Source organism: Apium graveolens, chromosome 2 (assembly GCF_009905375.1).
Source record: "Apium graveolens cultivar Ventura chromosome 2, ASM990537v1, whole genome shotgun sequence".
In the NCBI taxonomy this organism is placed as follows: domain Eukaryota; kingdom Viridiplantae; phylum Streptophyta; class Magnoliopsida; order Apiales; family Apiaceae; genus Apium; species Apium graveolens.
The window spans coordinates 78,557,895-78,702,073 of record NC_133648.1 but is presented as its reverse complement, the minus strand read 5'-3'; the positions used below and the strand labels follow the sequence as shown (position 1 = coordinate 78,702,073).

The window sequence follows — 144,179 nt, the reverse complement described above, 5'->3', positions numbered from 1 at the left end:
TCAAAACTACAAAACAAACCTAATGCATGAATGCAACTATGTGAATGCAACTAAATGATAATGCAATCGATCCCCTCAGAATAACCATAACCCAATGAATAAACCAATGCCTCTAAGAATGCAATAACTTGAAACAGAGTTCGAATAAATCCCACAAACCAACTCACAAACCAGAAACATGCGTGTGTGGATGCTTAATAGATATACTCTCGATACTAGATCAATAACCATAACTTATCTATCATCGAAACAATCAAAAGTTTATAAACAGAATAGACAATAAACACATTATGACTCACAACACCTCCTTTCTACTAGAGTTATACAAGGATTCACACTATTATTGAACACATAACAAAGATGCTTATTTGATCGTGCAATGAATGAGGTCCCAAAAGACTTATACAATAATACCCATGTACGAGCGTTAGGTTAGAGGATCCCAGACTATAAAAGCCTTAGGTCACCAGGCACAAAGTCCCCTAGAACTTAATAACTCGAGTATTACAGAGCTCACTCTTGATCAATTATGCATAAACACATACTTTTTTTTCTTTTTTTTTTCTCTTTTCTTTTTTTTTAATAATTTCTGAATGAGTGCGTTTCGCTCCATCTCATTCAACCCTAGACTACTCATAAAAATATGAGTCGGCTACTAGCCATTTGACACCTAGCCTTCCAACAACTAGCTATGAAATCCAAGTTTTTCTCCAGATAAAAAAAATCAGTATTTTTACGTCATTACGAGAATATCACAAATTCTAAATATAACCAAGTGATTAAATCTCAACAACAAACAAGTATGATCATGATCTAGATCAAAAGCAACCCTATAAGACTTGTGAAAATATTTGTTTCCGACATGCAAATCAATTCATTAAGACTTAAACATCCCTCTATTCGTCATCACCACACTCAAATCAATATCAACTTATCAAATATCATAGTTCATCTTAAGGGATCATGCTAAATATGCATGCAAATGCAACTATATGAAATCATATAAAAACAAACAAATATGTCCTAAATGAATAATCATGCAAAAATATGAATGAACTAAAACTAAACATGCAATATGAATCTATATGGATCTATATGGACATACACTCCTAATCCTTACATTATCACCCCCAAACTTAAAATTTTCAATGTCCTCATTGAAGGTAATAATAAGGATTTCAGGCATACCTAATTAGCGGGAGGGTCACCCTCGTCGGGTGGAGGATCAGGTGGCCAATCAAGCTCGCCACCAGTGTCTTGAACAACAATACCGAAAGCATGTGTCAAATCTGCAGCAAAATGACGGTGAATGTCGTGCATGGCCTCCATACGCCTAATTACTCGCCTGTACTGCTCATCACCAACACCAGTCCTATCAACTACCTGTTGTACATGAGAAGAACCCTCTGTAGGCACTAGAGGATCCGTTCGTCTACCCTCTTCATCATCAAAGATATATCCCAACCCCTTGTCAGGGGGTGCACCTAAGAATGAATAACTCAAGTGATCTGATAGTGGGTGAAGCTCAAGTGTGGAAATATCTTCAATAGACGGCTCGAGACGGTCTTGAGAAAATTTCAGCTCTGCTAACCCAAGAGAATCGAATGGCATATCCAACTTCCTCTTCCATGGAGATGCATTCAAAACATGCAGTTGCTCTAGTTTAAAGCACTCCTCTTTAACTGTGGGTAACTTTATTTCCTTGAACACATTAAAAGTGACCTTTTGATCGTAAACCTTCATCGAAAGCTCTCCTTTTTGCACATCGATCATAGTTCGGCCTGTAGCCAAGAATGGTCTTCCCAAGATAATGGGAATCTTCTTATCTTTCTCGAAATCAAGAATTACAAAGTCAGCAGGAAAGATGAGTTTATCCACCTTGACCAAGACATCCTCCACTATACCTCGTGGATAAGCGATGGAACGGTCAGCTAGCTGCAATGACATGTATGTTGGTTTTGGATCAGGCAGACCAAGCTTCTTGAAGATAGATAAGGGCATCAGATTGATGCTAGATCCTAAATCACATAAACACTTGTTGAACGACAAGTTTCCGAAGGTGCAAGGAATAGTGAAGCTTCCAGGATCTTTAAGCTTCGGAGGCAACTTCTGTTGCAGCACAACACTGCATTCCTCCATGAGAGCAACGGTCTCTAAGTCATCGAGATTCACTTTCCGAGAGAGAATACCTTTCATAAACCTCGCATAGCTAGGCATCTGTTCAAGAGCTTCAGCGAAAGGTATGTTGATATGAAGTTTCTTGAACACCTCCAGAAACTTCTCAAACTGCTTATCCAGCTTTTTCTTCTGCAGCCTTTTAGGAAAATGAGGTGGAGGATAGATCTTTTTCTCCCCTGTATTACCCTCAGGAGGAGTGTGTTCCACAGTAGTCTTCCTTGGTTCCACCTCTACTTCCTTCTACACATCTTCTTCAGCCAAAACTTCAGATTCTGGAAGTTGAGACTTTTCAGGCTCTTCGTCTTGCTAAACTTGGGGGCTTGTGACCTTTCCAGACCTTAAGGTGATGGCGTTCACCTGTTCTTCAACTTCCCTCTTGCCTGGATTTGTTTCTGTATCACTAGGAAGCGTTCCCGGTGGTCGATTCAATAAGGCATTAACAATTTGCCCTATTTGGTTCTCCAGATTCTGGATAGAAACAGCCTGGCTTTGGCATATAAGAGCCTGGTTTTTGCACACAAGCCTCAACTCCTCCAATTCAGATTTTTCATTCGAAGATAGACCTGCATCATTAGTTTGTTGTTGAAGTTGGAGTTGTTGTCTTGGTGTAAATTGTTGCTGAAAACCAGGAGGGTTAAATAGCTTATTTGCAAACTGCTGGAATGGCTGTTGTATCGCATTCTGATTGTTGCTCCAGCTGAGTTAGGATGATTCCAGTTGTCAGGATAATAAGTGGCAGGAACTGGCTGTTGCGATCTCTGAAAGTTGCTCACAAACTGAGCTGAGTCACTAGATATAGCACATTGCTCTGTCGCATGCGGACCTGCACACAGCTCACAAAAACTGGTTATCTGCTTAACACCATAGTTAGCCAGAGAATCGATCTTCATAGACAACGCCTTTAGTTGAGCAGTGATAACCGTAGCTATATCCACCTCAAGAACTCCTGCTACCTTGCCCTGTGGACATCTCTGGGTTGGATACTGATATTCATTAGCAGCCATCAGTTCAATTAGATCATAAGCTTCCTCATAGCTCTTTGCACATAATGCTCCGCCTGATGCTGCATCAAGCATGGGTCTGGACTGTGCTCCCAACCCATTGTAAAAACAAGTGATGATCATCCAATCAGGAATTCCATGATGAGGACACTTCCTAAGCATCTCCTTGTAGCGCTCCCAAGCTTCACATAGCGATTCTCCCGTTTGCTGCATAAATTGAGTAATAGCGTTCTTCATTACAGCTGTCTTCGCCATAGGGAAGAATTTAGTAAGGAATTTCTGAGCAAGATCCTCCCAAGTACTAATCGAACCAGCTGGTAGAGAGTGTAACCAGCTCTTAGCCTTGTCCCTCAGAGAGAATGGGAACAGTCAGCTTCACAGCATCTTCAGAAACACCGTTGAACTTGAAGGTGTCGCAGATCTCAATGAAATCCCTAATGTGTATATTGGGATCTTCCGTTGGAGAACCCCCAAACTGGACTGAATTTTGTACCCATTGAATTATGCCACGCTTGATCTCAAAGGTATTAGCTGTGATAGCTGGCCGGATAATGCTAGATCGAATGTCATTGATCTTGGGTTGAGAAAACTCCATCAAGGCTCTCGTTCGTGCTGCTGGATCTCCCATTGTAATGAGTACCTGAAACACAAACAAATAAACTGTGAAAGTAAAAGAATCCGAGTCAGTGAACTTTAACGACCACTGAAGACAAGCACATAAACTAAAAATTAACACCGAGTCCCCGGCAGCGGCGCCAAAAACTTGTTAGGGCAAAAACATGCGCTAATATTCACGCAAGTATACGCGTTCGCAAGTAGTATAAGATATAAATCAGATTCGTTCCCACAGAGACTGGTTTAGGTTAAGTTCAATTTATGCACCTATGCAACAATGTATGGTTATCGCTCAATGCTAAGACAAATAACAAATTGGGTTTTTATTAAACTAAGAGATTATACTAAATAACATTAACTAAGAGAATTGAGGTTGAATTACTATATATGACAAACATGGGATTCTAACTTCATTACTACTTCATTCAATAGCCTTCTCATTCTTAACCTTAGCACGTGATTGTGAGGACACTAATCAGATAACACGAAACTGATAAACGCCAACTTTCGTTGCACGAGTACCATTCTACCAGACATCCACAAAAGAGATAGAAGCTGAATAGGCACCAATTATATTGAGACCCTATATGTCTATAGAATTTGACAACATAACGGTTTAAGCACAAGTTATCTATCTTGATTACATAGGGCAAGTAAAATGGTTAGAGTTACCAACGAATCATGCATACACATACATGAACCTATGCTAGCATGACAAGTTCTAAATCTCTATATTCACTGTCGCTTCAATAGAGATTAACACGCTATCTTATATGTTAGCTACGCACATAAGACGAATAAGCATAACCAATACTAGGATATCAATCAATCACCACACACCAAGATATCAAAACAAATTAATTATTGAAATCCATAAGTAAATCCGCTAGAACCCCATGATAACGATTAGCCCATAATAGAACTCATCGTCACCATGGGTTCATATGAAAGCATGGTATAAACAAGGTCTTAATAAACTGAAAAATAATTAAAGTACGAATAAACGAGATCTAGGTTCAACAAGAACGAAAACGAGCATCCAAAGTTACAATTAATTCAAAGAATCACTAGTTGAAAACAAGATCTTCTTTTTCAGAGTTGTTCTGTGCTTCTAGGTCTTCTCCTTGGTATCCCAATCTTCCCGGATGATGAAAACCCCTTTTTTTAAGTATATATACGCCCTTAGTGGACCTGGACCCTTAAAATCGTCAAATTCTACTCAAAAAAGGCTTTTTCAGCGAAATCAGCGACCAGCCGCGCCCTGAGCGGCCGCTCAGCTCTCCTGATCGGGTGCTCAGCTCTCTGAGCGGGCGCTCAGCTCTGCTGAGCGGGTGCTCAGCTGAGCGGGCGCTCAGCTACTGACTAGAAAAATATTCTGATGAATCTTGTTTTGACCATAACTTGAGTTCTACTCGTCAGAATTAGGCGATTAAACTGCCCACGCGAAGCTATTGAGATTCTCTACAACTTGACAATGGCCTTGGCTTCCAATTCTGATCACTTTTCATCATATTTCCTTTAAAATCTCTTTTCTTCATTTAACTGATATCTGAAATACAATAACACAAAAACACATCAAAATACCAACAACTTGAGTCCAAAACACCAATTTAAGCTTGTAATAGCATTCCAAGTGGATATAATATCCACTTATCAAGTTCTCAAACATATCGACAAGTCATTTCACATGCAAAGATCTAGAGACCTCGACAAGTCAAGTATACCTATAGAGAATTAAGAGATCTCAATAAGTCATTATACTTATCGAGATGTCACTTCTCTATAGAACAAACTGGAGATCTCGACATACTTCTCAAATACAGAATGCAGACAAGTTCAAGATTCAAGATTATCAGTCAATAAACGATCCATTCACTAGATTGAAAATTCTATAAAATAGCTGGAAGAGTACTAGATCAAGGGCCAAGATTAACTGAATAAAGGATGGTCACAGACCTTCAAGATTCTGCACAGATTTGCAAATCTAGAAATGAAAATATAGAAAGGTTGCTTTAGAAAATAGTTTAATACATTTTGGTGCAAGTCTTGTAAACCCGTGCTGCTATTCTATAAAGCATGCACTTCCTTAGTTCACAATTAACAAAACAGATCAAAATTTTCTTGTATTCTCTCAAGATAGAAGTTGTATTCTTATTTTCTTAAGAACCCAGAATTTATAGCAAAATAAACTTAATTAATACAAATTAAGTGAGTTTTGAAAATACCGTGTTTGTTGGTTATTTCTGTTAGCATAATATCTTTGCAAAATCTATACTGCTTTGTTCACCTAAAATCCAAACAGGTTTTAAAAGGCTAAAAATCCAAGAAACATATTCACCCCCCTATGTTGCATTTAATATCTAACAAGTGGTGTTAGAGAAAAATCTGAAAGTAAACATATAAAGATCTTGCAAGTATGAATGCACAAAAGATAAGCAGTATCAAGATACTATCCTTTGATAAAATCAACTATACACTTTGGAAGAAAAAGATGATGTTGTTCATAAGGATGGCCAACCCAATGTACATCCAGATTCTCAAGAATGGCCCTTTTATTCCCATGGAAAGGGTTGATGAATCTACTGATGGAGAAATGGTCATTCCAGCTCATTATGCCCCTAAAACCCCCTCAAAATACACTGAACCTGAAAAGGAAAAAGTCTCTCTAGATAGTGGCCTGCACCTAATTTTGATAGAATCACTTGACAATATTATGTACAACAATATTGTCAACTATGACACAGCCAAACAGATTTGGGAGAAAATTAAAATTCTGTGTGAGGGTACAGAGGAAGTAAGATCAAATTAAAGGAGAATATTGGTGTCTCAGTATGAGGGTTTCATGGCCAAGCCTAAAGAAGGAATTACTGAAGTTTTTAAAAGGTCAAACAAATTGATAAATGACTTGCAACTTCATGATAAATATTATGAAGTTGCGGAGGTTAACCTAAAGTTTTTGCTAGCCCTTTCTGACCATCTTGAACAGAAAATCAACTATTAGAGAAGGAAGAGACTTGAGCAGAATTACACTGGAAGTCTTATATGGGATCTTAAAAATATATGAGCTTGCGATATTACAAAGAAAGTCATTGAATTCAAATTAAGGATATGTGGTTGATGGATCCAGTGCCTTAGTGATCAATGACAGTGAAGCAAGTGAAGTTGAACAAGATGCTCAAACTCCAGTCATTCATGTTGTTGAGCAAAAGAATAAGGGACCTCAGAAACAAGTTTTTTTGGAGTTGGAGGAAGATGAATTCTACACCCTTGATGAGCTAGATGAGATGAATCAAGCAATGGCTTACCCGGCTAGAAAATTCTCTAACATTAGGGTTAAAAAGCCAAGGGTTTTCAAGAACAAGGGACAATCCCCAAATAGCAAAACTGGTAACCAAAAACTCAGTTTAACTCAGCTAGCAAAGGTGCTACAAAACTGGATCTGTTGACAGATAAAAAATTAGGTGCTTTAAATGTGATGAGTTGGGTCACTTTGCAACTGAGTGCAGGAAGCCAAAGAAAGTGAAGAAGGATAAATCCTTTTGGGAATTAGAAGTAAAGTATGAAGCTCTCTTGAAGAAACAACAGGAAAAGGCTTACATAGCTGAAGGCAAGAGTTGCGATGACACTGATGAAGATGATGAGAATGAAGAATTTGGAAATTGTTCTCTTATGGTTCTTGAGCAAGGAGAATCATCCTTATCAAAATCATAGGTACCAACTCTAACTACCATTGATTTAAATACAAGCCAATATAAATAAACTGTTGAAAAGATGAGTGTAGAGATGTTTCATATCCACACAAGCATGGTGGCAGCTACTGAGAAAGTGGGTAGACTGTCAAAGATTAATCAGAAGCTTGAGATTAAAAAGCAAGAATTGGAGCTACATCTTGTTGAGCATGAACCTGTCAAGCAAGAAAATGAATATTTAAAAGCAAGCTCAAGTGTGCAAATGAAATTGAAGTTGTGTTGAGGGAAAAATTAGAAAAGAATGAGGTGAAATTGAAGTCTTTCAGAAATGCATCTCATTTAGTTGGACAATACCATGAGAAGAACAAACCATGTGCTAATATAGCTATTTGTATGGACTATGATGCCTTGAACGACACTAAGAAAATTAAAAGTGACAAAGGTAAAGCAATTGCAAATCAAGATGTCCCAGTTATGCTGAGAAAAGTTGATGCACCTTTGTTCAAGGTATGTGAGGTAAATTTCAGTGAGGTTGACTTGGTCATCAAGCAAGAACTTGCAGATGAAGACAGTGAAAATAAAAATGAAGAAACCACTGATATTGCTGAAATTAAGAACAAGCCCATGGTCAATCAACTTTCTAAGACAACAATCAAGAAAATCAAAACTGAGAATGCAGGAAAGAGAAATAAGAACATGAATGGGAAAATTGGAGTGAACAAGAGCAATAACTTTGCATTTGTTGCAGATGCTCCCAGGAAATAATGTCAAAAGTGTGGCTCAACCAATCACCTAACTCACCTTTGTAAGAAGGCTGTTAGTGAGCCAAAAGTGAGAGCATGCAAATACAATGAAGCAAAGGCTGAAGACCCATATTCTTTCTGTAACAAATTTGATTGCATTCCTTGCAATATGAAAGTGATGACAAGCTATCATAAATTGAGAGTAGATCTCAAAGAAGTTAAACTTGGATCTACATCTAAAAAGGAAAATGCAAATCTATCATTGAACACTGTTCTTTTTGAATCATCAAATTCTACTTCTGCAACTTTTGTTAACAAGAACAAAGTACCCACCACTGCTTGGGTAGCTAAACACACTTAATCATCATTGTGTGCTGGAAAAAATAAAGAGAGTCGTATGGATCATTGACAATGGATGCTCCAGACATATGACAGGTGATAAGGCCCCGCTATCACAATTTGAGGAGATGGCTGGCCCATTGGTGAATTTTGGAGATAACAACAAAGGATCCATAATGGGATATGGCAAGTTGATTTCTGGAAATATTGCCATTGAAGATGTAGCACTGGTAACTAATCTTGAAGTAAATCTCCTAAGTGTCAGTCAATTCACAGATAAAGGATTCAATATTTCATTTGATAAAGGAGACTGCTCAATTATCAGCAAAAAGACTGGTGAAGTTGCTTTGAAAGGAGCAAGATTAGGAAGCTTGTTTGTTGCAGATTTATACTCAGTAAATAATGATGGTATATGTTGCTTCTATACCAAGGCATCAACTGAGCAAAGCAATCTGTGGCACAAGAAACTCTCTCATCTAAATTATAAATCAATTAATACCTTGGTGAAAAAGGAATTAGTGAGAGACATGCCAAATCTGGAATTTGCTGAAGATGAAGTTTGCGAGTCTTGTCAAAAAAGCAAAATGAAAATGTCCAGTCAAAAAAGCAAAATGGTGATGGTGGATGACTACTCAAGGTACACATTTATAGTATTTATGCATTCAAAGAATGAAACTCCACACATTATTATTGAACACATAGAGAAGATTGGGAAACAGGTTGAAGATCAAAATTGTGTGAAAAGATTGAGGAGTGATAATGGCATAAAATTCAGGAATGCAATTTTAAATGAATTCTGTAAAGACAAGGGTATTGTTCAAGAGTTCTCAGCTGCAAGGACACCTCAACAAAATGGAGTAGTTGAAAGGATGAATAGGACTCTAGTTGAGGCTGCTAGAACAATGCTTCAAGATGCCAATTTGGCAACAAGTTTTTGGGAAGAAGCTGTCAATATTGCATGCTACACTCAAAAAAGATATCTCATTAACAAAAATCTTGGAAAGTCACCTTACTCAATTTTGTCAAAAAAAAGCCTACTGTGAAGCATCTAAAGCCTACTGTGAAGCATCTGCATGTGTTTGGAAGCAAGTGTTTTGTTCTAAAAGACAACTTTGAATATGTGGCAAAATTTGACTCTAAAGTTTTTGAAGCAATTTTTCTGGGATATTCATTGGAGAGAACTGCCTACAGAGTTTATGTGCTTGAACAAAAAAAATTATGGAAAGCACAAATATGACTTTTGATGATGACAAGTGTCCATACTTAAAATACCTTGATGAGAATGAAGCTAAAGCCCTTAAGTTTGAAAATCTAAACATTGATAGTGATTCTGAAGTTGAAGTTGAGATCAATACAAACAATAGAATGAATGAAAAGTCAACTGAGCAAGTGAATCATGAGGATGAAAACTCATTTCATACACCTGAATTTGATGGCACAAACTCAGGGGAGAAAGAGGATAAAATTATGTAAGTGATGCCAATGGTGAAAAAAATGCAAAAAATTCAAGTCAAAAAAATCATACCAGAAAATGGGATCAGAGTCACACAAGAGATGCAATTGTTGGTGATCCAAATGCTAGAGTGAGGACTATAAGTGCAACTGCAAATGAATGTCTACATGCATGCTTTCTTTCACAAATTGAGCCTAAGAAAACCGAGGAAGCTCTACTTGATCTTAAATAGATATCTACCATGCAAGAAGAGCTAAATCAATTTTAGAGAAACAAAGTTTGGAAGTTGGTTCCTGCCCCAAAGAACAAAAGCATAATTGGAACAAAGTGGGTGTACATGGACAAAATGGATTAAAATGCAATTGTAACAAGAAACAAAGAAAGGTTGGTTGCAAAAGGCTACTCACAAGAAGAAGGAATTTATTATGATGAAACGTTTGCTCCAGTTGTAAGACTTGAAGTAATAAGGATCTTTCTTGCACATGCCGCACACTTAAATTTTAAAGTGTACCAAATGTATGTAAAAAGTGCATTTCTTAATGGTGAGTTGGAAGAGGAGATTTATGTACAACAGCCACCTGGCTTTGAAGATCCAAAATTTTCAGATGTTGTTTATCAACTGCTAAAGGCTCTCTATGGATTGAAACAAGAACCTAGAGCTTGGTATGACATATTGTCAGAATTTTTGCTTAAATATGGGTTCACTAGAGGAACAATTGACAAGACTCTATTCTACAAGCAGCATGGTGGTGATATGATCCTAGTTCAAATCCATGTGGATGATATCATTTTTGGTTCTACAAATGAAAAAATATGTCAAAGATTCTCAAGACTCATGCAGAGTGAATATGAGATGATCATGATTGGAGAATTAAGTTACTTTCTTGAACTCCAAGTCAGCCAAAGAAGTGATGGAATCTTCATCAGCCAAACCAAGTATGTCAAAGATTTATTAAATAAATTTGGAATGGTTGACTGTTCACCTACATCAACACTTATTTCTACAGCTACAAAGTTGGATGAAGATAAGAAACAAAACAGTGTAGACATTTCAGGTTATAGAGAAATGATTGGGTTTTTGCTGTACTTAACTGCTAGTAGACCAGACATTATGTTTGCAACATGTCTGTGTGCAAGATTTCAAGCCAATCCAAAGGAATCATATTTGATGGTTGTGAAGAGAATTTTCAAATACTTAAAAGGAACATCAAACTTGGGATTTTTGTATCCTAAGGGAACTGGATTTGAAACTATTGGTTACAAAGATGCAGATTTTGCTGGATGCAGGTTTGACAGAAAGAGTACTAGTGGAAGCTGTCAATTTCTTGGTCAAAGACTTGTATCTTGGTACTGTAAGAAACAACAATCTGTGTCAAATTCCACAGATGGAGTTGAATACATAGTTGTTGGAAGTTGCTGTCTTCAAGTGCTTTGAATTAGAAATCAATTAATGGATTATGGCCTATTATTATACAAAATTCCAATTATGTGTGACAATACTAGTGCTATATCTATTGTTTCTAATCCAGTTAATCATTCTAGAACTAAGCACATTGATGTAAAGTACCATTTTATTAGAGAACCTGTTGCAAATGGTACTATTGAGCTTATTTATTACAAAAATAAGGTACCAGTAGGTCTGAGAATCACTAACTTTATGTTAGAAAGATTTAGGACCTACCCTTACCCTATGTCTGACATGAGGTCAAGTGCTATATCTAATACAGTTATGGCTCATGTACCTGTGGAAGTACAAATACAGGAACACCAACAAGGGCCTTCCACAAATGAGACCCTTCCTTCACTACCACTAGAAGCTAGGAAACCAACCACTTCATCCTCTCAACAGGGTGGAGTGAGTAAAAAGAAGAGAAAGAATGCACCCTTAACAATAATTACTGAGAGTGGCGAGGAACAAATATAAACAGAGTCTAACCTGGTCAGAAAACCAAAGAAAGCTAAGAAAACTGAGCTGACCACTCACGGAGCTACCTCTGTATCCTCCCAAATGGATAAAGTTGTAAAAGAGGGAATTAAACAGACTCTAGATGCATCTTCTCAACAGGGTATCTCTATTGAACAAAGCACTCTCCCTAGTGCAATCTGTAAAGAGTCTGCATCATAACTTAAACACTCTCAAGTTGATGAAAGGAGAAATAAGGTTAGCACTAACACTGAGAGCACATCACTTGAAGCTCCCTCATCCATTCAGGGGGAGCTGCCAACACTCAATGCTAACATCACTAATCTTATATCTAAAATTTCTTCTTCGTATAATGAAACACTTGAATCCACTTCTCAAGTGTTGTCAAAATCAAGTGACACAGTTTAAGAGACTGTTATCACCTCCTAGGAACCACATTTAGATGGTGAGAGGCTACTAGCTGGGGTAGACCTTGATGACACCATAAAAACCACAGGGGTTTCATCAGTTTTAATTGAAGACCCTGTGGATGTTACTAAAGCACTTTCATGTTCTAAACAATCTTCACAGATTGAAAGGTTTGAGGGTAGTACTCCTGAGGGGGAGCTATCTAAATCCTCTCCAATTCAATTGGAGGTTTTCTCAGGTAGGGACAACTCCCCTCAAAACCCTGGCTGAAATTACATTATCAATTGAAGATGGGAGTAAATTTGCCAATAATTCAATTGTTGGGGAGGAAAGTATAGCACATTCAAGTGTCAGTTCTTTGCAAGAAGAACAAGGGTTTTAGTCCATGGTACATGAAAGTAACCTGGTCAAATCCCCTCCAATTCAAATGAAGGTTCCCATTATTGGTGAATAATACACTGTCATAATCACAGTTCCAACTATGAGTTCAACTGTGAATCCAGTTACAGGGTTACCTTCTACCTCCATACCTTCCACCTCAAACCAAATATACATCCCATCTACCTTAAACACTACACCACAACCCTCTCACCTTCTAGCTCAATGGTTGCAAGATGCTCAAGCCCAGCCTACTACAGTTGATGATCTTTTGGTTGAATAACTTGCAGGCCTAGCCAATATCTCCTAACAACTTCTTATCACAGATATGTTAAACCAAGACTATCATGCCATACTACTCTCATACAAGGAGGATGTTAAAGAGCAGCAAGATAAAATTGTGTTAGTGTACGTGCCCTAGAGACAACACTATTATATTTATGTTATGAGACATTTGGATTATTAATTATGAATCTATGGATTATTCTTTAGTAATTTATTATATCTTTATTTTCTGTGATAAAATGTTAGATTAATAAATATCCTTGGAATATGATATATAAATCTATATCTCTAAGTACGTGACTTAGAAATGAGATTATGAGAATAGTATTGATATCCCTAAAGGTCCCTAATCAAGTATTATTGTTAAGGGATGATAATAAATACGTTGAGACTAGTGTGTTTGTTGACTGATGATCACATCTCATTGATCATAAGTATGGTGATACTAAAGTCAAAACACTAGACATTGGGTATATTATGAATCGTATGAGAAATATGAATGATCTAGATGAGATTTAGCCCTCCTATATTAAAGGAGTGATATTATTGGCCTCTTGATTGAGTAAGACTATAAAATACATGGTCGTGCTTAAATACCGATTTGTTTTATAGTTTACTCATTGATCAAGGAAACATGGATTAAACGTTAATAGAGGATGACACAATGTTGTGTGCCTCAAGTTTGATCCATAATATAAGGCTAAATGGATTATATTACATTGTATATTATTCACGAAAGGTTTAATTGAATCACCAATTATTATTATTATTACTTGGGTAGCAATGATGTATTACTAGATGCCACTCATTTTTTTATAATTTTATTATTAGAAAATAAAATTATTGTCAACGTAATATAACCTGAAGGGTCACACACAAAGAACGTCTAAAATGGAGTGTTATTTAAATTATGAATTTAAATATTTTATTATTATTAATTCGAATTTAAAAATTAATTGAGACTTGATTAATTATATTAAAATTCGAATTTAATAGTAATAATAAAACCCGAAATTAGAATGGGTTGTTTTCAGAAGCCCGTTAGGTTTAGGGTTAAGCCTTAATCCTCTCCCCCCTATATATAAATTAAGATGTATATTTTTAGGGTTAAAACATATAATTCGTTTTTGAGAAAAACCCTAGCAGCTCTACGTTTTAGAGAGGCTAGATAGAGAAAGAAAGAAAGGGGCAAACTAATCGGCTAGTACCGGCTCCGGTGATCATTGGACGATTGTACGTTTGTGTGGATATCTTTGGAGAGTAGATATTCTCTAGGAGGAGGGCTGCTATGATTCATCAAGATCATGACCTCCATTATTATCATACGGAAAGCTTTATTTAAAGTAAACATCTAATCTCCGAATTAAATGTCTTATGTCACATGGATCTTGCGTTTCGGGTTTCATTTTTCATATTTATTTTTTATTTTTCCGCTGCGTTTGTGCCATGAACCCCAATAATGGCATAAGAGCTACTTGCGAAACATTTTAATTCAGTTGTATGTTTACAATTTTGATATATGTGAGCATGTATATGAATTTTGGTACGTGTATATGACTATATATATGATATTCATGATGTATTTTATAATCATGTGATAATTGTATGTTTCGCTATGTGTGTATATATGATATACTTTGTTTTTATTATGGAGATTGTATACGATAAGATTTCTGAAAAAGCTGAACAGATTTGGTGAAACCTGTGTCCAGTGTCCAATTTTTGCAAACGATATGTGTTTCCCGACTGGAATCGAGTCACTGAGCAAGATTGAAAAAGTCAGGTTCGCATCTGTAAACCATTGGATGTCGTTACAGGCCTCGAAACAACGATATTTAGTTTTTAGAAAGTTGATTTTAATTTTCTGAATTTTGGTAAATATGTTGTGTTTGATTATATAATCTGAACTATGATATGTGATACCATGTTATGATTATAAGTATTTTGTTATGTGTCATGTGATAGCATGTTGTATGGTTATGTCCTTAAGACCCTTTAGTTAATGGTTTTTATTTATGGTTTTGGTTTCTAAATATAAATTGCATGTCATTTATTCTTTGTAATTCGTTTATCTCGAAAGTAACTCAAGTTATTCTTGTAATTGTATTAGAATTTTTTTATTATTCTATGTAATTATTAATGGAGACTTGCAAGGAAGAAGGTGATCCAAAAGAGAAGGAGAAACTATGGAAGAAAGAAGAATAAAGACTTGTAATTGTATTTATATTATTCACCATAGATTGACCTTGATCCATTCATTAGCTTGAAAATGATCACATAGGATAAAGGCCATAACCAAGCACATTTATATACCGCACTTTACATATTGATGTATGAATGTATGTGTAAAATAGTTAATGATGCATGCTTTAATTAGATTAATCATGCATGAATGTATGTATTAGATACGTCACCCATGCCATGCCTTCTAAACAAGATAAAATCTGTAACGATTCAAGATTTTAAAATTTATAAACGATTATGAGATTCTATTATTTATAAAACACGGAATAAAATAAGAATCTTCTTTATTTCCGATATGGGGCGATTTTGTCAAAAATGGGTTCATTGAACTTGTAAGGTTGTGGGTTTTAAGCGAGACGATGTGACTCCTCCACTACCTGGAAATTAAATCATTGACGAGTATTGATTTGAAGTATTTTATTCAAGGAAAAATTGGGAATCTCTTTATGATGGGATTATGATCGTTTTAATACTAACAAAACCCTAATGTTTATATTAAGTTGTTTAGATGCCTTCGAATATGTCTAATGCGTTAACCCCTAGATCGATAATGAGTGGGTTCACCAGAGTGAAGTACTCCCATCTATCGTGGGATGACGTGTTGAAGTATATGATACTTTTTAGACCTTTGGGTTAGACTTAACTAAGTTACCACAGTAGGAATGTGAACTTAGAGGCATAGAGTTTGGTGAGATTTATTGGATAAATACGAACAAATATTGTTCCAATAAACTATCCAAGAGTTATATAGTTGATATAATTGACAAATGTTGTCTACCTAAATATTCTTGTTTTGGGAGAAAAGCCAAAGCTGACCTAAGATATGATGAAATATGGATCTTGGTTCACTAGAAAGTATATAGAAGATATTCTTTGTTGATTAATAGTTAGGGCTATTAATTTGATAAAAATAGGGGGAGATATATATTTTGAATATATATGAATAATAACTTGAACATAATTTAATAATCATCTGTAGACTAATTTATCTTATACATTTTAAATATTGTAGATATCAAATGACAAACAATTCAAATAACTTCTCTGTGAGATCAGTCCTTGAGAAGGACAAGCTGACATAAACAAACTTTCTTGACTGGCAGAGAAACTTGAGGATTGTCCTCAAACAAGAGTGCAAGCTCTATGTAATAGATATTCCTCGCCCTGCACCTCTTCCTGAAGGAGCATCCCGTGCTCAATATACTGTTTATCAGAAACATATTGATGATGACACGAATGTTCAATGTCTCATGTTAGTGACCATGAGTGCTGAACTTCAGAAATAACATGAGAATATGGATTCTTATGATATGATTGAGCACCTTAAATGTATGTTTGAAGGACAGTATCATCATGAGTGGTTTGATACTTTCAAGTCGTTGAACGCATGTAAGTATGGAGAATGTGATTCGGTTGGACCGCATGTTCTAAGGATGATAGGGTATATTGAGTACCTTGCCAAATTGGGTGCCCCGATTTCTATGGAGCACCAGATTGATCTAATTTTGCAATCTTTAAACATCATCTATTCTCAATTTGTGATGAATTACAATATGAATGAGATAGATAAGAATCCCACCGAATTGTTGGATATGTTGAAAACTGCTGAGACCAACATTCAGAAGGCGTCCCCCGCTCCCATGTTGATGGTGAATAAGGGGAATGCCAAAGAAAAAGGTAAATGGGAAGGCAAGAGGAAGATGGGATCTAAATATAATGCCAATCGGAAACCTGATCCAATTTGAAGCCTAGATGTAATATCTGGGATATATCGTGTAATTATTTTTGCTAATAAATAAATATTATGCATGTTTCGTGTTTATTCTGTGAAGTATTTGTTAAGTGGTATATGTATTTGGATGTTTAAAAATAATATAAATTGAGTATTTTAATTTTTATATGCCCAAAATAAAATATAGATAATTGTCATATCTTCTTATTTATTTTTATGTTGATTTATGATTTTATAGGAAATATATGGATTTTATAAAAAAAAATTCCGAGTATTTATAAACTATTTTATACAATCGGGAACCAACCGACGTCACCCGTTTTTACGTTTTTATAACCCGAAACTCTTCCGAGAACTCCTTCCTAACCTAATTGTAATATTCCGAGCATTTTCCATGTTTTGACTTTTCCGATCCGGCGTACGGTTTGTCCTGCGCGGGTCCCGACGCAATATTTTCGATACATTATTCGTTTCAGTAAATCAATAAAACTCGTATTTTCGATAAACGGGATCTTTTTATTAAACTATTACAATTATCACCTCGTAATACGTGTAACCAGGCGCTGAGACCAAGACCGCAGTACAAATTATACTGATTTGGATAATTATCCCGAAAACCGGTACCGTTTGGATCTGTTTTTATAAATAAACATACCATTTTATATCCGGAATGATCCAACAGGATACTAATTTTCCGTAATTATAAATAGCCTTTACCGTATTTTATTTCGTACCGAAAATCATTTGCAAACAGTAATTATAGAATTTTCCAGAGAAAAACCCTAATTTCATAAAACCTTCTGAGAATCAAACTACAGTTTCAAGGTGTTATTGAAATCCGTTTGGAAAGCTCTGGTAACCAAAACGAAGGATTTGGAGTGTACTTTCAGATTCCAGAACTTGTTTCACTGCAGAATCAAAGGTTTATTTTCTGTAATTTTATTTATTTTCGAATTATTTTTATTAAAAATATGAATTTTTGTTTGGATGATTGTTTGAATGATTTGATGCTTGCATGTTGTAGAGCTTGTTTTCTTGATGATTTTGATATGTCATATGACTGATTTGAGTTTCAATAAGATGTTCAAAATTGAGTTTAATTTTCGAATTTTAAAATTAGGGTTTATAACCCGTATGAATGTTCTTAATTGAAATTTAGGCCTTTTTGTTCTAGGGGTTATTAGATGTTGAAATATAGTGGGTGTTTTTTTCCTCATGAAATTTGCAATCGATTGGTGTATAGCTCGTTAACAGACGATTCATGGTTTGAACGGAGTTGTGTTTTGAAGTTTACGTCGGGTCATCGGAAACCGGCGAGTTTCTTGAGCTTTTTCCGGCCAATTCTGGAAAGGGTTGTGTGTTTTGATTGCATATACAAGTTGCTGGTAGCCTGTAGTTTAATTATGGACATTTTGGTGGCTTGAGGTGGCCGGAATCATGTTCTCCGGCCACACTCTGGCGAGTCGACGGCGGGGGTTTGCAAAATTACAAACAGACCCCCGAACTTTTGAAGAAGATGAAGTTCAGTCCTTGAACTTTCCATAACTTGCAAATTTAGGATTCCTGTTTATAAATTATTTAAAAATCATATTTCCTATTTATTTTAATTATAAAAATTCGTTTATAATTTCTGAAAATTCCAAAAATTATTATTTTAATTCCAATTTTTTTTAATTCAAAAATAAATCGGAATTAATTAGTTAATTAATTTTATTTAATAATTAATTAGTTAATTGGTCAATTAATTCAAAAATTAATTGATTTAATTAATTATTAATTGATTTTAATTAATTATTTAATTAGATTTAATTATTTATTAATGATTTAAAAATTCCGAAAAATAATTTTGAGCTTTAAAATATTACTTAAATTGTTTTCAAGGCTCGATAATTATTAGAAAATTATTTTGAAGCCAGATGTGGCCAACCGAACCCTGTTTATTGCTTTAAAATTGATCCAACGACCCATTTTAATTCCGAAAAATGTTTTAAAAATCATACTAAATACCCGAAAGCCTGTTTATGACCCGAGACTTCTCTATAAATGGAATGTCATCGATTGTTTGACGTGCTATGTGCTATATGTAACTTGTTTGTTTGACGGTCGGTCTATATGTTCGATTTTTACTTGTTTATAACATAACTTTCAATACGTTAGTCGGATTTGGGTAAAACGAAGGGTAGATAGAAGTGTATATCAAATAGAATTGTATGAGTTGAGTATTGATAAATGTTTATGATATGTGAGTAGAAGAGGCAAGGCGTAGAAAAGGGAAATAGATAGTCGAGGAGTAGGAGATTGTGATTGGAAGTTAGAGAAGTATAGCAAGCTAGTACCAGGCAAGTGTTCTGAACTTTCTCGAGATATATTGTAGTTGATTGATAGTCCTGTTTTATATTGCAAGTGCTTTGAAGCACTGAACCCTAAACCTTGATTCCAGTTGTTGATCTTTGAGCTGTAAACCTTATTCTTTCTGAACCATTGATTGTTGTATACCCGAATACGAACCACGGATATACGATACTACTCCACAAATACATATAAACTAAATGCCAAATACTGAATCAAATTGCTTACATACTCAAACCATTGTACCTTATAATTTGAAAGACCAAATTCTTACAACCTTGAAACCTTGATTCCTTTGTTATCCAATTCTTTCATTACCTAACAACCATTATTTGAAATTGCCATATTGATCCTTTGTGAAGATTGAAACCATTTCATTATTAAACATCCAATGTTGCTTATGATTTTGTTTATTGCTTTACATTGTTTATTCTGCTATTATGTTAGAATTGGATTGTTTTATAAAATTGTGGACCAGATTCGTGGTCATACCAGATTGGTGGTCAAGTTAGGCTAATGTGTGCCTTGGATCCAGTAATTAGAGCAGAGCTGTGTGCCTTGCTCGGGGTTAGTGCGTGACTGATTAGCAGCCTAACCTTGGTTTTAAAATAAAAATATAATATCCAATTCTAAATCATTAATCATTGTTCACTTGATACCTTAACCTTTTCACTTGATGATCATTATTCTCAGTCTTGTAATTGTGACTTGCTGAGCTATTTAGCTCATTTGTGCGATGTTTTTTATGTTCTTTTCCAGTTAAGAAGGAACCAGTTGGTAGCGAGGATCCCCAATCCAGTGCGAGAGCTAGGGGTCCAGGTTGATCGAGTTAAGCTAGCTGACAGATTTTGAGATAATTTAAGTTTGTAAAAGTTTATAATAATGTTAAATGTTCAGTTCTAAGTTTGAATAATTGGGATTTGGACGTTTGTAATATAAGTGTGTGTGTGTGGCTTGTGTACATACTTTAACCTGTTGCGGTCTGTGGTAGTCGGTAAGTAGGGTCACTGCATATTATTATTATTATCTTTATTATTGTTATAAACAGGTTATAAATAAGGTGTTTGTGTGTGTGGACCCCAAACTTCTGACCCGGGTTTGGAGGGAGTCACACTAAAGGTGGTGTTCCAAAGGTTGGTGATTGTCACTATTGCAAGAAACCAGGTCATTGAAAGAGGAACTATCATGCTTATTTGGAGGATCTAAAGAAGAAGAAGACTGCTGTTGCTGCTTCTGATTCAGGTATTTATGTTATAGAAGTCAATTTGTTTACTTCTACATATTGGGTATTAGATACTGGATGTGGTTCTCACATTTGTATAAATATGCAGGAACTGCAGGAAAGTAGGACATTGGCGAAAGGAGAAGTCGACCTACGAGTTGGCAATGGAGCAATGGTTGCTGCTTTAGCTGTAGGGACTTATCATTTATCGTTGCCCACTGGGCTTGTTTTAGAACTAGATAACTATTTTTATGTGCCTGCGATTTGCAGAAACATTATTTTGGTTTCTTGTTTGGACAAGAAAGGTTTTTCATTTTTGATTCAGAATAATAGTTGTTTCTTTTCATTGAATAATATTACCTATAGGGTTGCATGTTTGTTTAATGGTTTATAGGTTCTTGATTTAGATACTCATGTCTATAACATAAATAATAATAATAAACGTATTAAGATGAAAGACTTAAATCAAACATACCTTTGGTATTGTTGTTTAGGACACATAAATGAGAAACGCATTTCCAAATTACATCAAGATGGTTACTTGGATAAGTTTGATTTTGAATCATACGAAGAATGCAAATATTGTCTCATTGGCAAAATGGCTAAAGCTCCTTTTACTGGACAAGGTGAAATGGCCACCGAACGATTAGGACTTATACATAGTGATGTATGTGGTCCAATACGTACGATGGTAAGAGGTAGCTTTTACTACTTCATTATATTTACTAACCATTTCAGTAGATATGGATATGTGTATCTTTTGAAGAATAACCCCGATTCTTTTGAAAAGTTCAAAGAATATAAGGCCGAAGTGGAAAAGCATACAGGGGAAAGTATAAAAGCTCTACGAGCAGATCGTGGAGGAGAATAATTAAGCCTCGAGTTTAAAGGTTTCTTGAAGGAGTGTGGTATCGTATCACAACTTACTCCTCCTGGAACGCCTTAATGGAATGAAGTTTCTGAGAGGAGAAATCATACCTCGTTAGATATGGTGCGATCGATGATGAGTCTAGTAGATCTTCCAATAAGTTTATGGGGTTATGCTCTAGGACGACTGTATATACACTAAACCGAGTTCCAACTAAATCAGTTCAAAAGACCCCATATTAGATATGGACTGAGAAACGTCACAACATGTCGTTTATGAAAGTATGGGGATGTGAAGCATTTATGAAACATTTGGTGTCTGACAAGCTAGGACCAAAATCGGATAAATGTTATTTTGCGGGATATCCTGAAGAAACTAAAGGGTATAGTTTCTATAATCCTACCGAGAATAAAGTTTTTGTTGCTCGAACCGCTGTATTTCTTGAAAGCGAGTTACTTTCCAAAAAAATAGCGGGAGAACTATAGATCTCGATGAATATAGAGTTGTACAAAATAACATTGAACCATAGTTGGAAATTGGGCAGAATGTACATCAAGATGTTCCTGTTCCGGAAATACAGGTTGTTCGTAGATCTAGTAGGGCTCTTCATGAGCCAGAGAGATATTATGGATTTCTCTTGACTCAAGATTATGATGTAATGCTCATAGACAATTATGAGCCTCTAACCTATCAAGAAGCTATTAACGGTCAAGAATCTGAGAGATGGCTAGAGGCCATGAAATCTGAGATGGAATCCATGTATTAAAATAAAGTATGGACTTTAGTTGATCCACCTGAAGGGGTAAAGAGGGTGCAAGTGGTTTTCAAGAAGAAAATTTACATGGATGGTAAAGTACAGACCTATAAGTCGCGACTAGTGGCAAAAAGTTTCAAACAAATTCATGGTATAGACTGTTAGATATAATTGATGATATTTAGACAGAAACTATTAGAAGTTCTTATCAGGACTTATAACAGTATTTACTGAAGAGTGACGTCATCAATATTTATACCAGTACTTGATGATCAGTAGATGATGTCATCAGGATCTGTCACTTAGTAGATATTCAAGGAGGAAAAGGAAAGCAGGAAGTGAAGGCGGTGAAGGAATTTATCTCAGAAGCAATCATACATGGATATTTAATATAGATTTCTTTATTGTAATAGAATAGGATTCCTTATTGATTGTGTAACTGTGCTCTTTACAAAGCACAAATTAGGTTCATGCTATAAGCACTGCGAACATTGTTACATCATTCGCATAACCTAGCAGCTCTTAAGGATATTTGTTCATCTTTTTGAAAGAGTACGTTTATAATCAATTTTTATCTGTTAATATAAAAACTGATGATTCTGTTGAAACTTTGTCGAATTATTTACATATACTGTATTCACCCCCCTCTACAGTTGATTACAAACCTATCAATTGGTATCAGATCTTGTTGTTCATATACAAAAGTTTAAAATCTAAAAATCAATCTTTAATGGTAGAAAAAGATGCACCACATAATCCACAACCACCACCCCCAGCCACATTACAGATTAGCAGCAATATGAGTAGGTATGAAGCCATCAAGGTGCCAGTCCTGAAGATACATGAATATCCAATCTGGAAAGTCAAGATGACCATGTGCTTGAAAGCCAAAGATCCTGAATATCTAAGCAGGATTTATGATGGTCCTCATAAACCAATGAAGGTAGCTGTTTCTGTTGCAAGAGAACTAGAAAAGATGGTTGACAAAGAAAGGAAGGACTACTCTCCTGAAGATCTTTCATTTATTATGAAGGATGCAAAATTCGGACACATCTTGCAGAATAATCTTGATAGTGTTATGTCCAATAGGGTTATTGTATGTAAAACAACAAAAGAGATATGGGATGCTTTAGAAGTAAAGTGTCAAGGCACAATTGCTATCAAGAATAACAGGAGGACAGTACTTACTCAATAATATGAGCACTTTGACTCAAGAGTTAATGTGTCCTTAACTGAGATCTATGACATATTTCATAAGTTGTTGAATGACTTGTCTCTTGTCGATAAGGAATACGATTTACAAGACTCGAACTTGAAGTTTCTACTTGCTCTCCCTAAAAAGTGGGACTTTAAGGACACATAAATAAGGATAACTATCAACTTGATGACACACCTCTAGATGAGATCTATGGAATACTGAAAACATATGAACTAGAGATGGAGAAAATAAGCAAGAGAAAAGGATCCAAGTCTAGACCAGTTGCACTCAAAGTTGAAGAGAATCCAAAGGAGAAAGCTAGGAGAAAAGACTACTCTAAAGGAAAAGCTATGATTGCAAAGTCAGATACTGAATCATCAAACTATGATGATGACTCAAATACTGATAATGAATTAGATACTAACAGTGATAATGACAACAATGAAGACATGGAACAAATGGGTACTCTACTGGTTACTACTGGTTAAAAGCTTCAAGAAGATCGTCAAGAACTTCAAGAAAGGGAAAAGATTTTCCAGAAAATTCTGGAAAACTTCAAGAGGAATAACAGAAGAAATACTGGCTGGAAGGAATCAAAGTATGAAAAACTTGAAAAGCAAAGGAAAGATGCTACAACTGTGATGGAATTGGACACTTTGCAGCTGACTGCAAAAAACTCAAAGCTGAGAAGAAACAAGCCTTGATCTCAAAAAAGAAAAACTGGGATGATTCATCAGATTAAAATGATGGGGTCAATTATGATCTCACGGAAAATGCTAGTACTGAGGCTGACAATACTGAATTAAAGGTACCTCAGACTACCCTTGCTTTTGATACTAATGATATCTGTGAGTTAAGATTATTTCTTAAATCTCTGCATGTTAGTTATAGGGATCAAACCTTAAAGAATAAGAGAATCAAGAGTGAAAACTATGAGTTAAAAAAAAGGAATGATCACCTAGAAATTGAGTTGCTTTCCATGCTAGAAATTCGAAAAGAAAGAGATAATGCTGTTTATGTCAAAGAAAAATTGTTAGAAAAGCATGTGTATCTAGAAAAGAAGTTAGCTAAAGAAAGAGAGGTTATTAAACTCTGGACTAACTCAGGAAAAACAACCCAGGAAATTTTAGAGAGTGGCTGTTGGGGATCAGGATTAAGATATGCTAATAGATCTAATTCTGATAAGAAAACTAAAAAACAAACTGAGAAAAATAAACCAGTAAATACCGATGCAAAGGTCAAACTGAACAAGGTTTAGTTAAAGGCCATTAAGTTTAATCCAAGTGTTGACGTTGTTAAATTAGTTAATGATGTAGGTTCAACCTTTGCACCTAGATCAAACTTAATTACTGATAAGAGTGAACAAGTTCACACAAAATCAATAAATATTGGTTTAATGACTCAGAAACAGCTTAAGAAAAACATGAAGGATATACACATAAAAAAAGAGAAAAGGCCTAGAAAAAATAGAAATGGCAAGGTAGGTGTTAATAAGAATGGTAATTATGTAACTCCTCCCAATGCACCTAGAAAGGCATGTTTGAACTGTGGTAGTACTAATCATCTTGCTAATTCTTGCAGGAAGAATAAAGAGATACATATAGTTCCTCCCAAATCAGAGTTTAGGAATAGAACAGTTAGATATAAACCACAGAGTCCTTATTTTCATTGTGGTAGTGTTTGGCACTATATTTATACATGTAAAGAGTATCATATTTTATATTATAATTATTATGAACTATAACCTCTTTAAATAAAGCAAACTATGTTTCTGCATGTGTAAATACTGATAGTAAAGATGTTAACATAAACTCTGATAAGAAGTCTTCTGCTGCATATGTTAACAAACTTAAAAAGGCCACATGATCCAAACAAGTATGGGTCCTTAAAAACACTATCTGATTTCAAATACTGATTGCAGGGTAACAGGAGAAATACTGTAGTCTTGGACACTGGATGCTCATGACACATTATTGAAAATGTAGCTCTAGTTGCAGGACTCAAGTATAATCTGATCAGTGTGAGCCAAATTTGTGGCAAAGGTTACCATGTGAACTTCTATGAGGAACATTATGAAATTGTCAGTAAGACTGATGGCAAGATTGCAATGACTGGTGTAAGACATGGTAATTTATATGAAGCCAGGATCTCCACAAATAATGATGAATCAGAAGTTTGTCTACTTAGTAGAGCATCCGTGGAAGACAGCTGGAACTGGCATAAAAGACTTTCTCATCTCAATTTCAATAATATCAATGAACTTTTGAGGAAAGATCTTGTGAGAGGATTGCCTAATGAAGTGTTTACTCCTGATGGTTATGTGATTCATGCCAGAAAGCCAAGCAAAGGAAAACATCTTTCAAGAGTAAAACTAAATCCTCCATTCTTGAACCATATCATCTACTTTATATTGATCTCTTTGGTCCAGTAAATGGTATGTCAATTGCCAAGAAGTGGTATGCACTCGTAATTGTTGATGAATATACAAGATACACATGGGTGTATTTTCTGCATACCAAGGATGAATCTCCATCCTTTCTTCTTGATCAATTAAGAGAGCTGGAAAAAGGATCAATATACAAAATGAAGATCATCAGAATTGGTAATGGAACTGAATTCAAGAAAAGCTCTATGGAAGAGTTCTGCAAACTCAAGGGGATAAAATAATAATTTTCTGGTCCTGGAACTCCACAACAAAATGGAGTTGTTGAACGAAAGAATAGAACTCTCATAAAAGCTGCAAGAACCATGCTAAAGGAAGAAAGATTGCCTACCTACTTCTAGGATGAGGCTGTGCAAACTGCTTACTTTACACAAAATGTAACATTGATCAACAGACATGGAAAAACACCATTTGAGATAGTGAAGGGAAAGAAGACAAATCTGAAGTACTTCCATATTTTGGGTTGCAAATGTTTTGTTCTCAAAACTCATCCGGAGCAGCTTACCAAATTTGATCTAAAAGCTGATGAAGGCATTTTTGTGGGATATCCATTATTTATAAAAGCTTTTAGAGTCTACAACCTGAGAACAATGACAGTCATGGAATCTATACATGTATCTTTTGATGACAATAAGATTGCAGGTCTAGAAGATGCAGATGACCTTGAAAAATTGAGATTTGAAAATGAAGTACCATATGTTGAACTTTTAAATCTTGATCCTGATACAGTAAATTCTGATATCACTCAAAGCTCTGATGATCCACATGAAAGTGCGAATTCTTCAAACACTGAAGCATATATTGAGGGGGAGCAACATGATTCAAATTCAGAGTCTTCTACAAGTGATTCAACTCAAGAAACATCAGTAGATAGGTCATCAGACTCTCATTCTTCGAATTCTGATGAGTCAAATACTGATAACAATGGAAGACTGATTCAGGGGGAGCATTATGACATGATAGTGGTACTAGTAAAAAAACAGAGAATTCATGGATCAAGGGGGAGGTTCTTCTTCAAGAAGTCAACTCCCATCTGCAAGAAAATGGTCTAAGTCACACACACCTGATTTAATCATTGGAAATCCTGATAGTGGTGTAAGAACTAGAAAAGCCACTCAAAATGAATATCTCTACCATTCTTTTCTATCTCAAACTGAACCCAATAAGGTGGAAGAATCTCTTCAAGATGCTGACTGGGTTACAACAATGCAAGAGGAGCTTAATAAATTCGAAATGAACAAAGTCTGGACTCTTGTACCAAGACCAAAGAATAGATCAGTTGTTGGTACAAAATGGGTGTTAAAAAAAACTGATAGTGAGAGAATTATTACAAGAACCAAAGCAAGACTAGTTGCAAAGGTATATTCACAGCAAGAAGGCATTGATTATGATGAGACTTTTGCTCCAGTTGCAAGGCTTGAGGCAATGAGAATTTTTCTAGACTATGCTGCTCACAATAAGTTTAAAGTGTTCCAAATGGATGTAAAGAGTGCATTTCTAAATGGAGAACTCGAAGAGGAATTTTATGTTGAACAACCTCCAGGGTTTATTGATCCAAAGTATCCAGATCATGTTTACTTACCGGATAAAGCACTCTATGGACTAAAGTAAGCTCCAAGGGTCTGGTATGAAACACTTGTTTTATTTATGATAGAAAGTGGTTTCACAAGAGCTAATGCAGTCTAGATATCAAATGAGTATGATGGGAGAATTGAGTTATTTTTTGGGGTTACAAGTAAAATATACTGATGAAGGGATCTTCATAAATCAATCCAAATACACCAGGATTTTGCTCAAAAGATTTGGAATGCAAGACAGCTCAACTACATCAACTCTCATGGCCACTGCAACCAAGTTAGATTTAAATACTTGTTCTTCAGTAGATGTAACTAATTACAAAGGTATAATTGGCTCACTCCTATATTTGACTGCTAGTAGACCAGATATCATGTATGCTACCTGTCTTTGTGCAAGGTTCCAAGCTGATCCAAGGGAATATCATCTATTAGTTGTGAAAAGAATTTTTAAATATCTCAAAGGCACCATGAATCTGAGATTATGGTATCCTAGAGATTTAAACTTTAAGCTAACTGGATATTCAGATGCTGATTTTACAGGATGCAAAATAGACAGGAAAAATACTTCTGGAAGCTACCATTATCTTGGTGGCAGATTGGTTTCTTAGAACAGCAAGAAATAAAAATCAATTTCCACATCAACTGTAGAAGCTGAATATATTGCTGCAGGAAGCTATTGTGCTCAGATTTTATGGATGAAGAATCAGTTACTGGATTATGGGTTAGACTATTCTGTTATTCCTATATATTATGATAATCAAAGTGCTATTGCAATGACATGAAATCCAGTGCAGCATTCAATGACTAAACACATCAATATTAGGTACCATTTCATAAGGGAAAATGTGGAAAAAGGTACAGTGAAATTGGTCTTTATTTCAACAGTTCAACAATTAGCAGATATATTCACCAAGCCTCCCTGTGAAGCTACTTTCACAAGATTGGTGAATGAATTGAAAATGATATCAAGACATTTCTCAAACTCTGATAATTAAGGAATAACTACTGATAATTAGAATATGGTATCTTATCATTATGTATCAATACTTGCTAGTTATTGATAATTGTGTTAAATTCTGATGTCATGCAAGCATGCAATTAATTTTATTAAGTATCTGCATGTTAAACTCTGATTATGCGTATAAGATCTGATATTTGTCAAACCTATTTTAACAGATAGATCTTGACAATAGTAGTTAAATTCTAATATTGATCAAACTAGTGTTGACTGATAAATCCTGATAGTTGTGATTAAATACTGATAATGGTTTTGAAACTTTCTTTTTCTTTTAAAGGAAGTTGTCAACACTCAATCTCAATATCATATATCTTATATCTCAAATTTCTTCTTTAAAATGAAATACTTGAATTTATTTCTCAAATGTTTCCAAACTCAAGTGACATGGTTCTTGAAACTATGCTCACCACTCAGAAACAACATTAAGTTGGTAAGAGACTACATGCTGAGGTAGATCTTTATGACACCAATAGAAGCACAAGGGTTTCATTAGTTTTTACGGAAGACCCTGTGATAGCTTTAAATAACACATTCAAGTGTCAGTTCTTTGCAAGAAGAACAAGCTTTGAGACCATGGTACATGACTGTAACCTGGTCAAATCCTCTCTAATTTAAATGGAGGTTCCCATAATTGGCGAAAACACAATGTCATAAACACAATTTTGACAGTGAGTTTAATTATGACTTCAAATTCACAAGGTATAAATACTTTTTTTACTCTATTAGCATTTATTTTAAATACTAATTTGGTATTTTCAGCATTTATTATGCATGTTATAAATTATTCTGGTATGATTATTTCTAGACCTTATTTAAGGACTACCTCTAGTTGTATGACTACAGACCACCCTTCTTTAGCCACCTCTTCTTTCTGTAGGATAAATTATCTGAGCTTTCTAGTGAGTTGTATGAAAAGATTTAGAGAAAATCATAAAAAGAGAGGCAGGATCTGTGACGCCCTCCAAACCCGGGGTCTAGATCTGGGGGTCACTAGCCACTAAACTATAATAACATAATCACAGCAGAATAATATAATAAATATGACCCCTTGCATGCACTGGATCGATCACAGGTTATAGTATGGAACATGCACTAATATAAACCAACTGTTATTACAAACCATAAGTCTAATTAGTTTTACAGATTATTCCAATTTTTATTACAAACCTCTAGACTATTCAAGCATCCCAAAACAGCCTACCTGGAAAACACACCAAACTATCTACAAGCACTTGACTTCTGATCAAACCTGGAACTCAAGCCTGCTCTGGCTTAGCTGAAAGATTAGATTAATAAATAAGTATGAGCGAAGAGATGCTCAACAAGTGATATGAAGTTTGTAAGTGAACAACAATAATAATATCTGAGTAAAAGTAAAAGCTGATAAAAACTTTAAAGTTTAAGCGATAATTTATTCAAACACAATTATGCACTATGCTGTTCCTGATGATTAGTCACGAAACAGCACCGGTATCCCGCAACCATACCGTAAATATAGTTATCGATATTCCGCAACCATATCGTACCTATTCGATATCCATAAAAAGGCATATACTCGCTTAGCAAGATATTACACTTTCGTATAATAGCTCACGCTGGACCGGTGCCTCGGCCTCTTACGCTAACCAATAACCAATTCACAAAATCAATTTTGATTAAAGGAGTCGGATCAATGACATCCTTATCTATTCAACGCCCCATGTCACATGGTCAGGAGTTATCTCAATAACTGATGGCGAGATAACCAGAACAATTAGTTATTCACAAATCTCAATTCAAAGTTTGACTGTATAGACTATATCTGGATAGTATAGTTATTCACTATCTATCGAATCAAAAGATTGGTTCTAGCAGAATGATTGCTAGAATAAGAGAATGTCAATAAACATAGCAATATTGATATTCAATGCGCTATCAGAGTATTTGTAAACAATTCTTATATTTTGAATATGTAAAACAATAAGCTATTCTGAATTTAGAATAGGGGAAAATACTTGCCTGGTATGCTCAATAACTTTTCACTAAAACCCTGGCTTATAACTGCTGGCTACCAACTCCGTCCAGTACTTGACTGCACTCCTTGCTACTCGATTCTATAAACAAAAGGACTATCTTAACTGACGGAACCAAACCCAATTGACGTAATTATACGTCTTGACATCTACCCGATCGTTTATAACTAAGCATGGCATTTTAAAACTGTAAACAGGTAGAATGGATATCACATAGCACGTAATCATGGTATTCATATAACACGTAATCACATATTTCATATAACACATAAGTCAGATCGATAAAAGATATGTCTCAGTGCGTTCAAAATTAAAATCAGGTCAATATTAGCATTTATCAATCAAATACCGACTCAAAATGATACACAAATCAAATTTCATTGCAATACAAAAGAAATTAGGACTTATAGGTATTTTTATTGAAAGCGCAATAATTTTCTGAGTTTATACGCGTTCGTTTCGTATTAAACGGACGAATGATTTATTTATTATGAATAAAATAAGAAATAAATAGAAATAAATCAATTAATAATAATATTAATTGACTTTCAAATACCAAGATGTAATTTTTAAAAGTTTAAAAATAATTTTTAGGAATTATTTGAATTAATTATAAATAATTTATATTTATTTAACTATTTATAAATGAAATTAATTGATTAAATGATTTTAATCAATCAATTAAATTCATAAATAATTAACTAAAATAAATTATAAATAATTAAATCAAATTAGATTTTTGAAAATAATAAAAGAAAATAATTTTAGGAATTTAAAATAATTAAGAAAATAATTTTTAGAATTTAAAAATAGTGAATAAATGATTTTTAAATATAAAATAAATGTTTTTTGGAAATAAGAAAATGATTTTAAAATAAATTATAAAAAAAAAGAATACAGAAACAGGTTTTAGTATTTAGTTTTGGAAAATACAAGATCAAAATCGGGTCATGCTACTGAAGTCAGGTCGGGTTGGGGCTTCAACCGGGTTGCCAAGAACTCCGGTTGAAGGTCGACCGGAATCTGGGTTTTTCCCAGAAACCGGCGACTTCGCCAGAGTCCGGCGAATTCCCGGCGCCACTGCAACACCCCCATTCGACTCCGTTTCACTTGGTTTTTATACAGAACCAATCCCACATCATTCCCTGCACATAATCATCAACCCAGAAGTCCCAAAAACAGTCCCGAACAACTTTCCGGCCACAAACCGGCGATTACAATCGGAAAAATACAAATTAGAGCAATTCTTAACCAAACTCAATAATTCCACAAACATCAAAAACTTAGGAATAATCAGAAAAATTGAATAAAAAACCCAAAACTCAAGAACACGGTTTCAACAATTCGGGACTAAAACGATGCAACCAAATACATAAATCGATCCTAAACATCATTCTAAAGCTAGTGGTAACATCAAAATCAACCCAGAATCATCCAAAAATAAAAACAATTTTCAAGAATAAAACATAAAAATCGACTTTTCGAATTACTATACCTCAGATCAAGATGTTGATGTCAATAGAAAGCTCTCGCCGAGAGGATGCTTTTGACTACTAGAACGTCTGATTTGGTTCCCTAAATCGATCAAAAATCGTGATTGAAGTTGCTGCAAAAATCTTCACCCCCAAAAACTGTTCTTGGTTTTATGATTTTTCTGAAAATTATATTGAAAAATAATGAATAAATAAATAAATGGCTGGTATTTATATTTTTACAAAAATTATATCCCAAAATAAATTAAGGATGTTTTTATCCCCTAATTATAATAATTAGGGCCCCAAAATAATAATTACGGGGAATAATTTTAAAAACGATAAAATACAAAATTAATGTCAAAATTCCCCAAAAATTGTGAATAATTCGAAAATACGAAAATAAAGGGTATTTGAAATACAAATAATTATATAAAAATAAAAACACGGATTTGGTGGGGTTTGACGTCCCGGTGGGGTCCCGGTCCACTGATTTTTGAAGCCCAGAAACGATCCCTAAATTATCAGAAAAATCCGAAAACACCTAAAATACATTCGAACGCGCATAAATTTAAATAAAACGAGTATATTAATAAAGACGCTAATAAATACGCGTCCTGATTGCAGATAGATTCATATAATTGCAGTTTTAATACATATTATTCAATCGAAAAATTTTCTGGCCCGCACGGAAACACACATAACAGCTATAACATCTAATAGCATGACAATAATCATTTTAAATTTATAAAACACATAATATTTATTTATTTAATATAAAATATTCACGTAATTTTCCCGGATATTACATCCTTCCCCCTTAATAGGATTCTGGCCTCAGAATCAGCCTAGAAAAACAAATGAGGATACTTGGATCACATTTCACTTTCCAACTCCCAGGTCAACTCTTCAACCTTGGCATTCCTCCACAAAGCTCGCACTAAAGATACAGACTTATTCTTAAGCACTCTTTCTTTCCTATCTAATATCTGCACTGGTTGCTCTACAAAAGATAATTCTGGCTGAATCTCGATTGGCTCATATTCTATCACATGGTTCGAATCAGGAAAATAACGCTTCAACATCGACACATGAAACACATTGTGAATATGCTGCATATGAGGTGGTAACGCTAACTCATAAGCAACCTTTCCCACACGCCTCAAAATCTCAAAAGGGCCAACATAACGCGGACTCAGCTTTCCTTTCTTTCCAAATCTTGATAAACCCTTCCAAGGTGAAACCTTCAATAACACTGCCTCACCAACTTCAAATTCCATATCCTTTCTGGTAGGATCAACATATTTGCATTGACGATCTACTAATCATTTTCGAATGAGTTCTATTTTCTCTTTCGTCTGCTGGATCAATTCTGGACCCAAAATCTTTTTCTCACCGACTTCTTCCCAACATATTGGAGATCTGCATCTTCTCTCGTATAGAGCTTCATAAGGCGGCATTCCAATACTGGCATGATAACTGTTGTTGTAGGAGAATTCAACTAACGGCAAATGTTCGTCCCAACTTCCTTCAAAATCTAGAGCACATACCCTTAGCATATCTTCAATAGTCTGAATTGTCATTTCACTTTGACCATCTATTTGCGGATGATACGCGGTACTCATATTCAGCTTAGTTCCGAGACAATCCTGAAAACTTCTCCAAAATCTTGAATTAAATCGAGGATCTCTGTCCAAAACTATGGATACTGGAACCCCATGTCGTGTCACAATTTCCTTCAGGTATAACTGAACCAATTTATCCATTGAGAATCTCTCGTTGATAGGAAGAAAATACACTGACTTCATCAATCTGTCAATAATAACCCAAATAGCATTATAATTTGCTCTAGTTCTCGGTAATCCAACTATAAAATCCATCGCGATATGTTCCCACTTCCATTCTGGAATATCCAATGGTTGTATCAGTCCACTGGGTCTTTGATGTTCCGCTTTGACTCGCTGGCAAGTATAACACTTACCTACCCATTCTGCAATTTCTTTCTTCATGCTTGGCCACCAAAAGTTTTCTCTTAAATCTTTGTACATCTTCGTACTCCCGGGATGAATCGAATATCTGGAGTTGTGAGCGTCTCGGAGAATTTCATCTTTCAGCTCAGCTACGTTGGGTATCCATATTCTGGAAGAAAATATTAAGATTCTTTTATCATCCTTTTGACTCCCTATCTCTTTTCCTGTCAAACTGTCTCGTTCATGACTCATGACTTCATCTTGACATCTTCTTATTTTCTTTAATAGTTCTGGTTGAAAAGACATTGCACATAACGCCTCTATAGACATACCTGGGGTACTGACCTCTATTTCAATCTTCTCAAATTCCTTGATTAATTCCTCAGATGAAATTATCATATTTAACCTTTCCTTTCTGCTCAGATAATCTGCCACCATATTTGCTTTACCTGGATGATAGTTGATAGCATAGTCATAGTCTTTGATCAATTCAAGCCATCTTCTTTGCCTCATATTCAATTCCTTCTGGGTAAAGATATACTTCAAACTCTTGTGGCCCGTGTAGATCTCACACTTTTCCCCATTAAGATAATGCCTCCATATCTTCAATTTAAACACTATAGCTGCTAATTCCATATCATGCGTTGGATTCTTCTCTTCATGTGGTTTCAACTATCTTGAAGCGTAGACTATCACCTTGTCATGTTGCATCAAAACACATCCCAATCCTTTGTACGACGCGTCACTGTAGATCACAAAATTTCCTTGATCATCTGGCAAGACTAGCACTGGAGAAGATACTAATCTATTATTTAATTCTTGGAAACTTTCTTCGCACTTCTCATCCCATTCAAACTTCTGGTTCTTCCTGGTGAGCTTTGTCAACGGCGTAGCTATCTTCGCAAAATCTTGCACGAATCTTCTTTAGTAACCTGCCAATCCCATGAAACTTCTTACTTCCGTTGGTGTTTTTGGCTTCTCCCAGTTGATTATGGCTTCAATCTTTGCCGGATCCACTTCCACTCCTTTATTGCTAATCACGTGCCCAAGAAATCTTACTTCTTTTAACCAAAATTCACACTTGGAAATCTTTGCATATAATTTCTCCTGTCGCAGTATCTCAAGAACTATCCTTAAATGTTCTGCATGCTCTTCTTCTGTTTTGGAATAGATCAAAATGTCGTCTATAAACACGATCATGAACTTATCCAAATACTTCTTAAATACTCGATTCATCAGATCCATGAAAGCTGCTGGTGCGTTGGTTAATCCAAATGCCATCACTAGAAACTCATAATGCCCATATCTGGTTCTGAATGCGGTCTTTGGAATGTCTTCTGGCTTGATCTTCAATTGATGATATCCGGATCTTAAATCAATTTTTGAAAACCATATAGCGCCTCTCAGTTGGTCAAATAAATCATCGATCCTTGGCAACGGGTACTTGTTCTTAATGGCCAGCTTATTCGGTTCTCGATAGTCAATGCACAGTCGCATACTCCCGTCCTTCTTCTTGACAAACAGTACTGGTGTGCCCCATGGCGATACACTAGGTCTTATAACTCCTTTCTCCAAAAGATCTTGTAACTGAGTTGCCATTTCTTTCATCTCTACTGATGCCATCCGGTACGGAGCATTAGAAACTGGTTCTGTTCCAGGTTCTAAATCAATTGCAAATTCAATTTCTCTGTCGGGAGGTAATCCTGGAAGATCGTCTGGAAAGACATCTGGAAACTCATTGACGACTGGAATTGCTTTTAGTGCTGGAACTTCTTTGCTGGTGTCTATCACATGGGCCAAATACGCTTCGCAATTCTGATGCAATGACTTCTTCACTGGAGCTATCATCAAGAACTTCTTCTCTTGCTTATTCCCTTGAAATGGCACCTCCTTCTTACTACCCAAGGTCTAAAGTCTCACTTTCCTATTCTTACAATCAATCTGAGCATTATTTTCTGACAACCAATCCATTCCTAAGATAACATCAAATTCTCCAAAATTAAAAGGTATTAAGTTAGCATAGAAATGATGTTCTCCTATCTCAATATCGCACCTCGGGCACACTCGGTCGACGGGAACTTGATCCTTATTAGCTAACTCTATCTTTGATGCTTGTCCTAACAACTTAACTTCGTAATGCAGTTTATCGACAAAACTTTGAGAAGTAAATGACCTTGTAGCTCCAGAATCAAATTAAACTTTAGCATCTACGGAGTTGACTGGAAGTGTACCTGCAACCACGTCAGAACTCTGAACAGCATCCTGCATAGTCATATTGAATGTCCTGGCCTTTGGATGATTCTTTGCTGGTGCCCCCTCAATCCTTGGCACACCCTGAGAGGATGGTCCTGTGATCCGTGGTACATTTGCACTTTGAGCTTGCTCTTTACAGTTGTTGGCGTAATGTCCTGTCTTTTCGCATCGGAAACATGTAACTTCTAGCATCTGATTGCGGCACTCATATGCATGATATCCCTTCATATTGCACTTGTAGCACACAAAATTAGCTTTGCAAACCCCAAAATGTTTTCTGCCACAAAACTTACAATCTAGCATTAGTGGACGATTGGGCCTCTGCTGATTTGAATTCTGAAAATGGTTGCCTTGTCCTCCATTTCCTGATTGTGGTCTCTTGAATCCCCCATTCCTATTACTCTGAAATCCTGGCCTTTTGTTGAAACGATCCTAAAAATTACCTTGCTGCTGACCTCCTTCTGAGGTTTCTATTTTCCTTTTCTTCCCATCCTTTCCTTTCTGAGACATGTCACTCCTACTTCCAATCACCATTGATTTCTGAACCACTGCCACATATGAAGTCAACTCAAACATGGCCACCCTATTCTGAATCCAAAATTTTAAAACTGTTCATATCTTCTGGCCTTCTTTTCATCTGTGTCAACCTGATCTGGCACAAACCTCGCTAACTCAGTAAACTTAGCTTCATATTCAGCGACAGTAAGATCTCCCTGGGTTAGGTTCAAGAACTTAATCTCCATTTGGTTCTTCATGTACCTCAGGAAATACTTCTCCAGGAATAGCTCTGTAAACCTTTCCCAAGTTATAAACTCACCTCCTTCCAATGTGAAAGAGATATGTCCTAAGTCCAATCATGTATGAGGATTTAGGAATAACTTTTATGCAATCTGTTTTAATTTCATTGATATTAATAAAAGACTTATTTTGTTTTTATTGCGGGCTCTGTCTATTTAAATGTTTAAATAAGATATACCACAGTTTAAAGTAAAGCTTTTTATGGATTGTGATGAGATCATAATAATGAGACCTAAAAGATGATAACTCTAAACTTAAATAGTTCCTGGTCGTAGGATTACTAACTGGTAATTAATAATCCGCAAAGATCGGTTCATACTATGCTTGCTTCATTATGAAGGATGTCTGTTCTCATAGACATTTGTGTGGTGACACTATAGCTAGTATGTAGGTGCTTATTATAGAATAAGTTCACTGAACATGACTCACACAACTGAACAACTGATGGAGTTCACTCACATGTCAGCAGTTGTTCACAGAGTGATAGTTGTACAAGTATCCTTAGACTTGAGGTCATCATAGTCATCTTGTGTACACTGAACTATGCTTTGGTTTAGTTCTTAGTCTCAAGGGACAATTATAAGGGCTCTACTGGGTATAGGAATTTGTACACGAAGATAGTGTATGATCAATAAAGGATCTACCCCTTCCAGTATAGGAAGAGAATGTTCAATGCTGATCCACTTATGTTAGTTCAGGAATCTCTGGCCAGAGTGAATGAAATTAGAAAGGAGTTTCTGATTTACATTAAATAGAACTAAGCATAGTGAATGGGAAAGCAAATGATTAAATAATATAGGCTTGACACAAGTTCCATGCCTTGTATTTAATCATGACATTGCAGGGTAGAAGGAATTGATTGTACGGTAACTACTCACTGAATAGGTTCTTAGTATTCTAAGCAGTGAATTCGTATTATCCGGATAGTCGCGATATGCTGAGCAGTATCCCTCACGATGTAGAATAAATATGATTAATTAATTAATCATATTTAATGAATTAGAGAATTTATATAAATAATGATAAAATAGTTTTATTATTATTTATTTCTACTACCGGCTTAATATTGAACCTACAGGGTCACACCATAAAAGAGAATGATTTAATGGTGGAGGAATTAATTAATAATGGCTGATAATTATTTATTTATGAAATAAATAATTAATTGGAAAATTTAATAATTGATTAAATGAGATTTAATTGATTATAAATTAATTAAGAAAAAGTTCTTAATATTATTAATTAAGAATTTAATATTTGGAAATTAAATCAAGTGAGAGAATTATTTCTAAAGTGTTTAGAAAAAGGATTAATAATTAAAAGGTGTTTTAATTATTAGTGAGAATAATAAAGGGTTAATAATAATAATATTTTATGGGAAAATTTCCAGCTGAAAATTTTGCCTATAAATATAATATTATAGACCCTATTTTTGCCTCAACCCAAAAAGATTTACAAAACCCTAATTCTCTCCATCTCCTCCTCCTACATTACATCGTTTTCTTGGTGGATACCGGTGGAGTGCTTCACACTTGAGGAGCAGCTGCTAAGGATCTCCGTTCATCGTTTTTGGATCGCCATTAAAGACCTCCATCTTTCAATTAACGTAAAGCTTCTTAAGGTAAACATACTGAACTACGAATTAAATATTATTTTTCGAATGGATCCTGCGGAGGGTTTCGGTTTTTTTTAAGATTTAAATTTACGTTTTCGCTGCGTTTATGGGCTAAAATCCCTTCAATGGCATCAGAGCTACTTGCGAAAAGTTTTTAATTCGTTTATGTGTTTAACTGTTATATGAGCATGTACGTGATTCGCCATGATTTGATGTTGATATAATATGCTCATATATGTATGGTTTTGAATATATGATATTCATGTGAGTTGTATAATCATAAGATGATTATGTAATCTGTATATATATTGATATATACATGATTTATGTTTGTTCTAATTATGAGAATCATATTAGATACGGATTCTGAATTGGATGCTGCAGATTTGCTGAAATATGGGTCTGGTATCCGATTTACGCAAACGAATACCCTATTCCATAGGTAAACAAGTGTCTGAACAAAACGGATAGCTTAAGCTATCAGCGACTCGTCTATAAGGCGTTAGACGTCGTTTACTGCCCGTAAACAGTGATTCTTATTTTTCTGATTTGATTCTGATTTTTCTGATTTTTGTCATATTTTCTTTTTATGATTAGATCATGGATAATATGATATGTTAACATATCATATTATGTGTTTTAACATGCTTTTATGTGTTGTATGAGCATGGTGGATGGTTATGGCCTTTCGACCTTAGTGTAATGGTTTTGGTTTTGGTTTTAAATACGACTTGCATGTCGTCAATCTTTGTAATCATAAATCTCGAATGTAACTCGAGTTATTCTTGTAAGTTCATTAGATTAGTTTTACTTTCAATCATGTAATATAATTGAAGACTCAAGAAGGCTATCCAATGGAGGTGATACAAAGAAGAAGACGAGGCATACAAGAAGTCTATACAAAGAAGAAACTTATGTAATAAGTAGTTGTATTTATTTCCATCACCATATTAGATTGACCTTGATCTTTATTATGAGCTTGATCTTTATAATAAGTAGTCTCACTTTCCTATTCTTACAATCAATCTGAGCATTATTTTCTGACAACCAATCCATTCCTAAGATAACATCAAATTCTCCAAAATTAAAAGGTATTAAGTTAGCATAGAAATGATGTTCTCCTATCTCAATATCGCACCTCGGGCACACTCGGTCGACGGGAACTTGATCCTTATTAGCTAACTCTATCATTGATGCTTGTCCTAACAACTTAACTTCGTAATGCAGTTTATCGACAAAACTTTGAGAAGTAAATGACCTTGTAGCTCCAGAATCAAATTAAACTTTAGCATCTACGGAGTTGACTGGAAGTGTACCTGCAACCACGTCAGAACTCTGAACAGCATCCTGCATAGTCATATTGAATGTCCTGGCCTTTGGATGATTCTTTGCTGGTGCCCCCTCAATCCTTGGCACACCCTGAGAGGATGGTCCTGTGATCCGTGGTACATTTGCACTTTAAGCTTGCTCTTTACAGTTGTTGGCGTAATGTCCTGTCTTTTCGCATCGGAAACATGTAACTTCTAGCATCTGATTGCGACACTCATATGCATGATATCCCTTCATATTGCACTTGTAGCACACAAAATTAGCTTTGCAAACCCCAAAATGTTTTCTGCCACAAAACTTACAATCTAGCATTGGTGGACGATTGGGCCTCTGCTGATTTGAATTCTGAAAACGGTTGCCTTGTCCTCCATTTCCTGATTGTGGTCTCTTGAATCCCCCATTCCTATTACTCTGAAATCCTGGCCTTTTGTTGAAACGATCCTAAAAATTACCTTGCTGCTGACCTCCTTCTGAGGTTTCTATTTTCCTTTTCTTCCCATCCTTTCCTTTCTGAGACATGTCACTCCTACTTCCAATCACCATTGCTTTCTGAACCACTGCCACATATGAAGTCAACTCAAACATGGCCACCCTATTCTGAATCCAAAATTTTAAAACTGTTCATATCTTCTGGCCTTCTTTTCATCTGTGTCAACCTGATCTGGCACAAACCTCGCTAACTCAGTAAACTTAGCTTCATATTCAGCGACAGTAAGATCTCCCTGGGTTAGGTTCAAGAACTTAATCTCCATTTGGTTCTTCATGTACCTCAGGAAATACTTCTCCAGGAACAGCTCTGTAAACCTTTCCCAAGTTATAAACTCACCTCCTTCCAATGTGAAAGAGATATGTCCTAAGTCCAATCATGTATGAGGATTTAGGAATAACTTTTATGCAATCTGTTTTAATTTCATTGATATTAATAAAAGACTTATTTTGTTTTTATTGCGGGCTCTGTCTATTTAAATGTTTAAATAAGATATACCACAGTTTAAAGTAAAGCTTTTTATGGATTGTGATGAGATCATAATAATGAGACCTAAAAGATGATAACTCTAAACTTAAATAGTTCCTGGTCGTAGGATTACTAACTGGTAATTAATAATCCGCAAAGATCGGTTCATACTATGCTTGCTTCATTATGAAGGATGTCTGTTCTCATAGACATTTGTGTGGTGACACTATAGCTAGTATGTAGGTGCTTATTATAGAATAAGTTCACTGAACATGACTCACACAACTGAACAACTGATGGAGTTCACTCACATGTCAGCAGTTGTTCACAGAGTGATAGTTGTACAAGTATCCTTAGACTTGAGGTCATCATAGTCATCTTGTGTACACTGAACTATGCTTTGGTTTAGTTCTTAGTCTCAAGGGACAATTATAAGGGCTCTACTGGGTATAGGAATTTGTACACGAAAATAGTGTATGATCAATAAAGGATCTACCCCTTCCAGTATAGGAAGAGAATGTTCAATGCTGATCCACTTATGTTAGTTCAGGAATCTCTGGCCAGAGTGAATGAAATTAGAAAGGAGTTTCTGATTTACATTAAATAGAACTAAGCATAGTGAATGGGAAAACAAATGATTAAATAAGATAGGCTTGACACAAGTTCCATGCCTTGTATTTAATCGTGACATTGCAGGGTAGAAGGAATTGATTGTACGGTAACTACTCACTGAATAGGTTCTTAGTATTCTAAGCAGTGAATTCGTATTATCCGGATAGTCGCGATATGCTGAGCAGTATCCCTCACGATGTAGAATAAATATGATTAATTAATTAATCATATTTAATGAATTAGAGAATTTATATAAATAATGATAAAATAGTTTTATTATTATTTATTTCTACTACCGGCTTAATATTGAACCTACAGGGTCACACCATAAAAGAGAATGATTTAATGGTGGAGGAATTAATTAATAATGGCTGATAATTATTTATTTATGAAATAAATAATTAATTGGAAAATTTAATAATTGATTAAATGAGATTTAATTGATTATAAATTAATTAAGAAAAAGTTCTTAATATTATTAATTAAGAATTTAATATTTGGAAATTAAATCAAGTGAGAGAATTATTTCTAAAGTGTTTAGAAAAAGGATTAATAATTAAAAGGTGTTTTAATTATTAGTGAGAATAATAAAGGGTTAATAATAATAATATTTTATGGGAAAATTTCCAGCTGAAAATTTTGCCTATAAATATAATATTATAGACCCTATTTTTGCCTCAACCCAAAAAGATTTACAAAACCCTAATTCTCTCCATCTCCTCCTCCTACATTACATCGTTTTCTTGGTGGATACCGGTGGAGTGCTTCACACTTGAGGAGCAGCTGCTAAGGATCTCCGTTCATCGTTTTTGGATCGCCATTAAAGACCTCCATCTTTCAATTAACGTAAAGCTTCTTAAGGTAAACATACTGAACTACGAATTAAATATTATTTTTCGCATGGATCCTGCGGAGGGTTTCGGTTTTTTTTAAGATTTAAATTTACGTTTTCGCTGCGTTTATGGGCTAAAATCCCTTCAATGGCATCAGAGCTACTTGCGAAAAGTTTTTAATTCGTTTATGTGTTTAACTGTTATATGAGCATGTACGTGATTCACCATGATTTGATGTTGATATAATATGCTCATATATGTATGGTTTTGAATATATGATATTCATGTGAGTTGTATAATCATAAGATGATTATGTAATCTGTATATATATTGATATATACATGATTTATGTTTGTTCTAATTATGAGAATCATATTAGATACGGATTCTGAATTGGATGCTGCAGATTTGCTGAAATATGGGTCTGGTATCCGATTTACGCAAACGAATACCCTATTCCATAGGTAAACAAGCGTCTGAACAAAACGGATAGCTTAAGCTATCAGCGACTCGTCTATAAGGCGTTAGACGTCGTTTACTGCCCGTAAACAGTGATTCTTATTTTTCTGATTTGATTCTGATTTTTCTGATTTTTGTCATATTTTCTTTTTATGATTAGATCATGGATAATATGATATGTTAACATATCATATTATGTGTTTTAACATGCTTTTATGTGTTGTATGAGCATGGTGGATGGTTATGGCCTTTCGACCTTAGTGTAATGGTTTTGATTTTGGTTTTAAATACGACTTGCATGTCGTCAATCTTTGTAATCATAAATCTCGAATGTAACTCGAGTTATTCTTGTAAGTTCATTAGATTAGTTTTACTTTCAATCATGTAATATAATTGAAGACTCAAGAAGGCTATCCAATAGAGGTGATACAAAGAAGAAGACGAGGCATACAAGAAGTCTAAACAAAGAAGAAACTTATGTAATAAGTAGTTGTATTTATTTCCATCACCATATTAGATTGACCTTGATCTTTATCATGAGCTTGATAAAGATCACATAGGATGGGGCCATAACCAAACACATTTACTTTATTGCACTTTACATTTACTTGTTTATTTAATTTTATATATGAGATATATGCCTATGTTTACCATGCGATGATAGATTTAGGTGAACTTAAATCAATATAAGGCGTGCTCTAGAAAATTTAGAATATAAATCGTTTCTTGCCTTAGCAATAAATATTATGAATACGATCATGAGATTCTTGTGTTTATGAAACACGTAATTGAATATGAATTTTCAATATTGAGAGAAAGGATGATTCTGTCAACAACATATTTCTATCTGTAAGAAATGGTTATTAAGTGACGCCTCTTGACAATGCTCCACCCGATCCAGGAATCACCTGATTATCGATTATTGATTTGAAATATTTAATTTAAAAGGAAGAATCTCATTATAATATGATTATGATTGTAACGTAATATAATCCCTATAAAATTAAATAATATCACGTAGTAATTGGCCAATGACACAACGGGCTTCTGTCGGTCATAGCCTTCCAACATGGTAGAAAGTGGTTCTTATTTTTAAATCATTGTCGTTTCGTGCTATAGCTGAGGGCTTTGATTTCGAAATAAGAAATACTTGTCTATTACATAGAGATGTGTACATTGAATTAGAATCTAAAGGTCGGTACGTGCTATTGCCGTGGGCCGTTGGAGACTGATTCAATTGTACGAAATGTTGGGTTAGACTTGACTTAGAATATTGAGTTTGTCGTGCCACAGCCGTGACTCAATTATTCAAGAGGATAAACTTATATTAGGGAATAACATAAGATGTAATTGGCAAGAGTTGTCTGCCTATTGAACATCACATGACGTTTCGTGCCACAGCCGAGGTTGTGTGATGGAATGTAGGATCCCTATTCCCACTAGCATTATGAATGCTTAATTTTCACTTAGGGGTTGAAAAAATTAGATAAACTAGTGGGAGACACTTATGAATAAAGACCCGATTCATATAGTGTTTTGAAATGAAATTGAATATTTGCTAAGTGTTGTTATGTGTTTATCATTTACAAATTTACTATATTCGTCATGTCTTCTGCACTATCACTCCGGAGCATACTAGATGCTCACAAGTTGACTGGTCCTAATTTAGCTGTTTGTTTTCACTGTAACAAGTTGGGGCACTGGAAGAGGAACTGCAAGGTTTAGCTTACAGAATTGAAGAAGAAGGGTAGTGAGACTACCGCTTCTGATTCAGGCATGTTTATGATCGAAGTTAATACGTCACTATGTCAAATTTCTACTTGGGTATTAGATACCACCTGTGGTTCTAATATTTGCAATTCGTTGCAAGGACTAAAGGGAAGTAGGACTCTTGAAAAAGATGAGGTGATTCTACGTATGGGCAATGGAGCAAGGGTTGCGGCCATATATGTAGGATCATTTAGTTTACATATGCCTACGGGCAAGACTATTATTTTGAATAATTGTTATTACGTTCCCTCTATTGTGAGGAATATTGTTTCTATTCCTATGTTGGATGTGGATGGTTTTTCATTTATTATTAAGAATAATGAATGTTCTATCCTTAGAGATATGGTTCTTTTTGGACGTGGCATTTTAAATAATGGCCTGTATGTATGTGACGTAGAGCATGATTTACTTCAGATTGAACAAACTAATAAAAGAAAATGAGATGATGAAAATCTGACCTATTTATGGCACTGTAGGCTAGGTCATATTAGTGAAAATAGACTGCGGACATTGCATAAGGAAGGGTTACTTGACCCCTTTGATTTTGAATCATATCCTACATGCGAGTCTTGTCTATTGGGTAAAATGACCAAATCTCCATTTAGTGGACATGGAGAGAGGGCTGCAGATTTGCTAGGATTGGTACACACAAATGTATGTGGACCAATGTCTACACAAGCCATGGGTGGATTTTCGTACTTCATTAATTTTATAGATGATAGATCTAGATTCGAATATGTGTATTTGATGAAACACAAGTCTGAAGCCTTTGAAAAGTTCAAAGAATATAAACATGAAGTGGAGAAACAAACCAAACACAATATTATAACTCTTCGATCAGATCGAGGTGGTGAATACTTGAATGGAGAGTTTCTAGATTATCTCAAAGAAAATGGTATAGTCTCCCAGTGGACTCCTCCATATACTCCACAGTTAAATGGGGTATCTAAAAGGAGAAATCGAACTTTGTTAGACATGGTTCGGTCCATGATGAGCTATGGAATCTTCCAGTATTCCTATGAGGTTATGTATTGGAAACCTCAGTATATTTACTGAATAAGGTGCCTTCCAAATCTGTTCCTCAAACACCATATGAGATATGGAAAGAAAGGAAACCGAGTCTTAAACACGTTAAGATTTGGGGATGTCCAGCTTATGTCAAGAAAGTTAACCCAGATAAGCTGGAATCTCGATCCGTAAAATGTAATTTTGTGGGATATCCTAAAGAGACTTTGGGGTATTACTTTTACACCGATCATCGGGTGTTTGTCTCCAGACATGCTACCTTCTTGGAAAAGGAGTTTATCCTTGAAGGAAACAGTGGGAGCAAAATTGAACTTGATGAAGTTCAAGAAGCACAAACTACTACGGATCAAGTGGAAACACCTATTCAGACTGAACAACCTTCTGTGGAACAGCCCATTCGTAGGACATGGAGAGTGTCTCGCCAACCTGAGAGGTATTATGGCCTTATCATTGAGAATGACAATGAGTTGTCAATCATTGATGATGACGACCCTGTGACCTATAATGAGGCTATGAGTAGTGTTGACTCAGAGAAATAGCATAGTGCCATGAAATCCGAAATGGAATCTATGTATACCAACCAAGTATGGACTCTGGTTGAGGCGCCTGAAGGTGTTAAGCTTATTGGGTGTAAGTGGGGATACAAAAGAAAGATTGGAGCAGATGGCCAGGTGGAGACCTATAAGGCCAGGCTCATGGCAAAAGGATTCAAACAAAGGCAAGGGATTGACTTTGCTGAAACTTTTTCACCTGTAGCCCTGTTAAAATCAATTCGGATTTTTCTTGCGATTGCTACTTATCACGACTATGAGATCTGGCAAATGGACGTGAAAATGGCCTTCCTCAGTGGGGAACTTGAGGAGGAAGTGTATATGACACAGCCAGAGGGTTTTCTTTCTAAGGGAAATGAACACCTAGTGTGTAAGCTGCTGCGAACCATATATGGTTTAAGGCAAGCTTCTCGTAGATGGAACATCCATTTTGATGAGACAATCAAAGAGTTTGGTTTTATCAAAAACATAGATGAACCATGTGTCTACAAGAAGGTTAGTGGGATCGCGGTAACATTTCTTGTATTGTATGTGGATGACATACTTCTTATAGGAAATGATATACCGATGCTACAATCAGTCAAAGTATGGCTATCAAAGAACTTCACCATAAAGGACTTGGGAGAAGCATCCTACATTCTCGGTATGAAGATCTATAGAGATAGATCTAGAAGAATGATAGGTCTTACCCAGGGTACATACATCCAGAAAGTGCTTAAAAGGTAGAGCATGGAAAACTCCAAAAGAGGTCTCATACCGATGAGCCATGGAGTGTCCCTGTAACACCCCAAATCCGGGGTCAAGATTTGGTGTCACTAAACAATCCTTACTTAGAATAAAGAAATAAATAAATAAATAAATAACCCCTTGAATCCGGATCGTTTACAGGTTATGGTATGAAACAAGAATCTAATCTTCTACAACTTACCACAACTAATATACAATTGTAAATACCTCTGAACTAATGCTCGAATCATATTCTTCTAACTTCTTCAACCTCTCGCAGCGGAGATTTCTCGAACTTCTGCTGTCTATCTAAGCTATTCATTTGTATCCTTATCTGTTTCTGGCAGAAATAAGAATTGACAAAGCAAGAGTGAGCCAAAAATGCCCAGCAAGTATATAATTTGAGTCTTAAACATTAATTTCAAAGAAAACTTTCAGACAAAATTTCTGAAATATTTTGAAGAGTGAAACACGAAATCATTTAAAGGATATACTTTATCAACTTAAAATCAATTTGATTTGCATTGCTATAAATCACAAAGGACATAATGACATTTTTGTCAGAGCTGTTAGAGATCGCGTGTTTTCAAAATAGCTTCTGGTATCATCTCACAATTGAGCAATGGATGCAATAACTATTCATAAAACGACGTTCAAGAAATTCCTAACTATTCAGTATCCATCATTATCGACTAAGTTTCCATAGACTTAGCCTGCTAAACCAGCCTGATAAGGACGGGTTGAATAATTAAGAAGATCTCAATTCATTCGAGATCCTAACTATCACTGAGCAACTAATGCTGCAGCAACAATCTGAACCTCGAATATATTTAGAAACATTGTAATTTCCCGAAACTGAGGGCTAAGAAAGAATAACTTTAACCCATAATCACATTTTATTTCAAGAGGGAATGCCGTTAATGGCGATCAACAATAAATTGGACTGAACACTAGAAACCAACATATGCACTATAACCTGCTGATCAGTCAGGAGATAGTGCGGATCTATACCCAACTGCATAGACCCAACCAACATTAGGAGTACTCAGGCAACTATGGCCTAAAGGGTCCGGTCCATCTCCGGCCCATAGGATCCAGCTCATCACTGGTCCTTATATATATATATAGTAACCATCCAGTCCGTGGAGTATTTTGATGTCAAATCACTTTGGTTACTTGCTCAAGAGAGCCATCGATGATAAAGAAATAATAGTGAAAGGAACTTGCATAAATAAGAGTAATTGCAGCGAAATATAAAACAGTTAACTATTCTGAACTTAGAATAGGAGCGAATAAATATTTGCAGTATTTAAGGAGAAAGGTTAGGAATACTTGCAGTATTTAAAAGAAAGTTCGGGAATACTTGCATAAACAGAATTATTTAATTCAGCGATATGTTTATCGATTCTAAACTGAGAATAGGGAAAGCAATACTTGCATGGTAAAATTTAAAATAAATATCACTTGAACAATAAGTGATGATAGAGATACTTGCCTCAATAAGCTTTAACCGCTATTACTGGTTGACTTTGGTTCGACTTTGATCGTTTGGCTTTATCGTCAACCTACTATCCTATTCTCGATACAATCCCAACATTCAGACCTTTTGGTTGGAACTTTGTTGATCTCGACGTCTAATCACTAGATCGTTCCTAGTCCGATGTCACGTCTCGGGTCTTCCGTCTAAAACCTACAGGGTTGAAATACCCTAATTCAGATAATCGCTTAAGCTTACATCAAATTGTCATCCTATTCTACCCATACGATTTCATAACTGAATTCATATTTATATGTATTATCGAAATACACATAGCAGTTATGGTTCACATCTTCGAAATTCGGTTCGGTATTCATTTTCAGAAAATACGTATACTCGTCATTTTCAAAAACAGGGTAATCGATTATTTATAAATTATCTTGTCTAAATCGCAGTCCAGTTCATATAATATAATTGTATATGATTATTCGACGTTTCCGATAATTATAGGTTACGTTTCCGATATTTCGGAATTAATTTCCCGAAAATCGGGCAGCGTCTCCTTTATTTATCGGCCTACCCGTCGAAATCAAATCGACGTCAAATCACAACACAACAATCAATCCAATCCATCATTCGCAATCCCAATCACCGACACAATTCAATTATTAACTATTTTTATTCGTATTTTTATTCATATTTCGCAATTTATTTTATCCACTATTTTTATTTGATTATAATTTAGGACTCAGATAAAAATCATCATCGCCCACCGTCGGCTCGCCGAGGCTCATCGCCGACGGCGGTAAAATTTTGCGGGTACCAGATAAATTCTCGGGTTTCCAACGCAAAACTTCACCGATTAATTTTAATAATTTCCCGCACAAATGAATTTATTTCACGAAATTTTCTCAAATAATTTATTCGACCCATTTAGTTTCCTGCAGAAAAATAAATTAAAATTAAAGATTATAACAATCCAATAGCAAGGCCCAACTCAACAGGCCCAACTACAACAGAACCAACCCAACAAGGAGCCCAACAGAAACCACATAGGAACAGCAGCCAACAACCACGGCCACGCGCCGCTGCACACCGACACACGCACACCACGCACACAGTTCACGCACACAGGTAAAACACACACACGCACGTATATAACACACACACACACACGAATTGCATACCCACACAACCCCGGTTGCCTCGCCGGAAAGAGAAACGGCGGCAACCGGGAAGAGACACATCAGCACAGCACAACACACAACAATTACACATATATACACGATTGTATATATATACACATACAATTAAACCACCAAGCCAACCGAAGTCCAGCGGCAGCTTACCGGAATAAACGAAGCAGAGGCGGCCGGGAACAAGCCGGTGAATCGCCGGAAAAAGAAGAGAATGGTGGTGAAAGAAGAAGGGACCAGAAGATTAAAGAAATAAAGAGAGAGATATCGGGAGGAAGATCGAGATAGAGAGATACAGAGAGGAGAGATGTATGAGAGAGAAAAGAGAAATTGAGAGAGAGTCACGACTGAAATGGGGGTAGGAAAACAGGGGTTAGGGATTGAGGATAATATCAATCGCGTTTATCTGATTATCTGTCCCGAGAAAATCCAAATTTGCATCGAATTTATAAATTCATCGAATAATTACGGGTAATAATATTAACCCGACAATTCACAAGAATAACCTTAAAATTTTCAAAATAATTTAAAACTAATAATATACAATTCTCGAAATTTTTAAATCATTTTTAGAATGCGCTTCAAACCCTTATTTGCAAATTAACGAACAGATTTGCGGGTAAATAAAGTCCAGAAAATTTCCGAAACAATTCTAAAATTCTCGAAATATTTAAAAGTTAATAAAACAAAATTTTCATGATTTTTGAAATATCTTGGAATTAAATATTGATTTTACAATTAAATGGAGTCAGGAAATCATTTTAAAATTAAATAATAAATAAAATATTCATTTCTAAATTTTATAAATCCCTAAAAATAATAAATGAAATTATAGAACAATAGAAATAATTTTAGAAACAATTTTAGCATTTTTTAAAAAAATAAATATTCAATAAAATCACTTTAAAATGAATTAAATGCATACAGCTCGATAGTTTATTATAAAATTAATCTTCGCGTCTAACAATTTACAGACAATTGGTAATATAGCAACACATAGCTGATAGAATCATCATATATTTTACTTATTTAATATTTCAATAATTATATTTACATATCGATCTGAAAATGGGTTACTTAGCCGCTAAGTAACTGAAAAGACGATACGATTTTAATATCAAAATTGGACAATTATCAAAACAGAGCTTCCTATAAAATACTTTATACGAAATTAAAGTGATAATGTCTCGCCTTTTGAGAATATAAATTCTTATCGATATATAAAATGATTTGCGTTTCGAAAATTTTACACCGGGACTCGTATAGGTCAAACCGTAACCCGGATTGAAAAAAAATCAAAACACGGAAAATGTTCTGAATTACCAGATTAGGTTAGGAAGGAGTTTTCGGAAAAGTTTCGGGTTGTAAAAACGTAAAAACGATTGAAGTCGGACGATTCCCGGCTTTATAAAATAATTTTGTAATTATTCAGAAAATAATTAATAATTTCATAAATTATTATAAAATCATCTAACACTCCAAAAATTACCAGAAAAATACCTTAATTATCTATATTTTATTCTGGACATATTAAAATTAACATACTCACATTTTATTACATACAAACATCTAAATATTATTATCAAACACCAGATAATTCACCAAAAATTCATATAATATTCACATAATAATCACATATTGATATAAATAATTATACGATATTTCCCAGATGTTACATCCTTCCCCCCTTAAAAGGATTCTGTCCTCAGAATCACGCTAAGGAATAATACTATTATTTTTCAAGTATATAACTTTCATTTTCTCAGGTTAATCTCTCAACCTCATAATTTTTCATAACTTTAACGTATAATACCAATCTTTCCTTTATCGCCTCTTGCTAATATCATATTTTATTTATTGTTTGTATAACTCAATTCAACTCTCCATCTTATATATATATACTGGAGCTAACCTACTCCTTCTGTATATCTACAGATAAACGCCTTATGAATGCGCTGTATGGGTAACGGTGAAGCCAACTCACTTCTACTTATCATGTCTATTTACTACTTAGGAGGAACAACATAACACATCTTAATTCTCTTTTTCTTTCTAATTCTAGTAACTCGTGCCTACATGCATTTCCAATTGTTACTCGGTGTTGAATCTCGTCCTCATATGTTTCTTCGTTCAATTAATCTAATTTGTAATCACTTCCTATCGCACTGGAGGTAACCGTTCCTGTAATCTTCTTCTTCATTTGTAAATGATGCACGGGAACCAGGGTGCATTGGCTTTCTGACGTTAACTATGATATTCCCCAAGTACCTTTCCTATAATTCCTCGGTCTCATTATTTTAATCACAATTTAGCGGTCTTTCACTGACATTAAATCTGTCAGTTACTCACATAACCTAAATCACCCTTCATTTTTATACGTAGGGAACTAAATTACCTTCCTCAGCCATATATATTTAAATATCTTATGAACTCGTTATGCCTATAACAAAAGGGTCAGCTCATTCGTAACTATTCTATCTATCTCATTGTCTTGATGGACTAACTTGAGTTATACCAATCTGATTTTCTTTCTAATTTTAACAATTTGCGATTATGCACCTTCTATTTTCCTGACTGTTCAACTTTACTTCTCGCGTCTCCTTCTGTTCAGTTAATCTGGCCTATAATTGTTTTTAATCGTATTCGAGAACCTTTAGTTGGTTTCTTGTACTTTCACTCCGTATTCGCCTGATATACTAAACTTATGGCGTTTAATGCTTCGAAATGTTTTGAATATATTAAAACTAACAATTAAAAAGGCAATCTCGGCCATCGCATTTAACTCACCATTTTGTAGTATTTTTCAATTCCTTTTAAATATTAACAAGTAGATTCATCAAGTGAAATCTTTTACTCTTTAAATAGAATATTAATTTGGAATAGAATGAACCATAACTTTATTCAAAACCGAACTCTTGGTATTAATACTAATTTTATTGTCATATCAAATTAGATATAAATATGAACTTTGATGCTAACAACATTCCATACTGAAGTCAACACCAATCATCTATATTACTACCACCTTTGATATTTAACAACAAAATAAATATCAGTAGATTCCAGAAGTTGGATCAAACCTGCTCTCAATTTCTAACTTTTCCTATCCCTTTATTCATTCCCCTGCTTACATGCATTCTTGGGAACGAACTCCTATTTTCAACTATCGACGTTCCATCTCATTCTCCTAATAATTCTGGCACAACCGACGTTCCTAACTTGCATATTTTCTGGATTATTTTATAAAATTTCTTTATCATCCTTTTGATTTCACTTCTTGTCTTGATTAGTTCTTCGTTCTCATTATTCATTATCTTGTTCATACATAACGAATTTCTTTTTCTTAGTAATATTACTTTGTTTATTATTGGATAGGTCATTTTTGGAGTTCACACTGGAATGAAGGCTTTTATTTGTACTATTTAAATTTTTACTAACAGAGTTATCGAATTTCTTTGGTAGCTATTTCCTTAGCCTTGCTTAAATTATCGCAGTTCGCGTATTTGACTTTCCCTCAATTGATCAGCATTTCTTCTTCCCAAATTTCCATGAATACTTTGTTAGTGTACCTTAGATACTTAGATTTACGAGCTTTCGAAAAATTTTATTCAATCGCCATTCGATATGGTTATACTTTCCGGTCCTTCCGGGAATGCTATTTTAGATAATAGAACCTCTTTGCTTTATCTTGAACCTTCAGTTTTAAATACTCTGCTTACTGACATATACCAATTACTTTCTGTTCCTCTTGTTTATCGAAAAGAGCATATTTATTTAGATAAAGTCTCACACATGTCCGTGGTAACATCACGCTAATTCTATTAACTTTGATTCCTGTTAACACCATCGATTCCTTTAACTTACCAATCATTTGGAGTACAACTGGGAGTGAGAACAGCCTCCTTTATTCTTACACGTAGGGTAATTTCTAAAAATTTGGGCAGCACCTCCCCTATACCATTGACTACCAGTCGGACTCGAGCCGACACCATCAATCTTCCAAATCATCTACAATCACATCCATCCATTTTCATTAACCAAATTCATCCATCCACCATGATTCAAACTATATCCTTTTGATTAGTATAGGTATGGTTAATTGGCATCACATATATATATATGAAATGAGATTTAAGGTTTTAAATCAACAAAGATTAATATAACCACTTTCTTCCTAGTTCTTTCAGAATGTTACAAAATTTTACCATTAAGCTTTAAAATTTATCTCGTGTCTCAAAATTTTATTTCGCGAGTATTTTAACTTATTTATTGTCATTACTAATTGTGTATAGAAAAATTATACCGCATCATTTAATTGGTCACACCAATCATTTATTGTTGACGATACGCATTTGATTTTTTTTTTTTTTTTTTTTTTTTTTTTTTTTTATTAACTATTTCGTTTATCTTTCAATAACCACGCACGGTTTTTTTTTTATTACTATCGTCGCAATTTGGTAGAACCTTAATCGTTATATCGTTATTTCTTAAAAGGTTTCATCGTCGAATCACCATTGCTTCATCTCTACTTATGGTTCTGCATCAAACTTTCGTCACTGACCCGGGTATAAACATTGAATTCACCATCACTTATTTACGCAAGTTAGAGAATTTCACGATTTCTTGAAGAGCACGTTCGCAGTCTGATTACATTTAAGATTTCTTCCATCTTGAATCTTCATGACTAATATCTTCCCGCGACGAAGGAATGTTTTACGTAGTAATTGCATGTCTGAGTAATTGTTCAGAATTTCCTCTATTTTTAATCGTCGTCCCGATACTCGTTTGCTCCGTCTGACGTACACAACTTACTTCCTTATTTTGTAATTAATCTAATTATTACAATTCACTAACGATTCATTTCACGTCGAGATCCTCTGATTTGATGCGCGTCATGTTACCACAATCTATCGTACTGATGAGATTCTCGTAACACGAACCACTGTCTGACTTGATGTCTAAGCCACGTCCATATTTGTCGGTACATATATTTTCCTTGCTCGCAGATGTCCACCATTTATCGATTTACAATCGTATCTATGTTCGTTGTATAATTCCACGTATCACACTATTTCATTTCTTTTGAAATCGTCAGAGAACAGACTCTACGTAAAGGGAGAGTTTTTGATTGAAAATTGAATAAGAAATAACAATGCCACAGACGATTGGGAGAACTGATAAATCAGAAAATTGAGAGAAGAAAAATGAGTGAAGAATGAGACAACCATATTTGTACTCAAGATGGCCAGTCTTTCATACTATATGGCATACAACACATGATTAGATGGCGTCCCACCCGACTTTTCGTCATTTCGACAAAACGTCATATCACAGCACTGTTGTGTCAATCAGAAATCAAGGATTCGAAAAGAGAAACAATTCAGAAGGAATACAATAAATTTTCTTTCGTTTTTGCCTCATATAATTTATCAACAGAAGAAACTCAGTCGTATTCACGAATCAAAATAAACATATACTATCGTATTAGAAGAAAGAATATTAGTGTTGATCACCTTCCATGCTTCACCTATATCTGTCTTCAGGATCGTGCGAGTACAGGTTCACGATTCAAGTCACATCACTGCTTCGAAATGCTTCCTGGAAATGCCTTCACACCAACTGCTTCAATAATTTAATCTTAATTGCGTCATTCTAAAGTTAAAATCACGGCTTCAGATTTCATCTATGTCATGTAAAATACCCATTAATCACGCAACGCCTCAGTTTTGTCAATAAAATATGATTCTTCTACCTACCGTCTAGAAGATTCTGCCATTTCTTTCAATCATCCTCCGTCCATTCGAATCACGAATCTCGTTAAATTTTAATAATTTCATGAATTGGGGTAAATAATATTTTAATATGTTGATTTAATTATTGATTTTATTAAACAATGTTTACTTTCATTTTTCACAGCAAACCTTAAGCCTTCTCCCTGCTGGTGGGTTTACTTGGTCCTTTGAATTAACAACACTGAGTCTAATTTCATTCTTCTTTTTAGGTCATTTTCTGTTTATAATAACAAGAACATAAGCAGTAATTTGACAACCAATTTGTAAAACTCATTTCATGCAAAAATCTTCTGAAAGTTGATTAAGAAAATCTTTTCTGAAATCTCATTTTAAAGTTTTGGAAATCAAATATTTGGTCGTCATTACTATATACATCACTTGCTATATTTATATTTTTTTTTTTTATGGTTTACCAATGACATGTCTAATTAAAATAATGTCCATATAAGGGTCTCTTCACTTTGGTACCTCTTCTATATTTCCTAGGATTCAGCTCGCACTGATTAGTCGCCGAAACTTCATTCGCCATCGTAAATCATTGAATTCGCAATTCTATCTCAACGCTGACGTTTAGTACTATCTTTGACATTCCTATCGTCTTCCTTGACGTTATGCTCATAACCACGCATGTGATTCGATGTTCTGTCTGTAGATAAGGGCGCATCTTCTTGCTAGTTGTACCTATACCTAGTAAGGTAAATATTATTCCGTGCGCAGCTTCCAATAAGTGATAGGATCCTTCTCACCACGGCGGTGCCTTCAAAACATGCAACGTTGGTTCTTCATCAGCTTCCATCAACTGGTTGCCCTCGACGTGGTACGCGTCCTAATACCTAATTCTAAGTTAAATCGTAACTTTTCTTACACAAATTCTCACAAGAATCGATCGCATAGTCTTCAAAACCATATGAAAAGTAGGGTAACATAGCCCATCTCCGTCGATCTGTCGATCCCTCGTTACTGTAGGATCTAAGAATTCAATATACCTATAGCGTTGCGACATTCGCCTTACACTTTCTCAGCAATCCTATCTTAGTACTCCATCTCAGATCTACTAACCCTAACTCGCATTCAACTCAATTTATCCTGAATTTGCCTAGGGTTTTTCCTATCCTGTACGACCTATCATTCCTATCTTACTCTCACCTATTCTTATTTCAGTGACCAATAACCTGCAGCTCTGATACCAAACTGTAACACCCCAAATCCGGGGTCAAGATTTGGTGTCACTAAACAATCCTTACTTAGAATAAAGAAATAAATAAATAAATAAATAACCCCTTGAATCCGGATCGTTTACAGGTTATGGTATGAAACAAGAATCTAATCTTCTACAACTTACCACAACTAATATACAATTGTAAATACCTCTGAACTAATGCTCGAATCATATTCTTCTAACTTCTTCAACCTCTCGCAGCGGAGATTTCTCGAACTTCTGCTGTCTATCTAAGCTATTCATTTGTATCCTTATCTGTTTCTGGCAGAAATAAGAATTGACAAAGCAAGAGTGAGCCAAAAATGCCCAGCAAGTATATAATTTGAGTCTTAAACATTAATTTCAAAGAAAACTTTCAGACAAAATTTCTGAAATATTTTGAAGAGTGAAACACGAAATCATTTAAAGGATATACTTTATCAACTTAAAATCAATTTGATTTGCATTGCTATAAATCACAAAGGACATAATGACATTTTTGTCAGAGCTGTTAGAGATCGCGTGTTTTCAAAATAGCTTCTGGTATCATCTCACAATTGAGCAATGGATGCAATAACTATTCATAAAACGACGTTCAAGAAATTCCTAACTATTCAGTATCCATCATTATCGACTAAGTTTCCATAGACTTAGCCTGCTAAACCAGCCTGATAAGGACGGGTTGAATAATTAAGAAGATCTCAATTCATTCGAGATCCTAACTATCACTGAGCAACTAATGCTGCAGCAACAATCTGAACCTCGAATATATTTAGAAACATTGTAATTTCCCGAAACTGAGGGCTAAGAAAGAATAACTTTAACCCATAATCACATTTTATTTCAAGAGGGAATGCCGTTAATGGCGATCAACAATAAATTGGACTGAACACTAGAAACCAACATATGCACTATAACCTGCTGATCAGTCAGGAGATAGTGCGGATCTATACCCAACTGCATAGACCCAACCAACATTAGGAGTACTCAGGCAACTATGGCCTAAAGGGTCCGGTCCATCTCCGGCCCATAGGATCCAGCTCATCACTGGTCCTTATATATATATATATAGTAACCATCCAGTCCGTGGAGTATTTTGATGTCAAATCACTTTGGTTACTTGCTCAAGAGAGCCATCGATGATAAAGAAATAATAGTGAAAGGAACTTGCATAAATAAGAGTAATTGCAGCGAAATATAAAACAGTTAACTATTCTGAACTTAGAATAGGAGCGAATAAATATTTGCAGTATTTAAGGAGAAAGGTTAGGAATACTTGCAGTATTTAAAAGAAAGTTCGGGAATACTTGCATAAACAGAATTATTTAATTCAGCGATATGTTTATCGATTCTAAACTGAGAATAGGGAAAGCAATACTTGCATGGTAAAATTTAAAATAAATATCACTTGAACAATAAGTGATGATAGAGATACTTGCCTCAATAAGCTTTAACCGCTATTACTGGTTGACTTTGGTTCGACTTTGATCGTTTGGCTTTATCGTCAACCTACTATCCTATTCTCGATACAATCCCAACATTCAGACCTTTTGGTTGGAACTTTGTTGATCTCGACGTCTAATCACTAGATCGTTCCTAGTCCGATGTCACGTCTCGGGTCTTCCGTCTAAAACCTACAGGGTTGAAATACCCTAATTCAGATAATCGCTTAAGCTTACATCAAATTGTCATCCTATTCTACCCATACGATTTCATAACTGAATTCATATTTATATGTATTATCGAAATACACATAGCAGTTATGGTTCACATCTTCGAAATTCGGTTCGGTATTCATTTTCAGAAAATACGTATACTCGTCATTTTCAAAAACAGGGTAATCGATTATTTATAAATTATCTTGTCTAAATCGCAGTCCAGTTCATATAATATAATTGTATATGATTATTCGACGTTTCCGATAATTATAGGTTACGTTTCCGATATTTCGGAATTAATTTCCCGAAAATCGGGCAGCGTCTCCTTTATTTATCGGCCTACCCGTCGAAATCAAATCGACGTCAAATCACAACACAACAATCAATCCAATCCATCATTCGCAATCCCAATCACCGACACAATTCAATTATTAACTATTTTTATTCGTATTTTTATTCATATTTCGCAATTTATTTTATCCACTATTTTTATTTGATTATAATTTAGGACTCAGATAAAAATCATCATCGCCCACCGTCGGCTCGCCGAGGCTCATCGCCGACGGCGGTAAAATTTTGCGGGTACCAGATAAATTCTCGGGTTTCCAACGCAAAACTTCACCGATTAATTTTAATAATTTCCCGCACAAATGAATTTATTTCACGAAATTTTCTCAAATAATTTATTCGACCCATTTAGTTTCCTGCAGAAAAATAAATTAAAATTAAAGATTATAACAATCCAATAGCAAGGCCCAACTCAACAGGCCCAACTACAACAGAACCAACCCAACAAGGAGCCCAACAGAAACCACATAGGAACAGCAGCCAACAACCACGGCCACGCGCCGCTGCACACCGACACACGCACACCACGCACACAGTTCACGCACACAGGTAAAACACACACACGCACGTATATAACACACACACACACGAATTGCATACCCACACAACCCCGGTTGCCTCGCCGGAAAGAGAAACGGCGGCAACCGGGAAGAGACACATCAGCACAGCACAACACACAACAATTACACATATATACACGATTGTATATATATACACATACAATTAAACCACCAAGCCAACCGAAGTCCAGCGGCAGCTTACCGGAATAAACGAAGCAGAGGCGGCCGGGAACAAGCCGGTGAATCGCCGGAAAAAGAAGAGAATGGTGGTGAAAGAAGAAGGGACCAGAAGATTAAAGAAATAAAGAGAGAGATATCGGGAGGAAGATCGAGATAGAGAGATACAGAGAGGAGAGATGTATGAGAGAGAAAAGAGAAATTGAGAGAGAGTCACGACTGAAATGGGGGTAGGAAAACAGGGGTTAGGGATTGAGGATAATATCAATCGCGTTTATCTGATTATCTGTCCCGAGAAAATCCAAATTTGCATCGAATTTATAAATTCATCGAATAATTACGGGTAATAATATTAACCCGACAATTCACAAGAATAACCTTAAAATTTTCAAAATAATTTAAAACTAATAATATACAATTCTCGAAATTTTTAAATCATTTTTAGAATGCGCTTCAAACCCTTATTTGCAAATTAACGAACAGATTTGCGGGTAAATAAAGTCCAGAAAATTTCCGAAACAATTCTAAAATTCTCGAAATATTTAAAAGTTAATAAAATAAAATTTTCATGATTTTTGAAATATCTTGGAATTAAATATTGATTTTACAATTAAATGGAGTCAGGAAATCATTTTAAAATTAAATAATAAATAAAATATTCATTTCTAAATTTTATAAATCCCTAAAAATAATAAATGAAATTATAGAACAATAGAAATAATTTTAGAAACAATTTTAGCATTTTTTAAAAAAATAAATATTCAATAAAATCACTTTAAAATGAATTAAATGCATACAGCTCGATAGTTTATTATAAAATTAATCTTCGCGTCTAACAATTTACAGACAATTGGTAATATAGCAACACATAGCTGATAGAATCATCATATATTTTACTTATTTAATATTTCAATAATTATATTTACATATCGATCTGAAAATGGGTTACTTAGCCGCTAAGTAACTGAAAAGACGATACGATTTTAATATCAAAATTGGACAATTATCAAAACAGAGCTTCCTATAAAATACTTTATACGAAATTAAAGTGATAATGTCTCGCCTTTTGAGAATATAAATTCTTATCGATATATAAAATGATTTGCGTTTCGAAAATTTTACACCGGGACTCGTATAGGTCAAACCGTAACCCGGATTGAAAAAAAATCAAAACACGGAAAATGTTCTGAATTACCAGATTAGGTTAGGAAGGAGTTTTCGGAAAAGTTTCGGGTTGTAAAAACGTAAAAACGATTGAAGTCGGACGATTCCCGGCTTTATAAAATAATTTTGTAATTATTCAGAAAATAATTAATAATTTCATAAATTATTATAAAATCATCTAACACTCCAAAAATTACCAGAAAAATACCTTAATTATCTATATTTTATTCTGGACATATTAAAATTAACATACTCACATTTTATTACATACAAACATCTAAATATTATTATCAAACACCAGATAATTCACCAAAAATTCATATAATATTCACATAATAATCACATATTGATATAAATAATTATACGATATTTCCCAGATGTTACATCCTTCCCCCCTTAAAAGGATTCTGTCCTCAGAATCACGCTAAGGAATAATACTATTATTTTTCAAGTATATAACTTTCATTTTCTCAGGTTAATCTCTCAACCTCATAATTTTTCATAACTTTAACGTATAATACCAATCTTTCCTTTATCGCCTCTTGCTAATATCATATTTTATTTATTGTTTGTATAACTCAATTCAACTCTCCATCTTATATATATATACTGGAGCTAACCTACTCCTTCTGTATATCTACAGATAAACGCCTTATGAATGCGCTGTATGGGTAACGGTGAAGCCAACTCACTTCTACTTATCATGTCTATTTACTACTTAGGAGGAACAACATAACACATCTTAATTCTCTTTTTCTTTCTAATTCTAGTAACTCGTGCCTACATGCATTTCCAATTGTTACTCGGTGTTGAATCTCGTCCTCATATGTTTCTTCGTTCAATTAATCTAATTTGTAATCACTTCCTATCGCACTGGAGGTAACCGTTCCTGTAATCTTCTTCTTCATTTGTAAATGATGCACGGGAACCAGGGTGCATTGGCTTTCTGACGTTAACTATGATATTCCCCAAGTACCTTTCCTATAATTCCTCGGTCTCATTATTTTAATCACAATTTAGCGGTCTTTCACTGACATTAAATCTGTCAGTTACTCACATAACCTAAATCACCCTTCATTTTTATACGTAGGGAACTAAATTACCTTCCTCAGCCATATATATTTAAATATCTTATGAACTCGTTATGCCTATAACAAAAGGGTCAGCTCATTCGTAACTATTCTATCTATCTCATTGTCTTGATGGACTAACTTGAGTTATACCAATCTGATTTTCTTTCTAATTTTAACAATTTGCGATTATGCACCTTCTATTTTCCTGACTGTTCAACTTTACTTCTCGCGTCTCCTTCTGTTCAGTTAATCTGGCCTATAATTGTTTTTAATCGTATTCGAGAACCTTTAGTTGGTTTCTTGTACTTTCACTCCGTATTCGCCTGATATACTAAACTTATGGCATTTAATGCTTCGAAATGTTTTGAATATATTAAAACTAACAATTAAAAAGGCAATCTCGGCCATCGCATTTAACTCACCATTTTGTAGTATTTTTCAATTCCTTTTAAATATTAACAAGTAGATTCATCAAGTGAAATCTTTTACTCTTTAAATAGAATATTAATTTGGAATAGAATGAACCATAACTTTATTCAAAACCGAACTCTTGGTATTAATACTAATTTTATTGTCATATCAAATTAGATATAAATATGAACTTTGATGCTAACAACATTCCATACTGAAGTCAACACCAATCATCTATATTACTACCACCTTTGATATTTAACAACAAAATAAATATCAGTAGATTCCAGAAGTTGGATCAAACCTGCTCTCAATTTCTAACTTTTCCTATCCCTTTATTCATTCCCCTACTTACATGCATTCTTGGGAACGAACTCCTATTTTCAACTATCGACGTTCCATCTCATTCTCCTAATAATTCTGGCACAACCGACGTTCCTAACTTGCATATTTTCTGGATTATTTTATAAAATTTCTTTATCATCCTTTTGATTTCACTTCTTGTCTTGATTAGTTCTTCGTTCTCATTATTCATTATCTTGTTCATACATAACGAATTTCTTTTTCTTAGTAATATTACTTTGTTTATTATTGGATAGGTCATTTTTGGAGTTCACACTGGAATGAAGGCTTTTATTTGTACTATTTAAATTTTTACTAACAGAGTTATCGAATTTCTTTGGTAGCTATTTCCTTAGCCTTGCTTAAATTATCGCAGTTCGCGTATTTGACTTTCCCTCAATTGATCAGCATTTCTTCTTCCCAAATTTCCATGAATACTTTGTTAGTGTACCTTAGATACTTAGATTTACGAGCTTTCGAAAAATTTTATTCAATCGCCATTCGATATGGTTATACTTTCCGGTCCTTCCGGGAATGCTATTTTAGATAATAGAACCTCTTTGCTTTATCTTGAACCTTCAGTTTTAAATACTCTGCTTACTGACATATACCAATTACTTTCTGTTCCTCTTGTTTATCGAAAAGAGCATTTTTATTTAGATAAAGTCTCACACATGTCCGTGGTAACATCACGCTAATTCTATTAACTTTGATTCCTGTTAACACCATCGATTCCTTTAACTTACCAATCATTTGGAGTACAACTGGGAGTGAGAACAGCCTCCTTTATTCTTACACGTAGGGTAATTTCTAAAAATTTGGGCAGCACCTCCCCTATACCATTGACTACCAGTCGGACTCGAGCCGACACCATCAATCTTCCAAATCATCTACAATCACATCCATCCATTTTCATTAACCAAATTCATCCATCCACCATGATTCAAACTATATCCTTTTGATTAGTATAGGTATGGTTAATTGGCATCACATATATATATATATGAAATGAGATTTAAGGTTTTAAATCAACAAAGATTAATATAACCACTTTCTTCCTAGTTCTTTCAGAATGTTACAAAATTTTACCATTAAGCTTTAAAATTTATCTCGTGTCTCAAAATTTTATTTCGCGAGTATTTTAACTTATTTATTGTCATTACTAATTGTGTATAGAAAAATTATACCGCATCATTTAATTGGTCACACCAATCATTTATTGTTGACGATACGCATTTGATTTTTTTTTTTTTTTTTTTTTTTTTTATTAAATATTTCGTTTATCTTTCAATAACCACGCACGGTTTTTTTTTTTATTACTATCGTCGCAATTTGGTAGAACCTTAATCGTTATATCGTTATTTCTTAAAAGGTTTCATCGTCGAATCACCATTGCTTCATCTCTACTTATGGTTCTGCATCAAACTTTCGTCACTGACCCGGGTATAAACATTGAATTCACCATCACTTATTTACGCAAGTTAGAGAATTTCACGATTTCTTGAAGAGCACGTTCGCAGTCTGATTACATTTAAGATTTCTTCCATCTTGAATCTTCATGACTAATATCTTCCCGCGACGAAGGAATGTTTTACGTAGTAATTGCATGTCTGAGTAATTGTTCAGAATTTCCTCTATTTTTAATCGTCGTCCCGATACTCGTTTGCTCCGTCTGACGTACACAACTTACTTCCTTATTTTGTAATTAATCTAATTATTACAATTCACTAACGATTCATTTCACGTCGAGATCCTCTGATTTGATGCGCGTCATGTTACCACAATCTATCGTACTGATGAGATTCTCGTAACACGAACCACTGTCTGACTTGATGTCTAAGCCACGTCCATATTTGTCGGTACATATATTTTCCTTGCTCGCAGATGTCCACCATTTATCGATTTACAATCGTATCTATGTTCGTTGTATAATTCCACGTATCACACTATTTCATTTCTTTTGAAATCGTCAGAGAACAGACTCTACGTAAAGGGAGAGTTTTTGATTGAAAATTGAATAAGAAATAACAATGCCACAGACGATTGGGAGAACTGATAAATCAGAAAATTGAGAGAAGAAAAATGAGTGAAGAATGAGACAACCATATTTGTACTCAAGATGGCCAGTCTTTCATACTATATGGCATACAACACATGATTAGATGGCGTCCCACCCGACTTTTCGTCATTTCGACAAAACGTCATATCACAGCACTGTTGTGTCAATCAGAAATCAAGGATTCGAAAAGAGAAACAATTCAGAAGGAATACAATAAATTTTCTTTCGTTTTTGCCTCATATAATTTATCAACAGAAGAAACTCAGTCGTATTCACGAATCAAAATAAACATATACTATCGTATTAGAAGAAAGAATATTAGTGTTGATCACCTTCCATGCTTCACCTATATCTGTCTTCAGGATCGTGCGAGTACAGGTTCACGATTCAAGTCACATCACTGCTTCGAAATGCTTCCTGGAAATGCCTTCACACCAACTGCTTCAATAATTTAATCTTAATTGCGTCATTCTAAAGTTAAAATCACGGCTTCAGATTTCATCTATGTCATGTAAAATACCCATTAATCACGCAACGCCTCAGTTTTGTCAATAAAATATGATTCTTCTACCTACCGTCTAGAAGATTCTGCCATTTCTTTCAATCATCCTCCGTCCATTCGAATCACGAATCTCGTTAAATTTTAATAATTTCATGAATTGGGGTAAATAATATTTTAATATGTTGATTTAATTATTGATTTTATTAAACAATGTTTACTTTCATTTTTCACAGCAAACCTTAAGCCTTCTCCCTGCTGGTGGGTTTACTTGGTCCTTTGAATTAACAACACTGAGTCTAATTTCATTCTTCTTTTTAGGTCATTTTCTGTTTATAATAACAAGAACATAAGCAGTAATTTGACAACCAATTTGTAAAACTCATTTCATGCAAAAATCTTCTGAAAGTTGATTAAGAAAATCTTTTCTGAAATCTCATTTTAAAGTTTTGGAAATCAAATATTTGGTCGTCATTACTATATACATCACTTGCTATATTTATATTTTTTTTTTTTATGGTTTACCAATGACATGTCTAATTAAAATAATGTCCATATAAGGGTCTCTTCACTTTGGTACCTCTTCTATATTTCCTAGGATTCAGCTCGCACTGATTAGTCGCCGAAACTTCATTCGCCATCGTAAATCATTGAATTCGCAATTCTATCTCAACGCTGACGTTTAGTACTATCTTTGACATTCCTATCGTCTTCCTTGACGTTATGCTCATAACCACGCATGTGATTCGATGTTCTGTCTGTAGATAAGGGCGCATCTTCTTGCTAGTTGTACCTATACCTAGTAAGGTAAATATTATTCCGTGCGCAGCTTCCAATAAGTGATAGGATCCTTCTCACCACGGCGGTGCCTTCAAAACATGCAACGTTGGTTCTTCATCAGCTTCCATCAACTGGTTGCCCTCGACGTGGTACGCGTCCTAATACCTAATTCTAAGTTAAATCGTAACTTTTCTTACACAAATTCTCACAAGAATCGATCGCATAGTCTTCAAAACCATATGAAAAGTAGGGTAACATAGCCCATCTCCGTCGATCTGTCGATCCCTCGTTACTGTAGGATCTAAGAATTCAATATACCTATAGCGTTGCGACATTCGCCTTACACTTTCTCAGCAATCCTATCTTAGTACTCCATCTCAGATCTACTAACCCTAACTCGCATTCAACTCAATTTATCCTGAATTTGCCTAGGGTTTTTCCTATCCTGTACGACCTATCATTCCTATCTTACTCTCACCTATTCTTATTTCAGTGACCAATAACCTGCAGCTCTGATACCAAACTGTAACACCCCAAATCCGGGGTCAAGATTTGGTGTCACTAAACAATCCTTACTTAGAATAAAGAAATAAATAAATAAATAAATAACCCCTTGAATCCGGATCGTTTACAGGTTATGGTATGAAACAAGAATCTAATCTTCTACAACTTACCACAACTAATATACAATTGTAAATACCTCTGAACTAATGCTCGAATCATATTCTTCTAACTTCTTCAACCTCTCGCAGCGGAGATTTCTCGAACTTCTGCTGTCTATCTAAGCTATTCATTTGTATCCTTATCTGTTTCTGGCAGAAATAAGAATTGACAAAGCAAGAGTGAGCCAAAAATGCCCAGCAAGTATATAATTTGAGTCTTAAACATTAATTTCAAAGAAAACTTTCAGACAAAATTTCTGAAATATTTTGAAGAGTGAAACACGAAATCATTTAAAGGATATACTTTATCAACTTAAAATCAATTTGATTTGCATTGCTATAAATCACAAAGGACATAATGACATTTTTGTCAGAGCTGTTAGAGATCGCGTGTTTTCAAAATAGCTTCTGGTATCATCTCACAATTGAGCAATGGATGCAATAACTATTCATAAAACGACGTTCAAGAAATTCCTAACTATTCAGTATCCATCATTATCGACTAAGTTTCCATAGACTTAGCCTGCTAAACCAGCCTGATAAGGACGGGTTGAATAATTAAGAAGATCTCAATTCATTCGAGATCCTAACTATCACTGAGCAACTAATGCTGCAGCAACAATCTGAACCTCGAATATATTTAGAAACATTGTAATTTCCCGAAACTGAGGGCTAAGAAAGAATAACTTTAACCCATAATCACATTTTATTTCAAGAGGGAATGCCGTTAATGGCGATCAACAATAAATTGGACTGAACACTAGAAACCAACATATGCACTATAACCTGCTGATCAGTCAGGAGATAGTGCGGATCTATACCCAACTGCATAGACCCAACCAACATTAGGAGTACTCAGGCAACTATGGCCTAAAGGGTCCGGTCCATCTCCGGCCCATAGGATCCAGCTCATCACTGGTCCTTATATATATATATATAGTAACCATCCAGTCCGTGGAGTATTTTGATGTCAAATCACTTTGGTTACTTGCTCAAGAGAGCCATCGATGATAAAGAAATAATAGTGAAAGGAACTTGCATAAATAAGAGTAATTGCAGCGAAATATAAAACAGTTAACTATTCTGAACTTAGAATAGGAGCGAATAAATATTTGCAGTATTTAAGGAGAAAGGTTAGGAATACTTGCAGTATTTAAAAGAAAGTTCGGGAATACTTGCATAAACAGAATTATTTAATTCAGCGATATGTTTATCGATTCTAAACTGAGAATAGGGAAAGCAATACTTGCATGGTAAAATTTAAAATAAATATCACTTGAACAATAAGTGATGATAGAGATACTTGCCTCAATAAGCTTTAACCGCTATTACTGGTTGACTTTGGTTCGACTTTGATCGTTTGGCTTTATCGTCAACCTACTATCCTATTCTCGATACAATCCCAACATTCAGACCTTTTGGTTGGAACTTTGTTGATCTCGACGTCTAATCACTAGATCGTTCCTAGTCCGATGTCACGTCTCGGGTCTTCCGTCTAAAACCTACAGGGTTGAAATACCCTAATTCAGATAATCGCTTAAGCTTACATCAAATTGTCATCCTATTCTACCCATACGATTTCATAACTGAATTCATATTTATATGTATTATCGAAATACACATAGCAGTTATGGTTCACATCTTCGAAATTCGGTTCGGTATTCATTTTCAGAAAATACGTATACTCGTCATTTTCAAAAACAGGGTAATCGATTATTTATAAATTATCTTGTCTAAATCGCAGTCCAGTTCATATAATATAATTGTATATGATTATTCGACGTTTCCGATAATTATAGGTTACGTTTCCGATATTTCGGAATTAATTTCCCGAAAATCGGGCAGCGTCTCCTTTATTTATCGGCCTACCCGTCGAAATCAAATCGACGTCAAATCACAACACAACAATCAATCCAATCCATCATTCGCAATCCCAATCACCGACACAATTCAATTATTAACTATTTTTATTCGTATTTTTATTCATATTTCGCAATTTATTTTATCCACTATTTTTATTTGATTATAATTTAGGACTCAGATAAAAATCATCATCGCCCACCGTCGGCTCGCCGAGGCTCATCGCCGACGGCGGTAAAATTTTGCGGGTACCAGATAAATTCTCGGGTTTCCAACGCAAAACTTCACCGATTAATTTTAATAATTTCCCGCACAAATGAATTTATTTCACGAAATTTTCTCAAATAATTTATTCGACCCATTTAGTTTCCTGCAGAAAAATAAATTAAAATTAAAGATTATAACAATCCAATAGCAAGGCCCAACTCAACAGGCCCAACTACAACAGAACCAACCCAACAAGGAGCCCAACAGAAACCACATAGGAACAGCAGCCAACAACCACGGCCACGCGCCGCTGCACACCGACACACGCACACCACGCACACAGTTCACGCACACAGGTAAAACACACACACGCACGTATATAACACACACACACACACGAATTGCATACCCACACAACCCCGGTTGCCTCGCCGGAAAGAGAAACGGCGGCAACCGGGAAGAGACACATCAGCACAGCACAACACACAACAATTACACATATATACACGATTGTATATATATACACATACAATTAAACCACCAAGCCAACCGAAGTCCAGCGGCAGCTTACCGGAATAAACGAAGCAGAGGCGGCCGGGAACAAGCCGGTGAATCGCCGGAAAAAGAAGAGAATGGTGGTGAAAGAAGAAGGGACCAGAAGATTAAAGAAATAAAGAGAGAGATATCGGGAGGAAGATCGAGATAGAGAGATACAGAGAGGAGAGATGTATGAGAGAGAAAAGAGAAATTGAGAGAGAGTCACGACTGAAATGGGGGTAGGAAAATAGGGGTTAGGGATTGAGGATAATATCAATCGCGTTTATCTGATTATCTGTCCCGAGAAAATCCAAATTTGCATCGAATTTATAAATTCATCGAATAATTACGGGTAATAATATTAACCCGACAATTCACAAGAATAACCTTAAAATTTTCAAAATAATTTAAAACTAATAATATACAATTCTTGAAATTTTTAAATCATTTTTAGAATGCGCTTCAAACCCTTATTTGCAAATTAACGAACAGATTTGCGGGTAAATAAAGTCCAGAAAATTTCCGAAACAATTCTAAAATTCTCGAAATATTTAAAAGTTAATAAAATAAAATTTTCATGATTTTTGAAATATCTTGGAATTAAATATTGATTTTACAATTAAATGGAGTCAGGAAATCATTTTAAAATTAAATAATAAATAAAATATTCATTTCTAAATTTTATAAATCCCTAAAAATAATAAATGAAATTATAGAACAATAGAAATAATTTTAGAAACAATTTTAGCATTTTTTAAAAAAATAAATATTCAATAAAATCACTTTAAAATGAATTAAATGCATACAGCTCGATAGTTTATTATAAAATTAATCTTCGCGTCTAACAATTTACAGACAATTGGTAATATAGCAACACATAGCTGATAGAATCATCATATATTTTACTTATTTAATATTTCAATAATTATATTTACATATCGATCTGAAAATGGGTTACTTAGCCGCTAAGTAACTGAAAAGACGATACGATTTTAATATCAAAATTGGACAATTATCAAAACAGAGCTTCCTATAAAATACTTTATACGAAATTAAAGTGATAATGTCTCGCCTTTTGAGAATATAAATTCTTATCGATATATAAAATGATTTGCGTTTCGAAAATTTTACACCGGGACTCGTATAGGTCAAACCGTAACCCGGATTGAAAAAAAATCAAAACACGGAAAATGTTCTGAATTACCAGATTAGGTTAGGAAGGAGTTTTCGGAAAAGTTTCGGGTTGTAAAAACGTAAAAACGATTGAAGTCGGACGATTCCCGGCTTTATAAAATAATTTTGTAATTATTCAGAAAATAATTAATAATTTCATAAATTATTATAAAATCATCTAACACTCCAAAAATTACCAGAAAAATACCTTAATTATCTATATTTTATTCTGGACATATTAAAATTAACATACTCACATTTTATTACATACAAACATCTAAATATTATTATCAAACACCAGATAATTCACCAAAAATTCATATAATATTCACATAATAATCACATATTGATATAAATAATTATACGATATTTCCCAGATGTTACAGTCCCTTTCCGAAAAAATGTCTCCTAAGACACCTGAGGAAAGAGAGCGTATGAGTAAGATTCCTTATGCTTCAACAATAGGATCTATCATGTATGCGATGCTGTGTACAAGGCCTGATGTTGCTTATTCAATTAGTGTGACGAGCAGATATCAGTCCAATCCAGGTGAAGACCACTGGAAAGCAGTGAAAAACATCCTTAAGTACTTGCGAAAGACTCAGGACATTTTTCTGGTTTGTGATGGTGAATCTGAGTTGAAAATAGAGGGTTATACTGACTCTAGTTTTCAATCAGATTGTAATAGCAAATCCATGTCAGGGTACATGTTTACTCTGAATGGTGGTGCAATTTAGATTGTTGAAAGAGGAGATGTCAACGTCGAGAGAGTTGACACACATAACAACGTAGCAAACCCACTCACAAAGCCACTTTCTCAGAGTCACTTTGATCATCATAAAGACAAGATGGGTATTAGATACCAGAGTGATTGGCTTTAGTACAAGTGGGAGATTGAAAGAGATACGTCCTAAGTCCAATCATGTATGAGGATTTATGAATAACTTTTATGTAATCTGTTTTGATTTCATTGATATTAATGAAAGGCTTGTTTTGTTTTTATTACGGGCTCTATCTATTTAAATGTTTAAATAAGATATACCACAGTTTAGAGTAAAGCTTTTTATGGATTGTGATGAGATCATAATAATGAGACCTAAAAGATGATAACTCTAAACTTAAATACTTCTTGGTCGTAGGATTACTAACTGTTAATTAATAATCCGCAAAGATCGGTACATACTATGCTTGCTTCATTATGAAGGATGTCTGTTCTCATAGACATTTGTGTGGTGACACTATAGCTAGTATGTAGGTGCTTATTATAGAATAAGTTCACTGAACATGACTCACACAGCTGAACAACTGAAGGAGTTCACTCACCTGTCAGCAGTTGTTCACATAGTGATAGTTGTACAAGTATCCTTAGACTTGAGGTCATCATAGTCATCTTGTGTACACTGAACTATGCTTTGGTTTAGTTCTTAGTCTCAAGGGACAATTATAAGGGATCTACTGGGTATAGGAATTTGTACACAAAGATAGTGTATGATCAATAAAGGATCTACCCCTTCCAGTATAGGAAGAAAATGTTCAATGCTGATCCACTTATGTTAGTTCAGGAATCTCTGGCCAGAGTGAATGAAATTAGAAAGGAGTTTCTAATTTACATTAAATAGAACTAAGCATAGTGAATGGGAAAGCAAGTGATTAAATAAGATAGGCTTGACACAAGTTCCATGCCTTGTATTTAATCGTGACATTGCAGGGTAGAAGGAATTGATTGTACGGTAACTACTCACTGGATAGGTTCTTGGTATTCTAAGCAGTGAATTCGTATTATCCGGATAGTCGCGATATGCTGAGAAGTATCCCTCACGATGTAGAATAAATATGATTAATTAATTAATCAAATTTAATGAATTAGAGAATTTATATAAATAATGATAAAATAGTTTTATTATTATTTATTTCTACTACCGGCTTAATATTGAACCTACAGGGTCACACCATAAAAGAGAATGATTTAATGGTGGAGGAATTAATTAATAATGGCTGATAATTATTTATTTATGAAATAAATAATTAATTAGAAAATTTAATAATTGATTAAATGAGATTTATTTGATTATAAATGAATTAAGAAAAATTTCTTAATATTATTAATTAAGAATTTAATTTTTGGAAATTAAATCAAGTGAGAGAATTATTTCTAAAGTGTTTAGAAAAAGGATTAATAATTAAAAGGTGTTTTAATTATTAGTGAGAATAATAAAGGGTTAATAATAATAATATTTTATGGGAAAATTTTCAGCTGAAATTTTTGCCTATAAATATACTATTATAGACCCTTTTGCCTCAACCCAAAGATTTACAAAACCCTAATTCTCTCCATCTCCTCCTCCTTCATTACATCATTTTCTTGGTGGATACCGGTGGAGTGCTTCACACTTGAGGAGCAGCTGCTAAGGATCTCCGTTCATCGTTTTTGGATCGCCATTAAAGACCTCCATCTTTCCATTAACGAAAAGCTTCTTAAGGTAAACATACTGAACTACGAATTAAATATTATTTTTCGCATGGATCCTGCGGAGGGTTTCGGTTTTTTTTAAGATTTAAATTTACGTTTCGCTGCGTTTATGTGCTAAAATCCCTTCAATGGCATCAGAGCTACTTGCGAAAAGTTTTTAATTCGTTTATGTGTTTAACTATTTTCGATATATGAGCATGTACGTGATTCGCCATGATTTGATGTTGATATAATATGCTTATATATGTATGGTTTTGAATATATGATATTCATGTGAGTTGTATAATCATAAGATGATTATGTAATCTGTATATATATTGATATATACATGATTTATGTTTGTTCTAATTATGAGAATCATATTAGATACGGATTCTGAATTGGATGCTGCAGATTTGCTGAAATATGGGTCTGGTATCCGATTTACGCAAACAAATACCCTATTCCATAGGTAAACAAGCGTCTGAACAAAACTGATAGGACTCGTCTGTAAGGCGTTAGACGTCGTTTACTGCCCGTAAACAGTGATTCTTATTTTTCTGATTTGATTCTGATTTTTCTGATTTTTGTCATATTTTCTTTTTATGATTAGATCATGGATAATATGATATGTTAATATCAGATTATGTGTTTTAACATGCTTTTATGTGTTGTATGAGCATGGTGGATGGTTATGGCCTTTCGACCTTAGTGTAATGGTTTTGGTTTTGGTTTTAAATACGACTTGCATGTCGTCAATCTTTGTAATCATAAATCTCGAATGTAACTCGAGTTATTCTTGTAAGTTCATTAGATTAGTTTTACTTTCAATCATGTAATATAATTGAAGACTCAAGAAGGCTATCCAATGGAGGTGATACAAAGAAGAAGACGAGGCATACAAGAAGTCTAAACAAAGAAGAAACTTATGTAATAAGTAGTTGTATTTATTTCCATCACCATATTAGATTGACCTTGATCTTTATCATGAGCTTGATAAAGATCACATAGGATGGGGCCATAACCAAACACATTTACTTTATTACACTTTACATTTACTTGTTTATTTAATTTTATATATGAGATATATGCCTATGTTTACCATGCGATGATAGATTTAGGTGAACTTAAATCAATATAAGGCGTGCTCTATAAAATCTAGAATATGAATCATTTATTGCCTTAGCAATAAATATTATGAATATGATCATGAGATTCTTGTGTTTATGAAACACGTAATTGAATATGAATTTTCAATATTGAGAGAAAGGATGATTCTGTCAACAACATATTTCTATCTGTAAGAAATGGTTATTAAGTGACGCCTCTTGACAATGCTCCACCCGATCCGGGAATCATCTGATTATCGATTATTGATTTGAAATATTTAATTTAAAAGGAAGAATCTCTTTATAATATGAATATGATTGTAACGTAATATAATCCCTCTAAAATTAAATAATATCACGTAGTAATTGGCCAATGACACAACAGGCTTCTGTCGGTCATAGCCTTCCAACATGGTAGAAAGTGGTTCTTATTTTTAAATCATTATCGTTTCGTGCTATAGCTGAGGGCTTTGATTTCGAAATAAGAAATACTTGTCTATTACATAGAGATGTGTACATTGAATTAGAATCTAAAGGTCGGTACGTGCTATTTCCGTGGGCCGTTGGAGACTGATTCAATTGTACGAAATGTTGGGTTAGACTTGACTTAGAATATTGAGTTTGTCGTGCCACAGCCGTGACTCAATTATTCAAGAGGATAAACTTATATTAGGGAATAACATAAGATGTAATTGGCAAGAGTTGTCTGCCTATTGAACATCACATGACGTTTCGTGCCACAGCCGAGGTTGTGTGATGGAATGTAGGATCCCTATTCCCACTAGCATTATGAATGCTTAATTTTCACTTAGGGGTTGAAAAAATTAGATAAACTAGTGGGAGACACTTATGAATAAAGACCCGATTCATATAGTGTTTTGAAATGAAATTGAATATTTGCTAAGTGTTGTTATGTGTTTATCATTTACAAATTTACTATATTCGTCATGTCTTCTGCACTATCACTCCGGAGCATACTAGATGCTCACAAGTTGACTGGTCCTAATTTAGCTGTTTGTTTTCACTGTAACAAGTTGGGGCACTGGAAGAGGAACTGCAAGGTTTAGCTTACAGAATTGAAGAAGAAGGGTAGTGAGACTACCGCTTCTGATTCAGGCATGTTCATGATCGAAGTTAATACGTCACTAGGTCAAATTTCTACTTGGGTATTAGATACCGCCTGTGGTTCTAATATTTGCAATTCGTTGCAAGGACTAAAGGGAAGTAGGACTCTTGAAAAAGATGAGGTGATTCTACGTATGGGCAATGGAGCAAGGGTTGCGGCCATATATGTAGGATCATTTAGTTTACATATGCCTACGGGTAAGACTATTATTTTGAATAATTGTTATTACGTTCCCTCTATTGTGAGGAATATTGTTTCTATTCCTATGTTGGATGTGGATGGTTTTTCATTTATTATTAAGAATAATGAATGTTCTATCCTTAGAGATATGGTTCTTTTTGGACGTGACATTTTAAATAATGGCCTGTATATATGTGACGTAGAGCATGATTTACTTCAGATTGAACAAACTAATAAAAGAAAATGAGATGATGAAAATCTGACCTATTTATGGCACTGTAGGCTAGGTCATATTAGTGAAAATAGACTGCGGACATTGCATAAGGAAGGGTTACTTGACCCCTTTGATTTTGAATCATATCCTACATGCGAGTCTTGTCTATTGGGTAAAATGACCAAATCTCCATTTAGTGGACATGGAGAGAGGGCTGCAGATTTGCTAGGATTGGTACACACAGATGTATGTGGACCAATGTCTACGCAAGCCATGGGTGGATTTTCGTACTTCATTAATTTTATAGATGATAGATCTAGATTCAGATATGTGTATTTGATGAAACACAAGTCTGAAGCCTTTGAAAAGTTCAAAGAATATAAACATAAAGTGGAGAAACAAACCAAACACAGTATTATAACTCTTCGATCAGATCGAGGTGGTGAATACTTGAATGGAGAGCTTCTAGATTATCTCAAAGAAAATGGTATAGTCTCCCAGTGGACTCCTCCATATACTCCACAGTTAAATGGGGTATCTGAAAGGAGAAATCGAACTTTGTTAGACATGGTTCGGTCCATGATGAGCTATGTGAATCTTCCAGTATTCCTATGAGGTTATGTATTGAAAACCTCAGTATATTTACTGAATAAGGTGCCTTCCAAATCTGTTCCTCAAACACCATATGAGATATGAAAAGAAAGGAAACCGAGTCTTAAACACGTTAAGATTTGGGGATGTCCAGCTTATATCAAGAAAGTTGACCCAGATAAGCTGGAATCTCGATCCGTATAATGTAATTTTGTGGGATATCCTAAAGAGACTTTGGGGTATTACTTTTACACCGATCATCGGGTGTTTGTCTCCAGACATGCTACCTTCTTGGAAAAGAAGTTTATCCTTGAAGGAAACAGTGGGAGCAAAATTGAACTTGATGAAGTTCAAGAAGCACAAACTACTACGGATCAAGTGGAAACACCTGTTCAGACTGAACAACCTTCTGTGGAACAGCCCATTCGTAGGACATGGAGAGTGTCTCGCCAACCTGAGAGGTATTATGGCCTTATCATTGAGAATGACAATGAGTTGTCAATCATTGATGATGATGACCCTGTGACCTATAATGAGGCTATGAGTAGTGTTGACTCAGAGAAATGACATAGTGCCATGAAATCCAAAATGGAATCTATGTATACCAACCAAGTATGGACTCTGGTTGATCCTATTGCTGACATACTTCTTATAGGAAATGATACACCGATGTTACAATCAGTCAAAGTATGGCTATCAAAGAACTTCACCATGAAGGACTTGGGAGAAGCATTCTACATTCTCGGTATGAAGAACTATAGAGATAGATCTAGAAGAATGATAGGTCTTACCCAGGGTATATACATCCAGAAAGTGCTTAAAAGGTTTAGCATGGAAAACTCCAAAAGAGGTCTCATACCGATGAGCCATGGAGTGTCCCTTTCCGAAAAAATGTCTCCTAAGACACCTGAGGAAAGAGAGCGTATGAGTAAGATTCCTTATGCTTCAGCAATAGGATCTATCATGTACGCGATGTCGTGTACAAGGCCTGATGTTGCTTATTCAATTAGTGTGATGAGCAGATATCAGTCCAATCTAGGTGAAGACCACTGGAAAGCAGTGAAAAACATCTTTAAGTACTTGCGAAGGACTCAGGACATTTTTCTTGTTTTTGGTGGTGAATCTGAGTTGAAAATAGAGGAGATATCAACATCGAGAGAGTTGACACATATAACAACGTAGCAGACCCACTCACAAAGCCACTTTCTCAAAGTCACTTTGATCGTCATAAAGACAAGATGGGTATTAGATACCAGAGTGATTGGCTTTAGTACAAGTGGGAGATTGAAAGAGATATGTCCTAAGTCCAATCATGTATGAGGATTTAGGAATAACTTTTATGTAATCTGTTTTGATTTCATTGATATTAATAAAAGACTTGTTTTGTTTTTATTGCAGACTCTTTTGATTTAAATATTTAAATAAGATATACCACAGTTTAGAGTAAAGCTTTTTATGGATTGTGATGAGATCATAATAATGAGACCTAAAAGATGATAACTCTAAACTTAAATAGTTCCTGGTCGTAGGATTACTAACTGGTATTTAATAATCCGCAAAGATCGGTACATACTATGCTTGCTTTATTATGAAGGATGTCTGTTCTCATAGACATTTGTGTGGTGACACTATAGCTAGTATGTAGGTGCTTATTATAGAATAAGTTCACTGAACATGACTCACACAGCTGAACAACTGATGGAGTTCACTCACGTGTCAGCAGTTGTTCACATAGTGATAGTTTTACAAGTATCCTTAAACTTGAGGTCATCATAGTCATCTTGTGTACACTAAACTATGCTTTGGTTTAGTTCTTAGTCTCAAGGGACAATTATAAGGGCTCTACTGGGTATAGGAATTTATACACGAAGATAGTGTATGATCAATAAAGGATCTACCCCTTCCAGTGTAGGAAGAGAATGTTCAATGCTGATCCACTTATGTTAGTTCAGGAATCTCTGGCCCGAGTGAATGAAATTAGAAAGGAGTTTCTAATTTACATTAAATAGAACTAAGCATAGTGAATGGGAAAGCAAGTGATTAAATAAGATAGGCTTGACACAAGTTCCATGCCTTGTATTTAATCATGACATTGTAGGGTAGAAGGAATTGATTGTACGATAACTACTCACTGAATAGGTTCTTGGTATTCTAAGCAGTGAATTCGTATTATCCGGATAGTCGCGATATGCTGAGAAGTATCCCTCACGATGTAGAATAAATATGATTAATTAATTAATCATATTTAATGAATTAGAGAATTTATATAAATAATGATAAAATAGTTTTATTATTATTTATTTCTACTACCGGCTTAATATTGAACCTACAGGGTCACACCATAAAAGAGAATTATTTAATGGTGGAGGAATTAATTAATAATGGCTGATAATTATTTATTTATGAAATAAATAATTAATTGGCAAATTTAATAATTGATTAAATGAGATTTAATTGATTATAAATTAATTAAGAAAAAGTTCTTAATATTATTAATTAAGAATTTAATTTTTGGAAATTAAATCAAGTGAGGGAATTATTTCTAAAGTGTTTAGAAAAAGGATTAATAATTAAAAGGTGTTTTAATTATTAGTGAGAATAATAAAGGGTTAATAATAATAATATTTTATGGGAAAATTTTCAGCTGAAAATTTTGCCTATAAATATACTATTATAGACCATATTTTTGCCTCAACCAAAAAGATTTACAAAACCCTAATTCTCTCCATCTCCTCCTCCTTCATTACATCGTTTTCTTGGTGGATACCGGTGGAGTGCTTCACACTTGAGGAGCAGCTGCTAAAGATCTCCGTTCATCATTTTTGGATCGCCATTAAAGACCTCCATCTTTTCATTAACGTAAAGCTTCTTAAGGTAAACATACTGAACTACGAATTAAATATTATTTTCGCATGGATCCTGCGGAGGGTTTCGGTTTTTTTTAAGATTTAAATTTACGTTTTTGCTGCGTTTATGTGCTAAAAACCCTTCACAATGCTCGCATGGATTCCCACCAATTGTTTGCCTCGCCCTTCAAAAAGTAGCTTGCAAACTTGGTCTTCTGTTCAGCTCCCGCTCTGACTAATTCAAAAGCCTTTTCCATCTCCTTGAGTCATGCATTGGCTTCCACGGGATCAACACTTCCCTTGAACTCAGGTGGCTTCACAGCCTGGAACTGCTTAAAAGTCACTACAGGTGGTGCTGCTGCTTGCTGCTGCTATTGCTGCTGCTGCTATTGCTGCTGCTGCTGTTGTTGTTGTTGTTGCTGTGTTAGATGTAACATCTGTTGTTGCATCAGCCCCAACATCTGGACAATCGCTGGATCTGTCCGGCTCTCGGTACGATCCTCTCCTGAATTATTCTTTCTCTTTGGTGCCATTATTCTGGTAAGAAACAAGCAACATATATAATAATATGTCAAGCATTGTGTCAAATATGTAGCAATTCTTTAGCATATAAAAATTCTCAAGCATTATCTCTTCTCAAAATATCATAAACTTGCTACCATATTAACACAAGCGACATGATTATCACATAATCCTGCTTATTATCTTGAGAATAACAACACAAAGAAAATTTATGAAAAATTATCCAAACCTTTTAAACCCTTGCTCAAAATCTCAACTAAACCAACAAACAATGGATAGGGTTGCAACACAACCTTCCAACCTCTCTTCCAACACTTCTTACCATTCTCAAAACCAACAAAATAACAGAACAATAACACAAAGGCCTAAGGCTAAACACAAAGCAGGGAACCTAAACAACTTAACTATAACCCAGCCCAATAACTTAAATTTAACCCTATAAGAGTTAAACTACACGCCCCTATCTTATGTGATCTTCCTATGACTCATCTATGATAATCCTAAGCCTGTTTTAGTGACCATAACCTGTAGCTCTGATACCAACCTGTGACACCCTCCAAACTTGGGGTCTAGATCTGGGGGTCACTAGCCACTAAACTATAATAAAATAATCACAGCGGAATAATTTAATAAATATGACCCCTTACATGCACTGGATCGATCACAGGTTATAGTATGGAACATGCACTAATATAAACCAACTGTTATTACAAACCATAAGTCTAATTAGTTTTACAGATTATTCCAATTTTTATTACAAACCTCTAGACTATTCAAGCATCCCAAAACAGCCTACCTGGAAAACATACCAAACTATCTACAAGCACTTGACTTCTGATCAAACCTGGAACTCAAGCCTGCTCTGGCTTAGCTGAAAGATTAGATTAATAAACAAGTATGAGAGAAGAGATGCTCAACAAGTGATATGAAGTTTGTAAGTGAACAACAATAACAATATCTGAGTAAAAGTCAAAGCTGATATAAACTTTAAAGTTTAAGCGACAATTTAATCAAACACAATTATGCACTATGCTGTTCCTGATGATCAGTCACGAAACAGCATCGGTATTCCGCAGCCATACTGTAAATATAGGTATCGATATCCCTAAACCATATCGTACCTATTGGATATCCATAAAAAGGCATATACTCGCCTAGCAAGATATTACACTTTCGTATAATAGCTCACGATGGACTGGTGCCTCGGCCTCTTACGCTAACCAATAACCAATTCACAAAATCAATTTTGATTAAGGAGTCGGATCAATGACATCCTTATCTATTCAACTCCCCATGTCACATGGTCCGGAGTTTTCTCAACAACTGATGGCGAGATAACCAGAACAATTAATTATTCGCTAATCTTAATTCAAAGTTTGATGGTATAGAGTATATCTGGATAGTATAGTTATTCACTATCTATCGAATCAAAAGATTGGTTCTAGCAGAATGATTGCTAGAATAAGAGAATGTCAATAAACATAGCAGTATTGATATTCAATGCGCTATCCGAGTATTTGTAAACAGTTCTTATATTTTGAATATGTAAAACAATAAGCTATTCTGAACTTAGAATAGGGGAAAATACTTGCCTGGTATGCTCAATAACTTTTCACTAAAACCCTGGCTTATAACTGCTGGCTACCAACTCCGTCCAGTACTTGACTGCACTCCTTGCTACTCGATTCTATAAACAAAGGGACTATCTTAACTGACAGAACCAAACTCAATCAACGTAATTATACGTCTTGACATCTACCCGATCGTTTATAACTAATCATGACATTTTAAAACTGTAAACAGGTAGCATGGATATCACATAGCACGTAATCATGGTATTCATATAACACGTAATCACATATTTCATGTAACACATAAGTCAGATCGTTTAAAGATATGTCTCATTGCGTTCAGAATTAAAATCAGGTCAATATTAGCATTTACCAATCAAATACCGATTCAAACTGATACACAAATCAAATGTCATTACAATACAAAAGAAATTAGGACTTAAAAGTATTTTTATTGAAAGCGTAATAATTTTCTGAGTCTATACGCGTTCGTTTCGTATTAAACGGACGAACAATTTATTTATTATGAATAAAATAAGAAATAAATAGAAATAAATCAATTAATAATAATATTAATTGACTTTCAAATACCAAGATGTAATTTTTAAAAGTTTAAAAATAATTTTTAGGAATTATTTGAATTAATTATAAATAATTTATATTTATTTTACTATTTATAAATGAAATTAATTGATTAAATGATTTTAATCAATCAATTAAATTCATAAATAATTAACTAAAATAAATTATAAATAATTAAATCAAATTAGATTTTTGAAAATAATAAAAGAAAATAATTTTAGGAATTTAAAATAATTAAGTAAATAATTTTTAGAATTTAAAAATAGTAAATAAATGATTTTTAAATATAAAATAAATGTTTTTTGGAAATAAGAAAATGAATTTAAAATAAATTATAAAAAAAAGAATACAGAAACAGGTTTTAGTATTTAGTTTTGGAAAATACAAGATCAAAACCGGGTCATGCTACTGAAGTCGGGTCGGGTTGGGGCTTCAACCGGGTTGCCAAGAACTCCGGTTGAAGGTCGACCGGAATCTGGGTTTTTCCCAGAAACCGGCGACTTCGCCAGAGTCCGGCGAATTCCCGGCGCCGCTGCAACACCCCCATTCGACTCCGTTTCACTTGGTTTTTATACGGAACCAATCCCACATCATTCCCTGCACATAATCATCAACCCAGAAGTCCCAAAAACAGTCCCAAACAACTTTCCGGCCACAAACCGGCGATACAATCGGAAAAATACTAATTAGAGAAATTCTTAACCAAACTCAATAATTCTAATACCAAATCAAAGCTTACAATACCCACAACCAATTCAGGTGATCCATAAACATCAAAAAACTCAAGAACAATCAGAAAAATTGAATAAAAAAACCCAAAAATCAATAACACGGTTTCAACAATCCGGGACTAAAACGATGCAACAAAATACATAAATCGATCCTAGACATCATTCTAAAGCTACTGGTAACATCAAAATCAACCCAAAATCATCCAAAAACAAAAATGATTTTCAAGAATAAAACATAAAAACTGACTTTTCGAATTACTATACCTCAGATCAAGATGTTGATATCAATAGAAAGCTCTCGCCGAGAGGATGATTTTGACTACTAGAACGTCTGATTTGGATCCCTAAATCGATCAAAAATCGTGATTGAAGTTGCTACAGAAATCTTCACCCCCAAAAACTGTTCTTGGTTTTATGATTTTTCTGAAAATTTTATAGAAAAATAATGAATAAATAAATAAATGGCTGGTATTTATATTTTTACAGAAATTATATCCCAAAATAAATTAAGGGTGTTTTTATCCCCTAATTATAATAATTAGGGCCCCAAAATAATAATTACGGGGAATAATTTCAAAAACGATAAAATATAAAATTAATGTCAAAATTCCCCAAAAATTGCGAATAATTCGAAAATACGAAAATAAAGGGTATTTGAAATACGAATAATTGTATAAAAATAAAAACACAGATTTGGTGGGGTTTGACGTCCCGGTGGGGTCCCGGTGTACTGATTTTTGAAACCCGGAAACGATCCCTAAATTACCAGAAAAACCTGAAAACACCTAAAATACATTCAAACGCGCATAAATTGAAATAAAACGAGTATCTTAATAAAGACGCTAATAAATACGCGTCCCGATTGCAGATAGATTTATATAATTGCAGTTTTAACACATATTATTCAATCAAAAATTTTCTGGCCCGCACGGAAACACACATAACAGCTATAACATCTAATAGCATGACAATAATCACTTTAAATTTATAAAACACATAATATTTATTTATTTAATATAAAATATTCACGTAATTTTACCGGATATTACAGGATCCTTCCTGGAAAAAGGAGAGGTAGATTAGAGACATGATTTAGTAATCCTTGTGAGGAAACTCTGACTATTAAAAGTCATGAGCTGTGTGGTGTGAGGAGTAGTGAGACTACTTTAAAAGAATATAGAGATTAATGTTGGAACAACATGATCTCGACCCTGCGTTTTATGACATGAAACTAAAGAGTGTGAACAGAACATTAACCTTAATCGCTACGGCGCGAGCGATTCAAATCCACATCTTCTACTATATTCCCTGATTCTCCTTGGATGAAGTGTGGGCTTCGATCTACCAAGGTGTACCTCTCCTTGAAGCTCCGAAATTCCAAAACCCTAGCTAGCTCCTTGAGAAAAAATGACTGCCTCTCTCAAACCCTGGGATCTTATTTCGTTTTTGAGTTCTCGTGTTCTCACGTTCACGCCACATCTGGCTTCAGGAGAATTAGAATGTTAATAGGCTACAGTAGGGATCATGGAAAATTAGGTCGGGACTCCCAATGACATTCTGGGCCATGCCCAATGTCATTAAATATTAATTCAATCCACTGAAGAATTAATATTTTCACTACCTTTCCTAATTCTGAAAATTAATTATTTAATTTGTCTCCCATATTATTTGCTTTTTAAATTTCCCATGTTTAAGATATCGCATGCCCATTAATTAAATTAATTCATGACAATAATTTAATCAATATCTTTTATCCTTGATCATCCACTCAACCTTATAATTATGCAAGAACAAATCTGCCTGCATGACTAAAGCATAATTATCTTTATGAGCTTTCAAGAGGACATCATCACCCAAATATATTTTTCAGACACGATTTTCTTTTATAGTCAATATCTCACTCTGTATATAATGTCATTGCCCAATACATAAATTCGTAATTTAAATAAATTACTTAATGTATGAATCAAGGCATGTGCATTAAATACAAGCGTCAATCACTATATCCGGATTAAGAACCTAAGCAATAATAATATCATAGAATCTTAGTTCTTCTTTATTGTCAGAATAAAAAAAAGAATTATTCTACTATTTTGATCCCGTTCAATATACACAAAGCATACAAGCATTATTCAATAGTAAAGATATACTATTTCTAAATAATACTTCAGCCCTTCCAGTGGTTTGTCTAACGCCACTTAGACTGTGAACCTTTATTATATTATATAAGGAGCTTGACAATCTAATCTTCTGCTATCCCATTTGATACTAGATTGTCTACAATATATAATATACAGACAATGTGAAAATATGCATTCAAGATTCTCAAATGATTATTATAATAGTATATACTTCAAATGAATAGGTCTGTATAAACCCTAACAATCTCCCACTTATACCCAAGCTATTCTTTGAGTATATCAGTGTTTATTAAAATCAATCCACTACCAACTATATAACTGTGTGACCAAGTGTCTGACTCTTATCGCTTCCACGTGCTCCTGAAAAGCCTTGGCTGGTAAGCTCTTCGTGTAAGGATCTGTCCGGTTATCCTTTGACGCTTATCAACCACAATAACATCTCCTCGCTTAACGAACTGCCGTATGAGGTGATAGTTACGCTCTATGTGTTTTGCTTCCCTATGGGCCCGTGGCTCCTTGGTATTCGTCCCAACACCAGTATTATCATAATAAATCGTGACTTGCCGTGGCAAATTAGTAACTACATCCAAATCCACGAGGAAGTTTCGGAACCATATAGCCTCTTTGGCTGCCTCAGAGGCTGCCACATACTCGGCTTCCATGGTTGAGTCTACAATGTATTTCTGCTTCACACTCCTCCATTTTATGGCTCTACCTCCCAAAGTAAAAACACATCCCGAGGTGGACTTTCTCTTATCCTTATCTGTTTGGAAATCTGAATTAGTATATCCCAGAGGCAACAAACCCGAGGACTTGTAAACTAACATATACTCCTTAATTCTATGCAAGTACTTGAGTAATATTTTTACTGCACTCCAATGTTCCCATCCTGGGTTTGACTGGTATCGGCTAAGCATGCCCACGACAAAACAGATATTAGGTCTCGTACATAACATATCATACATTAGGTTCCACATGCCGAAGCATAAAGAACTGCCTTCATGTTCTCTATCTCCTTAGGTGTCGAAGGGCACTGACTCTTTGATAGAGAAACTCCATGTCTGAAAGGTAAATTACCCTTCTTGGAGTCCTGCATGTTAAAACGAGCTAATACGTCATCTATGTAGGGCTCTTGAGATAAATCCAATATCCTTTTCTTGCGATCCCTTATAATTTTGATCCCAAGGATGTATACTGCTTCACCTAAGTCGTTCATTTCAAATTGTTTGAACAACCATGCCTTTATTGAAGACAACATCTTAACATTATTTCCAATGAGTAAAATGTCATCAACATATAGCACTAGAAAAACCACTGTATTTCCCTCACATCTATTATACACGCATGCTTCGCTTGGACTTTGATCAAAACCATATGACTGGACTTCCTGATCAAAATGAATGTTCTAATACCTAGAAGCTTGTTTAAATCCATAAATAGACCTCTTAAGCTTACATACACGATGCTCTTGGCCTTCTTTAATGAATCCCTCTGGTTGCTGTATATAGATGGTTTCTTTAAGACTTCCATTAAGGAAAGTTGTCTTGACATCCATTTGCCAAATCTCATAATCGAGATGAGCTGCTATAGATAAAAGAATACTAATTGACTTAAGCATGACCACTGGTGAAAAGATTTCCTCATAATCGATACCTTCTTTCTGGATATACCCTTTCGCAACAAGTCTTGTTTTCCATGATTTCACCCTTTTATCCGATCCCCTCTTTTTCTTGTAGATCCACTTACATCCAATAGGTTTTATACCTTTGGGTGGTTCCACGAGCTCCCAGACCTGATTAGAATACATCGATTCCATCTCAGATTCCATTGCCTTTTTCCAAAGATCTGCATCTTTGTCTTGTAGTGCATCTTTGTATATCCAGGGATCATCATCATGTTCACCAGAGACCAAGTCCGAAGAATCTCCCAAAAACATGAATCTATTAGACTGTCGAACAACCCTCCCACTACGACGAGGCACTGGTGTGATATTAGTGACATGTTGTGCATTTTGTTGTGGCTGTTCTACCTGTACTATAGGTTTCTGGGTATTATCTGTCCCTCCCACTAGTTCCTCTAAAACGATACTACTCATGGGTTTGTGATTCATTATATAGTCTTGCTCTAAGAATCTAGCATTGATGCTAACAATGACATCCCGATTCTTCGAACTATAAAATAAATAATCTTTTGTTCCCATGGGGTAGCCTACAAACAACCTTACTTCTGTACGAGATTTTAATTTAGTCACGTTCTTGTTCAGTACATGTGCTGGACAACCCCATATCCGAATGTGTCTTAGACTCGGTTTGTCCCCAATCCACAATTCTAAGGGGGTTTTAGGAACCAATTTAGAAGGGACTAGATTCAGAAGATAAGTTGTTGTTTCTAAGGCATGTCCCTAAAATGACTTGGGTAAATCTGAATAACTCATCATCAATCTAACACTCTCTAGAAGAGTCTGGTTCCTTCTCTCCGCTACACCGTTCTGCTGGGGTGTGCCTGGTGTAGTTAACTGGGATTCTATCCCATTATATGATAAATATTCTCTAAATTCTCCAAACAAGTATTCTCCACCACGATCTGATCGTAGTGCCTTGATACTTTTATTAAGTCGCTTCTCCGTTTTAGCTTTGTACTCTTTGAACTTCTCAAAGCACCCAGACTTACGGCGCAACAAATAAATGTACCCATATCTAGAATAATCGTCAATGAATGTGACGAAATACTCATAACCACCTCTTGCTTGGATATTTATAGGTCCACATAAATTAGTGTGAACTAATTCTAACACTTCTTTGGCTCTATTCCCCTTTGTCTTGAAATGTTTATTAGTCATTTTACCTTCCAAGCAGGATTCACAAACTGGAAATGGCTCCACTGCCAATGAGCTTAAAGGCCCGTCTGCTACCAGTCTTTGAATCCTCCTCAAGTTAATATGACCTAATCTCAAGTGCCAAAGATATGTTTGGTTCAAACTAGAAGGTTCCTTTCTTTTAGTAGAGGTAGAAGATGTGTTGTTCAATTCCCTATATTGTAGTTGTAGTGCAGGTTGACTAGGATTAATTATATACAAATTGTCTTGCAATGTACCAGAACATATAATTCGTTTATTCATCATAATAGAAACATTACGATCCAAACAAACATTATAACCATCCATAGCAAGTTTAGAAACCGAAATTAGATTTCTTCTAAAAGAAGATACATAAAGACAATTGTTCAAAACCAAAATCCTATCAGAACCAAAAGATAAATGAATAACTCCTACTGCAACTACTGCTACTTTCGTAGCATCTCCCATGAACACGTATATCTCACCATCTCCAAGCATTCTGGATAGCTAGAATCCTTGCATAGAATTACAAAATGATCAGTGGCTCCTGTATCTACACACCAAATGTTTGTAGATATAGCCGCTACATATATTTCTGTAACTAGAGAAAAAGACATATCTGTAAAGCATAATGTAATGTAACATGTAATCGAGGATTTATAACTCAACATGAAAACAGAAACATATAAACAATATTAAACTGTGAAGCACAGGAACCCTATAGATGAAGACAGAATAACCACAAAGAACCAAATGATGAGATTGATTTCTTAAGTTCGCCAACAGATCATGGGAAGAAGTTCATTGTCATGTTCAAGCAGCCATGAAGAATAAGACATCAAGAGACTTTAAGCATCAGTTTCATGCATTGATTTCAAGTGTTATAGATCAAGGATTCAGTGAAAGAAGCAATGGATAAACACCAATCTGTATCAACTCAAAAACACAAGACAAATTGAATTAGGATCCTCTCAATGCTAGTTGTTTGTGAACCAGACCAGTGCACCAAACATCAGTATTCAAGAAAGTATTTTGATTCAATTACAGAAGGAAATGATTGATATATTGAAGAATGGTTTGACAAGAGAAAAAATACTCTAAGTCATAACAGCCCTCTCAACAGGTCGCCAAAGGAGTCCCAGTCGCCACAGAAATAGACTAAGTGTCTATCTGGTCGCCATAGGAGTCCTAGTCGCCACAGAAATAGACTAAGTGTCTATCTGGTCGCCATAGGAGTCCTAGTCGCCACACAAATAGACTAAGTGTCTATCAGTCGCCATAGAACTCTGTCGCCACAGATTTTAGTCACCACAGAAAAAGGCACAAGGGAACTGTCACCACAGAGCTTAGTCGCCATAGAGAAAGGCACGGGGGATACTGGTCACCACAGAGCTCAGTCGCCATAGAAGTGTTGTTCATTGATTTCAAATGCAGCAAAGTTTAATGAAATGTGTGGACAAAAATAGGCCACCTGTCCATTGAATTTGAAAGACTACAAAGCAGCAATTGAATGTATTCATTCAGTTAGTTATCTTCTTCAACAAATACAGAAAGCTTACGAGAGCTCCATTAAAGCTTCACATTTATTACTCTTGTATACATATTGTTATGCTGCTGAATTTATTGTAGCTAATCAATACTTTGATTAGATTGTAGCAAACTCAAGGTTTATATTAATAAAATAATATATTCCTCGAATTGTTTTGTGTTATTTTGATTCCGTACTTTTAACGAAGAACTTGAAACGAATCGAAAAAGACTGTAGGTATCATATTCAACCCCCCTTCTACGATACTTTGGGACTAACAATTGGTATCAGAGCTTGTTGATTGACATACAAATCAAGATCCGGAGAAAGAAACAAGTTCTTGAAAAATTTCTTGAATTTTCTAAATTTCAAAAATTTTCAATCCTTGAAATTTTTGAACTTTAAATAATTTAATTCCACCAAGATGATGAACAACCAAAGAATTAGAAGTATAAAGGTTCCCCCATTCGATAGAGATAATTACAACCTATGGAAGAAAAAGATGATGCTATTTATGAAAGCCTCGAATCCACTTTACATTGGGATATTACAGAATGGCCCTTATATTTAGATGGAAGTAGTTGCTGAATCCACAACCACAGCCGGTGTAAGAATTCCTTCCTCATCCACTCCTAGGGATCCGTCTAAATATACGGAAACTGACAAGGAGTTGATAAATCTGGACACAAGCCTTCAAATCGTAATTGTGGAATCGACCGATAAAGATATGAGTCATCAACTTCTAGGAAATAACAGTGCGAAAGATATGTGGGAAACCATTGAGATTTTAATGGAAGGTACAGAAGAAGTCAAAGAAAATAGGATGGATATTATGACGACTCAGTTAAGGCATTCAAACTATTACCCAGAGAAGCACCGTCTTCACTCTTTGAGACATATACAAGACTGTTAAGTGAATTAAAGCAGCAAGGGAAAATTTATCCTATACATGAGTCCAACAGAAAGTTTATGCTAACGCTCCCAGTTCACCTGGAATAAAAGAACACATCAATCAGAGAAAGAACAGATTTTATCACTATGTCTCTAGATGTGATCTATAGAAAGTTGAGAACACATGAGCTGGAGCAAGAGTAGAGAGCTATTATCTATGGACCTGGTTCTCTTGACAGTAAGAGTACGACACTTGCAAAAATAACTGCACTTGTAGTTAGTGAACCTGAAGCTCAAGAAAATAAGGTTGCACCCTCCTCAACAATCAAAGAAATTGTAATCGCTGAAATTGCTCATGGTGAGCTAGAGGATGAAAGTGAGTTCTATACTCAAGGAGAACTTGAACAGTTGGAGGACAAATCTATGGCCTATATGGCTGGAAAATTTAGTCATGTTAGATTTAGAAGAAAGCCCAACCATAAACCAAGGGGTTCATTAGGGAGATTTCAGAAAGGAAACTACTCATCAAGGTCAAGCTCCAGAGGAGGCTACAAGTCAAGCTGGATAGACATGAGCAAAACAAGATGCTACAACTGTAATGAGTTAGGGCACTTTGCATCTGATTGCAGAAAACCCAAGGCACCAAAGTCAAATGACTCCTATAAAAAGAAGGAAACTTATGAAGATTTGAAAAGGAAGAATGAGAAGCTGAAACAGAAGCTGAATGCTTATGTGGTAAAGGAAAAGGGAAGAGCATACATTGCTGAAGGAAAAAGCTGTGATGTTACTAATTCAGATGAAGAGGAAGAGTAATCTTATGGCAGACTCTGCAGAGGAATCATCGCAATCATCTCAAGTTCCTGAACTTACCACTATAGATATGGTTGTGTCTGAATACAAATCTATTGTGCATGAACTTAATTTAGAATTTATAATGTTCATACAAGCATGCTTGCATATAAAATGGAAAATGATAAGTTAGTTCTTAAATCTGAGAGTTTAACCTCTAGGAATGAAGATTTAGAATTGCTTGTAGTTGGACTAGAAGACCTTAAGCAAAAGAATGAATATCTAGAAAATAAGGTTAAATGCAATGCAGACATAGAAGCCATTCTTAGAACCCAAATTGCTGACTTAGAAAAGAAGTTACAGGCGTTTAAGAATACAGCTTTGACTCAGAAGGAGATAATAGATAGTCAAAGATTTAAATCTAAGACTTCAATAAGACTTGACTATTCTAAGCTAAACAGTAAGAAATATAGTGGCACATCTGAGATAAACATGTTTGTCTCAGAAAAGGTTCCATATGTTATTAAGGATGCTGTATCTCCGTTATTCACTAAGTTTGTTTCAGAACCTTTGGATTAAGTAAGTTTGCTAATCAATGAGGAATTGATTGCTGAAGATAGAGAGAAGGAAGAGGAATCCCCTAAGACTCCTAAGGTTCCAGCTAGTAAAGCTAAATCCATAGCTGACCCAGGTAATAAGGTGGATAGTAAGGAACCTAACACACCTAAGAAACCAGACCCAATAGTTAACTCTAAGACTGGTGAGGGTGCTAATGTTAAGACTAAGAAGAATAAAAATGGCAAGATAGGTGTAAATAAGAAATCTGATTTTGCATCTTACTCATCTGCATCTAGGAAGTTATGTAATAATTGCAATTCTGCTGCACATCTTACACATGCATGCACTAAAGCTAAAGTAGAATCTGTTACATCTTCTAGTATGCCTTCCATGCCTAACATGCCTAGCTTTCATGAACCCTGTGGTGTAGTTGGATGTATGCCATGTGCATTTGTTACCATGTCTAAATATTTTAAAGCTTATTATGCAACTGCTAGCACTTGCACTGACACTAAGACAAGCATGGGTAATGAGTACACACAGGCTAAGACTGTAGTACCTCCTATCTCTAAGTCTAACATCTCTGATAAGACTAGCACTGAGAAGGAGTCAATCAAAGTGAAAGCTAAGCCTGTTAAGGTTTCATTTGTTGATACTGTTTCTACCCTTAAACCTTCAGGACCCAAGAAAGCTTGGGTACCAAAGTCTTCTTAATCAATCTGTGTTTGCAGGGTAAGGTGAGAAAGGAAAATATCATGTGGATTCTGGACAATGGGTGTTCTAGGCACATGACAGGAGAAAAGTCCCTGCTCACAGGAATGGTTGAGAAAGCTGGCCCTATAGTTACCTTTGGAGATGACAGTAAAGGATTTACTAAGGGATATGGCAATTTGAAAATTGGTAATGTCATCATTGAAAACATCTCTCTTGTAGAAGGATTAAAGCATAATCTTCTGAGCATAAGTCAGTTTTGTGATAGGGGATACAATGTTGATTTTAGAATAGAAAGATGTTTGATCACTCACAGGAAAGATGAGAAGCTTGCTTTACAGGGAGTAAGGAAAGGTAATCTGTACGTAGCTGAATTGAAGTCTACCTGTGATGGAGTAATTAGATGTTTCTACAGCAAAGCTTCATCGGAACTAAGTTGGCTATGGCACAAGAAGCTCTCACACTTGAACTTCAAGACAATGAACTCTCTGATTAAGAGAGAGCTAGTGAGAGGACTACCACAGATGGAATTCTGTCAAGAAGGACTCTGTGAAGCATGTGAAAAAGGGAAATCAAAGAAAGCATCACACAGAAGCAAGGAAATAACAAGTATAACTGAACCTCTTCAGTTGATTCACATGGATTTATTTGGTCCAGTGAACGTATTGTCACTATCAAGGAAAAGATATGCTTTAGTGATGGTCGATGACTTCTCCAAATACACATGGGTGTTGTTTTTACAATCCAAGGATGAAGCACCTCATCTGATAGTGGATCATATAAAGAAGATTGAGATGGAAGCGAAATTACCTGTTAAAAAGATCAGATCAGATAATAGGACAGAATTCAAGAATGCATTTCTAAATAAATTTTTCACAGAGAAAGGTATTTCGAGACAATATTTAGCTCCAAGGACTCCACAACAAAATGGGGAAGTAGAAAGGAAGAATTATACCTTGGTCGAAGCAGCAAAGACTATGCTAAGTGAATCAAGACTTCCTACCTACTTCTGGGCTGAAGCTGTCAACACAGCATTTTACACTCAAAATCGTACCCTGATTAATAAAGATCATGACAAGACTCCTTATGAGATAATGGCTGACAAGAAACCAGCACTGAAATAATTTCGTGTGTTTGGTGCTAAATGCTTTGTGCTAAAAGAAGGAAATGAACATCTAGGAAAATTTGATGCTAAAGCAGAAGAAGGCATATTTCTTAGCTATTCTCTGGAATCTAAAGCTTACAGGGTTTATATGATTACTGGTCAGAAGGTGATTGAAAGCTTTAATGTAACATTCGACGAAACCAAACTGGAAAGCCTGCAAAGAGAAAAGGATTCTGAATCTCTGGAATTTGAAAACTTATCAGATGATCCTTTGGAGATAATAGAACCTGAGATTGCTAGATCTGTGCCTATAATATATGGAAATGTTGATTCAGGAGCAAGTGGTGATAATGGTGGAAACAATGATCATGATAATCATTCAGGAACCCCATCAAGAACCACTACAAACAGATCAGAATCATCCAGTCATGGTGACAATAACTCAGGGGGAGCAGGAAGAGGATCTACAGTTCACACTCAACATCAGACTGAACAAGGGGAAATATCAAGATCATATCTGCCTCGTCAAAGAGTTTGGAACAGAGACCATCCCTTTGAGTTGATCATTGGTGATCCTGACACAGGAGTAAGAACTAGACATGCCACTCAGAATGAATGTCACTTTTCAGGGTTTCTGTCAGAAATGGAACCTAAGAAAGTAGATGAGGCACTAGAAGATACAGATTGGGTTACTGCTATGCAAGAAGAACTCAATTAGTTTGAGAGGCAGAAGGTATGGAAGCTGGTACCCGGACCAAAGGACAAGTCAGTGATAAGCACTAAATGGGTATTCAGGAATAAGCTAGATGAAGATGGCATTGTAACAAGAAACAAATCCAGACTGGTAGCTAAAGGCTACTCTCAAGAAGAGGGTATAGACTATGATGAAACCTATGCACCAGTGGCTAGACTTGAGGCAATCAGGATGTTTCTGGCATTCACAACACATTCAGAATTCAAAGTTTATCAAATGGACGTGAAGAGTGCATTCATGAATGAGGAGCTAGAAGAAGAAGTGTATGTGGAACAACCTCTAGGTTTTGAAGATCAAAATCTGGCTGATTTTATATACTTTCTATTCAAAGCTCTCTATGGTCTTAAGCAAGCTCCAGGGACATGGTTTGACACTCTCTCTGAGTTTTTACTTGAAAATGGTTTTACTAGAGGTGTCATAGATAAAACTCTGTTTCATAAAATGCATAAATATGATATGATATTAGTTTAAGTATATGTTGACGATATTATATTTGGTTCTACTAATGATGATCTTTGCAAGAGATTCTCTAAGCTAATGTAGAGTAAGTACGAGATGAACATGATGGGAGAATTGAACTATTTTCTTGGATTACAATTGAGTCAAAGGAAAGATGGTATATTCATTTGTCAATCCAAGTATATCAGAGAACTTCTTAAGAAGTATAATCTGGATGATTCAACTCCAGCAAAGACCCCCATGCCAACAGCCTCCAAGCTTGATCAGGACAAAACTGGTAAGAAAGTTGACATCACAAGCTACAGAGGTATGATAGGCTTATTACTCTATCTCACACCAAGTAGACCAGATATTATATTTGTAACATGCTTATATGCTAGATTTCAAGCTGAACCAAAAGAGTCTCATCTTATAGCTGTTAAAAGAATATTTAGGTACCTTAAGGAAACTCCAAATCTTGGAATTTGGTACCCTAAAGGTACAAGTTTTGACCTAGTTGGCTATACAGATTCAGATTTTGTAGGTTGTAAGATTGACCGGAAAAGTACATCAGGAAGCTGTCAGTTTCTTGGGAGAAGATTGGTATCTTGGTATAGCAAGAAGCAGCACTCAGTATCCATATCAACTGCTGAAGCTGAATACATAGCTGTTGGGAGCTGTTGTGCTCAAATCTTGTGGATGAGGAACCAACTCCGGGATTATGGTCTGTTGGTATCAAAGATCCCAATATTCTGTGACAATACAAGTGCAATAACAATCTTAAAAAATCCAGTTTAGCACTCGAGAACAAAGCACATTGATATCAGGTATCACTTTATCAGAGATCATGTCACAAATGACATTGTGGACATCTTCACCAAACCACTTGATGAAAACACTTTCTCTAAGTTGGTTAGTGAACTTAGGATGTTAAATCTTTCTAATTAACTTTAGAAGTCAATAACTGCAATTTATCCTAGTTAAATTCACTTGTTATTTAATTTTAATATCTTAAGGACATCTAAATTTACATGCCATTAATTATTTCTCGTAATTCAATCATTTATGTGCTTGCATATAATATATATATATATATGTTTGAGCATATTCATATTGATAAAGCTATTTAATTTAATTTCAGTAGACTTTAAATAATTAATATTTAAAGGGGTTCATTGAAATTAATATTAAAATAATGCAGCATAATCATTTTTCACAAAAATATAGTATTATCAATAAAATGATAATATTTGTATAAGTAGTGAAATATAATTATGATTTATTATTTGTTATAAACATTCTTTTCAATGAATATATTTTAAAAAGATGTATAAAATAAATTTCAGCAGCTCAGAGGTTGTTGGGTCGCAACATGAGTCTTAGACTTAGAAATTTTCTAAGTACAACTCATCTGTGTCGCCACAGAGAGAAAGACTTAGAAATTTTCTAAGTAAAACTCGTCTGTGTCGCCATTGAGAGTTAATACTCAGAATTATTCTAAGTACAACTCTCTTGTGTCGCCATAGAGGATCTACTTAGAATTTATCTAAGTGTAATCCCTCCGTGTCGCCACAGAAGGATCCCAAGCACCAACACTTCTCTGTGGTCACTACAGAGACACTACAGTGCTCCGTGGTCACCACAGGAAGCTGTCGCCACATAACACTCAGTGCTTTTGTTTGTTGCTGGTTGTGTTGTGAGTATATATACACATAATTCACTTCTTTTCGATTATATACACACAACAACAAGAATCGCAGGAGGGAAGAAATTTTGTTTTGATCAAATCAGTAACAGAACTCTGCTAAATTTTTTAATTTTTGTAGATTTTGAAAGCCCATAACACAAAGATCATTTTGAGTCCAGATTCGACAACTTTCACCGAGTATTTTTGAAGATTGAATTACTTAGTTGTTGCTTATTTAAGGCTTTGTTTGGAAAAACTGTTACTTGATTTTTTCTTAATTTAATTTTTAAGGCCTTGTTTGGTTAATCTCTTAAAAAGTGTTTTTTTGTGGTCAATTTATTTATCTCATAATTCGAAGGGCACAAATAAATTTGTTTTAAATCCAAATTTTATTCTCATTTTAATTAAATGGCGAATAATATTCAGATTCCAAAAATAAATTTTGTTTCTATTATTGAACGTGATCCAGTTAAAATGGCACATTTTGAAACATGGATCCGTTTTCTAAATAAACACTCAATTGTGCGCTTCGCATTAACTACTAATGTGAAATTGAATGTTAAGCTTCTCAGGCATGTGCATACAACAACTACAAATTCTTCTGATGATGAACAATTGGCCTTTTCCTTTGTAATTGGTGATGATACAATCAGAATCACAGAGGACGACTTAAATGAACATCTTCAGCTACCTCGTGATAATTTTGATGACATTCCAGAAGACTGGGAATTACTCAGCTTTTTCAGAGCAATAAGGAACACATTGACATGGAATGACGACCTTCCAAAGCACTTCAACAAAAGTCATCTTCCAAAGGAATGGAATCTGTTCTTCAATATATTGTCTTACTTCTTGGCTCCCAAGACTGCTGGATTCCACGGGCTGACTATTTTCAATCAAGTTGTTGGGGTTGCTATCACAAATAATCTTCGCATCAACTTTGGGCGGTTATTCATGAAGCACATTTTGGAGAACCAATCTCATCGTCAAAACTTTGTCTTACACACAAGATTTCTTCAGATTGTGCTCAATGGAAAACTGTCAGAAGCTCAAAAGACATCAACTCACAGTGACATCTTGGAAGATCCTCCTATCTTGTCTCCACTGATAGTGACTAAATTGTACAAGAAAAGGAACTATTCAAATACAAACGTTGCTTTCCTAACAGGCCACATGATAGATGTCTTTGCTACTATCAATGCTTAATATGAAGAAGAAGAAGCTGAAGATGAACCTCAAGCTGAAAATGAACCACAGGAAAACATTGCTCATGAACCTGAAGAAAACGTGAATGCAGAAACAGATCAACCTGATCCTGAGCATGGTGATCAAACAGAGGCTGAAGTTGAACCAGAGCAAGAAGTTGAACCTAAAAATTCTCCACAACCTCAACCTGAAGCTGCTAGTCCACCTCCTCAAGCTGCTGAGTCTACTCACTCTAATACATCTGTCTACAGACCAGCTTTCTCAGGTATGGGTACTTCTGCTATGAGTAATACTCTTGAAGCATGCTCTGATTTCATTATTATAGATCAATTACATCTTGACACACATCACACACAACTACTTATTAAAGAAGTAGATAGGAGAGGGAGTGAATTTGGCACACCACAAGTTCATAACCACCCTCTAGAGCCCAGTCAAACAACTTCAACTCTCCTAGCTCAAACCCTAGAGTATAAGGACCCCATGCATATAGAGGGAGAAACTGCACTAGATGCAGCAAATAAGGAAGGTACTTTGAGAGAACCCACAACTTTGTCTCCTTTGAAGCAAAGAAGTGAATTTCCTGAGACAACTGTAAACCTCTAGGTATCTTCTCAAAAGGATTCTCTGGCTAAAAAGGTAACTAAACAGTTACTAGATCTATCTTCTCAACAAGGTAGATCTATTGAAATTCGCCCGGCGGCCACGACATCCTGTAACGAGTCAAATACTCTATCCAATATCCAAGCTCTTGAAGCATTAAATAAGTCGATTATAAGAGTTCTATTTGGTGAGGAAGTATTGACGAAAACAGGGCATTCAACCATTTTACAGTTGGAATATCCTGTTAAAGGTCCTTTAATGGATCAACTGCCTATACAGGTATTAGGAGAGAGTGCTGTAAATGCTGCCAAACCTAGCACAACACTTACCTCCCCAGGACTAATAAACCTGGATGCATCTGCGGATAGTGGATCCGATATAGGAGCGGATCAGCAACCCATTGGTGATGAACTAGATTTAACTAGTGAGCCTAAGGGGAATGTATCTTCACAGATACAAGGGGAAGTTGGGGATCAGATGCCAAATATGACGGCCCCAGTGCTCCTCCCAGAGATTCTAACTCTGGATTAGTCATCTCCTGATGACAGGAAACTTATCTCAGACAAGGATTGGGAATTACGAACTCCCATTGCACCACTACTGACCTCCTTAAAGATGGATCCAGTGTCTTCTGCAGGTACACTTGGAACTTGGAGCTTTGAGCAGAGTGAACATGTGAGAACGAGTGACACACATGACCCTAAACCGAGTGATAGATTGCTGAGCGATACACTGCAAGAAGCCTGTGAGACACCTACCATTCAAACTACACTTATAGATCTCTCAAACTATGTCACTAAATCCTATCTTGAAGAGTAGCTGGCTTTCAAAGACAACTATCTCAAAGAACAACTGGCTCTTAAAGATCAATATTTTCAGATAGAGCTATCTCTCAGGGATCATCAGATCGCCAGTCTTTCTGATCAACTTGAACATCAACAAGCAGCTTTCACTAGCTTACGGGAATTTGTTGAGCGGTCTCTCTCTCTTACAGGAAAAGGAAAAGCAATTTCCAACACTGAGCTAAAGCTCTCAGTTAGAAAGCAAGCGCCTATCCCGGTCTCATCTGAAGCAGCTCTTGCCAGTACTGGGCCAATAACCTCAGTCAGTAAGCAACTGCCTGTTTCTCTTGAGATCCCTGTTTCAACCTTACATGCTCAATCAACACCAGCTCTGAAGGATAACCCAACTGAGGGGGAGAAAGGGTTAGTTAAACAAGAAAAAGTAGATGTTGCTGTCAATCTACTTCAAGATGCCTTTCAGACTACTGGTACTTATGATGAATTTGGAGATGAGATGGAGGAAGAACGAGAAGAGAGAATTGATGAAAGGGTGCTCCTTAAGGAAAGATTTTCTAAGGAGAGTGCAACATCTCAGGGGGAGCAATCAGGACATCTGAGCCAAATCATAACAACTCAGAGAAATCTGTTGTCTCAGATATATGCTCCAAAACCCTTATTCTCTGAAGGTGAACTAGAAGAAGGTGAAATAGATGAAAGTGATGTTCCGATGGGGTGTGAGCCAAGATTCGAGGAAGTGGCTATAGAAGAAAGAAAGATTATCTCTGAGGATGAAGAGTTTGAAGATGAAGATGCTTTCTCAGACGACTGTTTGTTCTATGGACTTCTAGAGAAAATAAATCGCTCTTATATAAAGATTCAAGAAGAAATAGAAAGATTAAAATCAAGAATTCAAAGATCCATTCAAAGAAGGAGGAACAGAGAAGAGAGAGAAGCATATATTCGAGCTAACAGAAAAGGAAGCAAATGAGAAGAAATAAAGAAGAAAATGGACAAACCAGAAATATATCACTATTCAGACCCTGGTAACTCTAATCTATTGAGAACTGTGGAGCATTACAGAAAGACATATGAAAACATCCATGAGTTCTATGATCAGTTCAACAAAGTAATTACTAGAACTACTGTGAACATTCTGAAGAATGGATGGAAGATCACTATCAATCAGAGAGATGGTCTACAGATGAAAGTGTCTACCAGTGTACTAAAGAAGTTGAACATTGTTGAACTATTTTTCTTAGCCTCAAAAATCCCATGGTTGAAATCGAATGAGAATGAATATTTCAGAGACAAACTTTGGAGAATGATGATGAATGTATCTCCTCAAGCCTTTTTGTATCCATTCGTGATCAAAGTAGTTACGGTTGGCAGGTTGCAAAATATCACTATGTCTGACCAACATCTGAGATCCATTCGATATCTACAACTCACTTTCCTTGAAAGTCAACTCAGGAGTAAAAGAGCAAAACTGGAGGCACCAGGAGTTAAAAGATCAGAAGCAGACCTTAAAGATGCTAAAGTTCTATATGCTTACAGACTCAATGACAAAATGATCAGGGATACATAGAAGGACATGAAGAAAGTTGGAAGAGCTTATCATGAGATAGTGTTGATTAATGGAGAACCATATATGAATCTTCTAAAATACAGTAAACCTATCATCAGCACTAACAGTGAAGGGAAACTAGTCTTTCAGATTAATCAAGCAAAGATCAAGATCAATGATTTCAGAACAAGCTCATCAGAATCAATTTATCAAACCTTAATGGACGTCAAGCTCTCCACATGTAAGGATGATAAAATTGCATTGATCCCAATCATAAGGATACTTGATGATGTATTGGAAGAAGAGCCAATTAATGACACCAATAGAGTACGAGGACATCCTAAAAGGATACCAGTCTTTAAACTGTCCATAAAATCATCACTATTATTTGATCTTGTTCCTAAATGCACCAAAGTCAAATATCTTGAGATAATGCTGCATGAACTGAATAATCCACCTCCAGTCAATGCACTTAAAATAGAAGCTCGTGATTGCGTGCAAGCTAGATTGAATGAGCTGAAAGAGTCTCCTCCAAAATCTTCAGACCCCAAGAAGAAAGCCTCTAAGAGAAAATCTGATCAGCTTCAGGAAGGAGAAGGAAGCAGGAAGCAGAAGAGAACAAGAACAAAGAAGACATAAAATATATGTTCAGGCTAGAGGAACACTTCTTTGTAATTTGTATGTTAAGAGATCTGGAAATGAATATGTAATCCAGAATGTATTTAATATCTTTATCTGTTTTATAGTTCGTACTTTTTCTTCTTATCAGTTGAGTTATCCTTAGGAATTTGCTTGTCGAACTCTAATAATCAAATAGGGGAGATTGTAAAGTATAATGTAATGTAACATGTAATCGAGGATTTATAACTCAACATGAGAATGGAAACAGATAAACAATATTAAAATATGAAGCACATGAACCCTACAGATGAAGACAGGATAAACACAAAGAACCAAATGATGAGATTGATTCCCTAAGTTCTCCAACAGATCATGGGAAGAAGTTCATTGTCATGTTCAAGCAGCCATGAAGAATAAGACATCAAGAGACTTTAAGCATCAGTTTCATCCATTGATTTCAAGTGTTACAGATCAAGGATTCAGTGAAAGAAGCAATGGATAAACACCAATCTGTATCAACTCAAAAACACAAGATAAATTGAATTAGGATCCTCTCAATGCTAGTTGTTTGTGAACCAGACCAGTGCACCAAACATCAGTATTCAAGAAAGTATTTTGATTCAATTATAGAAGGAAATGATTGATATATTGAAGAATGGTTTGACAAGAGAAAAAATACTATAAGTCATAACAGCCCTCTCAACAGGTCGCCATAGGAGTCCCAGTTACTACAGAAATAGACTAAGTGTCTATCTGGTCGCCATAGGAGTCCTAATCGCCACAGAAATAGACTAAGTGTCTATCTGGTCGCCATAGGAGCCCTAGTCGCCACACAAATAGACTAAGTGTCTATCAGTCGCCATAGAACTCTGTCGCCACAGAGTTTAGTCACCACAGAAAAAGGCATAAGGGAACTGTCACCACAGAGCTTAGTCGCCATAGAGAAAGGCACATGGGATACTGGTCACCACAGAGCTCAGTCGCTATAGAAGTGTTCATTGATTTCAAATGCAGCAAAGTTTAATGAAATGTGTGGACAAAAATAGGCCACATGTCCATTGAATTTGAAAGACTATAAAGTAACAATTGAATGTATTCATTCAGTTAGTTATCTTCTTCAGCAAACACAGAAAACTTACGAGAGCTCCATTAAAGCTTCACATTTATTACTCTTGTAAACATATTGTTATGCTGTTGAATTTATTGTAGCTAATCAATACTTTGATTAGATTGTAGCAAACTCAAGGTTTATATTAATAAAACAATATATTCCTCAAATTGTTTTGTGTTATTTTAATTCCGTACTTTTAACGAAAAACTTAAAACGAATCGAAAAAGATTGTAGGTATCGTATTCAACCCCCCTTCTACGATACTTTGGGACTAACAATATCAATATTGTTTGTCTGTCTAGGAAGAGGACAATCCTGTTTCTAGTGATCCAACTGCTTGCACCTGAAGCACTTTCCCTTAGGATTTTTCACACCACCTTGAACTCCCACTGCCTTCACAACTTTCTGTGTCTGAGCCTTTTTCTTCTTCTTCTTCATACATTTCGGCTTGGAGGAAAAACCTTTCTCAGCCACATTCACTTGAACACTTTGCCAAAATAATCCTTCAGCTGTCTGAATTTCCGTTAAGAGTTCCGCGAGACTATACAACCTCTTGTACATGTTGTAATTCAAGTGAAACTGCTCAAAACTCTTTGACAAGCTCATAAGGATAATGTCAATCTGGGTTTTCCCGTCAAGTTCAGCACCAAGGATCTCTATCTCATTCATATGTGACATTATCTTGAGAACACGATCCCCTACAGTCGCTCCTTCAGCCATCTGAGTGTTCATTAAAGCCTTCATGGCTACTTGCCTAGCAGCCCTATTCTGATCTCCAAAAAGTTCCTTGAGATTAAAGAGCATATTTGCAGCAGTGGCCATAGACTGATGCTGATATTGCAAAACACCTGACATTGCTGCCAGAATGTAACATCGCGACATCTCATCAGCCTTAATCCACCACTTATAATACTCTTTCTCATCTTCAGGAACATCAACAACAGGCTGATCTGGCTTGGGTTCATAAGTGAAAAACCTTTACTCCTCAACAGTCAACACAATGTCCAAATTTTGTTTCCATTCAATGTAGTTATGTCCGGTAAGTTTGTTATCCTTAAGTATGGTGAACAGTGGATTGAAGCCCATTGTATCCCGAAAATCATGCATAAAAACATCATATAACACATAAAGGGTCCATTAAATATTAAGACCTATTGGTTCCTCTAACAATTATTAAAATTAATGCACTAACATTTAAACACCATAAGTTTCTGGTACGCCATGATGTGTGACATGTATACCACCTAAATTTGTTGAAATGTTACTTTGGTCCTATTAGTAAACAATACGCCATATTTTGGTGGTCTATATTATTTTTTATAGCTAAGTGTATACCATCATCAAATCTTAAATTAAACATAATTATACCAGATGCCATCAAATGATATCTTATAATTATCTGAAATCTATGAAACTCGGTATGCCACGATGGGTGACATGTATACCTTGTTAGATATATTTGTGATGTCATGTGTAATATGATTTGTGTTTAGTTTTCAGATGTTAACTAACAGGACAAATCAGTACTTAACTGGAAATCAGTACTTATACTGAAGTCAGGACTTAAGATATCAGAACTTAAGTTATCAGAACTTAAGTTATCAGGAGATAATATCAGGACTTAAGGAAACTTTCAGATAATGCAGGAGGCTGATTGAAAGGAAAGAAGATCAAGACAAACGCAAGAAGAAATATGCATGAAGAAAGAATTCTATGAAGAATATAATACTTGGAAGAAAAGATAACTGATTGATATATTTTAGGAAGCAGAATTATATCTAATATCAATTAGAAGATTATCTTGTAACTGTGTAGTATATGAACACAGGCATAGCGTTTACACTATACGTGTTATCATTATCGAAATATTATTCATTGTAACCCTAGCAGCTCTCGTGATAATTTGTTCATCACTGAGTGAGGACAGTTCCATATTGTAACAAAGTTTATTGTATTGAATAAAATCTGTGTTCTGTTACTTGTGTTCTTTAATTCGATTTGATTGTAGTAAACACTGGATTCAACCCCCTTCTACAGTGTGTGTGACCTAACAAGTGGTATCAGAGTAGATTTGTTAACAAATAAACAGTTTAAGATCCAAAAACAATCATGTCTAAAGAAGAACAAACTCCAACCAAGCCCACCAAAACTAAAGAACCTCCAAAGACTCAAATCCATAATCGATATGAGACTATTAGAGTTCCCATACTGAAACCATCTGAATATCCCATATGGAAGGTGAGGATGTCTATGTTTCTGGAAGCTACAGATCCAGAATACCTTGAAAGAATCAATGAAGGACCACACAAGCCAACCAAGCTCTCTGTTGTAGTTACAGATCAGCCAGCACAGATAGTACCAAAGGAGAAAAATGAATACATAACTGAAGATATCTCATCTATTGCTAAGGATGCAAAGGTACGACATTTGCTGCATAGTGCCATTGATAATTTCATGTTGAAAGGCATATGTCATAGCCTATTCGTTTATTCGAGGATTTAACTCAACTCAAATAAGAATGTAATAAGTAAATAGTGGATCTATCGTCAGAAAGATCTCATATAGTAACATCTGTCAAAGGGTTAAGATACATTATTCATCTACAGACTTGAAGACTTAATTCACTGGAAGAAGCTCAAGAAATTGATCAAGCCTCAGTGATATAAATCAGGATTGTGGACTTAATCAAGTGACAGAGATCTCGTCAGGGTATCAATTAATTACAAGGATTTAGTCTGAAGAAAATCAAGAGTATCAAGGTCAAGACTTGAAGAAACGTCACGGAAGTTAGTCACTCATGAACCAGACAGTACATCGAGTGTCAACATTGAAGTGGTGGAATTGATTCATACTTGACAGTAATTTTCAGAAGATTTTCAGAAGAATGGTTGCTGCTCAAGATTAATATTAATTCTCTATTAATTAATTAAGTCATATAATTTAATTAAGAAAATAAATTATATCTGCAAAGATTAATTTATTGATTAATTGAATTAATTGATTAATTAATTCAGAATTAATATTAAGGATTTTCAGAATTATTATTAGATTAAAATCTATTAATAATTCAGTAAGACAATTTTAATTTGAACTACTATGACAATCGGTATGACAATTGATAGTCATACCGAAAGTCTTGCTAGTTCATTCTGATTGTCTTGCTAGCTATTGGGATTGTCTTGCTAGTTCAAAAGGATAGTCTCACCGAAAGTCCTACCAGTTCAAATGGATTGTCATACCAGTTCATTTGATTGTCTTGCCGAAAGTCTTGCTGAGTAAACTAGATGGTTTTGTTTACTTAAACAAACAGAAACACAGCAGAAGACATCATGCAATAATTCAACAAAAACACAAGTCAAGAACTCAGCAGAAAACAAAGGCTCAACATTTTATTTTTCATCTGCTTTTCTTCAAGATTAAATTTCTAGATTGTAAAGTTAAATCCAATCAACTAGAAATATTTATCTTGTTCTTGTGTATCAATCTAGCGGATTAAAATCCCTAGAACTTAATCTCAAATCGCATTTAGCATTTGATCTTTTAATTACAAAAATAGAAAAAGTTCATGTCGAATTTATTCTAGATTTGTAATAATTGATTTGAGATTAATCCCTTGTAACCGATACCGTAGTTGTAACACCTTTCAAGTTTAATAAAAGTTTTATTTAACTTGAATTTTGTTTCACAATTTTATTCCGTATTTTATTCGATTAAACGGTATTGTTTGCATTCAACCCCCCTTCTACAAACAAATTGGGACCTAACAATTGGTATCAGAGCCTTCTGATTAACGTACAAATCTAGATCCTAGACTTTTGTGTTTCTTTCACTTCTTGAATTTTTTATTCACTCAAAAAATTCATAATGACTACACAAAAAGTTGGAACCGTTAAAATTCCACTTTTCGATAAAGAAAATTATGTTATGTGGAAGAAGAAGATGCTACTGTTTTTACAGGTTGCTAATCCCAAATATTTGCAAGTGTTGAAGAAGGGTCCAAAAATTCCTATGGTTATTGAACCAGAGGTAATAGAAAATGATGTGGTGATCACCAAAGTGAGAACTTATGTGAAGGATCCTGAGGACTTCTCTCCTGCTGAAATAGAAGAAGCTTCCCTAGATGCTAGCCTTCAATTAATCTTAGTAGATTCCCTTAATCCCCTGATGAATAGACATGTGATGAATTGTAAAGATTCCAAACATATCTGGGAAACTATTGAGATTATTAATGAAGGCACATAGGAAGTTAGGGAGAACAAACTAGAAATCCTAACCTCTGAGTATGAATACTTTAAATCCAATCCAGGGGAAGGAATCACTGAAGTGTTTGAGAGGTACAATGCATTGATCAACAACCTGAACATTAATGGTAAATACTATTCCATCAGGGAGGTCAACAAAAAGTTCCTTTTAACACTGCCAACTCATCTCGAACATAGAATCACTGCCATAAGAGAAGCAAGAGATCTGAGTGAGATTTCTTTGGAAAGGCTCTATGGTGTGTTAAAGACTTATGAGTTGGAGCAGATTCAGCAGAAGGAAGTTTACGGGAAAGGAAGAGTGGTCAGCACGTCTACTGCTCTAGTAGCTGATGAACAACAACAACAACCACAATATCAACAACAATCTCAACAGTCAGAAAGAATGGTACAGTCTTCCAAGGTTGAAGATAATGTGATAGTAGCAGAATTTGATTCTCCTACTACAAATCAATCAGGAGATGATTATTATTCCTTGGAAGAACTGGAGCAATTGGAGGATGAGTCAATGGCCCTGATTGTCAAGAGATTCTCAAATGTCAGATTCAAAAGGAATCCCAAGTTCAAGTACAAGTCCAACTACAACAGATTCCAGAAAGGTGGATCTTCATCCTCTAACACCAGCAGTGGTGGGTATAAAACAGGGATGGTTGATGGAAGCACCATTCGATGCTTCAACTGTAATGAGTTGGGACACTTTGCCACAGAATGCAGGAAGCCAAAACAAGCTAGGAAGAACTCTTACGATTCTAATCAGAAGAGTAAATCTGAAAGGGCTTACCTGGCAAAGGGAAGAAGCTGGGATGATACTGACAGTGAAGATGAAGAAGTTGAGAATCTTGCTCTCATGGCTAGTGATGCAAGCACCTCATCGTCAAGAAAAGAGGTAAAATTTACTGATGCTGAATTAGTTTATCATCTAGGAGGTTCCTTAGATTGTGCTCGTCGTGATAATGAATTGTTAAATCAACAAATCAAAGACCTTGAGAAAGAGGTCAATGAATTAAGACTTGTACACATTAATCAAGATAAATTAAAAGATCAAGTGTCTTTTCTAGAGAATAGAGTTGACTGTTATAGAAAACTTGAAACTATTCTTAAAGACAAGATCACTGGTCTTGAGGCTAAGGTTAAAGCTTACTTTAATTCTTGTTCGAAGTCCAAAGAGTTTTACAATAAGCAAGCTGTTAATCAAACATCTGGTATAGGTTATGATTACAATGCTGCTATTGGAAAATTAGGCATAAACACCCCTCCTCATGTCTGTGCTAAAGGCAGGGAAGTACCACATGTGCTTAAGGGTGTTGATGAACCCCTCTATAAAGAATCAATTGCTGAACCATTTGATGAGACCTCTTTTATTATTCAAGAAGAAATCCGTGCTGAAGATAATGCTAATGGGAAAGCTGTCTCCAAGTCAAGTGTGTCAAAAGTTCCAGTCAAGGTTGTGAAAGCAACTGAGACTAACTCAGACACACATGAGTTGGATAACACAAATGCCATGTCTACCATGCATAAGTTACCTATTGTTAATCCTTCTCATAAAGCATGTGGTGTTCCTGATTGTATGTCTTGTGCTTTTAATTTGATGTTTGCTTATTTTAATGGTAAGCATGTTTCTAATGATAAGACTACTCCTCGTCAGCATGTGAATAATAGAAAGCATGATAGGTCTAAGACTGCTAGTCCTCCTAAAGCTAGAAAGGAGACATTTGTGCCTAAGCCTAAACAGAAATTTGTCAAGGCTGTTCACAAGGTCAAATGTTCAGTCATTGAGAACGTTGAGAATATTAAAATTAAGAATGTTGTTTTGCCTGATATAGGCCAATTTTACAAGAATGCCGGACCCAGCCAAGCTTGGGTTCCGAAGAAGGTCTAATCCATTTGTATTGCAGGGCATTAAACATGTACAACCGGTAGTGTGGATTCTTGACAGCGGATCGTCAAGACATATGACCGGAGATAGAGCCCTGCTATCAAATGTGGTTGAGAAAGCTGGCCCAGTGGTTACCTTTGGAGATAACAGCAAAGGTTTAACGGAGGGATATGGCTGTTTGCTAGCTGGAAATGTTATCATTGAAAATGTATATGTTGTGCAAGGACTTGAACACAATCTGCTTAGCATTAGTCAGTTCTGTGACAACGGCTACAATGTTTTATTCGACAAGCTGGAGTGTCAGATTCTGCACAAGAAAAGTGAAAAACCCTCCTTAATGGGAATCCGGAAAGGAAATCTGTTCGTAGCTAACATGAACTCTGGAAGCAATCTTGAAGTCAATTGTTTCTATGCAAAGGCATCGTCAGATGAGAGTTGGCTATGGCACAAGAGACTTTCTCATCTCAATTTTAAAACAATGAATTCTCTTGTCAAAAGAGAATTGGTAAGAGGTCTGCCTCAGCTGGAATTCTCTCCAGAAGGACTATGTGAGGCTTGCCAGAAAGGAAAGTCAAAGAAAGCAAGTCACAAAGGCACTGACACATCTTCCATAACTGGTGTTCTGTAATTATTGCACATGGATTTATTTGGTCCAGTTAATATCCTTTCAATGTCAAAGAAGTGTTACTGTCTTGTGATAGTTGATGACTATTCCAAGTATACGTGGGTTTTATTTCTTCACTCTAAGGATGAAACACCACAAGTTGTGATTGATCATATCAAGATGATTGAGTTAGATTCTAACATCCCTGTTAGAGCAATAAGGTCAGATAATGGGACAGAATTCAAGAATGCACTTCTCAATGGATTCTGTACAGACAAAGGGATTACCAGACAATTTTCAGCTCCTAGAACCCCTCAGCAAAATGGAGTGGTAGAAAGGAAGAATCGTACATTGATTGAAGCTGCAAGAACGATGTTAAGTGAATCAGGTCTTCCAATGTACTTTTGGGCTGAAGCTGTCAATACTGCATGTTATACTCAGAATCGAACTCTAATCAACAAAGACTTCATGAAAACTCCTTATGAGATTTTGAATGAATAGAAACCTTCTATCAAATACTTTCATGTATTTGGTGCCAGATGCTTCGTGCTCAAGGATGGAGATGATTGTCGTGGTAAGTTCGAGGCAAAGGCATATGAGGGTATTTTTGTTGGATATGGAAGAAGATCATATAGAGTGTATATCATTGATCAACATAAAGTAACTGAAAGTGTCAATGTTACATTTGATGACACTAAACTCCCTAGTATCCAAACTGAAGATCCTTCTGAGAAACTGAAGTTTGATGATACGTCAGATTCAGAATCAGAACATGGTCAAGAACCTGCGGTTGTTGCTGGTGAAGAACCTGTTAATCATGATGATACTCAAGGTAATAGTGATGGAAACTTTGACAACAATGGAGATACCACTGCTACTGACGGAGAATCTTCAAGTCAACATGGCAACAACTCAGGGGGAGATGCTGAAGGATCATCTAGTAGGACACAACATCACAATGAATTTCAAGGCGAATCATCAAGATCAAATCTTCCAAGACAGACTGTCTGGAATAAAGCTCACCCTTTTGAGTTGATTATTGGTGATCCAGATGTTGGAGTCAGAACTAGACGTGCTACTCAAAATGAGTGTCTGTTCACAGGATTTCTTTCTGAGATGGAACCTAAGAAAATTGAAGAAGCACTGACTGATCCAGATTGGGTGATTGCTATGCAAGATGAACTCAATCAGTTTGAAAGTCAACAAGTCTGGAAACTGGTACCTAGGCCTGTACACAAGAAAGCTGTTGGTACTAGGTGGGTATTCAGGAATAAACTAGATGAAGATGGTGTGGTTACAAGAAACAAGGCAAGACTGGTAGCTAAAGGGTATTCTCAAGCTGAAGGCATTGATTATGATGAAACCTATGCTCCAGTGGCTAGACTTGAGGCCATCAGGATATTTCTGGCATTCACAGTATTTTCAAACTTTAAAGTTTATCAAATGGATGTCAAGAGTGCCTTTCTGAATGGGAAGCTGGATGAAGAGGTGTATGTAGAGCAACCTCCTGGCTTTGAAGATCCAGATCATTTGCATTTTGTCTACTTTCTTTTCAAGGCAATCTATGGTCTCAAACAGTCTCCAAGAAAATGGTATGACACTCTCTCTGAATTTCTTATTGAAAATAGCTTTGTTAGAGGTGTCATAGACAAAACTCTCTTTTCTAAAAAACATAAGAATGATACTATATTAGTCCAAGTCTATGTGGATGATATAATATTTGGGTCTACTAATGATAATCTCTGTAAGAGATTTGCTAAGTTAATGCACAACAAGTTTGAAATGAGCATGATGGGAGAGCTGAAGTTCTTCCTTGGATTACAAGTAAATCAAAGGTTAGATGGAACATTTATTTTTCAATCCAAGTATCTCAAGGAACTCCTCAAAAAGTACAATCTAGAGGACTCTGCATCAGCAAGGACTCCATCAACTACAGTTGTCAAGCTTGGACCATGTGAAAACTCCATTAAGGTAGATGTCACAAGCTACAGAGGTATGATTGGCTCGTTACTCTATCTTACTGCAAGTAGACCAGATATTATGTATGCTACATGCTTATGTGCAAGGTTCCAAGCGGATCCTAGAGATATTCATCTCATTGTTGTTAAACGAATCTTAAGATATCTTAAGGGAACACCAAATCTAGGTATTTGGTACCCTAAAGAATCTGGTTTTAACCTTGTCGGATATACAGATTCAGATTATACAGGAAGTGTTGTTGATAGGAAAAGCACCTCAGGGAGTTGTCAATTCCTAGGTAGCAGACTAGTCTCATGGTACAGCAAGAAACAACAAACAGTTTCCAACTCAACGGCCGAGGCTGAATATATTGCTGCTGGAAGCTGCTGTGCTCAGATCTTGTGGATTAGGAACCAACTACGAGACTATGGCTCTGTATTGAACAAAATTCCTATTTTATGTGACAATACAAGTGCAATAGCCATCACCAACAACCCTGTGCAGCACTCGAGGACAAAGCACATTGACATCAGGTATCATTTTATTAGAGAGCACGTCATGAATGGTACTGTTGAACTATTTTTTGTTCCAACAGAAGAACAAATAGCAGATATTTTCACTAAACCACTTGACGAATCCACATTTATCAGATTAGTTGGTAAATTGGGCATGTTGAATAGTTTTAGTGATTAATTTAGTTAATATCTGGGATCTGTTCTTGAATGAATTTACAAATGAATTTTTCATAAATGAAAAATTCATTTGCAAATTTATTTTATCATTTTATCATATTTCTTGCTTATTTCTATGTAATTTATATTATCTTATCTATTTTTATTTTCCCTACTTGTTAATTTAAAATATCTCAGAATATTTTATTTTCTCTAAAAATATTTTTCTATGAATTTTATTTGCTAAAATTCAATAGAAATCTATTTTTAGAATAAAAATAATAAATTCTGATATATTGTCTTTGTTTCTGTAAATATTATAAGTCTGTATTTCAATTTTACTAATTTGTTATATAATTTCAGTACATAGATATATATATATTTATATAAGTCTGTACATATTTGATTGTATTTCTACTAAAATGACAATCGGCAAGACAATTGAAATTGTCTTGCTGAAAGTCATTTCAGTACTTATATATATATACTTATTTTCATGAAATCGGTTTATTTCCAGAATGACAATCGGCAAGACAATTGAAATTGTCTTGCTGAAAGTCATTTCGATATATAATTGTCATATTAGTGTTTTTCAGTATAGTTTATACTGGCAAGACAATCGGTATGACTATCAATTGTCTTGCCAGTTATAAACAATATATATATATTTTCTTTTATTTTATACTGGTATGACAATCGGTATAACTATCAGATTGTCATACCAGTTATATATACTCAGTGTATATTTTGTTATTTCTTTTATTTCTGTTTTTTTTCTTTCCTTTCTTTTGCCTGATATGACAATCGGTATGACAATCCAGGATTGTCATACCAGCTGTAATATAAAGGCGTACCGTTCAGTTTTCCTTCAATCACAACAGTTTTCTTTTCTTTCAAAAATTCGAACAGTTTTCTCTCCTCTCTCTCTCTCTACTCGATCTAAATCAAACCCCAACTGCCATTGTTGATCTTAATTGCTCGAGTTTTTACTCAGCATACAAATTCATCACTTTGTGATATATACATACAAGTATATATATACAGAGGTGCTGTTGGATTTTTGTTAAAAAACAAAAACAAATCAAAATCAGTTTCTGTTTTTTTATTTTTATTTATTTATTTTGGTTATTTTTAATTTTAATTTCAATTTCTGTTTTGTGTCTTTTGGCTTTTCAAAACTGCGTTTGTGAGTTAAGAATTTTAACGAGATACATTTCTGTCTAAATTTTTCGATTATAATTAATTTAATTCGAATTATTAAATTAATTTAATTAATTCGAATTTTCTTAATATTATTCTTAAAATTCTGAAAGTGTGTGTCTTATTATTATTTTAAATGGCTCTCAATTTCCAAATTGTCGCGCATAATCAGGTTGGTTATTTTAATCCGGAAAAATGTGATGTTGAAAAATTTAAGCCTTGGATTAGATTTTTAAATGACCATTCGATTGTTAGCTCTGCTATAAAATCAAATGTGATTTTAAATGTCGATCTTCTTAGACTGATTTGCACAACCTCTACTGTGGCCGATGATTCAAAATCTTTTTCATTCACCGTCGCAAACACACAGTATGTAGTTGATGAAACAGTCGTCAATCGTGCGTTAAATTTTCCACTAGACAATTTCTGTAATTTACCCTCTGAAAATGATATCACAAATTTTTTCCATGCTATTCACTATCAGGGGGTGATCAATTTAACCAAACTTTCTAAATCCAATTTGGTGTCTGAATGGGATATTTTCTTCGATACACTTTCCAAAGTGTTTGCCAACTGCACAAAATCCAATTTTCATAACATCACTTCCACTCTACAGTATATTGGTCTTGCGGTTGTTTTCAATCAAAGGATCAATTTTGGCAAACTACTTTTTCCCATTCTCTTGAGACGTCTAACTTCTGCTTTACGTGATCATTCTACAAATCGTAGGGTATCATGTTACTATGCTCGTTTTCTCATGCTTATAGCAGATCATCTTCTCACTCCTGAACACAAAGCCCTTTTTGCTAACTCTGCAGTAACCGAACCCCCTCCAGTTAGCAAAAAGATTTACACTCGCCAAGACACAACCTTCAAATTCATGCAAGTTCCAGTACTTGTATCTGCTTTCATGGCCACTTATATTCCTTTACCTATTTTCAATCTTCCCGGTCATGAACAGCAACCTCAACCTCCAGTGGTTCAAGCCACCCAGGCTCCTCCAACATCAGATGCTCTTCCATTACAGGTAGTAATTCCTCACTCTCACTCCCTTCCTACTTCTGTTGAAAGACCCCCAGTGGTTGATAGGGCTGACCATGAAGTTGTAGAACCACAGCTTCAATCCCAGGTCATAGAGCCAAACACAAAGTCACATTCTATCTCAACCTCTCCCCCACTGTCTAAAATGTTACCCAGAAGATTACTAGGAAGTAGTACATTGTTAAATATGAGTGAACCCTCAGCTCTGCCTCCTCCTAAGAAAAGAAGAACATATTCTGAGGCATCTGAAAGCCCATCCTTGTCCTCCCAACAGGACATGGACTTTGAAATGGCCAATGAACAGTTACTAGAGGCATTCTCTCAACAGGATGTATCTATTGAAATTCGTCATAGGGCCATGGCATCTTGTACTGAGTCAAGCACAATTCCATTACTCACAATGGAATCATACATTTCCCCAAATCATACTCAGGACACAGAGCGAGGAGTGCACGTAGAGTCGGTTACAGTGCCTGCCATAGTTACGGCAGAAGAGCAGTCACATGCTTCAGAGGGAAAATCTGACTCTCTGCCATCCTTAATAGAGTCATTTTCTCCCCTCCCAGATCAAACACCTCTGGCTCCCTTACGGGATTCTCCACTCGCAGATTTATCTGGAGAAAGTGGAGGGCAACTCGGTCAATCTATCCCTGAAGCAATTCAGACATCTATTTCACATGAAATGATAGGTTTGACTGAGGATCGGGACTCGCGAATTCCCATTGCACCACCACTGACCTCTCTTGAAGAGGCTAGGGTGATTTTTACTGCAGGTAGAGAAGAACAGCAACAGGAAGACTCCTCACGAGCAATTATATTGAGAGAAACACAAGCACGTGAGGTGAGTGAACCAAACACGAGTGAAATTCAGGTGAGAGCACACACAGACACTGATACTGTAAACCTGTTAGCTCAAATTGCTGCCCTAAAAGAAGAACTTGCTAAGAGCCAAGCTGAAGCTCAAGCATTCAAAGCACAAGTGGTTGAACGGTCTTCTTCTTCCACCTCTGTCAACAATCAGCTGGCACTCATAAGGAATGATATCTCAGATCTCAAGAACACTGTCACACCAAAGCTCAATTCCATTCAGGAAACTCCAACTTTATCAGCTGATGACATTTCTGACTTCTGCTCTCTACATACAAGGATGACTTCTCTTGAAGATTTGGTTGAAATGAATCATTCACTGGATTCCTCTAGATTTTTGAAGATAGAGACATGTATGGAACATCTGAATGAAGGGATGAAGCACCTGTACTACATGATCAAAAATTCTCACTGTCCCAATGAAGAACAAAGAACTTACTTTGAAGGGCCGTCTGGTGGAGGCTCAGGCTCGGGAGGTGATGGAGGTCATGGAGGATCTAAGGGAAAATCAGTAGAGGATCCCTCAACTAAGGGGGAGAAGAAAGGGAGTAGTGGAAAGGGGAAAGAAAAAGATACCTCTACTAGGGACAAAGGAAAGGCTGATGATGTCTATTACAGTGGAGAACAAGATGACTTTGACATTTTTGACATTCCCACTGAACCAGTCTTGGAAGATAAAGATGGTTTATTTGAAGCTGAAGAGGAAAGTGATTTTGGAGATTGGGAAGAGGAAGCTACAGTGGATCCTATCTTTGAGAAAGAGTTTCAGCAGCAGCAGTCAGAGATGAAAAGAAAAGAAGCTGAACTCAAAAAGGTCTCCCAGATCATTGACAAGAGGAAAGACATACAAAGAACAGAAACTCTATAAAAGCAACGTCTTCATGACATTAAGGCTCAAGAAAGGAGAAGAGATGTCAGACTGAAGATTGGTGAGAAATGGGATGAAGCTAGGAGAGTACTTGATATGCCTCAGCTGAGCACTAACAATGATAGACAGTTCCTACATCTTCTTGACAAGCTGGAAATCTCAAATCCTAACAATGATATGTACATGAATGCTATCAAGACTGAAGTCTCAAGGATCACAGCTGCTTTTGATAGATCCCTAAATGAGATGAGCATTTTTGTATATTGTCAGAGTGAAGGATCTTTCAAGGTGTCACTTCATATGTTTGAGAATCGTTCTTTGTCAGAGATTTGGGTTCTTCTCAACAAGATAAAAAGAAGCTCAGAGTTGAATGAAGTTCTTCGAGAAAGGCTTAAAGAGTTTGCCAGCAGGACTAGTCCTCAAGTGGTCAACAATCCTCATCAAGTGAGATTCTTTAAGTCTGATTGTCTTCAAATCTGTCAGCTAGATGTACAATCTCTTAAAGACTACTCAGCTAAGCATCTGGTCTGGATGGAACATCATTTAAGAACTGCTGGATATTCATCCATGTTGAAGACTCAAGCTGCTGATTTGATTCAAGCTTATTGTGAAAAGAATATTAAAAGGTACAATCAGATCAAGAATAAGCTGAAGTCAGTTGGAGTTCAACCAGTCAGACCAGCAAGCTTCACTTCAGAAAAGGATCGTGTCTTTGACAAGGAATTGCTTCAAGATTTAGAAGAAGGTGAAGTCAGAAGAGAAGACAACTGAAGTCAATTAGCTCAAAACTCAATGTAATATGATTAGAGCTTTATGAATCAAGATAGTCTAATGTAGTTATATGTTCAGGCTAGAGGAACATCTATCTTGTATTCACTTGTAAATTTCATTTGGAATCTGGAAAATGTTAAATATAATCCAGAACTTTTCTGCTATTTACTTTGCATTACTGTTTATATCTTTTTCTTATTTGTTAGTTGAGTTATCCTCTAGGTATTTGTTGTTATTGTCTAACAAGCAAATAGGGGGAGATTGAAAGGCATATGTCATAGCCTATTCGTTTATTCGAGGATTTAACTCAACTCAAATAAGAATGTAATAAGTAAATAGTGGATCTATCGTCAGAAAGATCTCATATAGTAACATCTGTCAAAGGGTTAAGATACATTATTCATCTACAGACTTGAAGACTTAATTCACTGGAAGAAGCTCAAGAAATTGATCAAGCCTCAGTGATATAAATCAGGATTGTGGACTTAATCAAGTGACAGAGATCTCGTCAGGGTATCAATTAATTACAAGGATTTAGTCTGAAGAAAATCAAGAGTATCAAGGTCAAGACTTGAAGAAACGTCACGGAAGTTAGTCACTCATGAACCAGACAGTACATCGAGTGTCAACATTGAAGTGGTGGAATTGATTCATACTTGACAGTAATTTTCAGAAGATTTTCAGAAGAATGGTTGCTGCTCAAGATTAATATTAATTCTCTATTAATTAATTAAGTCATATAATTTAATTAAGAAAATAAATTATATCTGTAAAGATTAATTTATTGATTAATTGAATTAATTGATTAATTAATTCAGAATTAATATTAAGGATTTTCAGAATTATTATTAGATTAAAATCTATTAATAATTCAGTAAGACAATTTTAATTTGAACTACTATGACAATCGGTATGACAATTGATAGTCATACCGAAAGTCTTGCTAGTTCATTCTGATTGTCTTGCTAGCTATTGGGATTGTCTTGCTAGTTCAAAAGGATAGTCTCACCGAAAGTCCTACCAGTTCAAATGGATTGTCATACCAGTTCATTTGATTGTCTTGCCGAAAGTCTTGCTGAGTAAACTAGATGGTTTTGTTTACTTAAACAAACAGAAACACAGCAGAAGATATCATGCAATAATTCAACAAAAACACAAGTCAAGAACTCAGCAGAAAACAAAGGCTCAACATTTTATTTTTCATCTGCTTTTCTTCAAGATTAAATTTCTAGATTGTAAAGTTAAATCCAATCAACTAGAAATATTTATCTTGTTCTTGTGTATCAATCTAGCGGATTAAAATCCCTAGAACTTAATCTCAAATCACATTTAGCATTTGATCTTTTAATTACAAAAATAGAAAAAGTTCATGTCGAATTTATTCTAGATTTGTAATAATTGATTTGAGATTAATCCCTTGTAACCGATACCGTAGTTATAACACCTTTCAAGTTTAATAAAAGTTTTATTTAACTTGAATTTTGTTTCACAATTTTATTCCGCATTTTATTCGATTAAACGGTATTGTTTGCATTCAACCCCCCTTCTACAAACAAATTGGGACCTAACATATGTCAAATAGGGTAATCAACTACAAGACTGCAAAGGAGATATGGGATGCCTTGGAAACAAGATGTCAGGGAACTGATTCAATTAAGAAGAACAAGAGGACTATACTCACTCAAGAGTATGAGCACTTTGACTCAAAACTTGATGAGTCATTAACTGGATTATATGACAGATTTGTCAAACTCTTGAATGATCTGTCACTAGTGGACAGGTATTATGAACTTGAAGATTCAAATCTTAAATTCCTTTTAGCTTATCCTGAAAGTTGGGATTTGAAGGCCACCACTATAAGAGACAACTATGTTCTTGATGAAACAACTCTTGATGAAATTTATGGGATGCTCAAGACTCATGAACTTGATATGGAACAAAGAAGCAAGAGGAATGGAAGGAAGTCAAGGGCAGTTGCTCTTAAGGCTGAGGAGGATGTCCCCAAAGTAGGTGCCTCAAGAAAAGGCGAGGGAAAAGCTCTCATCACAAAGTCTGATACTGAGTCATCAAGTTCTGATAGTGATGATGACTCAGAAACTGAAAGCTTACCTGAGATGGATCCTGATGAAGAGATGATAAAGCTGTGTGCTCTTATGGTGAAAGGAATCACAAGGATTGCATACAGAAAATTCAGAAAGGGAAAGAAATTTTCCAAGAAAAGTGCAAGTTCTGATAAGAAGAGTTTCAGAAAATCTGAAGACAAAGGAGGAAAGTATGACAGAGGAGATTACTCAAATGACAAATGCTACAACTGTGGTGAGAAAGGCCACATATCTCCTGATTGCAAGAAAGTGAAGAGTGACAAAGTCAAGGCTCTTGTCACAAAAAAGGAAAGCTGGACAGACACTTCAGATTCTGAAAGTGAGGTGAACTATGCCTTGATGGCAAATGCTGATAGCAGTTCTGATACTGCTGACCTAAAGATACCTCAAACTACTTATGCCTTTCATACTGATGATATTACTGAGTTGAGAAGATATCTTAAAACCATGTTCATTAGTTATAGAGATCAAACTTTAACATGTGAAAGATTAACTTCTGAAAATCTTGCTTATAAAAAAGAGGAATGATTATTTAGAAAAAGAGTTAGTCATGTTCCATCAAACTCAGAAAGATAGAGATGATGCCTTTTATGCCTTTCATACTGATGCTTAAAATGAATGAATCTCTAAAAACTGAGTTAGAAAAGGAAAGAGAGATTATCAGGACTTGGACTAACCCTGGCAGAACAACTCAGAATTTGTTGAGTAATGGAAATTGGAAAGAGGGCTTAGTTTATGGAGATGCTAAGAATGATAAGAGAACTGTAGAAATTGAGCCTATAGTTGTTAAACAAAAGCCCAAGGTAAATCCTGTTAAGTTTGTAGCTATAAAGTATGATATTGATAAATCAGAAGTTAAAGAGAAATTAACTTCTGACAAACCAAAACAGGATAACCCAACTGAAGTTAACATAGGCTTAATGACTAAGAAGCAGCTTAAACATAAGCTGAAAGATGTTAAGAATGTAAATAAAGGTAAAGCCACCTAAGAAAAATAGGAATGGAAAGAAAGGTATGAATAAAAGCAATGATTATAAGCCTGTTCCTAATGCCCCTAGAAAGAAATGTTATAACTGTGGAAATTCTAACCATCTGGCTTCTTCTTGCAGGAAGAATAAGAACATAAACTCTTTACCTTGAAAGTCAGGAGTTAAGAGTCAGTCTGTTAGATATAGGCCACAAAATCCTTGTTTTCATTGTGGTAGTTTATGGCATTCCATTTATACTTGTAAGGAATATCATAGTTTGTACTATGATTATTATCAATTAAAACCTTCTTTAAAGAAAGTTAGCATTGTTCCTTCTAGTGTAAGTTCTGATGCAAAGTCTGATAATGCAAATTCTGATAAGAAAACTGTTAGCATAAACTTTGATGCTAGATCCGCTGCAAATGTTAACAAACTTAATAAGGCCAAAGGATCCAAGCAAGTCTGGGTCCTTAAAACTAATCATTAGTGGTCTTTGTGATTGCAGGGCAACAGGAAAAACATCCTAGTTCTGGACAGTGGATGTTTAGGATATATGACTGGAAATAAAGCCCTGCTATCAGACTTTGTGGAGAAAGCTGGCCCAGGTGTTTCTTATGGAGATGGCAATATTGGAAAAACTCTGGGATATGGCAATATCAATCTTGGGAATGTCATCATTGAAAAAGTAGCTCTAGTCTCAGGACCTAAACACAATTTGCTGAGTGTTAGTCAAATCTGTGACAGAGGTTATCATGTGGATTTATTTAAAGAACACTGTGAAGTTGTAAGAATATCTACAGGCAAAGTTGTTCTGAAAGGATACATGCATGGTAACATTTATGAAGCCAAGCTTTCAACAAGTACTGATGGTTCTGCAATCTGTCTGTTGAGTAGATCATCAATTGAAGAAAGCTGGGATTGGCACAAGAAACTCTCTCATTTAAATTTTAACAATATAAATGAACTAGTCAAGAAAGATCTTGTGAGAGGACTGCCAAAATCAGTATTTGCTCCTGATGGCCTTTGTGATTCATGTTAGAAGGCAAAACAAAGAAAATCTTCTTTCAAGAGCAAGACTGAATCATCAATTCTTGAGCCTTATCACCTACTACATGGTGATCTATTTGGTTCAGTGAATGTCATGTCTATTACAAAGAAGAAATATGCTATGGTCATAGTGGATGAGTTCACCAGATACACATGGGTGTATTTCTTGCACACAAAAAGTGAAACTACATCTATCTTGATTGATCTTGTCAAACAACTGGATAAATTGGTCAAAGACTCTGTGAAAATCATAAGGAGTGATAATTGCACTGAGTTCAAGAATTTGATTATGGAAGAGTTCTGCAAAAACCATGGAATCAAGCAGGAATTTTCTGATCCTGGAACTCCACAGCAAAATGGAGTTGTTGAAAGAAAGAATAGAACTCTTATTGAAGCTGCACGAACTATGCTTGATGAAGCAAAGTTACCAATCTACTTTTGGGCTGAAGCTGTACAGACTGCTTGTTTTACTCAGAATGATACTTATCAACAAGCATGGAAAAATACCATATGAGATGGTGAAGAAAAAGAAGCCAAATCTGAAGTATTTTCATGTATTTGGATGCAAGTATTTTGTTCTTAAGACTCATCTTGAACAGCTATCCAAATTTGATCTAAAAGCTGATGAAGGAATTTTTGTTGGATATCCACTGTTGGATTTTAATCACAGCGGGGGCATGGTAAAACACTTTTACACATATAAAACCCAAATAAAAGCATATAAATCGTGGTAAAAATGAGGGATCGATTACTAACCTTTAATATGCGATCCAAAAGCAACGATCGGAGATCCTTAGCAGCTGCTCCTCAAACGTGAAGCACTCCACCGGTATCCACCAAGAAAACGACGTTAAGGAGGAGGAGGAGGTGGAGAGAATTTGTTTTTCTAAAACTTTTGGGTTTTTGGGTACGAATGAAAATATGGTTTATAATAGTATATTTATAGGCAAAATTTTCAGCTGAAATTTTCCATAAATATTATTATTATTATCCCATTTATTATTCTCATTAATAATTAAATCACCTTTTAATTATTAATCCTTTTTCTAAACACTTTAGAAATAATTCTCTCTCTTGATTTAATTTCCAAAAATTAAATCCTTTAATTAATAATATTAAGAACTTTTCTTAATTAATTTATAATCAATTAAATCTCATTTAATTAATTATTAAATTTGCCAATTAATTATTTATTTCATAAATAAATAATTATCAGCCATTATTAATTAATTCCTCCACCATTTAATCATTCTCTTTTTATGGTGTGACCCTGTAGGTTCAATATTAAGCCGGTAGTAGAAATAAATAATAATAAAACTATTTTATCATTATTTATATAAATTCTCTAATTTATTAAATATGATTAATTAATTAATCATATTTATTCTACATCATGAGGGATACTTCTCAGCATATCGCGACTATCCGGATAATATGAATTCACTGCTTAGAATACCAAGAACCTATTCAGTGAATAGTTACCGTACAATAAACTCCTTCTACCCTACAATGTCCCGATTAAATACAAGGCATGGATCTCATGTCAAGCCTATCTAATTCAATCACTTGCTTACCATTTACTATGCGTAGTTCTATGCAAATTAGAAACTCCTTTCTAATTTCATTCACTCTGGCCAGAGAATTCTGAACTAGCATAAGTGGATTAGCCTTGAACATTCGCTTCCTTCACTGGAAGGGGTAGATCCTTTATTGATCATACACTATCTTCGTGTACAAATTCTTATACCCAGTAGAGCCCTAATAATTGTCCCTGGAGACTAAGAACTAAACCAAAGAATAGTTCAGTGTACACAAGATGACTATGATGACCTCAAGTCTAAGGATACTTGTACAACTATCACTATGTGAACAACTGCTGACACGTGAGTGAACTCCATCAGTTGTTCAGCTGTGCGAGTCATGTTCAGTGAACTTATTCTATAATAAGCACCTACATACTAGCTATAGTGTCACCACACAAATGTCTATGAGAACAGACATCCTTCATAATGAAGCAATCATAGTATGTACCGATCTTTGCGGATTATTAATTACCAGTTAGTAATCCTATGATCAGGAATTATTTAAGTTTAGAGTTATCATCTTTTTGGTCTCACTATTATGATCTCATCATAATTCATAAAAAGCTTTACTCTAAACTATGGTATATCTTATTTAAACACTTAAATAGATAGAGCCCGTAATAAAAACAAAACAAGTCTTTTATTAAAATCAATGAAATCAAAACAGATTACATAAAGAGTTATTCCTAAATCCTAATACATGATTGGACTTAGGACATATTCCTTTCAATCTCCCACTTGTACTAAAGCCAATCACTCTGGTATCTAATACCCATCTTGTCTTTATGACGATCAAAGTGACTTTCATAAAGTAGCTTTGTGAGTGGGTCTGCTATGTTGTTATGTGTGTCAACTCTAATTCAATACAATACAAGAAATGTTACCGCGCTCCCACTAACCCTTTTGTAGACGCATGGTTCATCTACGTTTTTGATAAAATCAAACTCTTTGATTGTCTCATCAAAACGAATGTTCCATCTTTCGAGAAGCTTGCTTTAAACCACATATGGTTCGCAATAGCTTACACACTAGGCTTTCATTTCCCTTGGAAAGAAAACCATCTGGCTATATGCCAGATCTCATAGTCGTAGTAAGCAGCAATCGCAAGCAAAATCCGAACTGATTTTAACAGGGCTATAGGTAAAACGTTTCATCAAAGTCAATCCATTGCCTTTGTTTGAATCCTTTTGCCAAAAGCTTGGCCTTATAGGTCTCCACCTGGCCATCTGCTATAATCTATCTTTTGTATACCGTATACATAGATTCCATTCCGGATTTCATGGTACTATGCCATTTCTCTGAGTCAACACTACTTATAGCCTCATTATAGGTCACAGGGTCGTCATCATCAATGATCGACAACTCATTGTCATTCTCAATGACAAGGCCATATTACCTCTCAGGTTGGCGAGACACTCTCTCTCTGATCTATGAATGGGCTGTTCCACAAAAGGTTGTTCAGTCAGAACAGGTGTTTCCACTTGATCCGTAGTAGTTTGTGCTTCTTGAACTTCATCAAGTTCAATTTTGCTCCCACTGTTTCCTTCAAGGATAAACTCCTTTTCCAAGAAGGTAGCATGTCTGGAGACAAACACCCGATGATCGGTGTAAAAGTAATACCCTAAAATCTCTTTAGGATATCCCACAAAACTACATTTTATGGATCGAGATTCCAGCTTATCTGGGTCAACTTTCTTGACATAAGCTGGACATCCCCAAATCTTAACGTGTTTAAGACTCGGTTTCCTTTCTTTCCATATCTCATACGCAGTTTGAGGAACAGATTTGGAAGGCACCTTATTCAGTAAATATGCTGAGGTTTCCAATGCATAACCCCATAGGAATACTGGAAGATTTGCATAGCTCATCATGGACCGAACCATGTCTAACAGAGTTCGATTTTCTCCTTTCAGATACCAATCTGGAGGCGTCCACTGGGAGACTATACCATTTACTTTGAGATAATCCAGAAACTCTCCATTCAAGTATTCACCACCTCGATCTAATCGAAGAATTATAATACTATATTTGGTTTGTTTCTCCATTTCATACTTATATTCTTTGAACTTTTTAAAGGCCTCAGACTTGTGTTTCATCAAACACATATCCGAATCTAGATCTATCATCTATGAAAGTAATGAAGTATGAAAATCCACCCATGGCTTGCTTAGACATTGGTCCACATACATCTGTGTGTACCATTCCTAGCAAATTTGCAGTCCTCTCTCCATGTCTACTAAATGGAGACTGCAGTGCCACTATAAAGTGAGATTTTCATCATCCCTTTTCTTTTATTAGTTTGTTCAATCTGAAGTAAATTATGTCACATATATACAGACCATTATTTAAAGCACCACGTCCATAAAGAATATTATCTCTAAGAATAGAACATTCATTATTCTCAATAATAAATGAAAATCCAGCCAAGTCTAACATGGGAATAATATTCCTCACAATCGAGGGAACAAAATAACAATTATTTAAAACAATAGTCTTGCCCGTAGGCATATGTAAATGAAATGATTCTATATCTTCAGCAGCAACTCTTGCTCCATTTCCCATCAGTAGAATCACCTCCTCTTCCTCAAGAGTCCTACTTCTCCTTGGTCCCTGCAACAAATTGCAGATTTGAGAACCACAGGCGGTATCTAATACCCATGTAGAAATTTGATTTAATGACATATTCACTTCTATCATGAACATACCTGAATCAGAAGCGGTAGTCTCACTACCCTTCTTCTTCTTCAATTCTGTAAGGTAAACCTTGCAGTTCCTCTTCCAGTGCCCCACCTTATTACAGTGAAAGCAAACAACTTTGCTCTTGGGGTCTTCAGCTTTTGGTGGAACCGGCATTTTCTCACCTACTTTCTTCTTCTTGGAAGAGTTCCTCTTCCTTTTCTTAGGATTGGAACCTTCACCAATTAGAAGAACAGAACTCTTCTTAGGGGGAAAATTCGATTCCGCAGTCTTCAACATGTTGTGGAGTTCAGGCAGGCTGACATCCAACTTATTCATGTGAAAGTTAACAACAAACTGCGAGAACAAACTCAGAAGCGATTGCAAGACCAAGTCTTGGCTCAGCTCCCCATCCATGGCAAAACCAAGTTGTCCAAGACGTTCAATCAAATTGATCATCTTAAGTACATGGTCATTCACAGATGATCCCTCAGACATCCTACAACCGAACAACTCCTTCGATATCTCATATCGAGCTGTCCTCCCTGCCACATCATACAACTCTTGTAGATGCATTAGGATAGTGTGAGCATCCATATGCTCATGTTGCTTCTGTAGCTCAATGTTCATGGAAGCTAACATGATGCATTGAGCAACATTTGCATTATCTATCCACTTACGATACACAACATGTTCATCATTATGTGCATCACTAGCAGGTTCAGTAGGCTTATGTGAGTCAATCACGTATTCCAGCTTCTCAATCCTGAGAACAATTCTCAAGTTTCGAAGCCAGTCAGCATAATTAGGACCAGTCAATTTGTGAGCATCTAGTATGCTCCTGAGTGATAGTACAGAAGACATAATATAGTAAATCTGTAAATGATAAACACATAACAACACTCAGCAAATATTCAATTTCATTTTAAAAACACTATATGAATCGGGTCTTTATTCATAAGTGGCTCCCACTAGTTTATCTAATTTATTCAACCCCTACGTGAAAAATTAAGCATTCATAATGCTAGTGGGAATAGGGATCCTACATTCCATTACACAACCCCGGCTGTGGCACGAAACGCCATGTAATGTTCAGTAGGCAGACAACTCTTGTCAATTACATCTAATGTTATTCCCTAATCAAACTTTAGCCTCTTGAATAATTGAGTCACGGCTGTGGCACGACAAACTCAATATTCTAAGTCAAGTCTAACCCAACATTCCGTACAATTGAATCAGTCCCCAAAGGCCCACGGCTGTGGCACGTAACGACCTTTAGATTCTTATTCAATGTACACATCTCTATGTAATAGACAAGTATTTCTTATTTTGAAATCAAAGCCCTCGGCTGTGGCACGAAACGACAATGATTTAAAAATAAGAACTACTTTCTATCATGTTGGAAGGCTATGACCGACACAAGCCCGTTGTATCATTGGCCAATTACTACTTGATATTATTTAATTTTAGAGGGATTATATTACGTTACAATCATAATCATATTATAAAGAGATTCTTCCTTTTAAATTAAATATTTCAAATCAATAATCAATAATCAGATGATTCCCAGATCGGGTGGAGCATTGTCAAGAGGCGTCACTTAATAACCCTTTCTTACAGATATAAATCTGTTGTTGACAGAATCATCCTTTCTCTCATATCGAAAATTCATATTCAATTACGTGTTTCACAAACACAAGAATATCATGATTGTATTCATAATATTGTTATTAAGGTTATGAAACAATTTCACTATACTAGGTTGTCTAACAAACGCCTTATGTTCATTTAAGTTCACCTAAATCTATCATCGCATGATAAACTAAGCATATATCAAATATATAAACATGAATAAACATCAAGGTAGGCATGTTACATCATCTAGCATATTAGTCTAAGCATTATACATCTCTATGTATCACATGAAGCATTTAAAAGCAGTTAAAACAGTTAAAAATAGCTTTAAAATACTTTCGGAAATATAAACAGTTCAAAACTTTTATATAAACTAAAATTGATCACTCCATTAGATCCGTCTCGGAAAAATGAATTCAACGGTATATTGCACGCCTAAAACGGAGTTACGAAACTCCCAGAAAATCAATTTTAATGTGGACAGTCGGGCTGTAACGCATTACAGGAACGCGTTACAAGCCCTGTAACGCATTCCAGTGATGCGTTAAATCCCTTTTAAGCCATTAAAAGGTGTAATGCATTCCGTGAATGCGCCACAGGGTGTAACGCATTCCCGGAATGCGCGACACCCCTTTTTTTTTCTTTTGCAGCCGCCGCCGTTGCTGTCCTCCTCGAACTCCGTGCCTGACAGCGCCTGACAGCCGTACCTTTTCTTTCTTTCCGTGTAGCAGCAACAGCAGACAACACAGACAATACAAACATATATATATATATACTATATATACATATATTTATATTTATTAAATTACGAATTTAATTGTAAGAACTTCAAAAATTCATAATAAAAAATCTATACATCATAAAATTATGAAAAAAATACCCAGACGATCTACAACACTTGTAGAACCCAGATCAACATTCAAAATTATTCTGAGAAACAATTTCTCATCAGATAAAATTAATCCATAATATAACTTGTAAAAATCGTAATTAATTCATACAAGCACATAAAATTCTGAAATTTTTACCACAAATCTATATGTATATAACCTAGGCTCTGATACCATTGTTGGATTTTAATCACAGCAGAGGCATGGTAAAACACTTTTACACATATAAAATCCAAATAAAAGCATATAAATCGTGGTAAAAACGAGGGATCGATTACTAACCTTTAATATGCGATCCAAAAGCAACGATCGGAGATCCTTAGCAGCTGCTCCTCAAACGTGAAGCACTCCACCGGTATCCACCAAGAAAACGACGTTAAGGAGGACGAGGTGGAGAGAATTTGTTTTTCTAAAACTTTTGGGTTGTTGGGTACGAATGAAAATAGGGTTTATAATAGTATATTTATAGGCAAAATTTTCATCTGAAATTTTCCATAAATATTATTATTATTATCCCATTTATTATTCTCATTAATAATTAAAACACCTTTTAATTATTAATCCTTTTTCTAAACACTTTAGAAATAATTCTCTCTCTTGATTTAATTTCCAAAAATTAAATCTTTTAATTAATAATATTAAGAACTTTTCTTAATTAATTTATAATCAATTAAATCTCATTTAATTAATTATTAAATTTGCCAATTATTTATTTATTTCATAAATAAATAATTATCAGCCATTATTAATTAATTCCTTCAACATTAAATCATTCTCTTTTTATGGTGTGACCCTGTAGGTTCAATATTAAGCCGGTAGTAGAAATAAATAATAATAAAACTATTTTATCATTATTTATATAAATTCTCTAATTTATTAAATATGATTAATTAATTAATCATATTTATTCTACATCCTGAGGGATACTTCTCAGCATATCGCGACTATCCGGATAATATGAATTCACTGCTTAGAATACCAAGAACCTATTCAGTGAATAGTTACCGTACAATAAACTCCTTCTACCCTACAATATCCCGATTAAATACAAGGCATGGATCTCGTGTCAAGCCTATCTAATTTAATCACTTGCTTACCATTTACTATGCGTAGTTCTATGCAAATTAGAAACTCCTTTCTAATTTCATTCACTCTGGCCAGAGATTCCTGAACTAGCATAAGTGGATCAGCCTTGAACATTCGCTTCCTTCACTGGAAGGGGTAGATCCTTTATTGATCATACACTATCTTCGTGTACAAATTCTTATACCCAGTAGAGCCCTAATAATTGTCCCTGGAGATTAAGAACTAAACCAAAGAATAGTTCAGTGTACACAAGATGACTATGATGACCTCAAGTCTAAGGATACTTGTACAACTATCACTATGTGAACAACTGCTGACACGTGAGTGAACTCCATCAGTTGTTCAGCTGTGCGAGTCATGTTCAGTGAACTTATTCTATAATAAGCACCTACATACTAGCTATAGTGTCACCACACAAATGTCTATAAGAACAGACATCCTTCATAATGAAGCAAGCATAGTATGTACCGATCTTTACGGATTATTAATTACCAGTTAGTAATCCTATGATCAGGAACTATTTAAGTTTAGAGTTATCATCTTTTAGGTCTCACTATTATGATCTCATCATAATCCATAAAAAGCTTTACTCTAAACTATGGTATATCTTATTTAAACACTTAAATAGATAGATCCCGTAATAAAAACAAAACAAGTCTTTTATTAAAATCAATGAAATCAAAACAGATTACATAAAGAGTTATTCCTAAATCCTAATACATGATTGGGCCAAGCTCTGATAATTCTGGAAACTCATGTACTAATATTTCTGGAAACTCAAATTCTGAAGGATCCAACTCAGAGAGCATAATTTCAGGGGGAGCATCAGAAAATGTTGATGGAGACAGCATGGATCATGGGGGAGCATCCAGTTCTAGAGATAACCTTCCATCTACAAGGAAGTGGACTAAAGCACATACACCTGACTTAATTATTGGAAATCCTGATGCAGGTGTCAGAACTAGAACAACTACATCAAATGAATGTCTCTATCATTCTTTTCTTTCTCAGACTAAACCAAAGAAAGTGGAAGAAGCTCTTCAAGATGTTGATTGGGTGCAAGCAATACAGGAAGAGTTAAATGAATCTGAAAGAAATAAAGTCTGGACCCTAGTGCCAAGACCAAAGAACAGGTATGTTGTTGGTATAAAGTGGGTGTTCAGAAATAAAACTAATAGTGATGACATAATTATAAGGAATAAAAGCAAGGCTGGTTGCAAAAGGATACCCTCAATATGAGGGAATTGATTATGATGAAATATTTGCACCAGTTGCTAGATTGGAATCCATAAAGATATTTTTGGCTTATGTTGCTCACAAGAAGTTTAAAGTCTTTCAAATGGATGTGAAAAGTGCTTTTCTCAATGGAGAATTGGAAGAAGAGGTATATGTTGAACAACCTTCAGGTTTTATATATTCAAAATTTCCTAATCATGTCTACAGATTTGATAAAGCACTTTATGGCCTTAAGCAAGCTCTAAGAGCATGGTATGAGACATTAGCTCAGTTTCTTCTGGAAAGTGGATTTGAAAGAGGGACTATTGACAAAACACTGTTTTATCTCAACCATGGAAAGGACTTACTTTTAGTGCATATATATGTTGATGATATCATTTTTGGTTCTACAAATTACAGACTTTGTAAGAAGTTTGCCAAGCTGATGCAGTCAAGATATCAAATGAGTATGATGGGAGAACTTAGCTATTTTCTGGGCCTTCAAGTCAAGCAGAATGAAGAAGGAACTTTTATTTGTCAATCTAAGTACACCAGAAATTTGTTGAAGAAATTTGGAATGCAAGATTGTTGAAGTGCATCCACTCCTATGGCCACCACAACAAAATTGGATAAAGATACTGGTAAATCAGTAGATATTACAGATTATAGAGGTATGATTGGCTCACTACTCTATCTAACTGCAAGTAGACCTGATTTCATGTATGCTACCTGTCTTTGTGCAAGATTTCAAGCAGATCCAAGAGAACCTCACTTAACAGCTGTGAAAAGAATTTTCAAGTACCTTAAGGGTACAGCTGATCTGGGATTGTGGTATCCTAGAGAATCAGACTTTAAGCTAATAGGTTACTCAGATGCAGATTTTGTAGGATGCAAAATTGACAGGAAAAGCACAAGTGGAAGTTGCCAATTTCTTGGAGGCAGATTGGTTTCTTAGTTTAACAAGAAACAGAAGTCAATTTTCACATCAACTACAGAAGCATAATACATTACTGCAGGAAGCTGTTGTGCACAGATTCTTTGGATGAAGAATCAGTTACTGGATTATGGGTTAGAATTTTCTAAAATCCCTATTTACTGTGATAATCAAAGTGCTATTGCTATGACAGGTAGTCCCGTTCAACACTCAATGACAAAGCACATCAGCATTAGGTACCACTTCATAAGGGAACATGCTGATGAAGGTAAAGTGGAATTACATTTTGTTCCAACAAATCAACAACTAGCAGATATCTTTACAAAACCACTGTGTGAAGCTACTTTTACAAGATTGGTAAATGAACTTGAAATGGTTTCATGTTTTTTCTCTAAATCTGCCTAGTTTATGTTCTGATACATCAGACTTTATGATCAGTATTTACAGATATTACTATCTCTATGTATTCTGTGCTTAAATTAAAATTTGCTTAAGTGCTAATTGTTGTCTGATATGAATTTCTAAACTCTGATAGTGATATGAATGTTTTCGTGACTATTCAATCCAATGAGGATAACTGTGCTAGATGATGACCTAGTAGTCTTTAATATACTAAAGATCCCATGTTTGAAGTAATTATTTATGTGGAAATCTATTTACACAAGCAACATCTGATATTGAGCTTAGTTAAAGTTTACTTTGTGTATCTTATTACTAAGTCAAAAACTAGAATAGTGCTTCTTATCTGTTAAGTTCCGATGTTAATAAATCTAATTGATGTACTAAGTGCTAATAAGCCTCACTTATCAAAAGAAAAATAAATAAATAAATAAATAAATATCAGGTACTCCTTTGAGATCTAGAGTAAAAATGTGGAAGGGACGACCCGAGTGCATTGCTGGTATTAAGTAATATGCATTAGAAAAGCAAAAAATTTTCTTGGTGACTTTTCACACTCTATGTTTACTGGAGAAATACTTTGATAACAACATAAATTCTGATAATCAGTCGTGACTCACTTACACTGAGAAGCCACTGTAAAATGGAATTTCAAAAGATGCATAAAATGAGCACAAAACAGTTGAGGTGGACTCATGCATTAACTTATTCTAAAGTAGGATTCAGAATAATGACAGATTTTGAGCAAAGTTCTTAGTTATGCCTTATTTCTAAGATGTACTGAAATGAATCAGACTTTACTCTTTGTCTGATATTTAGCTTAATGCACACACATACACTCCATATGAATGATGAAAATTACTGTGGTGATAAATGTTATTTTCGATGAACAGTTTAAGTGTCAGTTGCATAAATTCTAAGGACAAGTTCTGATGGAAGTTCTGATGATTAAGTTCTGTTGAACCCATATCAGTATTTGTGTGAAGAATTACAGGAATAAACATTCACTTTTCGAGTAAAGAAGCCATATTCTGATGACTTTTAAATTCTGATAATAATCAAAGTTCTGATGCTGAGGTGGCATTATTTATTTACTTGGTTTATTTTTGGTCATTACTTGAACGATCATATTTTTACAGAATATTGGTTTATGTGAGATAAAACAGTCATAATCATTATGGGTTAGTGGTTAGCGTGTATGTCTTGAAAAACTGCATGCGTACAGTAATTGTTATTATATCCCGTGCCCATTAACTCTGTCTTTAGATCTTTTACTTCAGTCTAGGGAGTCGAGGGGTCATTATTTTTACTTGTAATTTTTAACCAGTCCTCGCGTCCCTTGGTATTCTATTGGCTATTTAAAACCGACTATTCATTCCATCCAAAATATCTTTCATTTTCTCACAAACTCACTCTCTTTTTATTTTCATCAACAAAAATGGTCCGTTTCAACTTGTTCCTGAACTATGAAACCTTTAACATCGAGTTGAGTTGTGATGAATGGCAACATGAGTGGCATGTCATCGCCATTCCTAAGAACTTTGGAACTCAGTTCCACAAGAGGTTCACACAGAACTCTTGTTCTTTTCAATGGAGTACCATCTCTATCTTGATAGGTTGGAAGAGGAAAGGAGAGAAGCTCTCCGTGAGCAAGAACGAATCATTCGTCTTGCAGTGCTCTTCGTCAGCAGCAGAAGAAGCTAGTCGTTAGGTCTTCTTAGACTAGGACTAAGGCTGTTGATGGTAAGAATCATATAATAGGCCTATCTTGTAATTTTTGCATGTAATTGATAAATTTCATGAAATGTACTCATCTGATATATCAATGAAATTTTCTTTAATTGCAAGATTTGTTCTTTGTTTCTCAAATTATGTGACTGTGCATGTTTAATTGGAATTTATTAATCTTTAATTCATCGATTTTTAATTTTATTTTGTGATGAATGTTTTGATTAAACTCTGTTGATTTGAGGAAACAACTGAGGAACAGGTTCAAACATCAGAACCTGTTGTTGTAGAAGCTGAGAAGATCTCTTCTCAGAAAGATACTGTAACTGGGAGTTCTAGGCCTCTCAAAAGGCTTAGAAAGTTAAATCCTGATGATAAAGCTCCTACAGTGTCTCCACCCTTGCAGAAAATGAAAAAGCAAAGAGCTCACAGGGACACAGTTGAGTCAGATTCGGAAGAAGATGAAGCAGCTAAGGAAGGGGGTCAGGAATCTCTGATCCCAACAGAACCAATTATCATTGAATCACTTCCTTCTGCACAACCAGAAACTGCTCAAGACTGAGTGCCTACATCTCCTGTGTCACCTATAATTGAACAAGTACATACTGAAGACCCAGGTACAAGTGCTGAAATTGATATTCATAACTTGATTGTGCCTGAGGTTCTGTACTTGGAAGCTCCAGCAACTCAACTCACTCCACCAACAACACCAATTTTGGATGTTGATCAGAACTTGGCTGCATATCAGAATTTAGAGGATGATGTTGAAGTCTCTACAGCCTCACATACTGCTATTCTATCAGAGGATGCTGATACTACAAGATCTACAAGTTCTAATGCTGCCAATGAGGATATTACTGGTGAAGCTGCTACTAATTTAGATGCTGATGCAGCTGGTCCATCAGGACATACACCTCAACAAACAGTTAATAAAGCTGATTTAGTCAAGAAGTTTGTTAGAGGGGAAGCACCAGTATCTTAGAGTGAAACTCCTAGAGGAAAGGAGTGGACTAAGGAATGGAACACAGTTAGTTTTGTTCCTTCTGAAAAGATTCTTGTTGAGCATCTGGCAAAAGCTGCTGAAATGCTGATAAATGATGATTTTAAGGCACAGCTGAGAGTTACTGCATTGAGTACTAGGCACCTTCAAGGTCTACACTCGACAACTCATGCCAAGGTGAACAAAATTCAAGAAACCTTGATCCAGCAAGATATGAATGTGAAACTTGAAAAGAACAGATTTTTCAAGCCAACCTTTGACAGAATTGCCTATATTGAGAAAACTCAGGAGAAGCAACAAACTCAGATTGATGAAATTCTAAAGAATCAAGCTTCTCAGCAAACTAAACTCAATGAGATCCAATCCTCAGTTGAATTGCTTGTCTCTCTTCTTTTACCTGCTGATGCCAAAAAGGGGGAGAAAGTGATTAAGTCCAAATACAAATCTATTCAGACACTGAAGGGAAAGGATGATGGAAATGATGACCAGGGAAACTCTGAGAAGGGTAGAGGTCAAGGTCAAGGCAAAGGATTTTTATCAAGTAAAGCTAGAACTTCAAGTCAAGGAACAAATTCTGATACTGGGAGATGAATAAGTTCTGATACTGGTAAAAGGATAAGTTCTGGTGAACATCTGGAACTTGATGAAGAAATTTCAAAGAAATTATTTCTTAAAGAAAATCCAGGAATGGACTTTGAGAGTCTAAAGGAAGAAGAAGCTAGACTCAAAGCAGAAAATGTCAAGATAAAATCTAAAGCTTCTGTTGTTGAAAAGAAATTTACAAAGCCTAAGGGTATTGTGATAAAGGAAAGAACAAATTCTGAGGCAACCAAAGCCAAATCACAAGTGGAAATAGATTCAAGGTCCAAGGGCAAAGAAAAAGTTGATGAACCTGTAAAGGTTTATATGCCAGTCATGGATGAAGAAATAATTGATGATGAAGATTCTAGTCTTACTCTGTTGCAAAAAAAGATTTCTCAAACAACCTCTGATATGGCTCATGTTGTTCAGAGTCAAGACTTAGTAAACTCTGATACGACAATGAAGCAAGCAACCTCTAACATAGCTCAAGTTGACTTGATATCAGAAGTTAAGGAAAAAGAAACCTCTGACATTGCTCTTATTAAACCTTCAAAGATACTCCTACCAGGATCCACCAAAGCTAAAAAGACTCAACCTTTGAAGATTACATAAAGTGGTTTTGAAGCAAGAGTTGTTACAGGAAAGGAAGCAAGAGATAAATCTGGATTGGGTAGTTCTGATGAAAGGAGAATACACAACACTACCAATGATCCAACTTTCTTAAGTGAACCAGGAGTAGGAGCAACTCCTGAAAGATTGAATCAACTTGAATCTGTACAAATGGTTTACCATTCTATTTTGAAAGAACATATCTTTTGTATATTTTATGACAGATGGAAGGATATTCCATATCAGGCAAAATGCTATTCCACTGAAGTATTTTGAAGAACTGGAACATGTTCTATTCCTACTTCAAGTGAAAAATAGATTAACAGATGGTGCTGCAGGTTATTTAAAGTCACAAATTCAAAGACAGAAGAAGCTTTACTCTGTAAAGTCTGACAGCCCATATTATCCCAAGTACAGAGATCGCAAAGGTGATATTGTTGAAATGAAGCCTAACACTGCTAAGATCATAACTACTTTTCTGGGTTATAAGGCTGTGGAATTCAATCTAGAGTCTGACAAGGCATATCTGATCAGACTAGATCAGGACATAAGAAAAGCTAAGATAAATGATCTCAGAGCAGCTATTTTTCAAACTGGTGAAGATACAGCTGAATTGATAAATGCTAAAAGGAGGATGGTCAATGAACTTTGATAATGCTGAGAGATGTTTGTTGAAGAACTATCTCAGAACAACTCCTGACATCAAAGAGATCAGAAATTGAAGCCAAGTCGAACATCTACAACTGCTTAAATTCTGAAGTGTATACAGACTGAAGCTATTATCAGACCTTAAGATGGTAAAGCTACAAGGACTATAAGTTGTAGTTATCTAGTCAAATTCTCATGCATTTGTACTTAATGTTTTTGACATTATCAAATATCCGTTGAACTTGTATATTATGCTAATTTACAAGTTGGGGGAGATTGTTAGATATATTTGTGATGTCATGTGTAATATGATTTGTGTTTAGTTTTTAGACTTTAACTAACATGACAAATCAGTACTTAACTGGAAATCAGTACTTATACTGAAGTCAGGACTTAAGATATCATAACTTAAGTTATCAGAACTTAAGTTATCAGGAGATATTTATCAGGAGATAATATCAGGACTTAAGGAGACTTTCAGATAAGGCAGGCGGCTGATTGAAAGGAAAGAAGATCAAGACAAACGCAAGAAGAAATATGCATGAAGAAAGCATTCTATGAAGAATAGAATACTTGGAAGAAAAGATAACTGATTGATATATTTTAGGAAGCAGAATTATATTCAATATCAATTATTTGATTATCTTGTAACTGTGTAGTATATAAACACAGGCATAGGGTTTACACTATACGTGGTATCATTATCGAAATATTATTCATTGTAACCCTAGCAGCTCTCGTGATAATTTGTTCATCACTGAGAGAGGACAGTTCCATATTGTAATAGAGTTTATTGTGTTGAATAAAATCTGTGTTTTGTTACTTGTGTTCTTTAATTCGATTTGATTGTAGTAAATACTGTATTCAACCCCCTTCTACAGTATATGTGACCTAACATACCTTCCAATATTCGTTGTTAATTTAAGAAGTTTGTTATAGCAATTTCTTTAACATTCTAGACACCATAAATTATATGCCATGATGGGTGACATATATATAATTTATATTTGTCTTTATGTTAAATTACATACAAATAATAATAGAGACCATGGGATTTAATTTTATATTAATTCCCTCTCCCACTTAGTATTTACTTTGAAGATTTTTATCTAGATGCATCGTCCTATGTTATTTCTTCGAATTCCATATGTATTATGTCAACAACAAAGAACACATAACATAGAAGCATACTCTCATAATTAAAGCATTAATTAATACATTCCTATATCCATGTCATTCTAGCATGCTAAGGTTAATATCATATGGCATAATAACACATACAAGAAACACATAGTAGCAATAATTAGGATCATCAGAAATTATGTAAAACATAATAAAGCACATTCACTATTATGGCCCCATATAAGCTGAGCAATGGATGTCTTTGATCATCAACGAATGACTTGATCAATGAATAACTTGATCATCAACGTATGACTTGATCAACGGATATCTTGATCATCAACGGATGACTTGATCAATAGATAACTGGGGCAATAGATCTTTAAATATATTGCATCATGTCCGTCTCGTTCTTCCGTTTCTAAAAAGGTATAGCAGGCCCAAATCAGACATCGTATGCAAAATCTGCAGCTACAACAACGAAGCTCCCCGAAAACAGAATGTAGCAGCGAAAAATCTATGTTTCTTGTAGCTTAATCACTCAAACAATTACATACAACTTAATTCAGCTGAATAAGCCTATTCTATTACATCAGAAAAACCAGAAAAGGAAAAACTATCATGATCAACCCTTGTGATATACAACAAAACCATGATAAACCACGTGGGATCTCAATCATAATAAAATAACCACGATTAAACCATGTGGGATCCAAACACATAATTAAAACATGACCATAATAGTGGATGTTGACCTGCATCACAGAATCTACACAAACATACCATTATATATATATATGCATATATATAATTATGACATGGACTTCATATCATAAAACGCAGTACCTAGAAACAGGCTCTGATACCAATTTTTGGAACAACATGATCTCGGCCCTGCATTTAATGACATGAAACTAAAGAGTGCAAACAGAACATTAACCTTAATCGCTACGGCGCAAGCGATTCAAATCCACGTCTTCTACTGTATTCCCTTATTCTCCTTGGACAAAGTTTGGGCTTCGATCTCCCAAGGTGTACCTCTCCTTGAAGCTCCGAAATTCTAAAACCCTAGTTAGCTCCTTGAGAAAAACGGCCGCCTCTCTCAAATCCTAGGATCTTGTTTCGTTTTTGAGTTCTCGTGTTATCATGTTCACGCCACATCTAGCTTCAGGAGAATTAGAATATTTATAGGCTACAGTAGGAATCATGGACAATTAGGTTGGGCCTCCCAATGACATTCTGGGCCATGCCCAATGTCATTAAATATTAATTTAATCCACTAAAGAATTAATATTTGCACTACCTTTCCTAATTTCGAAAATTAATTATTTAATTCGGCTCCCATATTATTTGCTAATTAAATTCCCCATATTTAAGATATCGCATGTCCATTAATTAAATTATTTTCTGACAATTAATTTAATCAATATCTTTTATCCTTGATCATCTACTCAACCTTATAATTGTGCAAAAATAAATGTGCGTGCAGGACTAAAGCACAATTATCTTTCTGATCTTTCAAGAGGACATCATTACCCAAATATATTTTTCGGACACGGTTTCCTTAAATAGTCAGTATCCCACTCTGTATATAATTTCATTGCCCAATACATAAATTCGCAATTTAAATAAATTACTTAATGTATGAATCAAGGCATGTGCATTAAATACAAGTGTCAATCACCATATCCGGATTAAGAATCTAAGCAATAATAATATCATAGAATCTTAGTTCTCCTTTATTGTTAGAATAAAAAAAAGAATTATTCTACTATTTTGATCCCGTTCAATATACACAAAGCATACAAGCATTATTCAATAGTAAAGATGTTAGGTCACACACACACTGTAGAGGGGGGTGAATACAGTGTATAGCACAATCAAATCGAACTTTAATAACTCAAGTAACAGAAAACAAACTTTATTCAAAACAATAAACTCTGTTACAGTATGGAACTGTTCTCTCTCAGTGATGAACAAATATCACGAGAGTTGCTAGGGTTACAATGAATAATCTTCTCGATTATGATAACACTTATAGTGTAAACCCTATGTCTGTGTTTATATACTACACAGTTACAAGATAATCGCTAATTGATATGGAATATAATTCTGCTTCCTAAAATATATCAATCAGATATCTTTTCTTCCAAGTATTCTATTCTTCATAGAATTCCTTCTTCATGCATATCTCTTCTTATATTTGTCTCGATCTTCTCTTCCTGTAAATCAGCTGCCTTCCTTGTCTGAATGTTTCCTTTAAGTCCTGATATTATCTCCTGATAAATATCTTCTGAACCTTAAGTACTGATGACTTAAGTTCTGACTTCAGTATAAGTGCTGATTTCAGTTAAGTACTGATTTGTCCTGTTTAAGTAAGATCTGTAAACTAAACATAAATCACATTAGTCATGACATTATCAAATATATCTAACAATCTCCCCCAACTTGTAAATTAGCATAATATACAAGTTTAACAGATATTTGATGATGTCAAAAACATTAAGTACAAATGCATGAGAATTTGACTAGATAACTATAACTTACAGTCCTTAAAGCTTTACCAATCTTTAACTTTTGATAACAACTTCAGTCTGTATTCAAATCAGAATTTAAGTAGTTGTAGATCTTGACTTGGCTTCATCTTCTGATCTCTCTGATGTCAGGAGTTGTTCTGAGATAGTTCTTCAACAAACATCTCTCAGCATATCTGAGTTCATCAATCATCCTCCTTTTAGCATCTTTAAGTTCTGCAGAATCTTCACCAGTTTGAAAGATTGCAGCCCTGAGATCATTAATTTTATCTTTCTTTATGTCCTTATCCAGTCTGATCAAATATGCCTTGTCAGACTCAAGATTGAATTCCACAGCCCTGTAACCCAGAAAGGTAGTTTTAATCTTAGCAGAGTTGGGCTTCATCTCAACAATATCACCCTTGTAATCTTTGTACTTTGGAAGATATGTGCTGTCAGACTTAACAGAATAAAGCCTTTTCTGTCTCTGAATCTGATTCTTCAAATAGTTTGCAGCACTTTCTGTTATTTTGTCATTCACTTAAAGTAAGAATAATACATGTTCCAGTTCTTCAAAATACTTCAGTGGAATGGCATTTTCCCTTATATGATAAACCCTACCATCTGTCATGAAGTACAACAAGATGTGTTCTTTCAAGTAGGTATGGTAAACCATTTGTACAGATTCTAGTTGATTCAATCTCTCAGGAGTTGCTCCAATACCTGGTTCACTTAAGAAAGTTGGATCATTTGTTGTGTTCTGTACTCTTCTTTCATCAACACTTCCCAATCCAGTTTTATCTCTTGCTTCCTTTCCAGTCACTGCTCTTGCTTCAAAACCACTTACAGCAGTCTTCAAAGGTTGAGTCTGTTTGGCTTTGGTGAATCCTGGTAGGAGTATATTCGAAGGTTTAACATGAGCAATATCAGAGGTTTCCTTTGATTTATCTTCTGATATCAAGTTAACTTGAGCTATGTCAGAGGTTACTTGCTTCTTTGAGATATCAGAACTAACTATCTTTTGAGTCTGAACAACTTGAGCCATGTCAGAGGTTGTCTTAGAAACTTTTCTTGAAGTCAGAGCAAGATCAGCATCTTCATCAGTAATTTCTTCATTCACAGGAGGCACATAAACTTTGATAGGTTCACCAACTTTCTCTTTGCCCTTGGACCTTAGATCTATCTGCAGTTGTGATTTAGCTTTGGTTGCTTCAGGATTTGTCCTTTCTTTTATCACAATGCCTTTGAGCTTTGGAAGTTTCTTTTTACCAGAAGCTTCAGATTTAGATTTGACTTTTTCTGATTTAAGTCTAGCTTCTTCTTCCATCAGACTCTCCAAGTGCATTCCTGGATTTTCCTTAAGAAATAATTGTCTTGACATTTCTTCATCAAGATCCAAAAGTTCATTAGAACTTATCCTTTTACCAGTAGCAGAAGTAATTCTTTTTCCAGCATCAGAACTTGTCCTGTGACTTGTAATTCCAGCTCCTCTTGATGAGAAACTTCTACCTTGACCATGACCTCCACCCATTCCAGAGTTTCCCTGGTCATCTTTTTCATCATCCTTCCCCTTCAGTGTCTTATCAGTTTGGCATTTGGACTTAATTACTTTCTCCCCCTTTTTGGCATCAGCAGGTAACATAAGAGAGACAAGCAATTCCACTGAGGCTTGGATTTCATCAGGTTGAGATTGCTGAAAAGCTTGATTTTTCAAAATATCATCAATCTGAGACTATTGCTTCTCTTGGGTCTTCTCAATATAAGCAACTCTGTCAAAGGTAGGTTGAAAGAATTTTTTCTTTTCAATTTTCTGAACTATTTCTTGCTTGAGTAATTCTTCCTAAATTTTATGTAACTCTTCATGAGTTGTTGAATGGAGACCTTGCAAATGTCTAGTACTCAATGCAGTGACTCGAAGCTGTGTCTTGAAATCATCATTAATTAACATTTCATCAGCTTTTGTCAAGTGCTCAGCAAGAATCTTTTCAGATGGAACAAAGGTAACTGAGTTCCATTCCTTAGTCCACTCCTGTCCTCGAGGAGTTTCACTCCAAGGCACTGGTGCTTCTCTTCGAGTAAACTTCTTGACTAACTCACTTTTGTGAACAGTTTGCTGAGGTGCATGTCCTGAAGGACCAGTTGCATCAACATCTGCATTCATAGCACTATCACCAGTAGGGTCAGCATTTGAAACATCAGAACTAACAGAATTGACATCTTCTGATAGAACAACAGTATGAGAAGCAATTGAGGCTTCAACATCATCCTCTAAGTGCTGATCTGGTTCCAAGTTCTGATCAATAGCCATATCCTGATGCTCACCTATATTCTGATCATCAACATCTAGATGCAGAGAAGGTGTTGGAGACAATTCTGGAGTTTCAGTAGCATCAGGAAAAGGTGTTGTAGATGGATTAATTGCTGTTGGAGCTTCTAAGTAAAGTACCTCAGGCACAACCAAGTTCTGAATATCAATTTCAGCACTTATGCCTGGATTGACAGGAGATACAGTCTCATATACAGGAGACACAGATGGTGTGTTGGCCTTTTCTGTAGCAGCTTCATGAGTTGGAGTCAATGGAGAAGCAGTGGCTTCAGCAAATTCTGGTTCTTGTGAGATCAGAGATTCCTGATCTCCTTCCTTAGCTGCTGCTTCCTCATCATCTGAAACTGGCCTTTTAGCTCTCTATTTCTTGTTTCTCTTTGAAGGTGGAGATTCCTTGGGAGGTTCAGCAGAAGTCATTCTTCTAAGCCTTTTGAGAAGTGTTATTCCTAATGAACTAACAATGAGATTTACAGAAGGGGGGTTGAATGTAAATCTCAAAACTTTTTCAAGTTTTGAGCAGTTTCAAAGGCTATGTGTTTAAGATAAACAAGTGTATGAATTGCTTTAAGCTAATACAGACAGATATATATTCAAACACTAATGTAAAGAACACAACAGACCTTAAAAACTTTTCTGGTGGATTGTTGTTCCACCAGAGATGGTATTTCAGAAAATCTGTGATTCAAGATGTTGATCACAGCTGCATCCTAGTACAAACTAGATAATTTTTCTCTCAAGATTTTTCTAAACAGTTCTGGAAAAATTCATATCTAATTACTAGCTGCTACTTGGTTTATATATTACCAAGTTTACAAGTGAAGACAAAGATAAAAAGTACAATTATAAAATAAGTTCTCCACTTGTTTCTTCTCCATTTTACTCCAGTGTATTGTTGACTATTGCCTCTTTATACTAGAGTAGAACGGCTGCTTTTTCTGATGAACCTGAAATAGGCTACCACATCTCAGTTGTCTCTGTCAACCCATGTGCCTCTGTTTGTAGGTACAACTACCACTTGTCAACTGCTATCTAACAGAACATCCGTTGAAGCCTTCATCCGTTGATGGCTTCATCCGTTGATGTGTTAGCAGTTGAAGCTCTATCCGTTGATGCACTCATCCGTTGAAGGATGTTATCCGTTGAAGCTTTAGAGACATCCGTTGAAGCTTTGTTTCTCATCCGTTGAAGGTCTTTAAGTTATCCGTTGACACCATTTTCATTTATACAAAATTACAAGGCATGAAATATTTACAATTGGCCTTCCTATCTGCATATCCTCTAGTAGTCAACATGACTTATAATTTCCCTCAATATTTAAGAATTATATCTCAAATTCAGAGACTGAAATGTGCTACAACACTAGACTTATTTCTAAGTAAAGCTACACCATCAACGGATAGCCAAAATGGTCTTATCCGTTGAGGCTACAAATACTAGATTTCTACTTAAGTGTTTTGTTAAACATATCATCAAACTAATGCACATATATTCCTAACAATCTCCCCCTATTTATGTCTATAAGAATTGTAGACATAAATTCAAGGTTAACTTTATGATAACAAAACACTGAACAAATATATGAACTGAAACTAAGTAGAAATTTAAAAGTGCTGCAAAAGTGTATGTACTAGAAGGTAATTGAAGATTTACAGTATTTCCAAGGGTGCTCCTCTAGCCTGAGCAAATCATCTTTTTCTTCTTTGTTCCCCGGTTTTCTTTCCTAGCCCCTTGTCATTTTCCTCAATTTGGAGTTGGAGTTGTCTGAAGAATTCAGCTTCATCTTCATCACTGATATCCAACTTAGATTGCATTTCTTTGAGAGTTTCATTGCTGGCAATCTTGAGTTGGTCTTCAAGTCTGAAAAATCTTCTGACTCCTTTATCATCTCTGAATTCCATCAACCAATGAGGTGATTTGTGAATTGTAGTTCCCCTTTCTTGAATGAGTAAGGTTCTGGGCAAAGCATTGGGCTCCCTCCAAGTTTTCCTTATGTTGGCAATCTTGTTGAGAATTTCAGTCTTGGCAGTTCTGGTAAAGCCAGAATCCTTTTGTATGGCTGAAAAGACTCTGATCAAGGTAGAGTAGCCCTCATTCAGAATCCTGTAGAGAGGCCATGTTCTTTCCCCAGCTCCTTTGTATCTGAACACCAATCTCTCTGGTAGCTGTCTGTAGGCAGCAATTCCCCTTACATCCTCCAGCTCATCCAGATAGAGTTCAATGTCTGAAATTTCTTTTATGTCACAGATGTGAACATAATCATCTTTAGAAATGGGTGGCTTAGGGTTAGGTTTATGTTTTTGAGTGAATTTCTTAGAGTTTAGGGGAGGTGTAGATTTGGATTTTCTTTTCTGTTTTTTGGTAGTGGAAGAGTGGTTAAAAAGGTAGGCAAATTGATGGTGTCCCAATCAATAGGTTCCTCTTTTGGGATGATTGGTTCACCATGGATGTTTATAGTGGGATCAGCAACAAAGGGTTCAGGTATGGAAGGTAGAGATTTAGTTTCTTCAGTGTTGTCTTCACTCCTTCTATGTGCCTTGGCCTTTCTTCTGTTTCCCTTCTGCCATTCCTCTTTTTCCTCCATACTTTCACCAAATATACTCCCAAAAACCTCATCTAAGTTTGCAATCTTGTCTTCACCCCTGACTTCAATTCCTTTCTCATTTTCAACTAGACTTGACTTTAGCTTTTGTTCAAGCTTTGCTTGTGCTCTTTTGTCAGCCTTGAGTTTTTCAGCTTCTTTCTTTAACCTTTTGGTTTCTTCCCTCTTGGCTATTGAGAATTTGGGATGTCCTTGCATCACACATATGCTCTTTCCCTCTCTAAAGATAATAGCCATGTTTCTCTTTACTGCCTCATCCATGGTCTCCTTGTGTTTTATGATGCTAGCACCCAAAACTTTGTCTTCATCAGGCTTTGGAAGAGGAAAGTCCACTTCTTTCATCTGAGCAAAGTCTAGAGGGTTCTTTGTGGAGTCCTTGCTGGATCTAGTGTTGGGCTTGAGAACCATAGGTTTTAGATTCTTGAAAGAAGTCTCTCCAACCTTATTTCTCCTTTCTGGCTTGTGCTCTATATTGATTGGTTCAACCTTTGTGCTATGTTTCACAGATATTGATTTATCTTGTGTAGAGCCAAACAACTGTTGCATCCTTTCATCAATTCTCCTCCTTTGCTCTTTCACTTGAATTTCAGCTGCTGCTAGCTGGATTAAATCAATTCCATCAGGCTTTCCTTTGATTTGAATGATTGGAGAAGTAGTGATGGCAGGAACTAGCACTTTAGATATTTGGATTTTTGTAGATGGCTCTCCTTCCCCTTCCCTTTTACTCTCCCCCTTTTTGTTATCATCAAGGAGAGGGGTCAAGCCCTGTGCTTTTGCCAGCTGCATAAGTAGATTTGTTTGAGATTGTTGGTTGTGAAGAATGGTGGCCACAGAATCTTCAATAACTTGAACTCTGTCTTCCAATTTGGCCAGCCTCTTTTCAGTATGTGATTCCTTTTTCAATCTCAACAAAATGTCCTGCATTGTACCATAGGGCATGACTGAATCCAATTTTTCAGAATTGTAGGATTTCAAGTCAGCAATATCCTTTCTGAGTTCATCCACACTCAGATTCTGTCTTACTTGCTGCAACTTCATGAGATGCAGTGAGTCCAAGTGAGCTGTAAGGATAGCCTTTGTACCAGCATGAGAAGTTTTCTGAATGGCCTGTTTGATAGTACTGATTTGTTTGACTAAGGAGACATTGAATTGCCCTGTTGTAGACTCCTTTGTTAAGGCCCAT

The 144,179-nt window shown here is 35.3% G+C and overlaps 1 non-coding gene across 1 annotated transcript; it reads left to right on the top strand.

The window, feature by feature from the left end:
- Positions 1–3,312: 3,312 nt before the first annotated feature.
- On the top strand, positions 3,313–3,419 carry LOC141710410 (small nucleolar RNA R71). The gene has a single exon (XR_012570932.1). It is a non-coding gene; the product is annotated as a small nucleolar RNA R71 (small nucleolar RNA).
- The last annotated feature ends 140,760 nt before the right edge of the window (positions 3,420–144,179 follow it).